At 38.1% G+C, this 132,968-nt stretch overlaps 4 protein-coding genes across 10 annotated transcripts; 3 read left to right on the forward strand and 1 right to left on the reverse strand.

Moving 5' to 3' along the window:
* Positions 1–34,710: 34,710 nt before the first annotated feature.
* Positions 34,711–66,434, reverse strand: RCHY1 (ring finger and CHY zinc finger domain containing 1). 6 transcript variants are annotated; one of them, XM_036927474.2, is made up of 9 exons: positions 66,299–66,434; positions 62,002–62,121; positions 61,636–61,751; positions 38,845–38,923; positions 37,196–37,240; positions 37,035–37,093; positions 36,914–36,940; positions 35,864–35,984; positions 34,711–35,373 (listed from the first exon to the last, which is right to left on the reverse strand). In XM_036927474.2, exons 1-9 carry the CDS (start codon positions 66,386–66,388, stop codon positions 35,245–35,247), a joined length of 786 nt encoding a protein of 261 aa, XP_036783369.2. In that variant the 5' UTR covers positions 66,389–66,434; the 3' UTR covers positions 34,711–35,244. The 6 variants fall into 6 exon arrangements, with proteins under 6 accessions (XP_036783369.2, XP_036783373.2, XP_036783371.2 ...); XM_036927478.2 differs by lacking the exon at positions 62,002–62,121; XM_036927476.2 differs by lacking the exon at positions 36,914–36,940.
* Positions 66,435–66,506: 72 nt separating this feature from the next.
* Positions 66,507–80,563, forward strand: THAP6 (THAP domain containing 6). Of its 2 annotated transcripts, none has more exons than XM_036927480.2 (5): positions 66,507–66,614; positions 67,531–67,633; positions 68,783–68,990; positions 73,087–73,212; positions 79,230–80,563. In XM_036927480.2, the coding sequence occupies exons 2-5, from the start codon at positions 67,554–67,556 to the stop codon at positions 79,482–79,484; spliced, it is 669 nt and encodes a 222-aa protein (XP_036783375.2). In that variant the 5' UTR covers positions 66,507–66,614; positions 67,531–67,553; the 3' UTR covers positions 79,485–80,563. The 2 variants fall into 2 exon arrangements, with proteins under 2 accessions (XP_036783375.2, XP_057358298.1); XM_057502315.1 differs by having other exon boundaries at positions 78,527–79,333.
* Positions 80,369–82,228, forward strand: LOC118933324 (chromobox protein homolog 3-like). Its single transcript, XM_057502316.1, has one exon. The coding sequence runs from the start codon at positions 80,522–80,524 to the stop codon at positions 81,071–81,073; it is 552 nt and encodes a 183-aa protein (XP_057358299.1). The 5' UTR covers positions 80,369–80,521; the 3' UTR covers positions 81,074–82,228.
* A 22,734-nt stretch (positions 82,229–104,962) lies between these two features.
* Positions 104,963–106,231, forward strand: ODAPH (odontogenesis associated phosphoprotein; the record flags this gene model as incomplete). The annotated part of the gene is given in 3 exon segments (XM_036927563.2): positions 104,963–105,178; positions 105,180–105,275; positions 105,278–106,231. Coding segments are annotated over 3 exon segments (552 nt in total), but the record flags the coding sequence as incomplete, so codon positions are not given.
* Positions 106,232–132,968: the final 26,737 nt, after the last annotated feature.

Raw genomic sequence — 132,968 nt, forward strand, 5'->3', positions numbered from 1 at the left:
CAATTTCGTTGCTGGTAATTGGTCTGTTTAGATTTTCTGTTCTTTCTGGGTCAATCTTGGAAGGTTGTATTTTTCTAGGAAGTTGTCCATTTCTCCTAGGTTTCCCAGCTTGTTAGCATATAGGTTTTCATAGTATTCTCTAATAATTCTTTGTATTTCTGTGGGGTCCGTCGTGATTTTTCCTTTCTAGTTTCTGATACTGTTGATTTGTGTTGACTCACTTTTCCTCTTAAGAAGTCTGGCTAGAGGCTTATCTATTTTGTTTATTTTCTGGAAGAACCAGCTCTTGGTTTCATTGATTTTTGCTATTGTTTTATTCTTCTCAATTTTATTTATTTCTTCTCTGATCTTTATTATGTCCCTCCTTCTGCTGACCTTAGGCCTCATCTGTTCTTCTTTTTCCAATTTCGATAATTGTGACATTAGACCATTCATTTGGGATTGCTCTTCCTTTTTTAAATATGCTTGGATTGCTATATACTTTCCTCTTAAGACTGCTTTTGCTGTGTCCCACAGAATTTGGGGCTTAGTGTTGTTGTTGTCATTTGTTTCCATATATTGCTGGATCTCCATTTTGATTTGGTCATTGATCCATTGATTATTTAGGAGCGTGTTGTTAAGCCTCCATGTGTTTGTGAGCCTCTTTGCTTTCTTTGTACAGTTTATTTCTAGTTTTATGCCTTTGTGGTCTGAAACGTTGGTTGGTAGGATTTCAATCTTTTGGAATTTTCTGAGGCTCTTTTTGTGGCCTAGTATGCGGTCTATTCTGGAGAATGTTCCATGTGCACTTGAGAAGAATGTATATCCTGTTGTTTTTGGATGTAGAGTTCTATAGATGTCTATTAGGTCCATCTGCTCTACTGTGTTGTTCAGTGCTTCCATGTCCTTACTTATTTTCTGCTCAGTGGATCTATCCTTTGGGGTGAGTGGTGTGTTGAAGTCTCCTAGAATGAATGCATTGCAGTCTATATCCCCCTTTAGTTCTGTTAGTATTTGTTTCACATATGCTGGGGCTCCTGTGTTGGGTGCATATATATTTAGAATGGTTATATCCTCTTGTTTGTCTGAGCCCTTTATCATTATGTAGTGTCCTTCTTTATCTCTTGTTACTTTCTTTGTTTGGAAGTCTATTTTGTCTGATATTAGTACTGCAACCCCTGCTTTCTTCTCACTGTTGTTTGCTCGAAATATGTTTTTCCATCCCTTGACTTTTAGTCTGTACATGTCTTTGGGTTTGAGGTGAGTTTCTTGTAAGCAGCATATAGATGGGTCTTGCTTTTTTATCCATTCTGTTACTCTGTGTCTTTTGTTTGGTGCATTCAACCCATTAACATTTAGGGTGACTATTGAAAGATATGTACTTATTGCCATTGCAGGCTTTAAATTCGTGGTTACCAAAGGTTCAAGGTTAGCCTCTTTAGTATCTTACTGCCTAACTTAGCTCGCTTATTGAGCTGTTATATACACTGTCTGGAGATTCTTTTCTTCTCTCCCTTCTTGTTCCTCCTCCTCGATTCTTCATATGTTGGGTGTTTTGTGCTGTGCTCTTTCTAGGAGTGCTCCCATCTACAGCAGTCCCTGTAAGATGTTCTGTAGAGGTGGTTTGTGGAAAGCAAATTCCCTCAGCTTTTGTTTGTCTGGGAATTGTTTAATCCCACTGTCATATTTGAATGATAGTCGTGCTGGATACAGTATCCTTGGTTCAAGGCCCTTCTGTTTCATTGTATTAAATATATCATGCCATTCTCTTCTGGCCTGTAGGGTTTCTGTTGAGAAATCTGATGTTAGCCTGATGGGTTTCCCTTTATAGGTGACCTTTTTCTCTCTAGCTGCCTTTAACACTCTTTCCTTGTCCTTGATCTTTGCCATTTTAATTATTATGTGTCTTGGTGTTGTCCTTCTTGGATCCTTTCTGTTGGGGGTTCTGTGTATTTCCGTGGTCTGTTCGATTATTTCCTCCCCCAGTGTGGGGAAGTTTTCAGCAATTATTTCTTCTAAGATACTTTCCATCTCTTTTCCTCTCTCTTCTTCTTCTGGGACCCCTATAATATGGATATTGTTCCTTTTGGATTGGTCACACAGTTCTCTTAATATTGTTTCATTCCTGGAGATCCTTTTGTCTCTCTCTATGTCAGCTTCTATGCGTTCCTGTTCTCTGATTTCAATTCCATCAATGGCCTCTTGCATTCTATCCATTCTGCTTATAAACCCTTCCAGAGTTTGTTTCATTTTTGCGATCTCCTTTCTGGCATCTGTGATCTCCCTCCAGACTTCATCCCATTTCTCTTGCGTATTTCTCTGCATCTCTGTCAGCATGTTTATTATTCTTATTTTGAATTCTTTTTCAGGAAGACTGGCTGGGTCTGTCTCCTTCTCTGGTGTTGTCTCTGTGATCTTTGTCTGCCTGTAGCCTTGCCTTTTCATGGTGATAGGAATAGTTTGCAGAGCTGGGACGAGTGACGGCTGGAAGGACTTCCTTTCTTGGTTTGTGGCCCTCCTCTCCTGGGAGAACAGCGACCTCTAGTGGCTTGTGCTGCGCAGCTGCGCGCAGACAGGGTTTGTGCTTCCTGCCCGGCTGCTATGGAGTTAATCTCCGCTGTTGCTGTGGGCGTGGCCTGGCTCGGGCAGCTACTCCAAAGTGGTGGAGTCACGTTGGAGCAGGAGCGGCTGGGAGGCTATTTATCTCCATAAGGGGCCTCCCTGCTCCCTGCAGCCCAGGGGTTAGGGTGCCCAGAGATCCCCGGATTCCCTACCTCTGGATTAAGTGTCCAGCCCTGCCCCTTTAAGACTTCCAAAAAGCACTCGCCAAAACAAAACAACGACCACCAAAAAAAAAGAAAAAAATTTTTAAATTTAAAAAAAAAAAAAATTTTTTTAATTAAAAAAAAAGGTGGTCGCTCGTTTTTGTTTATTCTCCAGTGCCAGCCTCAGGCCTCTGCTCACCGGTCTTGCTGCCCTGTTTCCCTAGTATTGGGGTCCCTATCCCTTTAAGACTACCAAAAAGCGCTTGCCAAAAAAAAAAAAAAAATGGGCGGTCGCTTTTCTGGTGTCCTCCTGCGCCAGGCCACCGGTGCCCACTCACTGTTCTTGCTGCCCCATTTCCCTAGTATTGGGGTCTCTATCCCTTTAAGACTTCCAAAAAGCGCTCGCCAAAACAAAACAGCAAAAAAGCAAAAAAAATAAAAAAAAATGGTCGCGCGCTTTTCTTATGCCCTCTGTCGCCCAGCCTCCAGTGCCCGCTCACTGTTCTTGCTGCCCTGTTTTCCTAGTATCAAGGGCCCTGCACTCTGGCCCGGGTGGCTGGGGCTGGGTGTTCGGCAGCCCTGTGCTCCGTCTCCCTCCCGCTCTGCCTGCTCTTCTCCCACAGGGCCGGGGCTTGTATCTTACCCCCTTCGCGAGGCGCTGGGTTCTCTCAGGTGCGGATGTGGTCTGGATATTGTCCTGTGTCCTCTGGTCTTTATTCTAGGAAGGGTTGTCTTTGTTATATTTTCATAGATATATGTTGTTTTGGGAGGAGATTTCCGCTGCTCTACTCACGCCGCCATCTTCCGCCCCTACTTGGAAATTTTTATGTCACCATTTTCAGAAACCGATAGCCTAAGTAGGAAAAAAAAAAGAGCAAAGAGAAAAGATGGAATATTTAATTCCCAAACTCAAACTAAAAAACACATCACTAAAAGTAGATGCAAAACTTATATAACCCATTCCAAACTGAATTTTGGGTCTTTCATAGCTGCCTCTTTTTCTTTTCATAAATTTAACATTTAGCCTTGAAAAACCGGAAACTCTTCTAACTGTGGTAAAAAGTCTTTGCAAGATAAGGAACAAATATTTCCACTTCCCCCTTGATTCTGCCAGTAAAGCACAGAATATTCTGCATCATAAAACTGACGTGAGAACTTTAATTCTAACAAAGATTTGTAAGACATCCAGACTTCAGAAACCATTGTTATGTTCTGGGGAAATCGTTCTTCATCTCTAAGAGGCTCATAAAGCAGGTTGGTTGTTTTACAACATGTTGCCTTTGTGATAATATTTTAAGTGGCATCTTAAACATACTTGTTGACTTTCATTGTTAAGCCAGAAAGATCACTGGCATTTAACACACTTAGGGAATATAAGCAAAATGACTTTCAGATGTCCATTTTACACAGAGTTTGATTGAAAGTCTCATCTTATTTAAATAAATGAATAATGCTTGGGTTAAATAGAAAATCATGGGTGGAATTTAATTATAAGCTACTTAGCACTGAATGGCAGTGGAAGTACTATATATTAAAATCTGTGAGATGCACCTCTAAATAGTAATTAGAGGGAAATATATTTCCTTGAATATATTGAAGGAAAATTAAAAACAAATTCACTATTTCTCTTCTTCTTCCTCTTTCTTGCCTTTCCATTCTTTTTTCTTCCTTTCAGTTCTAAACATGTTGGATGAGCCCATTCTGAAGAGATGCAGGCATCCACACCATAGGAATGAGGAGAGGGTGAGCCATGGCAGCCGAGAGCACAGAGATGGCATCTGAGGAAAGTAAAAAGCGCACCCACATGGGGCACTGGCCCAACTTAGCCAAGCAGGGTAAGAGGTCACCTCTACCCTGACGGTACAGGGAGTCAGAGCCCCAGTAGGGTGAGCAAGGCATCCCCACTGAAGGACAGCCAAGCGTGGGAAGTTGGCAGAAGGGGTACAGTAAGGAGGGCATCACACAGGGAAGACATGGTAAAAGGATGAGAAATTGATTACATAATGGGGATTAATCAAATAAGTAAATAAATGATGTTCCCAAAGTGTTTGTGCAATTTTAAGCTATAATAACCATAAATTCTACAAATTTATTACAAATTAATTTTAATATTTGAGTATTTCACTTTCTTCTATAATTATATTAGATTTGTATATTTTGATGAATGTTTGATCTAAAATTTTGTTTCAGTCTCTCTGACTGAAGATGGAAAATATTGACTAAAACAGGATAATATTTAAAATGTATTATTCAAAGTTCACAAAATTCAGTAAGTGTACAATAAATTTAAATAATTAAATTTTCAAATGAAGATGGAAAGGAAAAAAGCTAGATTATGCTTTTGATTGAAAATGAAGATATTGGTGCAAAATCAAGGCCTTCAATTTATAAATACAGAAATTAATAGAACTGTGTGTGAGAGAGAGAGATACAGTTATGCCCTAACACTGTCCATTAAGTAGGCTGGAAGCAGTGTTACCCCAAATCAGTGGGTACACAGAGCAACCAAATGGTACCATTCTCTAGTACAAGGAACCAGAACTTCCTGCAGAAATGTCTGAGTCAGAGCTGGCACAAGGTAAATGCAAAGATGACCCTAGATCATACAGTTGTTCCAAACGCAAGGAAATACTCAAAGAATGTTAGGGACATGTTAGGAGAACACATAAGCTATCTTGAGAGGGCTTCTACTAACCAACTGGGAACACTTAGAACATCAAAATAAATAATGATAGAGACAAATTAGGTCTCACTGAATGAAATATACATTGAGTCCATATTGACATTAATAAATTGAAAATGTGATGAGAAATGGGCTATTTGCATAGCTTCAGAGTATCTCCGTAAAATATTTATCAAATACAATGAGAGAAATAATTACTGCACAGTGGGGAAGTAGGGCACACACCACATTAATCAAGCAATCAAAGTTTACATCATTAGCAATGGGACAAATATCACGCATGCCCCACCTGGTAGGACACAAGGAGAAAGCACCACCAACGCAGTGGTGTTCCTGCCAAAGATGCACAACCTGAATCTAACCATGAAGAAACATCAGACAAATCCAAATTGAAGGACAGTCTTCCAAAAACAAACTGGCTTCTAATCTTCAAAAGTAATAAGGAAATTCAAGGAAAAACTAAGGAACTGTTCTAAAGAGACATGACCATTAAATGCACCCCATGATTTTGCACTGGATCCTTTGTTGTTTTAAAGGACATTATTGGGATAATTTGTGAAACTTGAATGAAGCCTGAGGTAACTTGGGAACTTGAATAGTAGTAATAAATATATCAATGCTAGTTTCATGAATTGGATGGTTGTATTGTGGCCATGTAGGAGAATTTGCTTGATTTTGGAAATAAACAAATAAATAAGACTATTTCTCTGGATCTGTCAGCAATAGGTGTTACTGATGTTACACTCTTTTCCAGTATGGTAGATACTAAAGGATATCTCACTGTTACTTTAATTTGCATTCCCTGACCACTTTTGAGTTCAACCATCTCCCATATGATTGCCATTTGGGAAAAATTTGCACGAGTACATACATATCCAATACAATTTCTGGATTTCCAGTCCAACTTGAGATGTTTGCCATACCAAGAATGTAGATCATTTTCCCACAATTCTCTTGCAGAATTTTCATTGTGGTTTCTTTTCTTTATTTACATTATTGAACTGTCTTAAAATTCTGTTTGTATATACTGTAATATAAAGGTCAAACCTTATTTCCTCTAGATTTCTTCTAGGCTTAGTATTTCATAAATAATTCTAACTTCTCCCAACATAATAAAATACCAGTTTCTTGCATTTAAAAATCTCTTACATGCTAAGATCTATATCTGTTTTCTCTACTTTGACCCATTTGTATATTTGTCTATTCCTATGCCACTGTCATATTGTTTTGAATTGAATAGCTTTGTAGTATGTTCTAGTATTTGATATGGAAGTCCCTCCTTTGTTGTTTTCAAACTTTTCTTGACTATTACTAAGCGCCTGTTCTTACTTATAAACTTTATGGTAATTTTACCCAGTCCCAAAGAGATTTTTCTAAATGCCCTGTTGGTATTCTAATCTAAATTTCATCAAATTTATATTAATTCAGGAGATACTTTCTACTTTATTGCCTTCTCATTTAAAAACATTGCCTTACCATTTATTCAAATCTTATTTTATGTCATACAATAAGATTTTATAATTTTTTTCTTATAGTTCCTTTGCTTTTCTTTAAAACTTACTCCTAAGTACTTTATAGTTTTTGTCACTTATGTAAATTCTATTTTTTTCTATTTTCCTTACTTAGTGCTTATTATTAAAATAGAAGAAATGACCAATTCTTGTACTATAACCTTGTAGCAGTCATCTAACCGAATTTTATTATTAATTCTTACATATTTTGATTTACGGGTATCTTGGGTTTTTTAAATATAAAATCATATCATCAGCAAAAGGTGAAAATTTCTATTTTTTTCCAATATTTATATCAATTATTGTATTTTATTATTATGCTACATCACTAATACCTCCCAATCAGTGTTAAATAACAGTGGTGATAGTGGACATCCCCAAGTAGTCCCCAGTTTTAATAAAAATAGTTCTTATGACTTGACTCTAGGATATTTACTGTCAGGTTTTGGTACATAGTCTTTATTTTAGTTAATTCTGTATTAGAACTGGATATAACCAGTCACATTGGTAATTCATATATAAACAAAGACATAGGACTACAGAGAAGTTACATCAGGATTACACAGGACCAACACAGGTTAGGCTGCGTTCATCTCCTTGACCTTCAGTTTGGACTGTGCACAGTTCTCTACTGTCAGACAAACATAGAGAAGGAGGTCTCATGACATCTCATGTTACAGAAATGAGGGGAATGCCATAAGCATTTTGTAACTTTGGCGATGAAGTAAAACAAGGAGAATTTGTCTGCCTAACTAGTTCACTGGGTTTTTATGTAATTAGCTGGCCAGCTGTTTGCAGTCAGCTGGTTAGCAAGTTCAGAACATTTATATTTTATTATAAAGCTAAGAAAGCTTAACTTTTTAAGTAATGGGACAAATAATGCTTGTCAGCTAAATGTACTACCCCAAAGAATTCCTTTCTGCTCCTATTTTACTTTAATTTGAATGAATGTTAACTTTCATCAGGTACTCGTCCATATCCATTGAAATGATCATATGAGTTGCTGATAAGATATATTGCTAGATTTCTTCCTATTGATTATCCTTAAATTTCTGAAATAAAAATACTTGGTCAAAATGTGTTCTATTGAGTCATTGCCAGATTACTTTTGCTAATACTTGATTTATAATTTTACATCTATATTCATAAATGACACTTGTCTATATTTTTCCCTACCTTTCTCAGGTTTCAATATTAAAGCTATGATGAGTTCATAAAATCATTTGGAAAGATATCTTTTTATATGGCCTGGAATCATTTGAAAAACAATGGAATTATTCATTCTTTGAAGATTAGATCATTGCTCTGAACCCATCTGTTCCTGGGTTTTCACAATCGATCTTAAATCACCTTTCCATTCTCATCAATAGTAGTTTTCCATTTAATGAAATTGCCTGATCATGAGTTAAATAGTGAAATAAAATGAGAGGCTGCCTCAGAAACTCAGCAGCTTCTCTCTGAGCTGTAAGCTCTGTTCTTCTCTATCAACAGTCTGAGTTCCTACATGGCCTTAGGTCGTTGCTCTGGACTGATCAGGGAATGGGTCAGACATAAATGCATTTCTATCCTGCCACCTCCTGGCATGTGACCCTCTGTATGACCCCAGTTGAGGCCACTCTAATCTCCTCTCTGGACTACAATAGCCTTTTAACTGGTCCCTCTGTGTCTTGACCAACTACAGTTGATCCTCCAGGCAACTATGAGAATATTCTTTAAAAGCATAAATAGGTCAACTATCTTTCTTTAAACTTTCCCAAGTTTTCCACTGAACCAGTAAAAATATCTGCACTTCTTACCACAACATTCAAAGCCCGACATGAACTGACCACCCCCTTTAAACTCTCCGAGTTTCTTACCCCACTTGTACCCCAGCCTCCATGCTCCAACCACCCTACCCCCTTGCTCTGTCCCTGAAGGTCTCTTGCATCTGCCATGCCTCATGCTTAGAATGTATTTCCTCCTTCCTATTTTTCCATTGTCCCCACAAACATCACCACCTCAGAGAGGCCTGACCTGGCCACCCTAAGCAGAACAATGTTCCCCAACCACAGGCACTCTCCTTGACGACACTCTCTTCTTCCTAATGCTAACCACCATCTACTTTGGTGCTTATCTGTCTTCCCCACTAGAATATAAGCCCTTTCAATGTAGGGAACCTATCTGACTGCTGTATCCTTAGTGCCTAGAACAGGCCTGCCCATAGTAAATATTCAATATTTACCTGTGACTAATTATCTGCTTCTTTCTAGGTAAAAGCTGAATTTCTTATTATGCCAGTCAAGAGCTAACATCATCTGACCCACTGGTGTCCTCAGGCTCATGTCCTGCTTCTCCTCCCCCTACCCAGATGCAACTGGGAGTCCATGTAAGGTGGGTTGGTCTGATAAGCCTGAAGGAGTATCTCTAAGTAATGGTTTATATAAAATCTTTATCACAATCCAAATACAAGGAAAGAAGGAAGAAAGGGAGGGAGGGAGAAAAGGGGAAGGGAAGCACACTTGCCATGTGGTGGGCATGTGCCAGGGTGGGTGAAGGATACAGGAGCAACAAAATAAAGAGTTTGCCTCTCATGCAGAAAGAGTCAAATAACAAGAAGAATTAGAATAAAGGTCAGGGGAAATTTCTATTGCACATGGAAAACTACAATGCAAGATAGAAGATGTTATGCGTTACACACAAGAAAAGCATTCTGAGACTGATCATTTGCTATGCAAGTTTTACATACGCATTTTATTCCTCTAACTAGATAACTGCTCTTCTTGTCATAATATCAACTGGTGATTCAAAGACAAGAATCACCTTTTATCCTTTCTTCCTTTATGTTTGTGGAGTCTCCAAAGCCTTGAGTACAGCATTCTGCATTTAGCGGAAATTCAGTAAATGCTTACTGAACAATTAAAGGAATAAATGAATGTCCAGGGTTCATGGTGGGGAGAGTGGGTGAGAGGTAGTAGTGGATGGCCAGGAAAAACTGATGCCTCCGTCTGCAGCGTTGAGAACATCTCCATGGAGGTAGTCCAAGGACCCATCCAAAGGCAGAGTCAGAACCAAGAATCATGCTTTAGCCACAGAGGAAAACGCAGTGGAAAATCTTTCCTGATGAGAAAAAATATGACCACACAAATGTACCCATCAATGTATAGAAAAAGAAATCTGTACCTGGCCTGCTAGCTGAAACTACTGCATGCTTTTGGGACGGAGTGATAATTTTCAAGCACCAAAGCTGAAAACACTTTACATAATGATGGACTGAGAAGCACAGTCATCTCCTTTCTCCTTCCTCTCCACGGCAAGCAGGAAAATGGCTGCCAGGGTCAGTTGGGAGTGTGAGGAGGCACTGAACCTGCCTGCTTCACCATGTTCCATGGGAATGCATTCCCAGACATCTGACAAATGATGCTGAGGGCCTGGGAAAGACAGGAACTTTTCTGCGCTGGCATCTGAGCAGCCCTTCCCTTTGTGCATGTCAACAGCATTCGTCTCCCTGTAGATGAGAAGTATGGATGTTCAAAAACCAAAAGCATACTCTCAATTTAAAAGTGAGGGGAGGCAAGGGAAGATAAAGTTATTTCTTTAAAAATAAGGAGGAAATCATCCTGTGATCAACCATGTGTGTTCAACCAAAAGGGTTTCATGGACTGAAATGGTCCTGTCCCCAAACTCCTAACATCTTTCATCTCACGGAGGTCACCCACCCTCAGGGAGGCAAGAGGAGGCACAGGTGCTAACACCATCCCTACAGCATGGAGTACCAGAGATATCATGATGTGAGGAGGAAAAAGCCAAGCTCCAGGACAGCAATAATGGTGCCAAAGCCGAATTCCTTGTCATAAAATCAAGTCAGTGGGTTGTAACCAGCATTTTTTAAAAGAGATGATGAAAAGAATAGAAGACATCTGAATACAGCTAGCACAGTAAGGGTATTGCTTCATGAAGATTTTCTTTCAGTCATATATACACGTGTGTACTGAATTGTCATATAAACTGTATTTCTTATAGGGTGGTTGCAAGCCACAAAACTTTAAATGTTATGGTCAGGAGGACAAAGGTGGTTAAACCACCCAAAAGGGACTGTGAACTCCCATCCCAAACAACTTTGGGCTTTCATCTGAAAGCTTAGAAACTTACTTTCCCTGTTCTTCACACGAACAACAGACATTCACTATGGGTGCTATCCTTAGTGAGACGCCTGGGCCAAAACACGTATTTTAAGACCATATAAAGCCATTTTAAAGTTTCACATTCTATCGCTGGTGCTCCCCTCTCTGTCCCAGAGGAAACCAAAGCATGCCGGCAACTCCCTAGACCCCCACTCTGGATTGTCTGTTGGTATCTGTAGGCTACACATGGATCTCGATTCATAAGTGTTCATGCAGGAAGCAAAACTTGAGAATGTACGGCAAGAGGTACAAACTTCAAATTGTAAAATAAAATGGTCACAGGAACGGAAGTACAGCATAGAGAATACAACCAATAATACTGTAATATCTTGGTATGGTTACGGGGTAACTACACTTAACCATGGTCAGCATGTAGTGATGTATATAATTATTGAATCACTATGCTGTTTATCTGAAACTAATATTATATATCAACTATTTCAATAAAGAAAGAAAGAAAAATTTTAAATGCATACACATGGTCTGAAAAGTGTGCTGCTTTCCCATGGCAGTAATGCTGGGATAATAAATACTATGGGTGAAGAAAAAAGTGCAAACATTTCTCCATTTGTAGCTGAAGGTTTATTCTCTGCTCACTGATACAACAAAAGGTTCAGTGCTGAAAGGGGACAGCCTTGTCCCTTGTGAGGATTATGCCTTTTGCCCCCTTCTTGCTTCATCAAAATGAATGGGGTGTAAATTACTTCAAGATCTTGTGACTTCAAATTCCTCAGACTTGGTATTCCCCCTTTTGCTAACAGGTACTCTCATTCTGTCAGGGTGTCTCTCTCTCCTTCCTTTCCTCTAGCCATTTTTTTTAAAACACAACGTGAACATACATAATGCTTACTAAGCATGGGACAGCATTCCAAGCACTTTGTGAATCCTAACTTCATTTAATCCTTGTAACATCTCAATGAGGTAGGTGCTTGGTGCCTCCATTTTACAGATGAGGAAACTGAAGTATAAAGAAGTTGCATAGCTTTCCCAGGGTCACACAGAAAAGCCAGAATTCAAAACATGGTAGACTGCCTCCAGAGGCCAGGCTATCAACCAGACCATTCCAGCTGTGAGGGTTATGACCTGCTAATAACTATCTCAGAACCAAATATCTCTAAATGTTAATGTTAATTATGGAAAACATCAAATATATAGGAAAGTGGAAAATAGTATAATGAACCCCCTTGAGCCCATATCTCAGCTTCAACAATTATCAGATCATGTCTAATCTTTTTGAAGTAAACTCCAAGCATCATATCATTCTACCTGGAAACATTTCTTGAGTGCAGTGCCAGCAGATCTTTAATAAGAGCTTTATTGAGATATAACTCACATAACATAAAATTTACCCGATTTAAGTGTACAATAGTTTTCAGCACAGTACCATGTGTTACACTCATAGGAAACAAAAATAACTTTTAAGAAAAACTAACCATAATCTGCATAGTACTCTTCATAACAAGGAAGTAGGCGTTTTTACTGATTTTTATGCAAGTTTAAAGCAGTAATTTATGAAATGACAACATCAAGCCACAATTATCATTAGCATTACCAAATTGATGTAGGGAGCTTCCTCCTAATAGTAATATTCCTGGTAAAAAAAAAAAAGTGAATAATAGAATAACCCACAACCCTTAATAAAGGAATGAATCTAAGACAATGATCACCAGTGGCTGCCAGTCATTATGTGTCTCCCAATGGAAGAATACTACACAAACTACAAGTAATCTTGACAAAATTTCTAGGTCTGATCAAGCTTCTAGAGCAAGCCGTTTGTTTATAGGAAATACAGGGAGTAGAAAAACATGGTAAATGATACCACAGGGATGCAAAGCAGCAAAATCCAGAATGAGGAAGACTCTTTAGACAAACAACATGGTATCTTCAACAAATAAATTACAAAGGAAAAAAGGAAGAAGGAGGTGGAGGGAGGGATCCTGTAGATTAAAAGTAACATAAGAAACAGATTGACTAATTGCAATGAAAAGATCTGCACTGTCCAATTTGATCGTCGCCACTAGCAATATGTGGCTAACTTGAAGCACGTAGAGTACACATCAGATTTCAAAGACTTAATGTGAGAAAAATCATGTAAAATATCTTATTAAAATATTTTGTGATGATAAATGTTGAAATGATAATGGTATTATTTTTGATACATTGGATAAAATAAAACATCACAATTAATTTCACCTTTTCTAAGTATTCAAAATTACACATACATTACATATTTCTATGATGTACTGGTATTATTGATATTATTCAGACTCTGATTTAAACACAAATTGTTACATATATGTGTATGTATGTGTATATATATAATTGTCCATTTGTTCCTTTTTTTAGGTATGATAATGATATTGTGGTAATAAATGTTTTTTAAAATAGTCCTTATCTTTTAGACCTATATCTAAAATATGTAAGGATAATGTATGATAACTGGGATTTCCTATAAAACAATGTAAAGGAGGAAAATTAATAGGGATTTAGATAAATAAGGTTGGCCATGAGTTGATCATGTTGAAACCTGGACAATAAATATGGGGCTCATTGTACTAGTTTCTTCACTTTTGCAAATGTTTGACATTATCCATGATAAAAAGTTGGGATGGGGGCAGGCAGGGGAAAGGATACAACTGTGGTCTTACCTTTAAAAAAGCAAGATGGTAAATAGTCTGCCACAGAACCATGACCAGTCATGTTTCATTATAGGCTCCGTTAATGGCTAACTCATCCTTTACCTCCAATCCTTCTTCAGTGCTCAAACTCTTTTCTGCTGTTTAGCTTTGACTTTGGAAATGCATCTGTCACCTAACTCTCCTATCCCAGACCCTCTGACTGATGAACCTTAATTGTATTTCTTGCTGGGTAACAAATCACCCCAAAACTTGGTAGATTAAAACAGCAATCATTTTTTTAGTATCTCTCATGGTTCTGGAGTTTGACTAGGTTGAGGTGGGAAGTTCTCACTCAGAGCCTGTCACATGGTTACAGTCAGTGGTGATTGAGACTAGAGCCATCTGAAGGCTTCCTCACCCCTAAGTCTGGTGATCAGTGCTGCTGTTGGTTGGGATGTCAGCTTGGGCTGTCATCCCCAGTACCTACACATGGGCTTTCCACGTGACCTGGGCCTCAGGTTCCAAGAACTAGCATCCCAGTAGTATCCCAGGGAGCAAGTCTATCACCTTTCTGACCTAGTTTAGGAATCAACACTTCAACCACAGTCACCAGCCACCCACATTCATGGGGGGAAAAATCAGTGCCCACCTCTTGATGGAAGGAGTGTCATTGTTGCATTGGAAGATGAGCACACACAACGAAGATCTTTTGCAGCCATCCTACAAAATTCAATACGTTAGATCCCCTTGGTATGCACATTTGGCTGCTCAGCTTGTGTAGTCCCCATGGCACCAACATTAATCATTCCAGGACCAGTGCTGCCTTCACCCAGACTCCGGCCTCTACCCTTTGACTGTCACCACCCCTCCTCCCTCCTCTGTTGTCCATTCAAAATGTATGAGGACATAACATTAGCAGAGAGCACTGGTCATACCTCTTGAAAATACACCTTTACAAACCTAACCCAAGGAATATAAACAAGCAGGCAAGAAACATGGTGGTAACAGGCATGACTAAATAGAATTTAAAATTATTCAGTGATTGCACATTCTTGATGTTGGTTTGTGTCTTTATATAATGGACAATAAAACTCCTCAATGTCAGTATCCAAAAATACCTCTTTTTTTCACCTTTATTTTTTTAATTAAGGTATTATTGATACACTCTTATGAAGGTTTCACATGGTAACAAAAAACAATGTGGTTACTACATTCACCCATATTATCGAGTCCCCCCAACCCCAATGCAATCACTGTCCATTAGTGTAGTAAGATGCCATAGAATCACTATTTGCCTTCTCTATGCTACACTGTCTTCCCCGTGACCCCTTGCACCATGTGTGCCAATCAGAATCCCCTGAATCCCCTTCTCCCTCCCTCCCACCCAGCATCCCCCACCCCTCCCCTTTGGTAACCGCTAGTCCCTTCTTGGAGTCTTGAGTCTGTTGCTGTTTAACTCCTTCAGTTTTGCTTCAATGCTATATTCCACAAATGAGGAAAATCATTTGATACCTGTCTTTCTCTGCCTGAGCATAATATACTCCAGCTCCATCCATGTTGTTGCAAATGATAGGATTTGTTTCTTTCTTATGGCTGAATAGTATTTCATTGTGTATATGTACCACCTCTTCTTTATCCATTCATCTATACTGATGGACATTTAGGTTGCTTCCATATCTTGGCTATTGTAAATAGTGCTGCAATAAACAGGGGTGCATATGTCTTTTTTAATCTGAGAAACTATATTCTTTGGGTAAATTCCTAGGAGTGTAATTCCCGGGTCAAATGGTATTTCTATTTTTAGTTTTTTAAGGAACCTCCATACTTCTTTCCACAATGGTTGAACTAGCTTACATTCCCACCAGCAGTGTAGGAAGGTTCCCTTTCTCCACACCCTCACCAGCATCTGTTGTTCTTAGTCATTTTGGTGCTGGCCATCCTACCTGGTGTGAGGTGATACCTCATTGTGGTTTTTATTTGCATTTCCCTGGTAAGTAGTGATATAGAGGATCTTTTCATGTGCCTGTTGGCCATCTGAATTTCTTCTTTGGAGAATTGTCTGTTCATATCCTCTGCCAAATTTGAATTGGGCTATTTGCTTTTTGGGTGTTGAGGCATGTGAGTTCTTTATATCTTTTGCATGTTAAACCCTTGTCAGATATGTCATTTACAAATATATTCTCCCATACTGTAGGATGCCTTTTTATTCTGTTGATGGTGTCCTTTGCCGTACAAAAGCTTTTTAGTACATCTAGTACCATGTGGTCATTTTTCCTTTTGTTTCACTTGTTCAAGGAGATGAATTCAGAAAAAAACTTGTTCATGTTTATATTCAGGAGATTTTTGCCTATGTTGTCTTCTAAGAGTTTTATGGTTTCATGACTTACATTCAGGTCTTTGATCCATTTTGAGTCTCTTTTGTGTATGAGGATAGACACTAATTCAGTTTCATTCTCTCGCATGTAGCTGTAAAGTTTTGCCAACACCAGTTGTTGAATAGGCTGTCATTTCCCCATTGTATGGCTCCTTTATCATATATTAATTGACCATATATGCTTGGGTTTATATCTGGGCTCTCTAGTCTGTTCCATTTGTCTAAGGGTCTCTTCTTGTGCCAGTACCAAATTGTCTTGATTACAGTGGCTTTGTAGTAGAGCTTGAAATCAGGGAGCGTAATCCCCCCAGCTTTATTCTTCCTTCTCAGGATGGCTTTGGCTATTCAGGGTCTTTTGTGCTTCCATACAAATTTTAGAACAATTTTCTCTAGTTCAATGAAGAATGCTGTAGGTATTTTGATAGGAATTGCATTGAATCTGTAGATTGCTTTAGGCATGATGGCCATTTTGACAATATTAATTCTTGTGTGCTTCCATTTATTGGTATCTTCATTAATTTCTCTCATGAGTGTCTTGTAGTTTTCAGAGGATAGGTCTGTCACTTCCTTGGTTAGGTTTATTCCTAGGTATTTTATTCTTTTTGAATCAATTGTGAATGGAATTATTTTCCTGATTTCTCCTTCTGCTAGTTCATCATTAGTGTATAGGAATGCAACAGATTTCTGTGTATTAATTTTGGATCCTGCAACTTTGCTGAATTCAGATATTAGCTCTAGTAGTTTTGAAGTGGATTCTTTAGGATTTTTTATGTACAATATCATCTCAGTTGCAAACAGTGACAGTTTAACTTCTTCTTTTCCAATATGGATGTCTTTTATTTTTGGTATCATTAATCTACAATTACAAGAGCAACATTATGGTTACTAGACTCCCCCCATCATTAAGTTGCCACCACATACCATTACAGTCACTGTCCATCAGCATAGTAAGATACTATAGAATCACTACTTGTCTTCTCTGTGTTGTACAGCCCTCCCCGTGACCAGCACTACAGTTGTCTACTAATTGTAATACCCCTTTTCCCCCCTGGTCCCTCCCTTCCCACCCATCCTCCCCAGTCCCTTTCCCTTTGGTAACTGTTAGTCCATTCTTGGGTTCTGTGTGTCTGCTGCTGTTTTCTTCCTTTCGTTTTTTTCTTTGTTCTTATACTCCACATGAGTGAAATCGTTTGATATTTGTCTTTCTCCACCTGGCTTATTTCACTGAGCATAATACCCTCTAGCTCCATCCATGTTGTTGCAATAGTAGGATTTGTTTTCTTCTTATGGCTGAATAATATTCCATTGTGTATATGTACCACATCTTCTTTATCCATTCATCTACTGATGGACACTTAGGTTGGACACTTAGGTTCAACCATTGTGGAAAGCAGTACACAGGCTATTGTAAATAGTGCTGTGATAAACATAGGGGTGCATATGTCTTTTTCAAACTGGGATCCTGCATTCTTAGGGTAAATTCCTAGGAGTGGAATTTCTGGGTCAAATAGTATTTCTATTTTGAGTTTTTTGAGGAATCTCCATACTGCTTTCCACAATGGTTGAACTTATTTACATGCCCACCAGCAGTGTAGGAGGGTACCCCTTTCTCCACATCCTCGCCAACATTTGTTGTTGTTTGTCTTTTGGATGGTGGGCATTCTAACTGGTGTGAGGTGATATCTCATTGTGGTTTTAATTTTCATTTCTCTGATGATTAGCGATGTGGAGCATCTTTTCATGTGTCTGTTGGCCATCTGAAATTCTTCTTTGAGATGTGTCTGTTCAGATCCTCTGCCCATTTTTTAATTGGATTATTTCCTTTTTGTTTGTTGAGGTGCATGAGCTGTTTGTATATTTTCTATGTCAATCCTTTATCGGATATGTCATTATGAATATATTCTCCCATACTGTAGGATGTCTTTTTGTTCTATTGTTGATGTCCTTGGAGGCCTTTTATTTCTTTGTGTTGTCTGATTGCCACGGCTAGGACCTCCAGAACTATGTTGAATAAAAGTGGGGAGAGAGTTCATCCTTGTCTTGTTCCCGATCTTAAAGGAAAAGTGTTCAGCTTCTCGCTGTTAAGTGTGATGTTGGCTATGTGTTTTTCGTATATGGCCTTTATTATGTTGAGGTACTTACCCTCTATACCCATTTGGTAGAGTTTTTATCATGACTGAATGTTGAATTTTCTCAAATGCTTTCTCAGTATCTATGGAGATAATCATGTGGTTTTTGTCCTTTTTCTTGATGTGGTGGATGCTGTTGATGGATTTTCTAATATTATACCATCCTTGCATCCCTGGAATGGATCCTACCTGATAATGATGGATGATCTTCTTTATGTATTTCTGAATTTGGTTTGCTAATATTTTGTTAAGTATTTTTGCATTTATGTTCGTCAGGGATATTGGCCTGTAATTTTCTTTTTTTGTGCTATCTTTGCCTGGTTTTCGTATTAGGGTGGTGCTGGCCTCATAAAATGAATTTGAAAGTACTCTCGCCTCTTCTAGTTTTTGGAAGACTTTACAGAAAAGTTTATTAGGTATTGACTAAATGTTTGATAAAATTCAGTGGTGATACCATCTGGTTTCAGAATTTTGTTTTTCGATAGTTTTTTTTTTAATTTATTTATTTTTATCTTTTTGAAGAATATTATGTTTACTAGGCTCTCCCCTACCCCAAGTCCCCCCCACAAACCCCATTACAGTCACTGTCAATCAGCATAGTAAGATGTTGTAGAATCACTATTTGTCTTCTCTGTGTTACAAAGCCCTCCCCTTTCCCCCACCCCCCACATTATACATGCTAATCATAATACCTCCTTTCTTCTTCCCCACCCTTATCCCTCCCTACCCTCCCATTCTCCCCAGTCTCTTTCCCTTTGGTAACTGTTAGTCCATTCTTGGGTTCTGTGATTCTGCTGCTGTTTTGTTCCTTCAGTTTTTCTTTTGTTCTTATACTCCACAGATGAGTGAAATCATTTGGTATTTGTTTTTCTCCACTTGGCTTATTTCATTGAGCATAATACCCTCTAGCTCCATCCATGTTGTGCAAATGGTAGGATTTGTTTTCTTCTTATGGCTGAATAATATTCCATTGTGTATATGTACTACATCTTCTTTATCCATTCATCTACTGATGGACATTTAGGTTGCTTCCATTTCTTTGCTATTATAAATAGTGCTGCGATAAACATAGGGGTGCATCTGTCTTTTTCAAACTGGAGTACTGCATCCCTAGGGTAAATTCCTAGAAGTGGAATTCCTGCGTCAAATGGTAACTCCATTTTGAGCATTTTGAGGAACCTCCATACTGCTTTCCACAATGGTTGAACTAATTTAAATTGCCACCAACAGTGTAGGAGGGTTCCCCTTTCTCCGCAACCTCGCCAACATTTGTTGTTGTTTGTCTTTTGGATGATGGCAATCCTTACTGGTGTGAGGTGATATCTCATTGTGGTTTTAATTTGCATTTCTCTGATAACTAGCGATGTGGAGCATCTTTTCATGTGTCTGTTGGCCATCTGAATTTCTTCTTTGGAGAACTGTCTGTTCAGCTCCTCTGCCCATTTTTTAATTGGATTATTTGCTTTTTGTTTGTTGAGGAGCGTGAGCTCTTTATATATTTTGGATGTCAAGCCTTTATCGGATCTGTCATTTACGAAAATATTCTCCCATACTGTAGGGTACCTTTTTGTTCTCTTGATGGTGTCCTTTGCTGTACAGAAGCTTTTCAGCTTGATATAATCCCACTTGTTCATTTTTGCCTTTGTTTTCCTTGCCCGGGGAGATATATTCATGAAGAAGTCACTAATGTTCACATCCAAGAGATTTTTGCCTATGTTTTTTTCTAAGAGTTTTATGGTTTCATGACTTACATTCAGGTCTTTGATCCATTTTGAATTTACTTTTGTGTATGGGGTTAGACAGTGATCCAGTTTCATTCTCTTATATGTAGCTGTCCAGTTCTGCCAGCACCATCTTTGGAAGAAATTGTCATTTCCCAATTGTATGTCCATGGCTCCTTTATCAAATATTAATTGACCATATATGTTTGGGTTAATGTCTGGAGTCTCTAATCTGTTCCACTGGTCTGTGGCTCTGTTCTTGTGCCAGTACCAAATTGTCTTGATTACTGTGGCTTTGTAGTAGAGCTTGAAGTTGGGGAGTGAGATCCCACCCCCACTTTGTTCTTCTTTCTCAGGATTGCTTTGGCTATTCGGGGTCTTTGGTGTTTCCATATGAATTTTTGAACTATTTGTTCCAGTTCATTGAAGAATGTTGTTGGTAATTTGATAGGGATTGCATCAAATCTGTATATTGCTTTGGGAAGGATGGCCATTTTGACGATATTAATTCTTCCTAACCAAGAGTGTGGGATGAGTTCCATTTGTTACTGTCCTCTTTAACTTCTCTTAAGAGTGTCTTATAGTTGTCAGGGTATAGGTCTTTCACTTCCTTGGTTAGGTTGATTCCTAGGTATTTTATTCTTTTTGATGCAATTGTGAATGGAATTGTTTTCCTGATTTCTCTTTCTATTGGCTCATTGTTAGTGTATAGGAAAGCCACAGATTTCTGCGTGTTGATTTTGTATCCTGCAACTTTGCTGTATTCCAATATCAGTTCTAGTAGTTTTGGAGTGGAGTCTTTAGGGTTTTTTATGTACAATATCTTATGTCATCTGCAAATAGTGACAGTTTAACTTCTTCTTTACCAATCTGGATTCCTTGTATTTCTTTGTTTTGTCTAAATGCTGTAGCTAGGACCTCCAGTGCTATGTTAAATAACAGTAGGGAGAGTGGGCATCCCTGTCTTGTTCCCGATCTCAGAGGAAAAGCTTTCAGCTTCTCACTGTTCAGTATGATGTTGGCTGTGGGTTTATCGTATATGGCCTTTATTATGTTGAGGTACTTGCCCTCTATACTCATTTTGCTGAGAGTTTTTATCATGAATGGATGTTGAATTTTGTCAAACGGTTTTTCAGCATCTATGGAGATGATCATGTGGTTTTTGTCTTTCTTTTTGTTGATGTGGTGGATGATGTTGATGGATTTTCAAATGTTGTACCATCCTTGCATCCCTGGGAGGAATCCCACTTGGTCGTGGTGTATGATCCTTGTGATGTATTTTTGAATTCAGTTTGCTAATATTTTATTGAGTATTTTTGCATCTACATTCATCAGGGATATTGGTCTGTAATTTTCTTTTTTGGTGGGGTCTTTGCCTGGTTTTGGTATTAGGGTGATGTTGGCTTCATAGAATGTGTTTGGGAGTATTCCCTCCTCTTCTATTTTTGGAAAACTTTAAGGAGAATGGGTATTATATCTTCTCTGTATGTCTGATAAAATTCCGAGGTAAATCCATCTGGCCCAGGGGTTTTTTTCTTGTGTAGTTTTTTGATTACCCCTTCAATTTCTTTGCTGATAATTGGTTTGTTTAGATTTTGTGTTTCTTCCTTGGTCAGTCTTGGAAGGATGTATTTTTCTAAGAAGTTGTCCATTTCTTCTAGGTTTTCCAGCTTCTTAGCATGTAGGTTTTCATAGTAGTCTCTAATAATTCTTTGTATTTCTGTGGGTCTGTCGTGATGCTTCCTTTCTCACTTCTGAATCTGTTGATGTGTGTTGATTCTCTTTTTCTCTTAATAAGTCTGGATAGAGGCTTATCTATTTTGTTTATTTTCTCAAAGAACCAGCTCTTGGTTTCATTGATTTTTTTCTATTATTTTATTCTTCTCAATTTTGTTTATTTCTTCTCTGATCTTTATTATGTCCCTCCTTCTGCTGTCCTTAGGCCTCATTTGTTCTTCTTTTTACAATTTTGATAACTGTGATGTTAGACTATTCATTTGGGTTTGTTCTTCCTTCTTTAAATATGCATGGATTGCTATATACTTTCCTCTTAAGACAGCTTTCGCTGTGTCTCACAGAAGTTGGGGCTTTGTGTTGTTGTTGTCTTTTATTTCCATATATTGCTGGATCTCCATTTTAATTTGGTCATTGATCCATTGACTATTTAGAAGCGTGTTGTTAAGCCTCCATGTGTTTGTGAACCTTTTTGCTTTCTTGGTACAATTTATTTCTAGTTTTATACCTTTTTGATCTGAAAAGTTGGTTGGTAGGATTTCAGTCTTTTTTAATTTTCTGAGGCTCTTTTTGTGGCCTAGTATGTGGTCTACTCTGGAGAATGTTCCATGTGCACTTGAGAAGAATGTGTATCCTGTTGCTTTTGGGTGTAGAGTTCTATAGATGTCTATTAGGTCCATGTGTTCTAGTGTGTTGTTCAGTGCCTCTGTGTCCTTACTTATTTTCTGTCTGGTGGATCTGTCCTTTGGAGTGAATGGTGTGTTGAAATCTCCTAAAATGAATGCATTGCAGTCTATTTCCTCCTTTAGTTCTGTTAGTATTTGTTTCACATATGCTGGTGCTCCTGTGTTGGGTGCATATATATTTATAATGGTTATATCCACTTGCTGGACTGAGCCCTTTATCATTATGTAATGTCCTTCTTTATCTCTTGTTACTTTCTTTGTTTTGAAGTCTGTTTTGTCTGATACTAGTACTGCAACTCCTGCTTTTTTCTCCCTATTTTTTGCATGAAATATCTTTTTCCATCCCTTGACTTTTAGTCTGTGCATGTCTTTGGGTTTGAGGTGAGTCTCTTGTAAGCAGCATATAGATGGGTCTTGTTTTTTTATCCATTCAGTAACTCTATGTCTTTTGATTGGTGCATTCAGTCCATTTACATTTAGGGTGATTATCGATAGGTATGTACTTATTGCCATTTCAGGCTTTAGATTCGTGGTTACCAAAGCTTCCAGGTTACTTTCCTTGCTATCTAAGAGACCAACTTAACTCACTTAGTATGCTGTTACAAACACAATCTAAAGGTTCTTTTCTATTTCTCCTCCTTTTTCTTCCTCCTTAATTCTTTATGTATTAGGTATCAGATTCTATACTTTTCCTCTATCCCTTGATTGGCTTTGGGGATAGTCAATTTAATTTTGCATTTCCCTCGCAATCAGCTGCTCCACCCTCCCTACCATGATTTTACTACCTCTGCTGACAGCTATCCAACCCTCGGAACACTTCCATCTATAGCAGTCCCTCCAAAATAGACTGCAGAGATGGTTTGTGGGAGGTAAACTCTCTCAGCTTTTGCTTATCTGGAAATTGTTTAATCCATCCTTCAAATTTAAATGATAATCTCACTGGATAATGTAATCTTGGTTCCAGGCCCTTCTGCTTCATGGCATTAAATACATCATGCCACTCCCTTCTGGCCTGTAAGGTTTCTGCTGAGAAGTCTGTTGTTAGTCTGATGGGCTTTTCTTTGTATGTGATCTTATTTCTGCCTCTGGCTGCTTTTAACAGTCTGTCCTTATCCTTGATCTTTCCCATTTTAATTACTATGTGTCTTGCTGTAGTCTTCCTTGGGTCCCTTGTGTTGGGAGATCTGTGGATCTCCATGGCCTGAGAGAGTATCTCCTTCCCCAGATTGGGGAAGCTCTCAGCAACTACCTCCTCAAAGACACTTTCTATCCCTTTCTCTCTCTTCTTCTTCTGGTATCCCTATAATGCGAATATTGTTCCGCTTGGATTGGTCACACAGTTCTCTCAATATTCTTTCATTTTTAGAGATCCTTTTTTCTCTCTGTGCCTCAGCTTCTTTGTGTTCCTCTTCTCTAGTTTCTATTTCTTTTATTGTCTCCTCCACCATATCCAACCTGCTTTTAATACCCTCTATCGTGCTCTTTAACGATTGGATCTCTGACCTAAATTCATTCCTGAGTTCTTGGATGTCTTTCTGTACCTCCATTAGGATGTTGATGATTTTTATTTTGAACTCCCTTTCAGGAAGAGTCACGAGGTCCATATCATTTAAATCTTTCTCGGGAGTTGTATTAACAATTTTACTCTGGACAAGGTTCCTTTGGCGTTTCATGTTTGTATATGGCGCCCTCTAGTGTCCAGAAGCTCTATTCTGGAGCTGCTGAGCCCCTGAAGCAATGTCGGGGGTCACAGGGGAGCAGTACTGGGGGTAGGAAAGAGCTGTTCCCCTCCTCCTGGCTCCTGTGCCTGTCTCCACTGCCTAAGCCAGTGGGCCAGGCACACAGGTATAAGTTTTTGTCCCAGAGCAGCCAGATATGAATCCCTGCTTTCCGCAAGCAGCCAGAATCCCAGTCTCCCCAGGAACTCTGCCTGTATTAACTTTCCAACCCGTAGTCATGCGAGTCTCATGAAAGCACCATGGAATGTAGGTTTGTGCTCCCAGCGCAGATCTCCAGAGCTAGTTATTCAGCAGTCCCAAGCCTTCCACTCCCTCCCTGCTCCATTTGTCTTCCTCCCGCCGGTGAGCTGGGGTGGGGGAAGGGCTTGGGTCCCGCGGAGCCACAGCTCTGGTACGTTACCCCGTTCGCTGAGGTCTGCTCTTTTCTCCAGGTGTGTGCAGTCTGACACATCCTCTTTCCTGATGCTCTCTCAGGATTAGTTGCGCCAATTAAATTTTCTAATTGTATCCAGTTTTAGGAGGAAGCCTCTGTCTCTCCTCTCACAGCGCCATCTTTAATCCAGAAAATCTTTGGTAGTTTTTTTATTACCAATTCAATATCATTGCTAGTAATCGGTCTGTTCAGATTTTCAGTTTCTTTCTGGGTCATCTTGGAAGGTTGTATTTTTCTAGAAAGTTGTCCATTTCTTCTAGGTTATCCAGTTTGTTAGCATATGATTTTTCATAGTATTCTCTAACAATTCTTTTTACTTTTGTGGTGTCCATAGTGATTTTTCCTTTCTCATTTTTGATTCTGTTAATGTATGTAAACTCTCTTTTTTTCTTCATAAGTCTGGCTAGGGGTTTATCTGTTTTCTTTATTTTCTCGAACATCAGCTCTTGCTTTCATTGATTCTTTGTTTCATTCTTCTCGATTTTATTTATTTCTGCTCTAATCTTTATTATGTCCCTCCTTCTACTGACTTTGGGCCTCATCTGTTCTTTTTTTAGTTTTGTTAATTGTGAGTTTAGACTGTTCATATGGGATTGTTCTTAATTTATTTCGAGTTTCATACCACCTTTGTGGTCTGAGAAGCTAGTTGGTACAATTTTCAATCTTTTTGAATTTACCGAGGCTCTTTTTGTGGCCTAGTATATGATCTATTCTTGAAAATGTTCCATGTGCACTTGAGAAGAATGTGTATCCTGCTGGTTTTGCGTGTAGAGTTCTGTAGATGTCTGTTAGGTCCATCTGTTCTAATCTGTTGTTCAATGCCTGTCTCCTTTCTTATTTTCTGTCTGGATGATCTGTCCTTTGGAGTGAGTGGAGTGTTGAAGTCTCCTAGAATGAATGCATTGCATTGTATTTCCCCTTTTAATTCAGTTAGTATTTGTTTCACCTATGTAGGTGCTCCTGTGTTGGGTGCATAGATATTTATAATAGTTATATTTTCTTGTTGGATTGACCCGTTTATCATTATGTAATGTCCTCTTTGTCTCTTGGGACTTTCTTTGTTTTAAAATCTATTTTGTCTGAGACAAGTACTGCAACTCCTGCTTTTTTCTCCCTATTAGTTTCATGAAATATCTTTTTCGATCCCTTCACTTTTAGTCTGTGTATGTCTTTGGGTTTGAAGTGAGTCTCTTGTAGGCAGCATATAGTTGGGTCTTGTTTTTTTATCCACTCAGTGACTCCGTGTCTTTTGATTGGTGCATTCAGACCATTTACATTTAGGGTGATTATTGATAGGTATGTATTTATTGCTGTTGCAGGCTTTAGATTCGTGGTTATCAAAGGTTTAAGGGTAACTTCCTTACTATCTAAAAGTCTAACTTAACTCACTTAATTTGCTATGACAAACACATTCTAAAGGTTCTTTATTTTTTTCCCTCCTTTTCTTCCTCCTCCATTCTTTATATATTAGGCATTATATTCTATACTCTTAGTCTATCCCTTTTTATTACCTGTGGTGACAGCTACTTAACCTTAGGAACACTTCCATCTATAGCAGTCCTTCCAAAATACACTGTAGAGATGGTTTGTGGGAGCTAAATTCTCTCAGCTTTTGCTTATCTGGAAATTGTTTAATTCCCTCCTTCAAATTTAAATGATAATCTCACTGGATAAAGTAATCTTGGTTCCAGGCCCTTCTGCTTCATGACATTAAATACATCATGCCACTCCCTTCTGGCCTGTAAGGTTTCTGCTGAGAAGTCTGATGTTAGCCTGATGGGCTTTTCTTTGAATGTGATCTTATTTCTGCCTCTGGCTGCTTTTAACAGTCTGTCCTTATCCTTGATCTTTCCCATTTTAATTACTATGTGTCTTGGTGTTGTCTTCCTTGGGTCCCTTGTGTTGGAAGATCTGTGGATCTCCATGGCCTGAGAGACTATCTCCTTCCCCAGATTGGGGAAGTTTTCAGCAATTACTTCCTCAAAGACACTTTCTATCCATTTTTATCTCTCTTCTTCTTCTGGTACCCTTATAATGCAAATACTGTTCCGTTTGGTTTGGTCACACAGTTCTCAGTATTCTTTCATTCCTAGAAATGCTTTTTCTCTCTGTGCCTCAGCTGCTTTTTATTCCCCTTCTCTAATTTCTATTTCATTTATCCTCTTCTTCACTGTATCTAATCTGCTTTTAATACCCTCCATTGTGTTCCTCAATGATTGGATCTCTCACTGGAATTCATTCCTGAGTTCTTGAATATTTTTCTGTACTTCCATGAGCATGTTTATGATTTTTATTTTGAAATATCTTTCAGGAAGCTTTATTAGTTCATTCTCACTCAATCCTTTTTCTGGTGTTGTTTAGATTTTGCTTTGAACCAGGTTCCTTTGAAGTTTCATATTTATGTGTGATGCCCTCTAGTGCCCAGAAGCTCTACTGTCTGGAGCTGCTCAGCCCCTGGAGTGATGTCTGGAGTCACAGGGGAGTGGTGTGGTGCCTGGGGGTAGGAAAGAACTGTTAACTGCTGCCCAGCTGCTATGCCTATCTCCACTGCCAGAACCAGTGGGCTGGACACCCAGGCGTAAGCCTCTGTGCTTTGCGTTTGTAGCTGCTGTTGGCAGGGCTTCCCTCTGCCTGGCCTGATGCCATGGCAGGGACTGCCTGTATACAAGTCAGGTGCAGGCTGGCTGGGTGGAAGGTGCAGCAGGCTGGGTATCGTGGTTGGGGTCCTTGGAGCTATGTAGCCAGCCAGGGAGATGGAGTGCCTGAAGACCATTAAAGTTCCCAACCTGCTGGGCAGAGTACACCTGGACAATTTTGTTTACCTGTCCTTTCTCCTGAGCACTAAGCTCTGTGCAGTCCTTGCACCTTAGCAGCCCTCTTGCTTTTAGGAAGTCTCTCAGATTGCCTGCCCAGTTCAGCCGGATATGGATCACTTGTTTTCCACAAGCAGCTAGAATCTCAAGTCTCTCCAGGTATTCTGCCTTAGCTTTTCAACCCCACTAATCACCAGTGCACCATGCAATGTAGGTTCGTGCTTCCAGAGCAGATCTCCCATGTTCAACAGTCCCACACCTCCACTCCCTCCCTGCTCTGTTTCTCTTCCTCCCACCAGTGAACTAGGGTGGGGGAAGGGCTTGGGTCCCACCGGATCATGGCTTTGGTAACCCTGTTCATCAGGTCTGTTCTTTCCTCCAGGTGTATGCCATCTGGTGCAGCCTTCTTTCCTGTTGCTCTTTCAGGATTAGTTGCATTAATTATATTTTCATATTGTATGTGGTTTTAGGAGGAGGTCTCTGTCTCACCTCTCACATTGCCATCTTTAATCCTTTCCTATTCTCCACATGCTCTTATTTTTAAGTACCAGGTCAGAAAAAAAATCATTTTGCACAGAAGATTCCTGTCACCAGAAACACTGTGGCACCCTCTGCTGTTAGGAAACAAAGATTAAAGTCACCCTTCATTTTCCCTGCATCCTTGTACCATAGGCTGCCAGTGATCTCATCCAGATGTAAAAACATATATCAGAGAGGGGGAAAAAATTATATGGCTTAATTCAGGCAATATAGTAAAAGTAAAGAATGGAAATCCAATCAGTGTGTGCAGCTGAATGGCATGAAGTATGAAAGGAAAGGGGAGCTAGATAATTTCAAGAGTTAGCAGGTATCAGAGGCATCACAATACAGCTTTGTCCAAACCCTGTACAAAAGTTAATCTTAAGAAACAATGCATGATTACAATTAGCACACATAATGTGGGGTGGGGGCACGGGGAAGGCAGTATAGCACAGATAAGACAAGTGGTGACTCTATAGCATCTTGCTACACTGATGGACAGTGACTGTAATAGAGTATGTGGTGGGGACTTGATAATGGGGGGAATCTAGTAACCACAATGTTGCTCATGTAATTGTATATTAATGATACCAAAATAAAAATAATAACAGGAAAAAAAAGGAAGAATGCATGAAACACAGAAAGGTTAAAGAAGTTGCCCAAGGTCACACAGCAAGTAAATGGCAGAGTCAAGATACAAATCCCAGCAATGTCTCCAGAACCTGTGTCCTTAACCTCTCTGCTCTCTACTGCCTAATAAATCACTATGACTGTTAATGGAAAGGGGTCTTTTCTTTAAACATATCCAGAATTATTATTAGGTATTATTGCTCTTACCCAAAGGAAAACTGATTGCCAGGAAAATCAGTTGCCCTATACTAAGCAGAGAAATTAGCAAGTTAATAACTGACCCAAGGTTACACACCAGTGTTAAACTGACAGAATTTGAACTTCTGTCTCTGCTTCCAAAGTCCAGGCTACTTTATTATATCAAGCTGCCCGTGCAACAAACAACTGATGACATGGAATATGCAAACTAACACACAAATACACCTAGATTGTGATGCACAGTTGTGACATGAGGAAGTATAGCTTGGAGAAGATACCACTTCTGTTCTCCTCCCATGTTTCCATTCTTTTCCCACTTTTGTGTCTCCCTTCCCCCAACCCAGATCATCTCTCCTGCTCCGTACATCTTGGGTAGGTGTTTATTTATTTATTCCAACCTCCAACATATATACAAATGCAGATCCTCAGAGATGACAATACAGAAAATAAGGAGAAACCCTTCTTTTTCAGGCCCTCATAGAAAGCTTGGGCAAGCAAATTGAAGTTTGCTGGACTTCTGTTTGATCAAGCAAAACCACAGTGGGTTGGTCTATATGGTCCTTTCAGCTCTGAAGTCTATGATTCCATTATTTTAAATAAACCTATTAATCTTCACAATGAAATACCCCTAAAGAAATGTATCAATTTACAAAGAAAAAGGTCAAAGTAGATAAATTCTAACTAATACTGCTCTTTGCCTAGGACATCAACATTTGATTAAAAAAAGAAAAAGTACACAGACTTACCAGCCAGTGCTGCTTCACTCTCAAGATGGCAGAGTGGTTGGTGGGGCTTGCCTGGTGCCACCATTCTTGAAGGTCAGGCCAATTTTAGAGTCTGTATCAGGAAGAGGTTAGTTATCTCATCCTCTGCAAATTACACTCAACTCACTGTCTGAACAGATTCAGATTACCTTCCATCCAAAGGATGCCAGGACACCAGAGCTCTCTCAGGATCTTTGGGACAGGGATTTCTCTGTATTCTTGCCTCAGCTAATCATGCTCTCCTCCTTTGGAAATATTAGGAAGAAAGCCTCCAGTGGCTTCCCCACTCATATCAGAGGAAGGAGTTACCTAACAGTGGTGAGATTTGGGGAAAAGCCATTGTACATGTATGCTCTAAGCCCTTCTTGGAGAGGCTCTAGCCTTGCCCCAGGAAAAGTGCAGTGTTTAGGAGTCACTGCTCCCCACCCCAGGGCAGAAGCTCCACTGTGGAGGGAGGCCTGCAATCAGTTACTGTATGAGCAAATTCAAGTTAGAACAAGGAAGAGCATCCTTAATTTGGCCTTGGTTCCAAGCCACAAATCTCCTTCCCAACTTTAGTAGCAATATCTGACTGCATTTACTTCTCAACTGATTCAGAACTTGATTCAGAGGGGGAGGAGCCAATCACCAAGCCCCATCTACACCCTCTGATGGCAATAATCGCAATTATAGGAGCCTCTAGACAGACTAAAGGACTGTTTACCATATTAGCCCATTCTGAATTCTGACTCTAGAAATAGAAGAGGAAAGAAAAACACGAGTGAAAATGGGACAGAACAGTTGGAAGTAGGCAGGTGATTAAAGGAAGTTTTGACTCCCAATTTGAATATATGTTGTTTGCCTCAAGGGGAAAAAAGATGCAACCAGCCTGATTGATGCTTTGATCCTGATCACAGGTTTACAAAAGTAGATGCTTGGCTTGTCTATGCAACAAAATCTGGGCAAGGACAATCCTTAATGAACTAGGGAATGGCAAGTGTTACACCAGGGACCCTTTGTATCATGTATCACACACTGGACCTGTTGACAGACACACAAAAGGAATTTGAGCTTAACTGCTTATTCTAAAATAAAGAACCTGTAAGTCACAAGCTTACACATCTCCCAAAGACCATACTTTTGTAGTTGCAATATGGGAGATCCAAGCCAAAAAGTTGGCTGTTTCTAAGGGTTCCTTACTCATTGAGCCACTTAACACTAATGTAGAAATCAGCAAAAGCATTCCTATCACACTATGGGTCACCCACCCACCTCTCCTAGGCCAGAACAAATTGAGGTCATTTACTGTCTTCACTCATTTTTTTTTTTTACAACCTGTCTGTACATATTTACCTGGCACAAAGCCAGTGCAAAGTAAGCATTTGTGAAGTAGCATAAATGAATAGATGAGCCTAGCAACCAGATTCCAGCATGACTTGATACTGTCTTCTAATTTGAGAAAGGTGTGATACCACATTTCAAGCAGTATGTTCTAGTCCTGAACACTTCAGGGGTTTGTCAAGGAACTTCTGCACATACATGTACACACACACACACATACCTCTACCAGACTCGTGCATATGATGAAAACTTTGGAAACAAGATTTTTTTTGTCTCACTTGAAATTCAACAAATTCTTATGAGCAAAGTATTATGAGATGAAAAGCTCCATCACTGTCTTCAGCAACAGGCACTCACTCTGACCCCTGGGTTAAGGTGCTTCAACAACAGCTCACCTGGCCTATCTCCGCCTTAGCCCGTTACCACATGGGTTTTGTCTTCCACTAATGAAGAGCTGTCCATTATACCCCACCCCCATGACAGCTTTATCCACAGGAAGCCTTATATACATTGTTTCTTCTAACTTTGAAGTGAGGGGAAAGGCAAAAATTGCACATAATAAAGAAAACGCTGTCTCTTAACACTGGTAGTGTTAAATTTAATTTAATAATTTAAAGGAAGAGATACCAGAAGAATTATGACTATTAATTAGCATTAATGGAGAAAGTAAACTTTGAGCTGGACTACAAAGAAGAGGTAGGCCTTTGCTAACAGTATTTTTCCAAGAATGATTGTTCCATGAGGGAACCATGTGTGCAAAGGTAAGGAGCAAATGTTCAGGGTAGGCGTGTTTAAGAATTACATGTAACGAATGAAAAACAAAACTGAAAATATAAAGTTGCAACAATACTGTGAAGACTACAAAGTGAGGAAGCTGGGCTTAATCAAATACACAAGTAGGAAAGCTGTATATTATTCTGACCAAACCTACAAGTGTAAACTTAGGAAAACTAATCTGGCAGGATGGAGAGGGGAGGGGAGATGGAAAGTGAAATCATATGTAAGGCAACCACGTGGGTATGAGACTATTATGGGTGTGAAAAAGGGGGTAAAAAAACAAACAAAGCAGACCTGCCCAAAGGTAGCACATAATCCAAAAAAAAAGATTTACAGGACAAACACAAGGGAAAATACCATATAGAAATGATACTAAGAAAAAGTCCACTTAGTAAGAAATAAACTACTTCCAATGAATATAATGCAAACAGCAAATATTTAAAGGGAACTTAAGCAGAGATGATTTTTTAAGGAAATAGCATAGAGTTTTGAACATATACCATTCCAAATTAATTTATTCACCATTGAATACCTATTAAGCACCAGGAACTTATAAAACAGGACTTGGGTTCCTTACTACTCACATTCATTTTTGATTCATGACCAAAATTGTTTTAAATTAAAAGAAAATTACATAATATGAAAATACATTTTGGGTAAGAAACCTTTATTTTAAAATCTTTAATGTCATAAATATACTTCTTTAAATATGAGCTAAAGTTAATATTATACAGAGCCCCATGTACTTTTTATGAAGACTCTAGAAACTACAAAAGAGAAAAAAGTAACTTGAAAGACATTTCCTTAATGATAAAAGGAGCCAATGAGCTTCTGTGCACCAGGAATTCAAAAACATATTGAGTTACTGTTTTTTAAAATAAGTACTCTATAGATACAGATTTTCTGTGGCAGGGCAACCTGACTGATTTTAGGGACAGACTATTCTACCATGTGTAAGATATGACTAAGAATTTAACATCCTATAAGCTTTTTTAAGTCTCTAAGTCTCTATGAACAGAAAGAGAAAAGAACTGAGTTGTCTGTTAAAATGTTAACAGTATTATTCATCTCTGGGAGAGGAGATTTGTGGAAGTTTTTGATCTTCTTACCTATTTCCAACAATAAACATATTTTTGAAATCAGAAAAAGCCAAAAAAAGATTATCCATTTTAAGTATTACATACTGAATGCTAAGGAACGTACTGTGAATGAGAACTGTGAAGATTTTAAGCACTGAAGAAACCCTGGGTATTATAGCCTAGACTTCAAGGGCATTTAAAAACTGCTTCAAACACATGACTAGGTATCATTAACAAGCAATTACATACTAATTCCACATTATTTTGGACAAATTCGGATCCCGAATTGAAAACAGAAGTAATCAGATTTTGAACTAAAATAAGATATCTAAAAATGCAAAGTCTATCAAATCATGAGCTCCTCCATGAGATAATTTAGCTACTAAGGGTAGTTTAAAAAATGAAAGTTTGAATCAAAGGCAGTGTTTGGGGCCACAGAGCTGGATCTGATTCCCAGACCCAACATTGACTAGCAATCACTTACTCAAGCATGTCATTTAACTTCTGAACCTTAGCTTTCTCATTTATAAAATGAAGACCTACCCTACAGAATTACCATAATGATTAATGCTAACACTTACGTCTGGCACACAGTACATGCTCCACAGTTTTTTTACTTTTATATACTCACTCCAACTCAAAGGATCCAATGACTCCATGATTAAAAACATGATTTAAATTAGTTAAGCAGGATGATACCAAAAATAAACAAGTATTATAAATAGAAAACTACTCTTTCCTTATCTGTATACTGATAGTTAACACCTGGTAAGATATCCTATTCCTTCCCCTAATCCAGAACAGCACTGCTCCCCTCTCAGGCCTTGGAAATGGACAACGGGGAGAGAATGCAAGAGCAGAACACAGAAGACAGGAAGGCAGAATGGAACAAAGATCTAAGCCCAAAACTGGAAATCAATCCTGCTGCCTTTATCCAAGTAGAGAGGCTTCAACAAAAGAATAAAATAACCAGGAATGCTAGGGTTTCTACTTACAAGACTATCTTCCTTATTCACAGAAGATCCAACTAGCTCAAAGTTGGAAATATAATTGGTGTTTAACACCCATCAATTGATATGTACACATTACACATCCTAACCTAAAGCTTTTTTATAAACAGTCCAAGTTGGATACTGGGATACTACTGTTAAGAGCTACAGGATCACCAAGCATTTTTGGAAACTTTTTCCCTGAATTAAGAGAATATTTAACATTTAATTCCATTACATGAATCAAAAAAGGGTTATAAAATCAGAGATCTTTCAAGGAATATGCCATGCCCCTTCTATTCACCCATACCTACTTCAAGCATTTAGAGAAGAAAGAATCCAATCATTTACAACAAACATAAGCACAGCAAACAAAGAAAAACAAAGATAGCTAATCAGGTATGAGGGACACTAAGATATATACCAGAATGAGGGCAGGGGCTTTTCTCTGTATTATTCATTGTCTCTATAACATCTGGAACCATATCCAGCATACAATAGCTGCTCACTAAATACTTCCTGACTCAATGAACTGTTTTTTGAACAAATAATTTTGGGCAATCAAAACAAAATTATTTTCAGTATCAGTGTTTTTTTAAGGCTTGGAAAAGTTCTGTTATTTTACATTTTTACCAACTACTCTTCTGGAAGAATATGTCAAAACAAAGAAAAGAGGATTTACATTGTAAGATTATGTTACCTTACAAAATAGCAGCAGACTCACAGACTCCAAGAAGGGACTAGCAGTTACCAAAGGGGAGGGGTGCAGGAGGGCGGGTGGGAAGGAAGGGAGAAGGGGACTGTGGGGTATCATGATTGGTGCACATGGTGTGTGTGGGCTCACAGGGAAGACAGTGAAGCACAGAGAAGACAAGTAGGGACTCTGTGGCATCTTACTACACTGATAGACTGTGACTGTAATGGGGCATGGGGGGGAACTCAATTATAAGGGTGAAGGTAGTAACCACATTTTCATGTGAAACCTTCATAAGAGTGTAAAACAATGATACCTTAAAAAAAAAAAAAAAAAGATTATGTCACCTTAACTGAGCCAAAAATAACTTACCTTGGAAAAAACCTTCCAAGACACACTGTTTTGATATAATTTTATTAGCAGTTATTACATCAAAATTCACATTTACAGGATCCAAAGGACTGTCTTAAAAAATTCTAAAGGAAATGTAATTAATTTTAACAGTAAGAACATATTTGCATTATATAGCCCTTAAAAAGTCAGGAATATTGATAATTAAGTGCAGTTCTATCAAGAACTATAAATGAACCCTGCATGCACAGTGTCACTTACAGCAAAGTTCCATGGAAGTATAACAAACTTCGGTGGATGTGAATTTCAGCAGCAAACATCACCGACTTCCTAACAACCGACACTATAGGAATTTCCAATCAAAATACAAGCACGGTGCTTTCATCCAATATAGAGCTACAATAATTCTATAAAGAGACCCTGAATCCTGAAGTACTTGTAGTATGATTTTATGCTGTGACACCTGTACAAAACACACCAACTCTAATGTGTAGATTCTGACACATGACAACAGGATACTAAAGATAGCCTTTTTCTATATCAGAAAATGCTGAGTTTTCCAGTGCAGTATAGGCTTGTCATTGCTGATCTAGTGAAATTCTACGTCCTCCAGCTTGAGCAGTATTGTAGGATTCACAAATATTACACTTCATGCCTAATATATGGAATTGGACTGTAGATCTCCCATTGCAATCATTGCAGAGAATCTGAAATATGAAGAGATGAATTCAAATTAAGTATATTAAACCTTACAGATATAAAGTGGCATTGTCTGGTCAAAACAATTAAAAAAAAATCACACTAAAGATGTGAAACACATATATGTAGATCTAAAAACTTTCTGCCTAAACAAAATTTTAAATTATTAAAAAGAAAACATACTTAAAATAAATATCAAATCAGTAATCCACTTCTTCTCACTTACATTACTGATTGACTCTGGCAAGTAATACGTAAATAATTCAGGATACAGCTGTTGCCTGCCATCTAGTGTTGGAAAGAACTGCACAAAGGTATTCTTAAGACTTTTTGTCTCATCTTTTGAGTTCAAAGTAACTAAAATTTATATTTTGTCCTTCCAATTTAAAATCACATTGGCATCTATGCCAAAGCAGTATTTTTTAGACAGATTTGAACAAAAAGGCAAAATTAACAAGACCATCAACAAGGAACCTGAAAAGTACTGACTCTACTCACATCCACAGTCATGTTCTGATATTCTGATGGCATAGGAGTCTGTGCTACCTCATTATCCAGCTGCCTCCAGTACCTACTCATATCTAAAGCAGAGTGCATACATAATGGACATCGGTAGCCTCTAGAAGAGATAGAAAGATTATTTTCCAAACAGTAAACGGGGAGTATATCAACTCAGGTATGTAAGAAGATGCATGCTAACCAAGTACATAAACCATCTAAGACAGGGCATTACTCTGTATTTCAAGATAACCTGTTACAAACCTGGGAGCTTTTATACTGTTAAAGGTTTCAATTAAATCTTGTATCATATGACATTTTTAAACTATTTCTTTTTCCTTGGTTCTCTAAAATGGAGAGGTTCCATATTCTTTGCAAATCATATTTTAAAAAACCAATTAAGCTGCTTTTTCGCTAAACAATCTCAATTTCTTAGTACATTCAAGCAGAGATTATATTCCTTAAAACTTACTCAGATCATACAATTTTTTTCTAAAAATTCTGAAAAATTCCCTTCTATCTGGCTCTTACATTGAAGTTTCTGCTTCTGATTTTGCAGAACCAAAACACATGTATTATCTCCTCTTTCCTAACTATTCTCATCTGATTTTAATATCCTTCCCCCATAATAAAGTCTTAGCTTTAGGTAATCTCATTACCAGCTTTCTTTGCAGGTCATTATATTGGGCCAATATAAAAACTTAACAGAATTTTGAGCAACACGCCTCAGCAATTTTACAATGCTATGATTGTCTGTGGTGGAGAACTGTGTTCCCTAGTAAATACAGTCAGAAATTAAGTGGTACCTGTCTCAAGTTGTGGGATGACATAAGGCATAATACAAATGGGGAAAAAGGTGTAGCCCTACATCCTTCAAGATGCTCTGCCCGGTTTAACACTATTCATCTACCCTACACATCTCATGATAATTATCTGCCATGCCTAATTTTGGATTAAGTAATAGCAGCAATCACCCACTTCATCACCCCCACCCAAAAAAGAAAAGACATCTTAGAAAAATAATTCTTCAAAATCCTGTCAAATACTCACTCTTTCAACATTTCCTCATAACACGTTCTGAAAGAATATATAAAGATACTTTAGTCAAGCAAAAACTATCTCCATTAGTTTCAAATGTTTTGAGGAAAAAAAGTAAAAAAAGTTACTTTACCTATGTAAAAGATGTCCACATGGCAAGACATGAGCAACAACACGGGATGTGTGTATGTCCTAGAAAGGAAATGTTAGTCCTTGCATGAGGACAATATAAACATCCAAGTATTTTAAATTCAAGAGGGGATAGTTCAAAAGCAAATAATATCTTAAGCTTACCTCCAAACATATTGGACAATTCTGCCGGGAAACATTTTCAATACACTGTTTAAAAGAGAAAATCAAATAACCAAACGTTTAACACATGAAAATGACAGATATAACAATAGCACTAATAATAAAAACTAATGATAAAGGAAACAAAAATACCAACTTGCTAAAGATAGTAACATACATACATATTTCTTATACATTAGACAAGAACTGAACAGTTAACTCATAACTTTTGAGCTTTGCACATTACCAGAAACAACAAGAATGCTCAAATCTTATTTACATTATCTTAATTTTATAGATAAGGAAACTCATTGAGTCAAGATTTACCAAAAATGCAGAGATAATAATGACTGGAACTTTTCTTTTTTATGTGTTTTACTGCAAAGCTAAGCTATTTAATAATATTGATAATATAAACAGTTCATATTATTGAGGTTTAACTACGTGCCATATACTAAGTACAGTATCTGTATTAGCTCAATTAATTCTCACAACTCAAAGTACAATTATTATCCCACTGAGGTATCTGAAACCTAAAGAAACTAAATAACTTCCAAAGTTACACACTAATAAAAAGTGGAACTGTATTTGAGAGTTCCAACAGGTTGCCCCAGGGCCTCCCCGCAGTTCTTAACTTGACAAGACGGTGTCTCATGAGATATGGAACGGTAAAGGAAAGCACCATACCATGGATGATATTCTAATTTTTTAAGCAAGCGCCTGAGCAGATGGTGTAAATTAGGGCCATTTACTAATACCAGTAAAACATAATTGAGAAACAAAACAAAAATACCAGAAGAGAAAAAGTGCATATAGTTTTAAAGATAACACAGCATATCTTGCGACAACTCCATATAGTTTTAAAAATAACACAGCATGTCTTGCTATAATGTCAACTTAAATCTATAAAACCAAATTCAATCTTTTACCTCCAAGAAATTCAAAACCTATTAACCAGGTACCCTTAAGCCAAGGCTAAAAACCCTGGAAGTCATCTTTACTCAGCCCCATTCTTTTTCCCTTACACCTTGTCACCATATCCCACATGTTCATTATTCATCTCAATTTATCCTATCATTTTACTATTTTAGGCCAGTTATTATCTAATATCTAAAATACCTCTTTAGTCACTCCATTTTCTAAATTCTTATATTAGCATCAGTACTCTAAGTAGTTCATTAGATTTTTTTCGACACAATGAAAACTAATGTTAAAGGGCCTGGGATCATGATATAATTTCTACATCCAGATTAAAAGTATTTGTCTAACTATGAAAGGAAATAAAAATATTTTCTGAATTTTCCTGGAATGCTGTGCCAATTGACTGCTCAGTACTTCTCCTATACTTCTGCCAACATTTTAAAAGTTATTCTTAAATGCAATACCAATAAGAATCCATAAACCTACTTAGAAGTTATCAACATTATGCAAATACAGATATAAATATTCTTATACACTACAAAGAAAAGAAAATGTAGATTAGATATTCTGAGGCATGTATTTTAGAACATTATTTCTTAATACTGGTTAAAAATAAAAAGCAACACAGCTGTACTTGGTACTACCTGAAAATTAGCATGGCTTCCAAACATATTTTAATCTGGTTCTCAAAAACACAGTAATACTTTGAGTTATACAAACTAATTATATACCTTGTGCTTTCCTTGGAGATTCATAGCCAGGCATAAGTTACATTTCAAACAGTGGAAAAAGTCTTCCTTTGGACCAATCCTAAAGAAAATGAAAGCCAAAAGATTGGACTCATTTTTATTAAAATATAATAAATATATGTTTAGTTTCACTGTAAAGAGTGAAGTTTTAAAGATAGTTTTAAAGATAACACAGCATATCTTGCTACAACTCCATATAGTTTTAAACCACACTGAAATATGAAGTAAACCCCCACCTCCCCAACATCACTCCCTATACACTCTAAATGCAAGCATTTTAGGTCTTTTTTTCTATGAAATTGTGTGGTTTGGGTTTTTTTTACATAAATGGATTCCTTCTACATATCCTGTTGTGCAATCTTTTTTTCACTTAACAGTAATACATCCTGATGATTATTCTATGGCTGGCTATACAGAACCACTTCATTTCTCCTCATGGTTACATAGTATTGTACAGTATGGATATATCATAATTTTTAAGAATATTCCTTTACTGATCTTACTATCTTTAGTTAATACAATGATAAAGTAAATATTCTTATAAAGATATCACTTAACCCCACGTTGATATTTTATAAGATCCCTAAAAGTGAAACCATGCAGTCACAGGGTTTTGCATCATCAGCTTTGATACTACCAAACTGACCTCCAAATAGTGTACGAATTTATACTCCAACAGTGACAGCACCCATGTTCCCCACACCCAAGCCACCAATGGTTAGCTATGTGACAGACAAATATAATTTTAATTTGCATTTCTCAGATTATGAGACAGGCAGTATGTTTTCACGTTCACAAACCATTTGGATGTCTTCTGTTGTTCATGTGCTCTGTTCATTTTTCTACTAGGATGTTTCTCTTTAATCAATTTAAAGGTGCTGTTTATACATCCTAAATATTAACCTTTTTCATTTGTATACATTACAATTACTTTTCTGGTATGTATTCAATCTTTGTTTTTATTTTTAGTCATATAATCATTTTAATTTCACTGATATTAAAGCCACTGATATTTTCCTTTATGGCTAATGCTTCTGTATCTTGCTTAGGAAAGACTTTAATAACCTAACAGATCATAAACATTATGAATACTTCTAAAACTTATGGCTTTTCATTTTTACATTTTTCTTTCACCCATTTGAAATGTTATTATATATGGTAAAGGTGAGATTGCTAAATGTCCGCAGATTTCTATTATCACCTTCTTTCACAATACAGCATTTAGCTAGGCACAGAGCTGCCCTGAATAAAGTCTATTTCCCAATTTCTCTGGAGGTTGTGAAGAGATAAATGAAAATTCTTTGCTGCGCCCTTAAGACGAAAAGGTATACCTTCCCTTCACTTATTTGCACCCAATACACAAACCAGAACATGAGCTCTTTAAACTACGCTGACAAGAAATTATCTTATGGATGAGAAGGCAAAAATATAAGAGAAACCTGGACTCTTGTTTAACTACATGACTGACTTTTCCAGGAGAAATGTAAATTTCTACCTTTTTTTGAGCCAGTTATTTTGGATTTCTGTTACATGGTGCTAAAAACCATATGTAAATGAATGAATACAGTTTTAGTAATCAACTTTTTGTTTCCCAAATGGTATTTTATCTTAATGCCCTTTCCCAACCTGAAATGCCACTTGTTATCAATTCGTATGTACAAACATAGGAATGTATACATAGACAGTGTTTCCCCACTGATCTATGTGTCTGTTCCTGCACAAAAAGCACACTATTTGAGTAACTCTAGTTTTGTCATGTTTTAATATGTGGGAAAGCAATCTTCTCTTTGTTGTTCTTCCTTTTCAGGATCTGCTTAGCTATTACGAATTTTCTGTCCAGATGAATTTTAGAATCAGCCTGTCAAATTCCACAGGTAAAAACCATATAGGAAGGCTTCCACTATAGCCCACAATTATGTAACAGAGACTGAATCTACCATCTCGCCAAAAACAACAAAAAGAAAACAGACAAAATATACAAAACAGCTGTTTCCCTGAACATCAAACAATAAGGGGCAGTGATGTGTGAGAGTCGGGAGACTGTCTCAGTGAGCCCTATGATGCCCTACTACAGTTTTCAGATTGGAGGAACTGAGGCAGAGCCAGGAAGATTTCTTCATTGGGAAGATGACCTGAGAGTCCAGGGAAACCAAGGCAGCTAGAGTTCACAGGGGAGTATGAGAAGACAGCTGTAGAGGAGCCCCTTGAGTATTTAGCAGAATACACATCAGCACATGCATGTGAAGAAACTACACAAGGCCAGGAAAAGAACCATCCAAAAGAACTGGAAAGAACATCACTTAGCACTCACACACGGCCAGGATCAGTGCTCATTCCAATCAACCAGACTGGGAAACCTTATAATTCAAGAGGTAACAGGTAGAGTACTCAGGAATGTAGACCTCAGTAGTGAAGAACAGTCCTAGAATAAGCACTTCTCTGGGTCACCTAACAAATTATAAAAGCAAGTCCCAGAAGTACCAAACTGTTTCCAAATAACTACATCCCAAAACTCAAGAAGATTTATAGTAATACAAAAATATTCGATACCCAAAAAGGTAAAAATCAGTGTCTGGTATACAATCAACAATGACAAGGCAGGCAAAGAAGCAGGAAAACACAATCAAAATGGAAAAATTAGCAATCAAAATCAACCCAAAGCTGACAGAGATGTCTGAATTAGCAAAGTAGGACACTAAGTAGTTAGTAATTATATTCCATATATTCAAAGAGTCAGTATAGACATGGAAGATACAAAAAAAGATCTAAATCATACTTCTAGAGAGAAAAACTACAATGGCAGATTAAACATTGATAAGAAAATATTAGTCAACCTGAAGGCATAGCAACAGAAACTAACCAAAATTAAATGAAAAAGGAATTGTAAGCAACCTAATACACACGTAATTGGAGATCTCTAAGGTGTGGGAGGTAAGGGGGCTAAGGGAGGACTAAAAGGTGGGGAGACAAAAGTATCTAAAGTAATAGTGGCCAAAAATGTCCTGCAATTGATGAAAACCATAAACCCACAGACTCAAGCAGCTCAATAAACCCTAAGCACAAGCAACATGAAAAAAACTATACCATGAAACATCATAATCAAACTGCTCAAAGCCAAAGATAAAGAGAAAATCTTAAAAACAGCCAGAGAAAAAAGGCAAGTACAGAGAAATAAGGACGACACCAGATTTCCCACTGGAAACAATGCACATGCAAATACAGTAGAACAACATTTTAAAGTACTGAAAGAGAAAACTGTCAGCCTAGAATTCTATATCTAACAAAAACATCGTTCAAAATAAAAGCAGAATAAATATGCTTCAGACATAAAAGCTGAAAGGATTACTGGAAGACCCTTTTTAAACTAAAACAGTCAATTTGGGATGTGACAGGCTCTGCAACAAAGTCTCTCAACCTTAACAAACACACAGTAAGAAATACATCCTGACCCAGTTCCCCCTTCCTCCTCACACATACATACACACACACACATTCAAAATGCTAAAAGTTTCACAAGAAAATCATAAAGCATATCCCAGAATTGCTTACCATTTATCCCTATCATGTACTTGTCTCTTATTCTATCTTATTTTGGAACTCACTAGATTTATTTCAATTTAAAATGCTACTCTGTATATATATCCTTTTTACTCCCATCCTCAACCCAAGTCCCTATCTCCGCCTCCACTGCTCCTTACTCCATTCTTTTACTGTCTTCTCTTAGGCTTGCTTATTTATTTTTATTAATTTATACCTCAGCTCGCTGTACTCTATTTGGGCTTGGACTATCCCTACTAAAAGTTTATTCAAACTTTCCTACAAAAAGACAATCCCTATAATCTGACAAACTCTGTAATAGTGACTGATTAAGCCCATTCTTCCACAAACAATATAATTTAAGAACAAAAATCTTGCCTTGTAATTCAATAGTATTCTACAGAGCAAAAATCTTTCCAATGTTTAGTTGATAACTTGCAGAAATGTGAAAACATACATCCTCCCCTTGATTTAAATCATCATTAGTGGATGTTTTACAACTCCAATTCACTTATAAATTTATTTAACTCCTTAAAACTTTAAAAGTATACCTGTTCATTATTTAAAATGTGTAAGACCCAGAAGAATATGAACCAGCAAATAAATATACCAACCAAAACTTAAAATCACTCATGATATCACTACCCATGGGTAAATACTGCTAATATTCTGGTATATTATATTCTGACAGATTTTTTTTAACCAGTTTCCCAATCCCTAAATATTATTCAAAAATATCACTTTAAATATGGATTTGCAAATTTAACAATCACCCAAACATATAGCTTGTTTCTAATCTTTCATTAGATTACCATAATACTGTACACAATTCTTGGTACATATCTCTAGTTCCTTGGGATAATCTCCTAAAAATGGAATTTAAAAGGGCTAGAACTTTCTATAAGATCAGAAATCAGAACACAGGAACATCTGCTGTATGCTACCATCATAAACACTAAGTATTCTGTTACTTATTTCATAACAGTGAAAAGTGACATTTCCCCACTTAAAAGAAAAGTTCATTTTAGTACATCTCAGAAAGGTTATGCACCTATTGCCATCTTTAGGCACCTCACTCTTGGGAGAAATTGTATCTTTACAGCACACCACTCTTTGAGAAATATTCCTATAGTCAAAACATAATCTCTATCATCAAGCTACTTTAAAATACAAAATCAGGAGTAATATAATATTAAACTCTGTAAGAAGAACTGATTTCTTTATAGCAATTATTGTCTAAAAATCAACCAACAATTTCTCAAGCTCACTCCTCCAGATCAGAGTTAAGGACAGTCTAGAAGTGCTGTCAACACCAAGAGTAGGAGGAATCTGGATAGGAGAGTTACTCCAGAAAGACAGATTATCCCCGCTTTGCAGATCTGTTCAATGGGCTAAAAGCAGTGACCAAGTCTAAGACAGAAATGTCTAGTATCCAAAAGAGGACTCACTGTAAAAGGCTATTAAGAAGGTACAGCTACAAAGTAAAAAGATATCTTCACAAAAATAAAAGAATTCATACATTCAAATGATACTTTTTTAAATGCTATCATGGGAGGGTAAAGAGCTTCCCTGCCACTGCACAAACATGCTTTGTCTTTTGATATTTTTACTATTTAATAAAAGTCATTATCTGAGGGTCATATGTCATTTCTGACTAAACATAGTGTTTACCATCTTATTTAATAGATTTTGCTCAAAATATCTTTGAGCAATTTTTCAAAAAATAAAAACAAAGTTTTGAAAATCTTCAAGGGGGCTGAATTTTCAGTGTGCCACAGGCACTCACTGAAAGAATTGTACAATAGATGTCTCAAAGATTTTTCAGCAATAACAACACATATAATGCCTCCTAAAATACCTACGTGAAGTGATCATAATCATTTGTCTACAACCTGGCTCAAATTATTTTGATACCCAACAATACAGAATACAAAACAACTTTATTAGAAAATTTCATTATTTAATGCACTTTAACTAGACATTTTTCCAGTTACATTCCACTGAACATGATACTCCCAAAAAAAGATTCTATAACCAAGTATTAGAAACCCTACGATCTCAGACATTTACACTGCACAGTTAGCAAGTTTAAAAAGCTAACCTCCTGAGAAGGAAAGCAGATTAAATGCAGCCTTTACTCTAAAGCTATATGGCTAAAAAAGCCTTTTTCATACAATATCCATTTTGTACCAAGATCCAGTTTCTTTTTTTGGTCAATTCTGTTCTAAATATTAATATTTTATGAGTGTTATTATTTCTCAGAGATCTTCCAAACAACAGTGAAAGGTGACTTTTTAAAAACTATAAACTTGTTCTATTTTGCAATTACCATAGGAGTACATTGAGCCCTGTTATAAATCTGATACACTATGGCATTTTAGTGATTTCATTTTTTCCTGTATCTTGAAACATTCTGATATTTCAGCCTCATAGAAGTTCTTTCATATTAATCATCAATTATTTCTAACTATCCCAACAAAAAAACTAAAACTGATGCTTTTTAGTTTTCTTTGAGAACAACTAAGAAACCAGAATTTTTCATTTTTCATCCATAATGGCAAAGAGAAACATTTTAAAGTAGAAGATTAATGCAAAGAGACAGCAGCACTCTTCACCTCGGCACTGCTGACACTTGGGCCAGACAATTCTTTCTGGTGGAGGCCTCTCTGGGGCACTGCAAAGTTTAGCAGCATTCCTGGTGTATATCCAGTAGATGTCTGTAGCCGACTCTCTCAACCCTTTGTTTGTAACAGTGAAATGTCTCTAGACATTGCTAAATCCCTCTGAAGATTAAATCATCCCTATTTGAGAACCACTGTTCTACACTCTACTGATGGTGAAATTGATCACATAGGCAATAAATCAGACTACGGTTTTCAGATGATGATATCCTACATGATGGTCTCACTCAAAAAAAAGAATGAACAATATATCTCAAAGGACAAAAGAAAATATGATATCCTCCCCTAGTCAGTCATTCAAGAGGAAAGACTTTAATTCACAGTATTTTGTGACAGAACGGAGACCATCTCTTTTTTTTTTTTTTTTTGGCTGGGAAGTGTTTTTTTATTTTGGTATCATTAATATACAATTACATGAGCAACATTATGGTTACTAGACTCCCCCCATCACCAAGTCCCCCCCCCACATACTCCATTAGAGTCACTGTCCATCAGCATAGTAAGATGCTATAGAATCACTACTTGTCTTCTCTATGTTGTACAGCCTTCCCCGTACCCCCCCTACATTATATCTGCTAATCGTAATGCCCCTTTTTCCCCTTTGTCCCTCCCTTCCCACACATCCTCCCCAGTCCCTTTCCCTTTGGTAACTGCTAGTCCATTGTTGGGTTCTGTGAGTCTGTTGCTGTTTTGTTCCTTCAGTTTTTTTCTTTGTTCCTATATTCCACATATGAGTGAAATCATTTGATACCTGTCTTTTTCCGCCTGGCTTATTTCACTAAGCATAACACCCTCTAGCTCCATCCATGTTGTTGCAAATGGTAGGATTTGTTTTCTTCTTATGGCTGAATAATATTCCATTGTGTATATGTACTGTATCTTCTTTATCCATTCATCTACTGATGGACACTTAGGTTGTTCCCATTTCTTGGCTATTGTAAATAGTGCTGTGATAAACATAGGGGTGCATATGTACTTTTTCAAACTGGGCTGCTGCATTCTTAGGGTAAATTCCTAGAAATGGAATTCCTGGGTCAAATGGTATTTCTATTTTTAGTTTTTTGAGGAACCTCCATACTGCTTTCCACAATGGTTGAACTAGTTTACATTCCCACCAGCAGTGTAGGAGGGTTCCCCTTTCCCCACATCCTCGCCAACATTTGTTGTTGTTTGTCTTTTGGATGGTGGCCATCCTTACTGGTGTGAGGTGATATCCCATTGTGTAGACCATCCCATTTTACTAAAAGAATGTGTAATAGCATTCTTCCATATTTTATGATGTTTGTACACTAAGATGTACTTGATGTGGCTCACAAGTGCACAAATGTTGAAGGCAAGTATGTGAATAAAGTATTTGGAATGAAGCAAGTAAGATAAAAATTGAAAAATTTCATAGGACTGATCATTCTAATAGGTGTTTATAAATTTAAAAATAAAAAACATTTGGCCATATTGGAGCTGAGAAGATAGCACCTATAAAAATATTATGAGTTCTCAAATGATTCAAAAGCATTGAGTCTGATAAGCCAAAATCTATTAGGGATGTATCTGAGATCTGCTATCAGTATTGTATTTTGATAATACAAGTGCAAGATGAACCAGAAGAAATTATAAAGCTAGAACCTATTACAATTGTATCTAGAACCTGGAATCAGTTATTTACAAGATAAGACATGTGCTGGATTCGTGCATGCCAGTAAATAAACCAGTAAATAGTTACATTCAAAGGATATCACTGAATTTAGTACATGTATCTCTAAAACTAAGAAAATATGTAATCAAAATTTAGATATGTGATGTTTAAATTCCTATTAAAATTTCTGATGAAGCTGTTTTACAATACCTTTTTTTCTTCCACATTATTTATAAAAGGACTTAAAAATATTTAAAAATAACATGAATCTACTGGACTTAGGTGTTAAATATTGATAAATTTTCCTCGGAAACTGAGAGAAATCATAATACCAAAAACATTTTGCTAAAGATACACTGCCTACACATTACTGAGCATCAACTGTACATAAGGCACTCCCAAGTATAGGAATTTAAACTTTTGAAAATACATTGATCTTATTAAGCTTAGTATTTGCCAGGTATAGGAACTTAAAATTTGAAAAATATCTTGATTGCATGAAGCTCAATAAGTTTACTAGATAGGATGAGTGGGTATTTTGCAGTCTCAACAACCTGAAAGTCAATAAATCAATTATAAAATGTGGGTGATTTCATGATTGTGATAGTAATAATTAAAAACTGTGTACAGATCGGACATACAAAATAACATAATTCAACAGTGAAAATGAACAAAAGCTCAGGAACCAAATAAGATGAATCTTAGGAAAAAGGCTATTAAAAAAAAAAGCTAGTATGACTTTAAAAATAATCAAAACTAAATGTATATTGTAACATCTATGCCACAATTTTAAAGTAGCTTGTATAAGACCTAAGCTCCCACCAAGAACTGTAAAGGCTGGATTTAAAGAAAAAAAAAAATTTGTTTGAAAACAGGAAAGAACTAAGGGCTTGAGAGTCAATATCTCAGAGAGAAGGGAGATAAAGCGAGACAAAGCCAACATTCTCTGCTGCCTCCTCTTCACGGTATTCGCAGGCCCCGCACCATGCTCTGAGAAGCAACAAGCTAAGCATCAACCAAGAGTCTCAGAAACTAAGTAAAGCCTCTGGCAATTTCCTTGTGCTAAGGAGGCAAAACTGGAGTCCAGGTCCCACTACAAAAGAACAGCCCTGATAAACACCCCTGGCTTTAAGTTGTGATCCTTGAGAAACAATGTCCTAGGAGCCTGAGCAAAGAAAAAAAAAAACACAACAGGACTTAGAACTGAAAGCCTCATCATTTCAACCCTTAATCGGGGTAAGGTTATCAGTCTCTACATTAACTGCCAAACGAAAGAAAAGTAAATTCTCTTTGGAAAAAATAGCATCAAGAGCTTATGCAGTTCTTTTATATATTATATCCAACAACCAACTAAAAAAAATATCAAGCATGCTGAAAGGCACAACCAAAGAACCAAACTCCAAGAAGGAAAGCAGAAACCAGAACTGACCCACAAGTAATCAAGATACTAGAGTTAGCAAAACAGCCCTTAAATTATCTATGATCAGTATGTTCAAGAACAAAACTGTGAAGGACTTCACATGAGCACGGGAAGCTGTGAGGGCTGGAAAATTGAAAAATTAAATGAAAAACTCAGTAGGTTTAATAGCCAATTCAAGACAACACAAAAGAGACCTGCAAGAAAAACTACTAGAACCATTCAATTCAAATGCAAAAAAAAATTAAGAGAAATAGGGAACATAGTGAAAATGTAGAGGCCCTGGAGATGCAGGAGATACTGGCCTAGAATATTCCAAAACTGAGAGAAGAAGAGCCAAGCAATGGAAGCAACCTAAGCGTCCATCAGTAGATGTATGGATAAAGAAAATGTGGTACATATACACAATGGAGTATTATTCAGCCATAAGAAGAACACAAATACTACCAATTGCAACAACATGGATGGAGATAGAGGGTATTATGCTCAGTGAAATAAGCCAGGCAGAGAAAGACAAGTACCAAATGATTTCACTCATCTGTGGAGTATAAGAAAAAAGAAAAAAACTGAAGGAACAAAACAGCAACAGACTCACAGAACCCAAGAATGGACTAGCAGTTACCTAAGGGAAAGGGACTGGGGAGGATGTGTGGGAAGGGAGGGACAAAGGGGAAAAAGGGGCAGTACGATTAGCAGACATAATGTAGGGAGGGGCACAGGGAAGGCTGTACAACACAGAGACAAGTAGTGATTCTATAGCATCTTACTATGCTGATGGACAGTGACTGTAATGAGGTATGTGGGGGGGGACTTGGTGATAGGGGAAGCTAGTGATCACAATGTTGCTCATGTAATTGTATATTAATGATACCAAAAGAAAAAAAAAAACCTGACAGAAGACATCAAGCCACAGGTTCAAGAAATTCGACAAACTGCAAGCCAAATAAATATCTCACATGCCTGGGAATATCATGGAAAAACTGCTAAAAACTGATGGTTTAAAAACATCAAAAAGGGGACAAAAGACAGATCACCTTCAAAGAGAGAAAAATAATCTTTATCAGTTACTTTTAAACAGAAACCATGGCACCAGAATATGTTTAAAGTGCTTAAAGAAAGTTAATGTCAACTTAGAATTCTGTACCAGCAAAGATAAAATTTAAAAATTAAAGTAAAATAAAGACATTTTCCAAGAGACAAAAACTGAATCTGTCACCAGCAGAGCCTCACTAAAAGTAATAATAAAAAGAGAATACTTCTAGCAGAAGGAAAATAATTCCAAAGATAAAGGAGATATAGAAAGAACAGCAGTTGAAATGGTAAATGAGTAGGAAATCTAAGAGAATACTAACTGTTCAAAACAATGTCTTATAGAGTTTAAAATATGCAGATTAAAATACACGACAATATCATTTGGTACTTATCACCTTAGCGTTAAAGGTTCTTGCTCTCTTCAGGAACTGATAAACATATTACATTAGTAAGTGAAGGATGTATGTTATAATTTCTAAAATAGTAACTAAAAGAATGGGAGAATGTATAATAAGCTCATAGAGAATAAAAAGAGAAGCCTGCCAATTCATCCGAAAGAGGGGAAGAGAAAAAGTCAAACAGAAAAACATTAAGGCAATAAAAAATACTAAAATCATAGACTGAAATAAATATATAATAATTATGATAATAAATGAACTTACTCTAACTAAAAGTGTTTATCAAACTCAATAAAAAATAAAATTGTTGGGGAGCCAAGATGGCAGCGTGAGTAGAGCAGCGGAAATCTCCCAAAAACATATATATTTTTGAAAATACAACAAATACCACTATTCCTAAAAGAGAGACCAGAAGACACAGGACAACACCCAGACTACATCTACACCTGCGAGAACCCAGCGCCTCGCAAAGGGGGTAAGATACAAGCCATGGCCTGGCGGGACCCGAGTGCCCCTCAACCCAGCTCCCAGTGGGAGGAGAAGAGTCGGAGCGGGGAGGGAGAGGGAGCCCAGGGCTGCTAAAGAGCCAGCCCTAGACATCCGCACTGGAGCACAGACACACAGTGCGTGGAGTGCTGGATACTAGAGAAACGGGACAGTAAAACCTGCGAGTGGGTCCCCGCAGCCAGCACCCTTGGGACAAAACAAAAACGAGTGCTTTTTGAAAGTCTTAAAGGGACAGGGACCCCACAGCTGGACGGAGGCATCCTGGCACAATCAGCAGAGCCGCTGGGAATCCCTGGGAACTCTGGGCGCCCTAACCCCCTGGGAAGCAGCGCAGATCAGAGGACCCTCACGGCAATAAACAGTCTCCTGCCGTTCCCCGTCCGGCACCACCCCGCCATTGCGCAGCAGAAGTCTGAGGCAAGCCATGCCTACAGCAACCACCGACAGGCAAGAATCAGAGACCCCGTCTGTGAGCAACTGCTCAGCACAAGCCGCTAGAGGGCGCCATTCTCCCAGGAGAGGAAGGCCACAAACTATCAAGAAGGGTCGTTCTCCCAGCGCCATGAAAAGGCAGAAAAATCTGACACAGACCAGACTAACCCAGACAGTCTCCCCTGAAAAGGAATCTGGGGAGATAGACCTAACCAGTCTTCCTGAAAAAGAATTTAAAATTAAGGTCTGCAGAGACAAATACAAGAGCTAACTGAAACAGTAGGGAGGGAGACTGCAGAAATAAAACAATCTCTGGAAGGACTTAAAAGCAGAACAGATGGGATACAAGAAGCCATTGATGGATTAGAAACCAGAGAATAGGAACGCACAGAAGCTGATGCAGAGAGAGATAAAAGGATCTCCAGGAATGAAACAATATTAAGAGAACTGTGTGACCAATCCAAAAGGAACAATATCCGCATTATAGGGGTACCAGAAGAAGAGAGAGAAAAAGGGATACAAAGTGTATTTGAAGAAATAATTGCTGAGAACTTCCCCAAACTGGGGGAGGAAATAGTTGCTCAGACAACAGAAATACACAGAACTCCCAAGAGAAGAGACCCAAAGAGGACAACACCAAGACACATAATAATTAAAATGGCAAAGATCAAGGACAAGGACAGAGTTTTAAAGGCAGCTAGAGAGAAGAAAAAGGTCACCTACAAAGGAAAAACCATCAGGCTGGCTATCATCAGACTTCTCAACAGATGAAATCCTACAGGCCATAAGAGAATGGCATGATATATTTAATGCAATGAAACAGAAGGGCCTTGAACCAAGAACACTATATCCAGCACAATTATCATTTAAATATGAAGGAGGGATTAAACAATTCCCAGACAAGCAAAAGTTGAGGGAATCTGCCTCCCACAAAACACCTCTACAGGGTATCTTAGAGGGGCTTCTCCGGATGGGAGCACTCCTAAAAAAGAGCACAGAACAAAACACCCAACATACGAAGAATGGAGGAGGAAGAATAAGAAGGGAGAGAAATAAAGAATTATTAGATAGTGTTTGTAATAGCTCGATAAGTGAGTTAAGTTAGACAGTAAGATAGTAAAGAAGCTAATCTTGAACCTGTGGTAACCATGAACCTAAAGCCTGAAATGGCAGTAAGTACATATCTTTCAATAATCAACCTAAATGTAAATGGACCGAATGCACCAATCAAGACTCAGAGTAAAAGAATGTATAAAAAAGCAAGACCCATCTATATGCTGCCTACAAGAGACTCACCTCAAACCCAAAGACATGCACAGACTAAAAGTCAAGGGATGGAAAAACATATTTCAGGCAAACAACAGAGAGAAAAAAGCAGATGTTGCAGTACTAGTATCAGACAAAACAGACTTCAAAACAAAGAAAGTAACAAGAGATAAAGGACATTACATAATGATAAAGGGCTCAGTTCAACAAGAGGATATAACCATTATAAATATATATGCACCCAATTCAGGAGCACCAGCATATGTGAAACAAATACTAACAAAATTAAAGGAGGAAATAGACTGCAATGCATTCATTATGGGAGACTTCAACACACCACTCACTCCAAAGGACAGATCCACCAGACAGAAAATAAGTAAGGACACAGAGGTACTAAACAACACACTAGAACAGATAGACCTAATAGACATCTATAGAACTCTACATGCAAAACCAACAGGATATACATTCTTTTCAAGTGCACATGGAACATTCTCCAGAATAGACAACATACCTGGCCACAAAAAGAGCCTCAGTAAATTCAAAAAGATTGAAATTCTACCAACCAACTTTTCAGAACACAAAGGTATAAAACTAGAAATAAATTATACAAAGAAAGCAAAAAGGCTCACAAACACATGGAGACTTAACAACATGCTCCTAAATAATCAATGGATCAACGACCAAATTAAAATGGAGATCCAGCAATATATGGAAACAAACGACAACAACAACACAAAGCCCCAACTTCTGTGGGACGCAACGAAAGCAGTCTTAAGAGGAAAGTATATAGCAATCCAGGCATTTTTAAAGAAGGAAGAACAATCCCAAATGAATAGTCTAACATCACAATTACTGAAATTGGAAAAAGAAGAACAAATGAGGCCTAAGGTCAGCAGAAGGAGGGACATAATAAAGATCAGAGAAGAAATAAATAAAATTGTGAAGAATAAAACAATAGAGAAAAATCAATGAAACCAATAGCTGGTTCTTTGAGAGAATAAACAAAATAGATAAGCCTCTAGCCAGACTTATTAAGAGAAAAACAGAATCAGAAACACACATCAACAGAATCAGAAACAAGAAAGGAAAAGTCAGGACCAACCCCACAGATACACAAAGAATTATTAGAGAATACTATGAAAATCTATATGCTAACAAGATAGAAAACCTAGAAGAAATGGACAACTTCCTAGATAAATACAACCTTCCAAGCCTGACCAAGGAAGAAACACAAAATCTAAACAGACCAATTACCAGCAATGAAATTGAAGGCGTAATCAAAAAACTACCCAAGAACAAAACCCCCGGGCCAGATGGATTTACCTCGGAATTTTATCAGACATACAGAGAAGACATAATACCCATTCTCCTTAAAGTTTTCCAAAAGATGGAAGAGGAGGGAATACTCCCAAACTCATTCTATGAAGCCAACATCACCCTAATACCAAAACCAGGCAAAGACCCCACCAAAAAAGAAAATTACAGACCAATATCCCTGATGAACGTAGATGCAAAAATACACAACAAAATATTAGCAAACCAAATTAAAAAATACATCACAAGGATCATACAACATGACCAAGTGGGATTCATCCCAGGGATGCAAGGATGGTACAACATTCGAAAATCCATCAACATCATCCACCACATCAACAAAAAGAAGGACAAAAACCACATGATCATCTCCATAGATGCTGAAAAAGCACTCGACAAAATTCAACATCCATTCATGATAAAAACTCTCAACAAAATGGGTATAGAGTGCAAGTACCTCAACATAATAAAGGCCATATATCATAAACCCACAGCCAACATCATACTAAACAGTGAGAAGCTGAAAGCTTTTCCTCTGAGATCGGGAACAAGACAGGGATGCCCACTCTCCCCACTGTTATTCAACATAGTACTGAAGGTCCTAGCCATGGCAATTGGACAAAACAAAGAAATACAAGGAATCCAGATTGGTAAAGAAGAAGTAAACTGTCACTATTTGCAGATGACATGATATTGTACATGAAAAACCCTAAAGACTCCACTTCAAAGCTACTAGAACTAATATCAGAATTCAGCAAAGCTGCAGGATACAAAATTAAAACACAAAAATCTGTGGTTTTCCTATACACTAACAATGAACTAATAGAGAAATCAGGAAAACAATTCCATTCATAATAGCATCAAAAAGAATAAAATACCTAGCAATAAACCTAACCAAGGAAGTGAAAGACCTATACCCTGAAAACTACAAGACACTCTTAAGAGAAATGAAAGAGGACACTAACAAATGGAAACTCATCCCATGCTCTTGGCTAGGAAGAATTAATATTCTCAAAGTGGCATCCTGCCTAAAGGAATCTACAGATTCAGTGCAATTCCTATCAAAACCCTAAAAGCATTCTTCAATAAACTAGAGCAAATAGTCCTAAAATTCATATGGAATGACCAAAGACCCCAAATAGCCAAAGCAATCCTAAGTAGGAAGAATAAAGCAGGTGGGATCTCGCTCCCCAACTTCAAGCTCTACTACAAAGCCACAATAATCAAGACAGTTTGGTACTGGCACAAGAACAGAGCCACAGACCAATGGAACAGAATATAGACTCCAAACATTAACCCAAACATATATGGTCAATTAATATATGATAAAGGAGCCATGGACATACAATGGGGAAATGACAGTCTCTTCAACAGATGGTGCTGGCAAAACTGGACAGCTACATGTAAGAGAATGAAACTGGATCACTGTCAAACCCCATACACAAAAGTAAATTCGAAATGGTTCAAAGACCTGAATGTAAGTCATGAAACCATAAAACTCTTAGAAAGAAACATAGGCAAAAATCTCTTGGACATAAACATGAGTGACTTCTTCATGAACCTATCTCCCCGTGCAAGGCAAACAAAAGGAAAAATGAACAAGTGGGACTATATCAAACTGAAAAGCTTCTGTACTGCAAAGGACACTATCAATAGAACAAAAAGGTATCCTACAGTATGGGAGAATATATTCATAAATGACAGATCTGATAAAGGATTGATATCCAAAATATATAAAGAGCTCACACATCTCAACAAACAAAAAGCAAATAATCCAATTAAAAAATGGGCAGAGCTGAACAGACAGTTCTCCAATGAAGAAATTCAGATGGCCAACAGACACATGAAAAGATGCTCCACATCACTTGTCATCAGAGAAATGCAAATTAAAACCACAATGAGATATCACCTCACACCAGTAAGAATCGCCATCATCGAAAAGACAAACAACAACAAATGTTGGCGAGGTTGTGGAGAATGGGGAACCCTCCTACACTGCTGGTGGGATTGTAAATTAGTTCAGCCATTGTGGAAAGCAGTATGGAGGTTCCTCAAAATGCTCAATATAGAAATACCATTTGACCCAGGAATTCCACTTCTAGGAATTTACCCTAAGAATACAGCACTCCAGTTTGAAAAAGACAGATGCACCCCTATGTTTATCTCAGCACTATTTACAATAGCCAAGAAATGGAAGTAACCTAAATGTCCATGAATAGATGAATGGATAAAGAAGAGGGGGTACATATACACAATGGAATATTATTCAGCCACAAGAAAAAACAGATCCTACCATTTGCAACAACATGGATTGGGCTAGAGGGTATTATGCTCAGTGAAATAAGCCAGGCAGAGAAAGACAAGTGCCAAATGATTTCACTCATATGTGGAGTATAAGAACAAAGAAAAACTGAGGGAAAAAAACAGCAGCAGAGTCACAGAACCCAAGAATGGACTAACAGTTACCAAAGGGAAAGGGAACTGGGAATGATGGGCGGGAAGGAAGGGATAAGGGCGGGGAAAAAGAAAGGGGGCATTACGATTAGCTTGTATAGTGGGGGGGGGGGCACGTGGAGGGCTGTGCAACACAAAGACAGGTGGTGGTTCTACAGTATCTTGCTATGCTGATGGACAGTGACTGAAGTGGGGTGTGTAGGGGGGACTTGGTGACGGGGGGAGCCTGGTAAACATAGTGCTCTTCATATAATTGCAGATTAATGATACCAAAATTAAATAAATAAAGATTATTTATATTGCTTACAAGACACATGCTTTAAATTTTAGTATCAAAATGTTTGGAAATAAAAAATGAGAAAAGGATATACATCCAATTCCTAAGGATAAATAGATGTCACCCAAGGGATAGACTCAGAGAACAGAATATGATTCGTAACATACAAAAAATGGAGGAGGAAGAAAAAGGAGGGAACAAAAACAAAAAAAAGAACCTTTAGGTAGTGTTTGTAATAGCATATTAAGTGAGTTAAATTAGACTGTTAAGATACTAAGGGAATTACCCTTAACCTTTGGTACCCACGAATCTAAAGCCTGAAATGGCAATAAGTACATACTTATCGATAATCACCCTAAGTATAAATGGTCTGAATGCACCAATCAAGACATAGAGTCACTGAAATGGATTAAAAAACAAGGCCTGTCTATATGCTGCCTACAAGAGACTCACTTTAAACCCAAAGACATACACAGACTGAAAGTAAAAGGATGGAAAAAGATATTTCATGCAACTAATAGTGAGAAAAGAGCAGAAGTTCCAGTACTGGTATCAGAAAAAATAGACTTCAAAACAAAGAAAGTCAGAAGACACAAAGGACATTACATAATGGTAAAAGGGTCAGTCCAACAAGAGGATATAACTATTATAAATACCTATGCACCCAACACAGGATCACCTACATATGTGAAACAAATACTAACAGAATTAAAGGGGGAAATAGAATGCAATGCATTCATTTTAGGAGACTTCAACACACCACTCACTCAAAAGGACAGATCAATCAGACAGAAAATAAGTGAAGAGACAGAGGCACTGAACAACACACTAGAACAGATGGACCTAATGGACGTCTACAGAACACTCCATCCAAAAGCAACAGGATATACATTCTTCTCAAGTGCACATGGAACATTTTCAAGAATAGATCATATCCAAGGTGACAAAAAGAACTTCAGTAAATTAAAAAACATTCAAATAATACCAACCAGCTTCTCAGACCACAAAGGTATGAAACTAGAAATAAATTACACAAAGAAAACGAAAAAGCCTACAAACAAATGAAGGCTTAATAACATGCTCCCAAATAATCAATGGATCAATGACTAAATAAAAACAGAGATCAAGCAATATATAGAGACAAATGACAACAATAATTCAACGACACAAAATCCATGGGATGCAGCAAAGGCTGGGCTAAGAGGAAAATATATTGCAATACAGGGCAACCTCAGGAAAGAGGAAAAATCCTAAATGAACAGTCTAAACTCACAATTAATGAAACAAGAAAAGGAATAACAAATGAGGCCCAAAGTCAGTAGAAGGAGGGATATCATAAAGATTAAAACAGAAATAAATAAACTTGAGAAGAATAAAACAACAGAAAGAATCAATGAAAGCAGGAGCTGGTTCTTTGAGAAAATAAACAAAATAGATAACCCCCTAGCCAGACTTATCAAGAAAAAAAGAGAGTCTACACACATAAACAGAATCAGAAATGAGAAAGGAAAAATGACTAGGGACACCACAGAAATATAAAGAATTATGAGAGAATACTATGAAAAATTATATGGTAAAAAACTGGATAACCCAGAAGAAATGGACAACTTTCTAGAAAAATACAACCTTCCAAGACTGACCCAGGAAAAAACAGAAAATCTGAATAGACCAATTACCAGCAAGGAAATTGAACTGGTAATCAAAAAAACTACCTAAGAACAAAACCACTGGACCAGATGGTTTCACTGCTGAATTTTATCAAGCATTCAGTGAAGACCTAATAATACTCATCCTCATAAAAGTTTTACAAAAAGTAGAAGAGGAGGTAATACTTCCAAACTCGTTCTTCGAGGAAAACATCACTCTGATACCAAAACCAGGCAAAGACACCACAAAGAAAGAAAATTACACACCAATATCCCTGATGAACATAGATGCAAAAATACTCAACACTAAATTTTATCATACATATAGAGAAGACATAATACCCATTCTCCCTAAAGTTTTCCAAAAAATAGAAGAGGAGGGACTTATTTCCAAACTCATTCTATGAAGCCAGCATCACTCCAATACCAAAACAAGGCAAAGACGTCACCAAAAAAGAAAATTAGGGACCAATATCCCTGCTGAACATAGATGCAAAAATACTCAACAAAATATTAGCAAACCAAATTAAAAAATACATCAAGATCATACACCATGATCAAATGGGATTCATCCCAGGGATGCAAGGATAGAACAACATTCGAAAATCCATCATCATCATCCACCACATCAACAAAAACCAGGACAAAAACCACATGATCATCTCCATAGATGCTTAAAAATCATTTGACAAAATTCAACATCCATTCATGATAAAAACTCTCAACAAAATGGGTATAGAGGGCAAGTTCCTCAACATAATAAAGGCCATATACGACAAACCCACAGCAAACATCATACTTAAAAGCAAGAAGCTGAAAGCCTTTCCTCTAAAACCGGGAACAACACAGGGACGCCCACTCTCCCCACTGTTATTCAAAATAGTACTGGAGGTCCTAGCCACGGCAATCAGACAAAACAAAGAAATACAAGGCATCCAGATAGGTAAAAAAGTCAAACTGTCACTATTTGCAGATGACAAGGTATTGTACATAAAAAACCCTAAAAACTCCACTCCAAAACTACTAGAATATCTAAATTCACTTAAGTTGCAGGATATGAAATTAATACACAGAAATCTGTGGCTTTCCTATACACTAATGATGAGCTAGCAGAAAGGGAAATCAGAAAAAAAATTCCATTCACAATTGCATCAAATAGAATAAAATACCTAGCAATAAACCTACCCAAAGAAGTGAAAGACCTATACCCTGAAAACTACAAGACACTCTTAAGAGAAATGAAAGAGGACACTAACAAATGGAAACTCATCCCATGCTCTTGGCTAGGAAGAATTAATATTCTCAAAGTGGCCATCCTGCCTAAAGGAATCTACAGATTCAGTGCAATTCCTATCAAAACACCAACAGCATTCTTCAATGAACTAGAGCAAATAGTCCTAAAATTCATATGGAATGACCAAAAACCCCAAATAGCCAAAGCAATCCTAAGTAGGAAGAATAAAGCAGGTGGGATCTCGCTCCCCAACTTCAAGCTCTACTACAAAGCCACAGTAATCAAGACAATTTGGTATTGGCACAAGAACAGACCCACAGACCAGTGGAACAGGACAGAGAGTCCAGATATTAACCCAAGCATATACGGTCAATTAATATATGATAAAGGAGCCAAAGAATACAATGGGGAAATGACAGCCTCTTCAGCAGTTGGTGTTGGAAAACTGGACAGCTACATGTAAGAGAATGAAACTGGATCACTGTCTAACCCCATAAGCAAAAGTAAATTCGAAATGGTTCAAAGACCTGAATGTAAGTCATGAAACCATAAAACTCTTAGACAGAAACATAGGCAAAAATCTCTTGGACATAAACATGAGTGACTTCTTCATGAACCTATCTCCCCATGCAAGGTAAACAAAAGGAAAAATGAACAAGTGGGACTATATCAAACTGAAAAGCTTCTGTACAGCAAAGGACACCACCAATAGAACAAAAAGGCACCTAAAGTATAGGAGAATATATTCATAAATGACAGATCCGATAAAGGGTTGACATCCAAAATATATAAAGAGCTCACACACCTCAACAAACAAAAAGCAAATAATCCAATAAAAAAATGGTCAGATGAGCTGAACAGACACTTCTCCAAAGAAGAAATTCAGGTGGCCAACAGGTACATGACAAGATGCTCCACATCGCTAATCATCAGAGAAATGCAAATTAAAACCACAATGAGATATCACCTCATACCAGTAAGGATCGCCACCATCCAAAAGACAAGCAACAACAAATGTTGGCGAGGTTGTGGCGAAAGGGGAACCCTCATACACTGCTAGTGGGTATGTAAATTAGTTCAACCATTGTGGAAAGCCGTATGTAGCTTCCTCAAAGAGCTCACAATAGAAATACCATTTGACCCAGAAATTCCACTTCTAGGAATTAGCCCTAAGAATGCAGTAGCCCAGTTTGAAAAAGATAGATGCACCCCTATGTTTATCACAGCACTATTTACAATAGCCAAGAAATAGAAGCAACCTAAGTGTCCATCAGTAGATGAATGGATAAAGAAGATGTGGTACATATACACAATGGAGTATTAGTCAGCCATAAGAAAACAAATCCTACCATTTGCAACAACATGGATGGAGCTAGAGGGTATTATGCTAGTGAAATAAGCCAGGCAGAGAAAGACAAGTACCAAATGATTTCACTTATCTGTAGAGTATAAAAACAAAGAAAAAACTGAAGGAACAAAACAGCAGCAGACTCACAGAACCCAAGAATGGACTAACAGTTACCAAAGGGAAAGGGACTGGGGAGGATGAGTGGGAAGGGAGGGATAATGGGGAAAAAGGGGCACTATGATTAGCAGGGGGGGCGGAACACAGGAAAGGCAGTATATACAGAGAAGACAAGTAGTGATTCTATAGCATCTTACTACACTGATGGACAGTGACTGTAATGGGGTATGTGGTGGGGACTTGATAATAGGCGGAGTCTAGTAACCATAATGTTGTTTAAGTAATTGTACATTAACGATATTAAAAAAAAAAAAAAAGAACTTCACCCAGTGTTTGGGGCACAGGAGATGCTGGAGGCAAAGGAAAGCAGATCCTGGAGCAGAGGCAGAGGCTGAAGCCAGAGACAGAGATGGACTTGCTACTTGCAGATTGCCCTGGAAGCAGAGGGGAGTCTAGTGCTTGACCTGCCACTATGAGAATAAAGTTTGGTATAAGCTCCTTTTAACCCCGCACTGGCCCCCTCCAAAAAAAAAAGGATATAGATCCAAAAACTAAAGCTGATACCATTCTTAAACAGGAACCATTATAAAAAGAGACATTATATAATTATAAATCGGTCAATCATAAAGTAAAACAGCACAATTCTCCAAAAGCACCTAATGATATTACTTTAAAATACATAAAACAAAAGAATATACATTATATGATTTCAATTTATAAAAAGTTCAAAAACTCAGAAATGTGGTTACCTTTGAGGGAGTGTATTAATTTGGGGCATAAGAGAGGCTACTAAGGTGCCATGTATATTCTATTTTATCACCTGGGTGATGGTTAAGAGAGGTTAGAGTCTGCTTATGATTTCTGCATCTTTTGGTATGTATGTTACTACTTTGTAACACATCCATGTTACTTATATGCTTCTGTGTATCTCTAATGCTTCAGAATTTTAGAAAGAAAAAAAAAATCCTGTATACCATGTCAATAGTAACTTGTCAGTGGGTGGCTGGATTGGGCAGTTGTTTTATTTTTATTCTTTCTACTTTTCTGTGTTTTCCGTTTTTTTTGTGGTTTTTTGTTTTTTGTTTTCAGAAAACCAGTACGTTTTGATAATTTTTAAAAAAGAAAAATCCATCCTAATTTTCTACCTCAGCTAACAACAAAATACTTCACATAAAATCATATTTTATATCCCAAAGTTAAATTTTAAATATCCACACAATAGTAGATGGCTAATTAAATGATTACTGCAAAAAAGGCATTAGGAAACGTTTTAGAACAAGGGAAATGTTTTTTAACTTGATTGTGTTGGTAGTAACATAGATATATGTATTTGGTCAAAACTTACTGAATTAGACACTTAAAATGAATGCATTTTATAAATGCATTTTATTAGAGGTAAATTACATTCCAATAAACTTGATTTTTAAAACTATTATCACTCAGCTCAGTTGGAAAAAGAACATTTTACATACAGTACCTACAAATTCCACAGTTTTCACAATGATACTGCTTCTTGTCTTTGTCAAACAGATGGCATATACTGCAATAATATTCTCCAAACAATGTGCTACATTCTTCACAAATCTGTTGGGCCTAAAAAAGGCATGCATAATTAAAAATTGGAATAAATTTACCAAAACATTTGATATTACTATTTGAATATCCAGAATTTATGTTGAAGTATAAGCAGGTTTTTACAAGTTTTTAAACATTTAAATCAAAGATACTGTTTACTTTATAAAAGTTAAGAAGTCTTAATTTACAACATTAAGTTTTTTAGACCACCTTAGTGAAGCAAGCCTTTTTTAAAAGAAAAAAACAGAAACATGTGATAAAATCTTACGTGCTGAATTTTTTCACAGTTTATGCACTGCACTTCTTTTACTTTAAAGCGATCTAGCTGATGATCTTCATTGTTATCATGACACAAACGGCAAGTATAAAGCTTGTCACAGCAAGGTGCCTAACCCCCAGGAGAGAAAGAGAGTTATAAAAGAAGACAAGACTGTAATACAAAAAGGAATTTAATACTATAAAGATTTTACTGTAGTTTGTTTATGCTTATTAATCATCAACTATACACCTGATACTTTAGAGAATGTGATAAATATAAGAGAACCCTTGTTTTCAAGAGTGGCAAAGAATGCAAGTTGTCTACCAAAATCTACTCTCTCCTTCTGGGCATGATTGCCCAGCTGTACTACAGTTCCCAGACTTCCTGTCGGCTGAGGCCAAAGTGAGTAAGTTCTTACCAACAGAATATGAGCAGAATCAGTACCACTTCTAGGCCTGAGTACTAAAAAAACGGCAAGTACTCTGTTACTTTCCCCCCTCCTAAATGCTCTTTCCCCTTTCCATTAGATGAAGCCTGGACATGGTAGCAACCCAACTGTTAACTATATGCCCTAAAACATGCCAAAAGCATTCAAAGGGAAAAACTTGTCACTAGAGTGATCAAGTAGAACAGAGCCCCATCACCAAACTGGAACACTCACCTTGGGATTGTTAGGAGGGAAGAAAGAAACTATTCTTTCACCCACATTACAGTTAGGTCTTTTTGTTAAAGCAACTTAGCCTTCTTACCCTAACTAGTACATCAAGAAGTTCCCAGGCAAGCAATTTAACCCAATACTTTTCAGTTACAATGTGACCTTGCAGATCCACTCAGTTTTAAAGACTTACAACACCAATATTTACCATTATATAGTTCATTCCTTAAAAATTTTAACACTGAACTCTCTCCCTTTCTCTCCAACACTACTGCTTGTCCTAATCTTAGTGATCTGCACATCCACAATGATAATCTTTCCAAGAGTCTGAACTCAGTTCCTTTCCTTTCTCACTTCCAAAGGCCTTGTCCTCCAACCCTTCTCAGCCACATATTCTCACAGTCATACCACAGAACAGTGGCTCTCAAACGTTTTGGTCTCAGAACCCCTTTACATTCTTAAAAATTGCTGAGGACCCCAAAGAGCTTTTGCTTATGTGAATTTTATCTATTCATACTTTCTGTTATAAATTAAAACTGATACACTTTTAAATATTACTGCTTTTTAGAATAACAGTAACAACCAGCCCATTGCATTTAATCAGTTTTGGTCGAAGTATATGAACAAAGTTTGGCATCACATAAATATGTAGTCGGAAAAGGTAGGAGTATTTTATATTTTAATAGCCTTTTCAGAGAATTATGGAAAATCTTCTCTGATACTATGCCAAAATTCAACAACTCTTCTAAAAGGTTAGTTGCAATATGGACTGTGAAATCATCGATGAATTTTTCTCCATGTTACTTTTCTCCCTCAAAATCCATTGATCTATCCTGCACTTTGAATGGATATTTTACCCATGCATTGATCATTTGGAAAGTATCAGTTCACTGAATTATGTAGATCTTCCAAATGTTCATATATTTGACACACAATTTCAAAAAAAATCACACTCATTAATACCACTATCCATCCCATCAGAAAAGTCTTTAGATACTGGGACACTATGAAGTTCACAGAGGTTAATACAAGTTTTCCAAAATTCAAATTTTTACATGAAGGCTCAAATTCTATTACCGTCCGTTGTTTTCCTTTTAATGACAGTTTCACTCCCCTTCTTTTTGAGAAAATGTCCACAGAATACCCAAATCTGAATAACCACAGTTCAAGTAAAAAATACTGTTCCATGAAAAATGCAACTCGTTCAGTTCACAATCCAATTGCACAAGAGCTTTTCCTCACAACCACCATCTAAACTCAGTTTGAGGAAGTGCTTGAAGGAAACATCGTATTTCATCAAATATGCAAAAAGACGAGCATTCAGGGGTTGAGATTCTTATAAAATTCCTAGTTTTACAGCTTTAATTTTTATCAATGACATTCTTAAGTGAATCTGGGTTTTTACTTCTGATAAACTATAAATGTAGTTAGTATAGGTCAGTGCCAGTGCTTTGATCCATGCTAAGGTACCAGCAGTTTAAATCATTGCTTTTGTACACACTTGCCAAGACAAATAATGTCTCAGTATTAAAAAGTACTTTTGACCTTGAGGATCCCAACATGGCCTCAGAAATCCCTAGGGGTCCATTTACCACACTCTAAGAACCACTGCTCTAGAACAAGAACTGAATCCTATTTGCATCTTAATTTCATGCATGAAAATCTCTTTAACTACTATCTCCCCTCTTTCCAACTCACTTCAATTCTTCCTTTGCACATACCCTAGAGCTCCTTCCTTCTCTCTTCTATATATTCACCTACCCAAAATTCCAAATCTGATTAAATCCAACTCTCTCCTACTTAACCTATATAGGAACAGCTAGATATATAGCTAAAGAAAAATCACCACCATACCAACTGACCTCACTTCAAAGTCAAAACCACTAATAAAAAGTGGGCTCTTAATACCATGTCTCCCTAGTCAATTACTTCATTTTTCTAGTCTAGGACCTAGGATCTAGATAATTATTTCACATCTTCTCTTTAAGCCTCAAACACCTCTTTCTCCCTCCTACACTATGCTGACAACCTTGCTTATTTCACTATGAAAACAGAAAGTATCAAAAGAGAACACCTTCTACAAACTCTATCAACCTACTTGCAAGTGTACCTCACACTCTCATGTTTCCTGCTGTTACATAGCCTACAGTTCGTGTTTTTATCTAAAGCCAACTCCACTTCTGCAGTGGATTCCATCTTCTCTTAGGCTACTGGAGAACAGTGCTCCTACCTACAGTTTCCCACCCCCTCCTGCATTATAAATGTTCTCATTTTATTGGGTCATTTACAAGAATATACAAACATGCAAAAATACCTCTCGTCTTAAAAGGTAAAAAAAAAAATCCCATGATCCCACATCTCCCAGCAACCACAACCTCATTTTTTTCTTGCTCTTTTACAGCAAAACCCCAAGAAATGTCTCTAAAGGCTCCTTCTAGTTCCAGTACTCCCATTCTCTCCTGAATCCACTCCAAAAAGGCATTGTCCCAATCTCTCCCCTAAAACTTCTCATTAAGATCACTAGTGGCCTCCTTGCCAAATTTAAAGGTCAATTTTCAGTCCTTACCTTACTAACAGCACCATTTGATACTCAGAGCCAAGTACCTTAGCATTATGAAACACAGATGTATTTGTGTGGTTTGGGGTGGAGTGGGGGAACAAAATATTAAGTTCAGTTATAGACCTCAAGCTTGAAAGAGTAACAGAACAGCTCACTGGAAACATAATCATAAGGATAGCATTCAATTTCTTTACACAACACTAGGTAAATAATCAACCTTGAAAAGCTTCATCCAGTGCAGGGAGATAAGGTCACCTAACCATGGCCCACAGGGAAGGCCTCAGATTGCCCTTACAGGTGTCACACTTCTTTATGAAACAAGAACTTCTAACACCCCTATTTTATAATATGGGGCACTTGCTCAAAAGCACTGGGCTATTAAGCAGCAGAGCTAAGATTTGGGGGTACGGCTGCATGACTCTGAACCTCAGGCTTTTTAAGTAAAATCTTTAAATTGCTTCTTGCCAAAAAAAGAAAATCAGTAAACTTTAATTGGATAGATGTCTATTTTTTTTAATTCTAGACTTACTAGGAATTTTTCTAAAAGGAAACAGCAAAAGTAACAATATGCATACTAGGCACCTTGCTAGACATAATTTCCTACTTGGTGGCAATTACACGATTGTCTTCCTATTTCACATACACATTTTCTCCTCGTAGGTTTAGGCATACTCGTAGTCTAAAATGATGCTGGCAAGATGTAAAACTTATTTATCATATGGGTTGAAATCGTATTCTGATTCTCCACTTGCTTATCCCTTCCGTCTTCATTATTCTATCACAAACCTGAACGCGATCCTGGGGAAAGCCAGCACTGGACAGGGTCTGCCTCAGTCTACTTCCAGGAGCAGAAGACTAAATAAATGTGTGCAAGCCCAGGATCTTCCCAAGCAAGGCTCTACTTGCAAAGCACAAAACAGGACGAAAGGTGGGGACCTTGCCAAAAACGTTCTCTACAACAGGAACCCACTCCGAAGTGAAAAAGGTATCCTGATAAACACTCCCAAACCCATGCCTAACCTCCTTGCCCACCCCGCCCAGAGCCGGGCCCGGCGGAAGTCTGTAGGGGAAAAGTCCATTGAAGTCGTCACCTTTAGTAGACATCCTCTGTCATAGTGCTCGCAGCCTCGGCGCCCTCGCTCCTGGCCGCGGGCGCCATGTTCCAGGGCCGAGGTCGCCATCTCCTCCACCTCCCCTCACACTTCGCGGACCCTTCCCCCAAGGATGAAAACCACGCCCAGAGAAGCTGCGTAGCTCCACCACACCCCTTCCCGGCTGCAGCTTCTCCCAGAGCCAATATGGCGGTTGATCACGTGATCCGGATTTCCGGTTCCCAGGGTGACGGGGCGGAAGTGGACGGAGACGCAATCTCTGCCGTCGATGTTAATGCTGCCGTCGCTGCTAACGGTAATAACTCTTAGGTTGCCTCTTCTTTTTCCCCCATCGCTACCTGCCCAGCCCCTGGGCGTGGTTCTGGGCGAGGAGAACGGCAGCGGTGCGGAGACGTCCGTGGCCTCTGAGGAAGGGACGCTGCCCGGCCGCGTCCGCACCTGACAAGGCGGCCCCTCCCTTTCTCCCTGCGCGGCCCTGAGCCTCGAGAAGGGGGCGGAGCTCCGCCGGGCCCTTGCGCTCCGCTCGCAGAGGCAGGGGCGCGCGCGCTCGTTGCTGCTGCTGCGGAGTGCGCTGGCACCGGCGAGCACCTCGACCTGCTTCTACCCTACGTCTCTCCGCCTTTACTTGCTTTTCATTCCTTCAGAATAATGAATTCACATTTACTATGTGCCAGTCACCGGTTCAGCCATGAGGACAAAAAGAAAAAGCACACGCCCCACCATGCCCTCATGGAACTCACAGACTGGTGAGGGAGAAAGACATTAATCAGAATCACTGAAATAAATGTACGATTACAACTTTGAGGAATGCCAAGAAGGAGAAGTTTGTATTCTGTGAGAGCTAGTACTAGAGAGGATCTGATTTAATCTGGGTGTCAAGGAAGGTTTCCCTGGGGAAGCAACAGGAGCTGAAAGAAGTAGGAGTTAGTGTGCAAAGGCCTTGTGGCACAGAGACGAGGTGCTTCTACGAAGCAGTGGAAGGAAAATGTACAAGCCTATATAATTGGAATCAGACGCCTCAGAATGCATAGCTAAATATGATTTGCCTTATTAAAGAGCCAAGTCCCTGGAAATTTTTTGAGTAAAGCTGCAGGTGTTGGAAGGAAATACATGCCTTTGGCTTTCTAACATGATCTCACATACTGGGAAATATAAGTATGTTCCCCTTAGCTTTGAAGTTACTAACTCTTACCGTTTTAATTTTCTTGCAGTTCTGTTATGAGTTCCTAAAATCATGGTGAAATGTTGCTCGGCCATTGGATGTGCTTCTCGCTGTTTACCAAATTCCAAGTTAAAAGGACTGACATTTCACGTGTAAGAATCCGCTGTAGTTAAGCCAAGAGCTTTTGCTGTTATAAAAAGCAAAAGACGGTTCTACTCAAGTCTTCGATTTCGAACTTTAATTCCCAAGTCTTAAATAACTTTTTCAGATAAATTTAAAGTGACAGTGATAACTTTACATTTCATAATTTACTTTAGAAGTTTAAGATACCTACCAAGTTATCAGAGGCTGGTTAACAAAAACACCACCACATTTATTTTTGCTAATATTATTACTTTGCATTTTAACATACAAAGAAATTAAGTATTTTTACATGTCGTTTACAGGCTGAATGAAGAAAGGATCTTTGCCCAAATATGTTCTGTCCTTATATTCAGAAATAAGTCAAGTTTAAATTGTAGAGGAAAAAATACAAATTATAAGTTTAGACCAAGGATTCTTATCGGATAAAGATGACCCTAATTTTGTATTTTAGCCATTCCTCTGACAGTATAAGACATAGGAATAATAATATTTAATAATTACTCATTTGCTAAAGGTCTATTTTGCTGCTTTTGTGCTAGGCACTATACTTTGTGCTAGAGAAAGATCGGCTAGCTACTTGGCTAGGGAATGAGGAAATATGATATGTGTACCCTACCTTATTCCAGAAAGGATTTAAACCTGCTTAGAAAATTGGAAAAGATATGGTTATTGGCCTCCAGATATCTCAAAATAGTTCTGATCTCCAGAACTCTGTAGCTATTCTCTGCATTCATTTGCTGACCATTTGTAGACCTGTTGTGTATTAAATGCTGTACTAAGCAATTTTCTGATGCTGACAGAAGGATGAAAGTACAAGGGGCTCTCTTCATGTGGGATAAATTCTGGGTATCACTTCAAATAGGAAAATGCCAAAGTGATATTTTCATCTGTAGATGAAAACTCAATTGTAAATCTTATGATAAGGTGTTAAGTATCCATTGAAACTTCTATTCTTTATGAGAAAAATTGAAATGACCATATGTCTGCACCATGATTAGTAGAAAGAATATGACTATTAAAACTGAGTGATACAAAATCTTGATTCATGGTGGTTTCTTGGATATTCCATTTCCCAAGAGTATTAAACTAGTTAAAGAATCCATTTAGTCACAGCCTTAATTCAAGGAAATATCAATACCTCCTGTATTTTTTTCTAGATTCCCCACAGATGAAAACATCAAAAGAAAATGGGTATTAGCAATGAAGAGACTTGATGTGAATACTGCAAGCATTTGGGAGCCTAAAAAAGGAGATGTGTTGTGTTCAAGGCACTTTATGAAGACAGATTTTGACAGAAGTGCTCCAAATGTTAAATTAAAACCTGGAGTCATACCTTCTATCTTTGATTCCCCATCTCATTTACAGGTTTGTTTATGAGATATGGCTTATCATCATTACTCATTTTTTATGGTACTATTGAAGAACCTTCATCACTCTTGGTAACATTGTTACTGTTTGCTTATTCATTTGAAGTCCATTCTTTGAGTTTTTGCATTTGCAAGCTACTGCTTCAGCTTTTATAATATGTTGTAGGAGTATTTTACCAGTTGCCACTCAGAAATATTTGTTCATTACTAAGGTTTGGTGAAGTGGAGTGACTTTAGGAGTTGACGTAACTCAAGATTCTTGTCTGAAAAATGGAGGAACATAGAGGGTTAAACTGAAGTTTTGGGTTGCCAGCCCCCCTCAAAATGGAGCAAAAGTCAAGAGCAGATCCACTAACTGAACCAAAGTATACTTAAATATTAAATTTAAATTTAAAGCCTAGGTAGGACTAGAGGAAAAGCAAAGGAGGTAAACACAGGAGAATGGAATGAGAGAAGAGATCAGAAAAAGAAAATAAAAGGTTAATGTAAGTAAACTCTAGCTGAATTCTCTGTAAAATCTCAAGTGTTATTAATTATGGGTTGGCTGCCTCACCCTCTGTATCTCTCTTGACTTCATATACCGGAAAGTGTATTTGTTACCTGAAACTAGAGGGACTGCCAATGCAAAAAATTCAGGGAGAGCCTGTGGGTTGCCGCAACAATTGTAATGAACCTGCACTGAAAGGTACCCTTCCTAATCACGAAAACAAGAGAAGTACAGACGGTCCCCAGATCAACAGTTTTTTGACTTTACGAAGGTGCAGCAACAGTATCATTCAGTAAAAACCGTACCTTGAATTTTGAATTTTGATCTTCTCCCTGGCTAGTGATATGCACTATAATACTCTTATGATGCTGGGCAACAGTAGGGGAGCCACAGGAACCATGAGGAGAAACAACTGATACAGCCTTCTCTACCCATACAGCCATTCTCAGTATAGTATTCAATAAATTATATGAGATATTCAATACTTTATAAAATAGGCTTTCTGTTAAATAATTTTGCCCAACTGTAGCTAATGTAAGTGTTCTGAGCATGTTCAAGGTAGGTTAAGCTAAGCTGTGATGTTCAGTATGTTAGATGTATCAGTTGCATTTTTTACTTAGGATATTTTCAGTTTATGATGGGTTTGTCAAGACATAACCCTACTGTAAGTCAAGGAAGATCTGTAGTCCAGAAGTGTACCTGCTCCCTTACAGTCCTGGTCACTTTCTACACTTGGTCAAATTCCAGGGCCTGAGTGATCAAGCAGGGACTACCTTACTTTTTCCCATATTAAATGTATAGTATCTTGTGCAATTTGCTCTAAAGGGTTTTTTCCATAAATGTATGTAATCTAGCTGTAATGTTAAGAGGACCAAAAGAAATGTGGACATAATAAATAAATCATAAGTTACTAACTTTCAGAAACTTTCTTTTATAACAGAAATTTTTCATTATAGGAAATTAGATAACATAAGCAAAAAGAAAATAAAAATCACATAATCCAGAGATAATACTTTTAACACTTTAATATGTATCTTTCCAGTCCTTTGTATGTGTATGTTGTATACAAATTCATCTATATTTATATTAACAAAAATATAATTAGTACACTGGTATATCCTTCTTTTTTAATTTGCTCTTTTTTATTTTTTATTTTTTTATGCAGTCTTTTTTTTTTTCATTAAAGTGTCATTGAAATACACTCTTACAAGGGTTTCACAAGAGAAACAATGTGTTTACTACATTCACCTTTATTATCAAGTCCCCCCTCATACCCCATTGCAGTCACTGTCCATCAGTGTAGTAAGATGCCACAGAGTCCCTACTTTTCTTCTCTGTGCTAAACTGTCTTCTCTGTGACCCCACACACACCATGTGCACTAATCATACCCCTCAATCCCCTTCTCCCTCCCTCTCCACCTGCCCTCCCACACCCCTCCCCTTTGATAACTGCTAGTGCCTTCTTGGAGTCTGTGAGTCTGCTGCTATTTTGTTCCTTCAGTTTTGCTTTGTTGTTATACTCCACAAATGTAATTTGCTCTTTTTTAAAAAACATTTATATAGGGCTTACTATGTGCCAGGCACTATTCTAAGCACTTTGCATACATATTAACTCATTTAGTCCTCACAACAACCATATGAAATAAATACTGTTACTATTCTTATTTTACTACTTGAAGAAATTTTGTCCTAGAGACGTTGAAGCTTTCACACTAGAATCTACATAAGAATTATCCAGGGAGCTTGCTTAAAATGGAGAATCTTGTGCCCCACTCCAAGAAAATTTGATTCAGTAAGCTTCAGTTGAAATCCGGAAACCTGTACTTTTGAACAAGCACTCCACATAGTAGTGTTACAGAACTATGGATCACGTTTTTAAGAGCAACCTCACGTCAATTTTTATAAGTAAACTTTTTACTGAAGTATAACAAATATATGTGGAAAAGTGTACACATCATAAGTGTACAGAACAGTGAATTCTCAGAGTGAATTCAGTTGAGAACTGTTGTCCAGGAGGACACAAGTTTGAACCTCACAGGTCCACTTATATGCCAACTTTTTTCAGTAAATATATTGGAAAATTTTTTAGAGATTGTTGACAATCTGAAAAAACATTCTTATCTCTAGCTTAGTTATTTTAAGAACATAGTGTATAATACATACAATACACAAAATATGTGTTAATCAGCTGTTCATATCTGTAAGGCTTCTGGTCAACAGTAGACTATTAATCGTTAAGTTTTTGAGGAGTCAGAAGTTATATACAGATTTTCAACTATGCAGAATCAGTGCCCCAACCCCCTCTTTATTCAAAGGATCAATTGTACACTCATGTAACCCCTCTCAGATTAAGATACAGAACGTTACTAGTGCCCAAAAGCCTCCCTCGTTCTTTCCCAGTCACTACACCGCAAGAGGATTACTATCCTGACCTATCTCACCATCAGTTATGTAGAGTCATACAGTATGCACTCTAGATACTTAGGCTCATCATTTTGTGTGATTCGTCCACATTGTAGTGTGTAATAGTAGTCCATTTATTTTCTTTGCATTGTAGAATTCCAGCTTTGCTTTTGATACAGATCTCCCAAAGGCCCACCAGAAAGCTTGTACCAGTCTACTCCCCTACTAGCTCTGCATAAAAGTGTCCACCCTAATGCTCAGTTGTGTTTTAACCTTTGTTAACACTGACAGGTAAAAACGGCTTCTTACTGTTTTAATTTATCTTTGAATATTAGTGAGTTTCTACATTTTTCATGTGTTTCCTTAGACATTTGTATTCCTTCTTTCATAAGTTACTTATTCAGGTCTTTTTGTATTTTCATCTTTTTCTAAGCTATTTTATAAAAACAAAATATTGAAGATATGAATCAATTTAAACATTTAATTGCCATTTTTGTCGCAATTTTTGTTGTTTGTCTTTAGTTCTAATTATGGGGTTGGTTTAACATTCAAAATGTTATAATGAAATTCAGACTTTTTTTTTTAAGTAGTCAATTCTATATTTTCTTTTGAATTGTCTGACTTTACCCTTCCCCAGTTTACGGTTATATAAATATTCCCTTTTTTTCCCTTAGTTCCCCATGGTTTTCATTTTTACATAAATTTTCAGTGCATAGAATTTCATTCATTATGACTTATTATGTAAAAAGAATAGTACTTTTTCTTAATTAGTTGTTTTTACATGATTTATAGCCTTTCTCCACTTAATTAGAATGCCATTTTTTATCCTAAGGCCTTTTATCTGTTTCATCTATTTCTAGATTTTTATATCTGGTCTTAAGAAAGTAGCCCATTATTTTAACTATTGTTACTGTGTGATGTATTTTTAATAGTTGGTAGGGCATATCCTCCCCCTCATTATCACTCTTCCTTTTTTTTAGGAAAATATGTGTTTCCAGATGAACTTCAGAGTTATGTTTGGGGAGTTCCTTTAAACTAATCTTAGTAGAATTTAAAATGTACTGATTTTTAAAAGCCAGTAAATTTCCATGAAAAGAAATACTGTATAAATACAGTTATGTTAAGAAAGCTATGCACACAGACAAAAAGGAATAAAAATTTAAGAAAGAAAAGAAAAATAATTCTTATTAACTATTCTTAATAGGAGAAAACAGAAGAGCTTCACTGTAGGAAAAACTTCACCCTCGAGACCCTGCCAGTCACAAACCACAATCACCAGTATGTTCGTGCTTCCTCATGTATTGAAGAATTCCAATCCCAATTCATTTTTGTAAGTAAAGTTACTAATTTACTGAGCTAATGTTGATTTTTAAGATGTCTTCTCCATTAGAATTAAACTGGGCGCTTAGGTATCTAAGGCTTTTTTTAATATATAATGTCCAAAAATAATAATGCTTCCCAGGGCCATTATAATTTATATGTATATACAATAATAATATAGTGGTAGTTAATCCTTTCATTACATATTTAGTTCAAAGAATACTTTCACAGGATATTTCTACCCAGAAAATGCAATGCTTAATTCCTCCCTTTAGGTAATATATTTCTATATGCAAATATCCAATAAAGTAGTTATATCTATAGCTTTTCTTCAAAAATAGTCATACACATACAGAATATGCAAGTTTGCACTTATTTATTCATCTCATTGCTTATCATGTTAGAGCCAGGCCTAGAATCCAGGTCTGTTTTACTATCTTGACTACTATAGCTTTATAACAATTATTAAAACCAGGCAATGTTAGTCTTCCTGCTTTATTTTTTTCCCAAGTTGTTTGGGATATTCTAGATCTTTTCCATTTTTATATGAATTTAGAGTCACTTTGTAATAATTTCTATAAAAATGTGTGCTGAAATTTTGATTTGGATTGTGTTGAATCTACAGATCCTTTGGAAAGAATTGACATCTTATAAAACTTTGTTCAGTCTTTCAACCCATGAATTCATTATATCTCTCTGTTTATTTAGGTTTCTTAACTTCTCTCAGCAATATTTTTTTAGTTTTCAGTGTATGGGTCTTTCGTTTCATTTGTCAAATTTATCCCTATGCATTTTAATGTTTGGACATCTATTATAACTGGTATTGTTTTGTTTACTACTAGTGTATGGAAATTCAGTTGATTTTTGTATACCAACTTGTATCTGCCAAACTGGCTAAACTCTCATATTAGTTATAAAAGCTTTTTTGTAGAGGCTGTTAGATTTCATGTCTGTCATTAAAGACAATTTTGATTCTTCCTTTCAAATATGGATTCCTTTTATTTCTTTTTCTTGCTTAATTGCACTGTCTTGAACCTCCAGGGCTATACTGAAGATAACTACTGAATGCTGATCTACATGCTTTACTCCTGATTTTTTGGAGGAAGGAATTTAGTCTTTCACCATTAAATATGATGTTTACTGTAGGTTTTTTGTAAATGCTTTTTATCAGGTTGGGAAAGTGCCTTTCTATTCCCAGTTTGCTGAGAGTCTTTAATCAGAAGTGAATGTTAGTTTTGTCAAATGCTTTTTCTGTATCTACTGAAATGATAAGGTTTTTCTTCTTTAGTTTGTTAACATGATTAGTTACATCAATTGATTTTTGAATGTTAAACTAGCCTTGGAAAAAACCCTACTTTTCATGATGTATTTATCCCTTTTATATTTTGTTGGATTCAATTTGTTAAAATTTTACTTAGAATTTTTCCTTGTATGTTCAAGAGGGATTACGGCCTATAGTTTTCTTTCCTTATAATGTCTTTGTCTGGTTTCAGGATCAGAGTAATGCTGACCTCAGTGAATGAGTTGGAAAACATTGTCTCCTTTTATGATTTTCTGGAAGAGTTTACATAAAATCGGTATCATTTCTTCTACAAATATTTGGCAGAATTCCCCAGTAAAGCTGTCTGGGCCTGCAGTTTTCTTTGTAGGGAAGTTTTTTTGGTAGTTGTATCTTCCAAAGGATTATTTATCCATTTCATCTCAGTTGGCAGGGCTATTAATTTAAAATTATTCATAACATTTCCTTATTATCCCTTTAATATCTGTAGACTCTGTAGTGACATCAGCTCTCCCATTTCTGATATTGGTAAATTGTTGCTGTTCTCATTTATTGCTGATCAGTCTGCCTGGAGATTTATGAGTTTTATTAATCTTCTCAGAGAAATAGCTTTCATTGATTTTCTCACTTCTTTGGTCATTTTTGTTTTCTACCTCATTAATTTCCACTTATCTTTATTATTTTCGTTCTTCTTATTCAGTACTTTTTAAAATGAAAGTTGAGGTCATTGATTTAAGGCTTCTTCTCTTTTAATGTGGACATTTAGTGTTATTACTCTCTCCCAAATATTGCTCTAGCAGCACTCCACAAAGGAAATGTGGTTTGTTTTCATTTTCATTTAGTTCAGAACACTTCCAGATTCTATTTTGATTTGTTATTTGATCCATGGGTTATTTAGAAGTGCGCCATGTAGTTTCCATATATTGGGGAATTTTCCAGATGTCTTTCTATAAATTTCTACTTTACTTCTGTTGTAGCTGGAGAATATACATTGTATGGCTTGAAATTGCTTGAAATGTCTTTAAATTTATTGAAAGTTGTAGCCTGGAATATGGTCTATCTTTCTGTGTGCATTTGCAAAGAATGTGCATTCTACTGATGTTAGCTGGAATGTTACAGAAATATCAGTTAGGTAAAATTGATAGTGTTGTTCATCCTTACTAAATTGTCTACTTGTTCTCTCATTAAGAGAGAGGTGTTTAATCTTCTGGTATAATTGTGGATTTGTCTGATTCTCCTTGGAGTCATCAAGTTTTGCTTGTTACATTCTGCAGCACCATTACTAGATACTAAATATTTAGAATTGTTACATCTTGATAAATTAACCCCTTTATTATGAAGAAATGACCTTTATCCTCTAATAGAAATATACCCATTCTAGTTCTCTTTTTTTATTAGTATTATATCCATGTACAGACTGTCCCCTACCTTTGATGGTTTGGCTTAAGATTTCTCAACTTTAGATGGTGTGAAAGTGATACACATTCAGTATAAGCCATACTTTGAGTTTTGGATTTTGATCTTTTTTTAGGCTAGTGATATAGGCAATACAATCCTCTTTCATGATGCTGTGAGGCAGTGGCAATCCACAGCCAGCCTGCTGTCATGAGTGTAAACAACCGATACACATACAACCATTCTGTTTTTCACTGTCAGTTCAGTACTCAGTAAATCACATGAGATATTCAGTACTTTGTTATAAATCAAGATTTTTTTTTAATGATTTTGCCCATCTGAAGGCTATGTAAATTTAAGGTAGACTAGCATGTTTAAGGTAGAGTAGGATAAACTATGATGTTCGGTAGGTCAAATGTATTAAATGCATTTTTCACTTATGGTATTTTCAACTTGTGATGGATTTAATCAGGTAGTAACCCCATCATAGATTGAGGAAACTCTGTATCTCCCTCTTACTTCGAACCTATTTGAGTCTTTTTATCTTTGAAGTGCATTCTTTGTAGTCAGCATATACTTTTGGGTCATGATTTGTTTTTAATCTAATATGAGAATTTCTGGGTTATTGGGTTATTTAGACCATTTATACTGAATATGATTATTGATATGGTTTTGTTTAAATCTGTCATCTTGTTTCCTACTTGTTCCATTTTTCCTTTGTTCCTATTTTCTTCTTTTTCTGCTTTCTTTTGGATTAACTGAATGTTTTTATGATTACATTTTATATCCCATTTTTGACTTATTAACTATAACTATTTTATTTTAGTAGTTGCTTTTGGGTCTATAGCATCTGTCTTCAACTTATCACAGGCAATATTCAAGTGATATTCCCCTTAACATGTAGTATGAAAATCTTAAAATGATAAGCTGACATTTCTCTTTTTCCAACCTTTGTGCTACTGCTCATACATTTCACTTTTACATATGCTATAAACTACATACTACACTGTAATTATTTCTGTTTAAATAGTAAATTATCTTTTAAAGAGATTTAGATAATAAGGAACAAATTGTATACATTACCCATGTCATCACATTTGCCAGGACTTCTCATTTCTTTGTGTAAGTCTATATTTCCACATGGTATCATTGTGCCTGAAGGACTTTAACATTTTTTACAGTGTACTTATAGCTATGCTGTTGATAAATTTTTTCAGCTTTCATATTTCTGAAAAAAGTCTTTTTTTAGTCTTCATTTTTGAAATAAATTTTCATTACTGATCTAATTCTAGGTTGATAGTTTTGGGGTTTAATTCTTTAAAGGTATTTTTCTACTGTATTTTCGCATGTATTTTTTCTAATGAAAAATTACTGTCATACCTATCTTTATCCTCCAAATCTTTATTTGCTTTTAAGAATTTTTATTTTCCAGTGGGTTTGAATTTGATTATGATGTCCATAATTTTCATTTGTTCATGTTTCTTGTGCTTGGGATTTGTTGAATTTCATCTGTGTGTTTATAGTTTTCCTCAAACTTGGAAAAATTTTGGTCATGATTTCTTCAAACATTTCTTTCTATCTCAACTTTCCTTTCCTCTGGAGATTCTAATTACAGGTATTTTAGGCTGCCTCAATAATGCCACCACTCACTGCTACTCTGTTAACTTTTTGTTTTTTATGTTTTGACTTTTTTAATATTCCCTTTTCTCTCTGTAATCCATTCTGGATAGTTCATAATTGTTTTATTTTCACTTTTACTAATCTTTTCTTCTGAAATGTCTAATCTGCCATTAATTCCATCCATTGTATTTTTCACCTTACACATTGTAATTTTTATCTCTAGATATTCCATTTGATTCTTTATCTTTTACATCTCTTATTTTTTGAACAAAAAGAATACAGTTTTAATAACTTTCTAAATTCCATTGCCAATTCTAACATTTATATTAGTCTGGGTTTGTTTCCATTGATTGGCTTATCTCTTATTATGGTATATATTTTCTCACTTATATGCATACTTGGTTAAGTTTTGTGTGCCTCACATTGTGGATTTTACTTTGATGGATATTTTTGTATCCTGTATTCTTGAGCTTTGTTCTGGGGTACCACTGAGTCATTTGGAAACAGTTTGATCCTTTCAGGTTTTTCTTTGTTAAGCATGACTGGAATGGTGCTTAGTCTGTTCAGAGGCAAGACGGTTTTGTATATTCTCAATGCCCCATGAATCTTGGAATTTTCTAGCCTGGCTGATGGGAATAGTGGCCATGCCCTGTGAGCATAGGGCACTCCTAGGCTTTTCTGGTCATTCTTGATTCAGCCTTAAGCAGTTCCTTACGTGCATGCACTGATCTTACTCTGTAATACTAGAAGAGGAGTGTCTAAAGATCTCCACAGTTCTCTGTGTACAGCAGTCTCCTCTCTAATACTTTGTCCTGTGTACTGAGCTACCTTGGTCTCCCTGGACACTTTGCACTAACCCCTCAACTCAGTACACCAAGCTCTGCCTGGGTTTGCCCTCCTTGCACTGAGGCCTAGAAACTCCCCTAGGGCTCACCCATTTCCGATCTCTCCATAATTGCTGCCTTCCTTGCCTTTTATCCATCTCCAAAACATATTTTTATGTCTTTGTCCATGTGTTGGTTTTTTTCAGATAAGAATCAATCCAGTCTCTGTTTCTTCATCATGTCTGGAAGCAAAAGTTCTCTCACCAATTTTAGTACTAAGTTACAGCTTTTCAAAATTATTTTATAATACCCTTCTAAGATATGTCAGTGTTATTTTTCCTATTTTTGAATGAAAAAAGGTATACCCAGAAAACTTAAGCATAACCGTAATAAATATTGAGAGAGCTTAAGTTACCTCTCTAAAAACCCAAGATCTGAGTCCTCTCAAAATCCATAACACCCAGCCTGAGGACCTGACTCCAGTTCCCCTTTCTTAACATCTGTTTTAAAGTGAACTATTCATCAGTATAAAGTAACTCAGCTAAAGGTTTAACAACTTAAGTGTGTTTGATAGTTAAAACTTATATTTAGCAACCCCACACAGAGGGAATGAAACCTGGATAGTCATTACAAGTATCCCAGTGTTCATAGCAGTTACCTACCCCTCATAAGAAGTGTGAAAGGGTTCTGCGTTCCTTATGTGTGCCTAGCCTTAGACAAAGGAAGGAGGCCATAGGCACTCAAAATAGGGCTTCCACCCCATCCTCTTCCCATCTTCTTTAAACCTCCAGGTATCACCAACTGAAAGACCTTCTCTAAGCATCATAAATGGAGAAACAGCTGCGGCCTAATTATAAACTTTTATCTAACTATTTGTCTGGTGTAATAACTTGGTGTTTATATTTTTAGGAACATAGCTACAGTGTAATGGACAGTCCAAAGAAACTTAAGCATAAATTAGATCATGTGATCAGCGAGCTAGAGGATACCAAGAAAAGTCTGCAGAATGTTTTAGACCGAGAAAAAAGTTTCCAAAAATCACTGAGGAAGACAATCAGGGAACTAAAGGATGAATGTCTCATCAGCCAAGCAACAGCAAATAGACTGGAAGCTTTCTGTTGGGAGTATTGTCAGGAGAGCATAGAACGGGACTGTATTTCATGAGACAATTTCATGTTTTACCTAAAATTAACATTGGTATGGCTTTTTAGCAAATAATTCTTATTTACCATATCATTAAATAGTATCCATTATTTCAAGTGCTGCTTTGGATCCTCTGCAGCACCACTTCTGCATTATAGTTCTTTGAAGAGTTCTTTGAAGATGTGCAGATGTGCAGGAATTTGTGCTAGTTATCATGTTTTTGTGTGGCTCATGACAACTGTGTTTTTTATAGACCAAAACTAGTGCCAGGTCACTACTGTAAGATGTCAAATGATTTAAAAAATTCTGCAGGACTAAGGAAATGGTATCAAATTAGCCACATTTAGTGGTGGTATAAGGAACTAGACACTTAATCTTAGCAGCATCAGATTTTTGGCTTCACAAATTTTTTAACATTTTTGGCTTTACTTATTATGTATGCTTTGGTAAGTATGTTGACTTATACTTTATACCTGGATTTTACTATAAAGCAGTATTTGTTTATAACTCATGTTTATCTTAGATCCAATCCAGGGTACTTTTGATAACAATAATACCAAAAGATCTTTTTATGAGGCATCCCATGGTACTGAGCCTGCGAATAGTATATGGTGCAGATCTTTTGGCTTTTAAAATGGTTCAGAGCCGAGTTAAAATGCTCCCTGATGAGGCCTCAGCTTTTCAGTGCATCACTCCTCCTCAGTACATCATTCCTCCGCACTAGGAGCACTTTGATGGAAGCCAGCATAGCTTTAAACAAGCAAAAAAAGTCATAAATCTGGTTTTTAAATGACTAGTTGCTTACAGTTCTTCTGAACATTTTGTTTAATGGCTGCTAGTTCATCAATAAAGATGTATCTTCAAAATCTGAATGCCAGTACCAGCTGAATATTTTTAATGCCACTTTATATTTTACAAAGTAATCTTGCTAATATTTTAAAAAATATAAAGTATAGAAGAAACCATTAAAAAAATGATTGTGGAGGAGACGCCGCAGAGCAGGGACCCGGAGCAGCTCGGAGGCGGTGAATAATAGCTCTTCAAGTCTGCAATAAAAAATGGCCTCCAATAAAACTACATTGCAAAAAATGGGGAAAAAACAGAATGAGAAGAGTAAAAAAGTTGAAGAGGCAGAGCCTGAAGAATTTGTGGTGGAAAAAGTACTAGACCAACGTGTAGTGAATGGGAAGGTGGAGTATTTCCTGAAGTGGAAGGGATTTACAGATGCTGACAATACTTGGGAACCTGAAGAAAATTTAGATTGTCCAGAGTTAATTGAAGCATTTCTTAATTCTCAAAAAGCTGGTAAAGAAAAAGATGGTACAAAAAGAAAATCTTTATCTGACAGTGAATCTGATGATAGCAAATCAAAGAAGAAAAGAGATGCTGCTGATAAACCAAGAGGCTTTGCCAGAGGTCTTGATCCTGAACGAATAATTGGTGCCACAGACAGCAGTGGAGAATTAATGTTTCTTATGAAATGGAAAGATTCAGATGAGGCAGACTTGGTGCTCGCAAAGGAGGCAAATATAAAGTGTCCTCAAATTGTAATTGCTTTTTATGAAGAGAGACTAACTTGGCATTCGTGTCCAGAAGATGAAGCCCAGTAATTGTGTTTGCATTGCTTTTTATATATATTTATACATATATATAAAACCCAGGTCTTGTTTTTTTGACTTACTAGTGTGGAGAAATAACTACATTCTCTTGAAAATCAAGTTTGATATGTTCGTTTTAAAGTGGTATTGGGGGAGTTGTTGAGTTTTGTGGGGCAGGGGAGATATGTTGGGTTTTTTTTGTATAGCACTGTTTACTTTGAACAAATAAAAGATTTCTGTAGTGGCTTCCTTTATCAGAAAAGAACATTTTGATATCATGGTATATTATTTTCTCTGCATTAGATAACAGTTTTTCTAAATGCTGTAGGTAATGAGAACTTGTGTTTCATTCATGCCTAAGGACCTTTTTGAGTTTTTTTTTATTGGGTTTTTTTTGTGTGTATACACAAAATACACTTGTAAATGGTTTTAATTTTCTTTTTAAAAAACATTCACCAAAACAAAAAACATTTCACAACCATGGATAAGCCCATGTTTATGGGATGCTATGATTTTGAGTAACCTAAAAATAAATCACTTCAGGTTAAGTTGAAAGATTTCCTGAAGCCATAGCCTTTCAGATTAAATAATGTTATAATTAAGTGGACAATTTAAAAGCAACCATATGAGAATCCATATTTACAGACATGCAAATCCCAAATTTATTTAGAGAGTCCTATATAGGAAAATGTTAATCGCTACCAACAACCTCCCCATCCAAATGAAAAAAACTAGACAAGTCCTTGTGTGTTTTAATTAGACAAGCAAGACAGTTAAGTGGACATTTAAAGGTTCTTTATAGTGAACCCCATTCCCTTACAAGAAGTTGAAATCCCTAGGCTATATCGATCATGACTCATGGAATGTCTGAGACTCCATTCGTGGAAATCTAATCAGTTAAGAGATGTTGGCAATTTAGGACCTGCCAGAATAAATGAGTAAACAAGCTTTTGTAATCTAAACTCTTGACCTGCATGTTTTTCTTTACCCCAATTCATTTCTTATATGTAGGTCAGTCTCAGTATTCGGGTTACTGGTTCAGCAGAAGCCAGGGAAAACAGTGACTTTGTCGTGATCAGAATGTTACCCAACTGTATATTGTTTACTTTATTGTAAATAACTGGTAAACAGTGGTCAATAAATAATTTTATATGCCTTTAAAAAAAATGATTGTGGCTCTTCCCGTTGAGATAGAAATTGGAGAAAGAGTTAGAATATTTTCCTTAATTAGGAATGTAGATTAGTGTCCAAGGGCTTTTATTTGGAGAAATAGGCAAGTAAAATAGCAGCTTTCGAACAGCTTCTTATTGAATATATAAAAGGTAACTCATTGCTATTTTCTGATTGATCCAAGTGTCAGAAATTTAGCTTTTCTCCTAATTTCTTATTAAAAAACAAGTGAAAAAAAATACATAAAATAAAATAAAATTAAAAAACAACTGAAATTAAGTGTCATAAATACTGTGGGTTAGAATAAAAATTACTAGCCCAAAGCCAAATTCTACTTTGAAGTACATGTACATATATATGTGAACCTCATTCAGATGCCTATGTTATAGTAGTTAGAATTTGAGTATCAGTTTCAGTGTGTTAACTGAAAATGCATTTTGTGCTAAAATGGTCATTGAAATTTTGTGTTATATTAATATCAGCAAAGATATGATCACTTAAATTTTCTTTGCATTTAAGAATTTTCTATGTTAATGCATGCTATATTTTTATGTAGGATTCCAGACCTTCCCTCTAAATGGGATTTTACCCACACTTGAGAGAGAAGCATTATGCTAAGAAAAAAATCACTGAGGTCATATCTTTCTACCACCTTACAAAAACTGTCATTAGCTACCAATTATTTATTTTAGTTATTTAATTTTGAATTCATAATGGACATTCTAATGGGAAGTTTGGATATGATACTAGGTTTTATGAAGCTACTGTGATAGAGATGGAGACTTTTTCCCTCACCCTATTTTTGAGTATAAAAATTAAAGTCAGCAGACAATGGAGAAAAGTAAGAGGATAAATCCAAACACAGTATATCCAAATATTAGCTCCCTACTGGCTGCTTCGAAAAAGCAAGTCCCGGAGACCATTCCTAGAGTCAAGTCCCAGTTTCTACCACTATTACAGCTGCCACAGTCATGCTTATGGCTTGTGTTCACAGTGAGCTCAGTCCTTCTGTTCTTTTTCATTATTAGTAGTACAACTGAGAAATTGGTAACTGGGGGCAAAAATATTGGTATCGTCAAGGACCTGGAACTACCCATTTCCTCTTAATTCTTATGGAGAAGTGATTATCAGTAGAAATCTGATATAAGAAATAGGATCCTCCCCACCTGCCACCCCAAACAAATGCCTGAATACAGTAAATACCTCAGTCCTCAGTTCCAGAGATTCCAGTCTAGCCTGGGGAAAAACTGTTCTGTGCAAAGCAAAACCAATCTTCCCCCATCCAAAGTTCTTCAAGCAGCCAAGGCCAACCCAAGAGTCTCATTTTGCTTTTAAAACTTGTAGTGGTCTCTGGATCCTGGAACAAACCAATCCACCAGTGCAATCTCAGCACCAAATCAGGTACGAAGGACTTTTCTTGATATGGCACTTTTCTCCATATCAAGTTTAAATCTCTGGAAGTAGAATTTAGTTGCTAAATCTAACCAACCACAATTACACCATAGTCTTTAATTTGAGAAAATTTGAAATGTATTAAAGTATATTTTTAGTGTTAATAAAAAGGTAAAATTATTACAGAAATAACTGAGAATGGAAGAATCCATTATATGTTCGAGAAATACATATTTTCTCCAGTAATGTGCTCTGTGTGGTTTGTATACAGTTGTTCAATAAAATGAGAAAAAAAAATGAAGAGTATGTATACAGTGGTTTTAAGTTCTTTCATATTTTTTCCCTCAACCAATAATGCTAGTATCATGGACCTACTAGGTTAAATGACTCAAGTGGCAGGCTTGCTTTCACCACCATATAGACCTTCCCTTCCTGCACTGAGCCTCACTCAAAACTGGCAGCCTTTCATATCACCCAGATCTACAGCCGAGAGCAGTATTCTTAGATGTGAAATATGCTGCCTTTAGAAGCCAGAGAGGCCTGTAGGCACTATGTTTCCTTCTTCAGAGTGGGAGATACAAGTTGTAATAATTTGTCTTTTACTTCAGAAGGAATCTCCTACCATGCTCCTGATCACTGGACACTCCTCCTCCAGAGTTTTACTGACAAGTTGGCCCCTGAATTTCACAGGTTTTATCTTCACCCTCTAGAACACTTTATTAAGGCCTCAGTTTTACCAGTCACATTGTGTTCATCCCATTGGATTGATAGATTCCATCAATATAGTAAGCTTAGTTCTTTTCTGTAGAATGTCTACCTGGTCAAGGTTTCTTTCAATTATAACAAATACAAGGGAGTTAACATAGCTTATTGTTCATTCCATGTGAATCTGAACTGTTTCTGATCCTGTTTGCTTACAGGGATAGAAAAGCATACACCCACTAGATCAGTAGATTGATACTGTATCCCCATAGCCACATTAACCTGCTGTGGCAAAGATATCACATGTGGCACAGCAGCTGAAGACAGGGCTACTCTGGTTGAATTTGCCCTCGTCCACTGTCATCCTGCAGGAGCTGTCTAAATTTTGCAGGGGCCAGAGTGGTGGATTAAGTAGAGAGAATGATGGGACCACTGCCCCTGCATCCTGTATGTAGGTCTGGCACCTTAGCCAACTCCACAGAAAAATCTGAAGCCGGAGTGGTGTGAAAAAAAGGAGTTAACACAGTAGACCTCAGATTGCTATTCTTACCAAGGACTGCTTGCAAGACACCTTTTGGCTGACATCTGGGAACTTGGATTTCAGGAGGGTTCCCACATTCCCTAAGTGATAATAGAGGCCCAGTGTGCCTAAACCATACAATCAGTGTGGCTTACGCTGAACCTCTGCTTTCCTTCAGTGAGTCTGGACTTGGGAATGTGTCTGGCAAAGGGAACCTACATGACCAGCCTCCAGTAAAAGAGTGGATACTGAATCTTTAATGAACTTCCCTGGCAGACAAGACAACATTTCTTACATGTTACAATTTGATGCTTACAGAGGGCCTGACTCTGCCCAAAGGAGAACCACTCTGTCCTTAGGAATATCAGAGGTATAATTGGCTCCAAGGTATAATTTATCCATTGGATTAATCAGGAGGATGTGATACACACCTGCAGGCCAGCCTGGATGGGGCCTGAGCCATCAGTGCTACCCATTGAATACCTTCTCTATAGGTTCATGGCCTTGCTTTTTGTGTCTCTTCCTCATACGTCATTTCACCTTAGTTCTAACTGTCACATCTCCCTTATGGAGATATGCTCAGAACAACAACTGCCCACCATTCCCACAACTCTCACCTTCCTCCCAGCTATGCTTCTAATCATCAAATTGTGCATGATGCAAAGCAGGAGCTGCAGAGATGGAAAAGGAAGAAAAAAATGTTGGATCAGGACCAGGAAACCCAGGAGCAGAAGACCGATACTGGTTGCAATCTAAGAACCATGCAGGGTTCAACAGTGAGCAGCAGTAGTAACAACAGTCTGAAAAAATGCTGAGAACTTAGCACATTCAGTAATTTCACACATATTTTTCAAGTGGCAGGAACAATAGGCCAGGGAATGTTCGAGGCATCAGAGAAACAACAGACTCAGTTCTTGTCTTCAAGGAGGTTGCAGACTACTTAGAAGTTCCAAAAGCCATAATCCAGGGATGCTGAAGAATGTATCTCAGGAGGATGGACTGTCTGATGCCTTTTTCCTCACTCTACTGTTTTATTGAATGACACACATGCTCAGTAGATTTCATTCCACAACATATTAAAAGCATAGGTGTATGAGTCTCCTGCAGTCTCATTCATCTAATATTTATCGTAGGCACATAATGAAGTGTATAGACTAACATTGTATCCAACAACCATCATATATGTTGCTTTCAGAGCCTCGTACAGTATTGTGAGGGATAGAACAATGATAATGGGAAGACATTCATAACCTATAGGAACACACAAGTTTATAATGCACATACGGAGGAGTAGGCAGTGTGGCAGGACTGTCACTCTGAGACTATGAAGTTTGTAAAAACAGTTCTAAAATGGAATATTAATATGTCACTATGGACAAAGGATGTTGATTCTCTTAGCACTTCCTTAGATGTGATAGTAGGAGACCAAACCACTTGGGAAAGAACCAAACATCAGGGTTTGGCTCCTGTCACTTTATTACATGTGGGACCTGAAAAGTTGCTGAGTCTCTGAGCATTTACAATGTAGACAGTAATACCTTTCTCACCCAGTTACGGTGAGTTACATACAATGCTATGTGAAACCAAAACTATACAATGACCATCCATATATTGTTTTACTTTCTTTAAATCCCATGCTAGAATGATGGAAAAAGGAGATAACAGGAATAAGAGCAAAAGAAAAGCAGGAGGGAAACTGCATTTGACAGGGACTGCTTGATAATAGTACAGGAAACAGTGACCAGGTAGGCTATTTGGGCCTTAAAGAACCTCCCCTCTCTGTGGCAACTGAAAAGCAGGCAAGGAACGCTGTCCCACAGAAAGAGTTTTCTTTAATCACCATACTGCTCTCCATCCTCCCACCTCACCCTGAAAAGCCATTTAATCCATCTTAGGTATGTCTCATTCATTCATTCATTTATTCATTAAATTTCATAAAGCACCTTAGTGGTACTCAAAACGTAGCTCACAAGTCAGCATGCAAGGTCAGGAGTGGAGCTGCAACAGAATGTAAATCAGTTATATCATGCTGCCCACTGCTTAGTTCAGTCAATATTTTTTCATAGCAAGACTCTCTCTGAATGAAATAAATTGTGTTGATTTTACATTCTGGAGCAAGTACTTTCTCCCATTCTGGACCAGGAAAAGGGGTTCACAGGCTAGCTACATTGAGTGGCACTGTCCCAGAGGATGAAGCCACTTACTAGATAAACAGTCTTTGAACCACTCTAGCTCCATGGTGCATGGTCACGTGACAGTGGAGGAGTTCCGACAGATTTGTGTCAGATAATAAGCTCCCCACATCCTGTGGTAGAGCTTGTGCAGTGGAAGATAACATCACATCTGACTCAGCAGATATGGGCCTCATGCTTTTTAAAATGGAAGTGTTTTACTAAACAATGTGAAGTGTACAGGCTGCACAGAGGCTAACCACAAGTCCTGAGGATGAGCACTTTGTGGAGATTAATTCAGCTACAGACTTGCTAGCAAAGTCTACTTAACATACAATTTAAATAAAAATAAAGGGTACTGGTGCTTATGAAAGAGGTAGTTTTACAATGGTACAAAATGTTGCCAGGCTACACAGCTGAAGGAAGTTACCTCTGAAATCCTAGGTATTTTTTAAAAATGTTTTGGTTACCATTCTCACTCTGGTGCTTGTAATGGGTCTTAAGGGTAGGGAACATCTTACTGAGATGCACATTTCATGTTTCTGGGGCCATCACCATTATCTGGCCATATTTATTTTTTAGATGATGGGTAATGGTTTTAACCAGCAATAAAATGTTATCCAAAGGATCAAACTCACCAAGGCCCAATAGGGACTGGTAAATTTCAGAATGAAATCGAAGTGTAAAAACGGTTTCAGCAAGTTATTTTTAAATGTACCTTATGACAAAAAGACCGCATGTGCCCAGAGAGGGCTTTGGGAGCATTGTAAGAGAAGAAAATGTAAAGTAACCCCAATTCCATTGAGTGGTGAATGGATAAGTAAAACGGTGCACCCATATAATGCAACAATAAGCAACAATTCAAAAGAGATCAATCTCTATATTGGCATGGAAAATAAAGACATGTTTTAAGTGCAAAAAATAATTTAGAAGGAAACTCAAGTAATTTAAGTAACCCACCTGAATAAAATTTTTTTTAACTCCACCAACAAAACTGTGTGTGTATGTGTGTGTGTGTGTGTAAATATACACAAAAAGGACTCAAAAGATATATGCCAAATTGTTAAAAGTGGTTACTTGAGAGAGAGGAAAGAGGAAGAAAAAAAGGGAAGGAAAGAAAATTATAACAACAGCATTCTAGAAATTTAAATCAAAATCATCTCATCTGTGAAAAACTCAGAGTTGCTTGTTATCATTAACCTCATCATCTCCTTAAGACAATGGCTAAAGTTGGATCTGAGTCTTGAATTACTACCATTTTTTGTGACACCTGGATATTTCAAAGAACTGTCTCAAACCCCTGCCAACTTAACTATTGAGATTTATAAAAACCACTGCCTGGGCAGGTATGATTACAAGATTTTACTTAGCTTGCCTATGGTCACGTAGCAGAAGCCTAAAAGTAAGTGCCTTTATCTCCTCTTGAAAACGTTCCAATCCAGCTTTTCAGGTAATTTAGCACCTCAGACAACTAAAAAACATAACTTCAAAGTACTGATACCCGACACATGTTGCACACTCTCATAGAGCTTTTCACAGTTTTCGTTAATCCTCATATTTCTGCCTTTTCTTTGTTTCAGATATCCAGGTTCTAAAGGAAATATCTGAGGCAGAAAATTATTATTACTCAATAATAGTAATAGCTAATATTTACAAGGTGCAAATCTCTATTCAAAGTGCTTAAATGTTATTAACTCATTTAACTTCACAAGAACCCTACGAGGTAGGTACTATTATTCAGATTTTATAGATGAGGAAATGCAACAGAAAAGTAACTTGCCCAGTTTCTCACCACTGGTATTATGATATACATTCTCATCATTATCAAAGAGACAAGTTGTCAACCCTGAGCTACAATGCCAGGCCCAGAGATTTGGATTTACTAAATGCTGAATTGCTGTTGAACATTCCCGGGACCTGAAGGCTAGTCTTCACTCATTTCATCCAGAAACCCCAGTTGGGTGCCTTAGAGGCTGAAGGATAAAATGTGACTCACTGTGTCTGAAGGTGAGGAAAGCCCATAGTTAAGTTACTCATTTCCACAATCTGGGTCTGTGTGGTGCTACTGCCTGGCACACACAGGGCAGCAGAGCACACAGGGTAAAGTCACCTTACCACATACATAGACAAGACATTAAATATTAGTGGGTTTCACCTGCATAAGAAGCTGTCTAGTCACCAGGTCTCAGTTCTCAGGAAGAATGCGTGGGATGATGAAATGATTGGTCCTAATCTCTGTTAATGCTTTACCCAACCACTGGAACTGACATTTTTCTATTCTGTGTCTACATCTATAGTTTGTAATCAAATACAGGAGTATAAAAATTAATAGATCTCCTTTCTGTTTAGCAAGCAACACTAGGCTTAAAATAGAATCTTCCCTATATGATTTTCTACTATAAGACTGTGTTTGTAATATTTCAGAATCAGGTTTAGCAAACCACATGCAGTATACTGTGTATGGCTTCAAGTACACTTGGAACCAGGGGTTCAAATAATGTCAGAATCTGATATCTCTCCACTCCCCTTTATCAAGCAAGTTCTCCCTTCACGTAGGTATGTCTGTTTACAACTTCAAATCCAAAAGGCAGAATGTATGCCTCTCTTCCAGTTACTCTGACAAAAACCCCAGACCCAGACTAGTTTTAACTGGGACTGGTTGACTTGGCTTGAGTCAAATGTCCATCCCTAAACAAGTCATTATTGCCATAGGAATGCTATGCTGTGACTGGCAGGCACCGGTTACAGACAGTCCTGAAGCCGAAAGAGTAGAGAAATGATGATTCCTCAGAGAGTGCTCAGGATTAGGTAAACAGAAGACCTGGGATGGATGCTAGGCTGAGCAAGAAAAACAATGGCAATAGACATCAGAGCAGAGGGTGGGCTCTGAAAGTTGTAGTGGTGAGGACATAGCTTCAAAGTGAAGATTTTTGTGTTAATAAATCTCTTTGTATGCATTTGCCCACCAGGATGAAAGAAAATGATGTAGGAGTATTTTGGTCCTTGGTATGATTATTGTAAATAAAGCTGCCTTTGAATGTACAATTTGGTTAAAATGAGAATATATATAATCAACCTATCGTTATTATTTGGCTGGAAATTAGATTCTATTCCTGATCTTGTGAGAGATGATTCTCCAATTGACTGTAGACCAAATTCAGTATAAATAATAATGATATAATATGAATAAGAAATAAATAGTATAAACAATAAATGACACCTTTGGAAGGTGAATCTTCGAAGCAGTGTCTACTTACTCTCTCCCTGGCAACTGTTATTCCTCTCACTAGCTCTGTGAAGTCCCTCGTGCTTTTGACATTTCTGAGAGCATAAAACTTATACGGGGTGATTTTTTTAACTTTTTATGATGGGAAGTTCCAACAAAAAATAGAGAATATAATAAACTTGAATGCACTCATCACCCAGTTTCAACACTTATTAAATATAGACAGTCTTCTATGTCTGTGCCCCTACTCTCTCCCCATCCACTGATTACTTTGAAGCAAATCCTAGACAGTGTATAATTTAAATATTTCAGCATCTGTCTCTAAAAGGTAAGAACTTTTATTTTTTGGACAAAACCATTTATCATTATTGCATTATTACAATAATCCCTTAATAACATCACATATCCAATGAGTGCTCACATTTCCCCAGTTTTCTTTCTTTTTTTTGCAGCTTGTTTGTTTGAAACAAGACCCAAATGAAGTCCAAACATTGTAATTGGCTGATACATCTCTTAAATCCCTTTTAAACTGTAGGCTCCCTATATCTTTTTATTTGTCTTGAAAAAAATTTTAACAAACCAGGTCTTTTGTCCTATACTACATGGATTAATTTTAAGGATACTGTTCCAGAGCTTTTACAGCAATAAGTTGATGAACAGGGTATCAGAGCACACCTAGCAGAGTGATTAAGAGCAAGAATTCTGGAGCCGAGCAGCCTGAGTTCATACTATGACTTTGCCACTTAATAGTCACATGATTTAACCACTCTGTGTCTTAGTGTTCTCTTCTGTAAAAGACAGGCAACAATAGTACCTATTTCATTGGGTTCTTTTGAGGACTAAATGGCTTAGTGTATGTACAATAATTAAAACAGTGATGCTTAGAATACAGTAAATGATACATTGGGAATTTAGGGTCACTGGGGCTGACTGGTCCAAGGTCTCTCAGCTAATTGGTAGCAGGGGAGGGACTCGAGCACTGATTTATCCCACTGTTATCAGTACTGTTTCAGACCATTGATACATGAAGGCTCTCATGTAGTGGGCATCACTCTGACCCAGACCAGGATGTTACTGCCATTATGTTGTTAAATCACTGGGATGACTGTAGGAACCTCCTTTGGGCCCGTTCTCCTGATCTGCAAAGTTGGAGGAGTTGGAGATGTGCCTATGGTGCCCAAAATACCTTTTAGGGTAGTCGCCCGGGCCACCACAAAGCAGCACTTTTCAGTCAGTGCCCACTACAGAACCTTTAGATTCCCCAAAGAAGCATCTGCCCCTGGTCTTTCTGACAGAGAACTGTGGCCACCTCCAGGCCTTTGGAAGATAAGCCTCCCAGCGCCAGCCACTACTCCCTCAATCTGATGCAGCAGGGAGGCCTGGTACCCCCTTCTCCAAGTTACCTGACCCAGGTAACACTGACACACTGCAGGCCTAATGGCAGCCTTTCCAGATTACGCACCACGGCCATGTGAGGGGAACGCCTCTCCGTACAGTTTTTGTAGCAGAAGACTAGCCTCACTGGATATAACTGTAGCTCACTTTTGCTTCTCCAAGTCCTTCCAGTAACATAGGGCCTTTTGCCCCACAGGATTGAAGAGATGAGCAAGACAAGGTGCTGCTGATCATTCCTCAGGCAGACACCCTGGTGGGTGCTCCTGCAGAGCCGTCCTGAGAGCCACAGTGGACAGCTAGAACAGGCCAGCCTTTTGAACATTCCTGCTCTGAACTGCTGGTGGTTGGTTTTCCTCCTCTTGGGCTGCTTGCTTCCATTTCAGTTAATACAGAAGGATAGTTTCAAGTATCTCAATTTGAGCCTCTAAAATAAACTACTTACCAAAAATCACTTTCATTGTATCCACACCTGTATCTTCAGAGTTCGAGCTCTCTGAAATCCTAAATACATTTTTAAACCACCAGGAAGGAGGGCAAGGGAGACTGATGGGAGGAGCAAAACTGGGAGGTCTCTATGAGATTATCCACAAAATACAGATATTTGGCTTCCAGTTAAAAGACAGGCTGTCCTGAGACAGGGAACGGCTGCTCTCCTCAGGGGCATCTTTCTGAAGTATAGTGTTAAATGAAGTTCAGTGTACACAAACTAGCCTGAAATTCCTAAAGTCATCCCACTCATCTCTGGTCAAGCATCACTGGGCTGTACCCTTCATTATCCACAAACACCCAGGTTCTTACTTGATTCATAACAGTCCCTTCATATGTGCTTGTCCCTAACCCTGCAGAGGTGGAGTTTCATGCATGTTTACACATGAAAGTGAAAGAGAAAAAGAGTATGTGTGTGTATTTGTCAGGATCTCAAGAAACAGAACCAGTAGGATGTGTACCAAGAAGGGAGAGATTTATTGTAAGGAATTGGTTCACATGATTGTGGAGGTTGGCAAGTCTGAGATCTGCAGGGCAGACTGGAGACCTAGGGAAGAAACGATGTTGCAGTTCAAGTCCAAAGGTCATCTGCTGCAGAATTCCCTCTTGTTCTTTTGAGGTGTCAATCTTTTGTCCTATCAGGCCTGCAACTGATTGGATAAGGCCTACATACAGTATGCAGGGCAGTCTGCTCTATTCAAAATCCATCAGAATGTTAATCTTTTCCAAAAACATCCTCACAGCATAATATTTGCCCAAATATCTCAGCACCATGTCCCATCCAGGTTGATACATAAAAGTAAGCATCATACAGATGACCAACAGGCACATGAACTAATTCAACAGGCCCCACATCACTAATTAATAGGGAAATGCAAATTAAAACCACAATTAGATATCACCTCACACCAGTAATGATGGCCAACATCCAAAAGACAAGAAACAACAAATGCTGATGAGGATGCAGAGAAAGGGGAACCTTCCTATGCTGCTGGTGGGAATGTAAATTAGTTCAACCATTGTGGAAAGCAGTATGAAGGTTCCTCAAGAAACTCAAAATAGAAATATCATTTGACCCAGTCATTCCACTCCTAGGAATTTACCCTAAGAATGCAGGAGCCCAGTTGGAAAGACATATGCAACCCTATGTTTATTGCAGCACAATTTACAATAGCCAAGAAATGGAAGCAACCTAAGTGTCCATCAATAGATGAATGGATAAAGAAGATGGAATGGAATATTATTCAGCCATAAGAAGAAAGTAAATCCTACCATTTGCAGCAACACAGATGGAACTAGACGGTATTATGCTCAGCGAAATAAGCCAGGCGGAGAAAGACAATTACCAAATGATTTTCCTCATTTGTGGAGTATAAGAACAAAGCAAAAACTGAAGGAACAAAACAGCAGCCGACTCACAGACTCCAAGAATGGACTAACAGTTACCAAAGGGAAAAGGGGTGGGAAGGGTGGGTGGTGAGGGAAGGAGGGAGAAGGGGATTAAGGGGTATTATGATGATTAGCACACATAATGCAGGGGCGGGGCACAGGGAAGGCAGTATAGCACAGAGAAGACAAGTAGTGACTCCATAACATCTTACTATGCTGATGGACAGTGACTGCAATGGGATGGTTGGGGGGACTTGATAATATGGTGAATGATGTAACCACAGTGTTGCTCATGTGAAACCTTCATAACATTGTATATCAATAATACCTTAATAAAATAAAATACAAAGTCACCGTCACAGCGTGGTGAAGAAAGAAAGTGGGAGAAGAAAGAAAGGAGATGAAATTGCCCTGAGCTCAGATCCAAAAAGCAGGACATGGCAGAGAGCTGGAGACCCTGGGTAAAGCCACCTTCCTGCCCTCATGTCCTCTCAACAGGGTCTTGCCAGATGATGAGGTGTATGAACACATGCACAGGCAGAGGTCCTTCTTCCACATACTCCCTGGACATTTGTCCATGTATTCCAAAGCTTTTTATTGGGTGCCCACTGTGTGCCAGGCACTGAGGCTACAACTGTAATCAAGACTCAGTTCTTCTGTGTACTTGAAAATGGTTAAAACGGTCATTTTTATATTGTCTAGCTTATCACAAGTAAGGAGTTTTTTTTGTCATTAATCTACAATTACATGAAGAACATTATGTTTACTAGGGTCCCCCCTTCACCAACTCCCCCCCAACAAACCCCATTACAGTACTGTCCATCAGCATAGTAAGATTCCTTAGAATCACTACTTGTCTTCTCTGTGTTGCACAGCCCTCCCCATACCCCCCCCAACATTATACATGCTAATCGTAATACCCGCTTTCTTTTTCCCCACCCTTATCCCTCCCTTCCCTCCCATTCTCTCCAGTCCCTTTCCCTTTGGTAACTGTTAGTCCATTCTTAGGTTCTGTGATTTTGCTGCTGTTTTGTTCCTTCAGTCTTTCTTTATTCCTATACTCCACATATGAGTGAAATCATTTGGTGTTTGTCTTTCTCCACTTGGCTTATTTATACCCTCTAGCTCCATCCATGTTGTTGCAAATGGTAGGATTTGTTTTCTTCTTATGGCTGAATAATATTCCATTGTGTATATGTACCACATCTTCTTTATCCATTCATCTACTGATGGACACTTAGGTTGCTTCCATTCCTTGGCTATTGTAAATAGTGGCTTCTGGATGTAGAGTTCAATAGATGTCTATTAGGTCCATCTGTTCTAGTGTGTTGTTCAGTGCCTCTGTGTCCTTACTTATTTTCTGTCCCATGGGTAGTTGATTTTATTTTTTGCCTTTAGTTAGTATTTGGTTGGTCTGCTTTCTTTGCTGTGATTTTATTTTCTCTGGTGACATCTATTTAGTCTTAGGAGTGCTCCCATCTAGAGCAGTCCTTCTAAAATACCCTGTAGAGGTGGTTTGTGGGAGGCAAATTCCCTCAACTTTTGCTTGTCTGGGAATTGTTTAATCCCTCCTTCATATTTAAATGATAATCATGCTGGATACAGTATTCTTGGTTCAAGGCCCTTCTGTTTCATTGCATTAAATATATCATGCCATTCTCTTCTGGCCTGTAATGTTTCTGTTGAGAAGTCTGATGATAGCCTGATGGGTTTTTCTTTGTAGGTGACCTTTTTCCTCTCTCTAGCTGCCTTTAAAACTCTGTCCTTGACCTTGATCTTTGTCATTTTAATTATTATGTGTCTTGGTGTTGTCCTCCTTGTGTCCCTTGTGTTGGGGATTCTGTGCACTTCTGTGATCTGATCGACTATTTCCTCCCCCAGTTTGGGGAAGTTTTCAGCAATTATTTCTTCAAATACACTTTCTATCCCTTTTTCTCTCTCTTCTTCTGGTATTCCTATAATGCAGATATTGTTCCTTTTGGATTGGTCACACAGTTCTCGATATTGTTTCATTCCTGAAGAACCTTTTATCTCTCTCTGTGTCAGCTTCTATGCGTTCCTGTTCTCTGGTTTCTATTCCATCAATGGCCTCTTGCATCTTATCCACTCTGCTTATAAATTCTTCCAGAGATTGTTTCAATTCTGTAATGTACTTCCGAATATCATCTCTTAGCTCTTGCATATTTCTCTGCAGCTCCATCAGCATGGTATGAGCTTTATTTTTAACTCTTTTTCAGGGAGATTGGTTAGGTCTATCTCCTTCTCAGGGTTTGCCTCTGTGATCTTGGTCTGTATCAAATTCTTCTGCCTTTTCATGGCAATAGAGGTATTTGTGGAGAGCTGGCGCATGTGTTGGGTAAGAGAAAGTCCCTTCTTGCTGGTTTGTGGCCTTCCTCTCCTGGGAGAACAGCGACCCCTAGCGGCTTGTGCTGGGTAGCTGCGTGCAGATGGGGTTTCTAATCCTTGCCCGGCTGCTGTGGAGCTCCGCGGTTGCTGTGGGTGCGGCCAGCCTCAGGCTGCTTCTCCAATATGGCAGAGCTGCATCAGAGGGGGAATGGGCAGGAGACTGTTTATCTCTGTGAGGGTCCCCGAGCTGCGCTGCCATCCAGGGGGTTAGGGCGCCGGGAGTTCCCTGGGATTCCCAGCTGCTGGGCTAAGTGTCCTGGGACACTTCCGTCCAGCTGTGGGGTCCCTGTCCCTTTAAGACTTTCAAAAAGCACTTGCTTTTCTTTGTCCCAGGGGCACCAGCTGCAGGGACCCGCTCCCAGGTCTTACTGTCCTGTTTCCCTAGTTTCCAGCACCCCACTCACGCACTGTGTGTCTGTGCTCTGGTGTGGATGGCTAGGGCTGGGTGTTTAGCAGTCCTGGGCTCCCTGTCCCTCCCCATTCCAACTCCTCTCCTCCCGCCGGGAGCTGGGGTGAGGGGTGCTTGGGTCCTGCCGGGCCAGGGCTTGTATCTTACCCCCTTCGCAAGGCGCTGGGTTCTCGCAGGTGTAGATGTATTCTGGCTGTTGTCCTGTGTCTTCTGGTCTCTCTTTAAGAAATAGTTGTATTTGTTGTATTTTCAAAAATATATATGGTTTTGGGAGGAGATTTCCACTGCTGTACTCATGCCACCATCTTGGTTCTCCAATTAAGGAGTTTTTTTAAAGACTCCTTTTTTTTTTATTAAGGCATCATTGATATACAATCTTATGATGCTTTCACATGAACAACATTGTGGTTTCAACATTCACCTGTGTTATCAAGTCTTCACCACCCCCATTGCAACCACTGTCTGTCAGCATAGTAATATGCTTCAGAAAGACTCATTCCTTGCCAGCAAGAGTTTCAAAGTCAGGAGATGAGGATAGATACAAAGCACAGTTTCAATGGAGAGGACCACCTACAGTAAGACAGAGCAAACCAGGGAACCCAGAGATCCCCTAAGCCACAGAAACTGTGCCCTGACCATCTGCTCATCTCGTCCTCTCTCTCCCTTGTGAGCAAAACTGCTCTGGGCATAAGAACCTCCCAGCATACCACCAACCAAGCTGCAAGCCAGATCCACTTTATTGCCCAAGCATGAAAATCTCACTTTTTTAGTGCTACAACTTCACAGTACCACTCCACAGACTAGTGACTCATCTTAAGTTAGAAGTTTTTTAGTATTTCATTCACAGAAGTACCAACGTATTTTTATTCTGAATTTTTATTTATGGAAAAAGCAATATTATAACAGTTTAATTCAGTTATACTCTCACTACCTGACTGCACCCAACTACAACAGTCAAATGCTCAGACCAAAAGCTGTGCTGGTATCTATGACTCCCCTGTGTTGTCTCTCACACCCTACCTCCAATCCACCAGGAAATTGTGTCAACTCTACCTTCATAATAGGCCCAGAATCTGCCTACTTTTCACAGCTCTACTGCTCCCACAATTTGTCATATCATCTCACCCCACACACTAATGGTATAGCCTATTCTAACTGGACTGCCTGCATCCACCCTTGCCCCCAACCATCAGTTCTCCACACAGTAACCAGAGTTGTCCTTTCAAAGTATAAGTAAGATGTCACGCCTCTCTGCAGAATCCTCCAGTGATTTCTCATTTCACTCAGAGTAGAGATCCTGCCTTTGTTACTCCTCGACCTCATCCCCTACTACTGTCCCTCTGACTCGCTGTGGCCCAGCTACATCGGCCTCCTTGCTGTTACATGCCATGTCCATTCCTGTCTCAGGGCCTTTGCACCAGCTGTGCCCTCTGCCTTATACACTCTTCCCCCAGAGAGCCATATGGGATAACTTCCCCACCTCCCTCAAGTCTTTGTTCAAATGTCATCATCTGCTTAAAACTGCAATGTACTCCAACATTTCTTATCCTGATTACCTGTATTTTTCTGTAGCACATATTACAGAATATGCTAACATTCTAGCATATTCTAACATGTTACACAGTGTACTCTTTTGCAATGTAATTCATTCTCTGTCTCCAACCCACTAGAATGTTAATTCCATTAGGGCAGGTATTTTTGTCTGTTTTACTCACAGTATCCCATGCCCCTGGAATAGTGTCTGGCACACAGTGGGCACCTAATAAATAGTTGTTGCATGAATCATGAGAACAACAAAGTGCACATCCATAAAGCAACACTTCCCCAGGTCCACACATTCTGCTTCTCTGGACTACAAACCAGGGGAAGAGAACATGAAGGACTTTCCCCCAAAATTTCACAAAGTCATCTTAGACAAGTGTCCCTTCTGTGATGACATGTGTCACTACTATATGTTGCAAACTTTTTATCAGGGCAACCTAGACAGACTAGATAGACACTGGATAGAATGAAACCAGAGTCACCTGACCCAGGCTTGGCCAACCAGAATTCTTCCCTGGGTCATTTCTAAGTGGTGCTCGCAGAGAAGTACCTCTTTCCACTCAGACTGTTAAGCCAGAAGTATACAAAACAGAAGTCCATTAAAATAAGCATACAAATTCATTAATGAATTAGTGAGTAAATCCAAGAATGAAATTTTTTTTATTTTGGTATCATTAATCTACAATTACATGAAAGACATTATGTTTACTAGGCTCCCCCCTTCATCAAGTCCCCCCCCACATGCCCCTTCATAGTCACTGTCCATCAGCATAGTAAGATGCTATAAAATCACTACTTGTCTTAGTAAAGTAAATATACTAAATTAGAAAAAAGGATATAAATTTTAAGAGTCAGAAAAATCCCAGTTTTGAGTCTCAGCCTTACCACCTAATATCTTTGAGTCTTTGAAAAGGAAATGTAACTTCTCTTATGTTCTACATCACTTCCTCATAAAGTTATTATAAGGAAACGCCTAACACAAACTAGCTACATAGGCCCTTCCCTCTAACACATAGGATCCACTACAGTGACCCAAAACCATCATAGCTTTCTTGACACTGGGAATATGGAAATTAGAATCTCATTGACTGGACTTCAGCTAAATGATAAAGTTATGATTTGTGGATCTTTATATGACTGCAAGGATATTTTTTATCAGAATTACTGCATTTGAAATAAGCTTTCAGAAATATTTCCCCTTCTTTATGATAAATATTTTTGCAAATGAATCTAATAGTCTGATAACCTTATAATAAATAGCTCATTGGGTTTATGTGTTGTTGAACACTTGGATTCACTCTACCTATAACATACAAATAAACAAGATATGGCAAGACTTATGAACCCAACAATACACCAATAATAAATAAGTTAGAATTCTCTGTCAACTAAGAATTTGATGGGATTTTTTAAAATTTCATTTCTTTTGATGTTTCCTTCCTTATTTTATACATCTCAGGACAATAGATACAAACAGGAAAAAAATTGCATGATTTTGTTTTTGGTTATTTATTTTCATCAACATTTAAATGGAAAACTCATCTGAAAGCCAATACAGAAAAGAAAAAGGGTCAGAAGAAATAACTAAAAGTTTGGTTAAATAATTCACAATAAATTTATAAAACAGAACACTGAACCATCATTAAAGAGATTATGGGATGGAATTTTATTGGCATGGCAATGTGTTTCCAATGGAGGAGACAAAGTCATATATGTAACACACACCCACTGATGTAGAATTAGCGATTATGTTTCTCTGTTTCTCTGCTACTGGAAGCCTCCAGCACTTCCTCTCTTAATACTCAAAACCCTTTGCTGTTATTCTTTAGTTAGTATTTAATGTCCCTGCCAGACTCTTCAGTCCCAGTGCTTAGGCCCATGTCTGGCACAGGGTGACATGACCAGTAGAGAGCTGTTGGATGTGTGGGTAATGCCTTGAGCTGCAGAACTGAGTTTGTTCTAGATGATCCCACTTCCTTTCCAAAGTGCTGGCAAATCATCCATTTAATCACACATTCTAGAATTTTGCCTGGATTTTCATCAGGCTTGTGGAATTGACCACTTTCCGGTTTGTGAGTGTTTGCATTCTCATTCTTTCCACAATGTCCAGGAAAATGCTCTGCTCAAAGTGGAGGCCTTTTGAGTGATTGAATGATTTAGCCAGTATCACCTTAAGAGAACAAATGAAGACCTGGAGTCATTAGAATTTGAGACTACAGTCATTCCCTTTCATAGGCCAGCCACTGTGGTTGGAGCTCTGTGTCAAAGGCCCTTTTTATTCACCAGAACAATCCTCTGAGGGAGATACTATGTGCCCCGTTTTAAGGATGAGGCAACTGAGGCTTCAAGTCTCAGGGACTCACTCACAGCCCCTAAGCGAGGAAGGGAAGAAACCAAGAACGCAGCCAATTTTTTCCAACCCCAAGGCCCATGCTCCTCATCTCTGGGACCATCCCCTCCTCTTCCTCTGGCAGCTGACAGTCCCTCTCAGGAAACAAAACATGGCAGATGTATCGTGTCCATCTCACAGGCAATTTGATGAATCAGAAGGAGCCCTCGGAGGACAGCTCACGAAGTCCATCGCCCCAAATGTTCGTGTATGCTTAGACAGTGACCGTGATAGCAGCTGGAGAAGATAGCTTTCTGACTCTGCTGCCCTTGGCTCCGGGACCAAGGAAGAGAAGAGAACAGCAGCCATACTCCCCAAGCGGAGGCCTGTGCACAGCCTCTTCAAACCACCTGGTCATGAAGCCTTGAGATAATGTCCTCCCCACCCCATGTGACTTCTGTAAGTAAGTAGCTACACAGAAGGAAGCACTGCTCGCATTTCCTGAACAGATTCTTTCTCTTGCAGAGGGAGACCCACCGCGCAAGCAAGGAGAAGGCGCTAACAGGGGAGAGGACCAGAGGGAATGACAGTGACAGTGAGGGTGCGGCTGCCCTCAGCCTGACTCCGAGGACAGATGAGTGATGTTTGCTGTCATTACAAGAAGTTCCTGCTTGATAAATACTGTCTGGTATGTCCTTGCTGATTTCTTACCCTTATAGGCAGGCCCTGACCGCTGTGGTTCACTAGGCAAATGCTAGTTACCTGAATCAGGCTGCTGGTGACTCAGAAGCCCCCCGCCCCTTTCAAACAAAGTTGGGTTTAAGGCAGTGGTCTGCTGGTGGGAACTGTGGCAGGAGGGTTTTGTTTTTATTCTACTGTGGGTCCACTAATTAATAAGTTAGGTGAAAAGACAAATTTTGGCTCCATAATTATACATATCCCCAAAATGGAAATATTTATGTCAGCTGCTATCACCATGTGTGGTTAAAGAGAAAGAGACTGAGCTCCAACATCTGAAGACCTCGGCCCTGGTCTCAGCCCTGGCTATGCAACCTTAGACACCCTTAATCTCTGACACCAGCCTCTTCATATGTGAAGTGACAATATTGATATTATCCATTATTCTGGGGATTGTAAGGACCAAATGAGGTACCAGGCAAGAAAAGCTCTTGAAGCTTAAAACACTGGATGCACACTAGTTATTATTGTTATAAAACTAACAGCTTCCACCCTGCATTACAACACTGTGCACCTCTTTATTTCCCCAGCAGCACACTAATTTGCACATGATGGCTCTCTAGTCTCTGTTAATTGCTTTAATTAATCACATTGAGTCATCTGTGTCTTGGTGCTGCTGGGCTGAGCAGATTTCTTTCTTTACGATATTGGATTCAATTTCCTCATTTTCTTAAGCACTTTCCTTTTCCCCACTACAAAATTTCCAGGTGGGCCACATCTTAGATTAGGTTTGCAGACCCTAAGGAAAGGAAAGAAAAGGATAGAGAAGAAAGGTGGGAGAAAGGGAAAAGAGAGGGGGAGATCCTGGGGGACGTGGATCTGTTCTTTTCATAGTTTACCTTAGTTCCAGAACTAGGTGTTGTTCAAGAAGGAGAGGCCCAGAAGTCAAACTGGGTCCACCACCCCTTCCACATGCCTCTGGCGGCTTTGCAGGGGTTCAGCCAGCCTATTTTCATCCCTAAGTCTCCTGTTCACATCACAGAGGGGGACAGGGACAGAGACTTCAGAGCTGGTACTGAAACCACCAGAGATCAACTTGTCCAATCTCTGCATGAACCCTGACAATCAGAGGGCAAGGAGATACAGATTACAGATATCCCTTGCCCCAGTTCCCAAGACAAGGCCCCGGAGTCACCTGCTAAAAATGACATCTAAAAGAGGCATCATAAAACAGAACCACCTGACATCTTCAAGGTTTCTTCAGAAACTTTGTAAGTATGTAGCTAAACAGTTATAATGACATTACAGATTTATTCACCTCTAAAAAAACAAACATGAGATTTGATTTCTCAGTTTAGCTCTCTTCCCCACTGTCCCTTAAATTGGCATCCAAGACCTTCAAATGCAGCTTCACTTTGTCCAACCAGCCCTAGTCTGTCCATCACTGGCTCACACATTCCCCAGCTCTGCCACACAGGGGCACGTGTGGATCTCCAGATGCACCTTGTTCTCCCCCCTCCAAGGCAGCGGCTGCAGCTGCTTCCTCTTCCTGCTTCCACCTGCTTACTGCGACTTTCACATGATGACATTTAAATGGCACGATGGTACTGCCTTCACAAAGACTTTAAGACACACAATTTTTAAATTACAATCTCTCTCTTTCATCTTTGAATTCTTACAGCAATTTGTGTATCACCCACAGCACCTACTGGATTCTGCTCTGTATTATAAATCTGTGGATTTGTAGCATCTCACTTCCGGAGTGCAAGCCCTGAGTCTTTATCATCTCTGTATTTGCCAGAGCACCAACTGCAGTAACCTGTGCACTGTTGAAATGACTCAGCGTACAGCACAGAATTGAGAGACCTGTGGGACATTGGATGGGCTCAGAATTCCTCATCTGTAAAATTAGAGCTTTGGCAAAGTAGCCAGTCATTCTGTGGGTCTACAAAATGAAATGAGTTTCAGTTATCATGAATAAATGAATCACAGGACTTACATTTCTTTCTGGTTCAACCCTGAAAGCACATGAGAATTTTTCTAATACTACACATGCCATGTAAAGGAAAAACTGCATACTTATACATCAAGTACAAAACTTAATTCTCTTAAAAATCAGTAGAGTTCACTACAAACCAGGTATTGTCTGCTCCAAAACCACGGGCTACAGGTAACTATTTAAGAAAAAAAAAAAACCTACTGGTTGTTGGTATACTCTGAATTTCATGTCTAAAATTGATATCCAAACTCAAGCAATATTTTGGCCTGATTTTTTTATTTTAGTCTAATTTTAAATACAAGTTATTATTATGAATTTTCTGGACCTGGAATAAAATGCTCAGTGAGCTTCACAAAATCTAGAGCAGAACGTTCAACATCTGTCTGACCATTCACCCAATTTATTGACTATGTGCTGGGCACCACTCTAAGCCAGGGACATATCAGCGACCAACAGTGTCAATAGTCCCTGTCTTCATGAGGGTCCTGTTCTAATAACATCTGTATCCTTTAGTCCTATCAATGGTGCACAGATTTTGTGTATAAAATGTAACCAGATGGACCCAAGAAAATGGGGCTCATGCTAACAGAATCTTTCCAAAATGTTAAAGATTAATAATAACACTAGCTAACCCCTACTAAGTGCATACCACGTGTCAGGCATGTTCTGAGCACTTTCCCTATCTTATTTCAATTAATACAACAAGCCAGTGAGATAGGTAGTAGTATTTTCTCCCTTTTACATATAATGAAAAGGAGACCGAGAGGTTAAGGAACCTGTCAATGGTCACAGAGTTACTAAATGGCAGATCTCAAGGAACCTGGCTCTAGTTCCTATGCTTTTAAACATTATGCTATTCTGCCTTCAAAATATCTTCAATCTGCATTTAAATATTTGACCTATTTTGGTCTGATTAAGGTTGCAGAAGCACTCCCATCTTTGACATTCAGTCCCTTAGGTGGCATGTCAGTATGTTACATAATGAGAAATACTTGCTTATTGATGATCACATTATCCCTAAGAAGTAGGAACATGGTAACTTTTGCAATTATAGAAACGGAGATTTTCTCCAATCAGTTCAGCTCCACTGTAGGCACTGTGCTGGGACAAAGAGACATGGTCTTCAGGACGGTCATGTCACTATTTCAGTAAAGGAGGAATAAGTAATCACATGACTGACAAGTACTATGAAAGTAGACTCAAGATGCTATGGAAGCATTCAGCAAGGGACTTTAAGCCTGCCTTGGGATAGAGAAGGTTTCTGAGAAAATGAGACTGAAATCAGCATAGGAGCAAGCCAGGCAAAGAGGGCAGGAAATGGTGCTCTAGGTATTTGGAAATCAACTTTTTTAAAGCCCAGGACCATTGATGACTTTTGCCAATATAGTTTTTGTGGAGTAGAAGGAGCAGAGACACAGTCCAGTGGATTAAAAAATGGGAGTTAAAAGTGGAGTCAGAAGTGTGTAGGCTTCTCTTTGAAGTGAGAGAAGCAGGAACCAAAGAAGTTCATGGAAGTTTTCCCTGTGGAATATGAAGCTCAGTAATTTACTTAGAAAGGTAGAGAGAATTTTGAAGAGAATTCTTCAAATGAATCAAGAAAAATGAGAGTTGTGGAGGGACTTTGAAGAGAGTATCAAAGGTTTAGAAGACATAGGAACAGAACCAAACAAGGATAAACTAAAGAACTGAGAAGCAGCGTTAGCTCAGCTAAAGCTGGCAACCATGAATGGCATCAGCCCACTCACTCACGTGTGTGGCCTTAAACTTGTAGGGAACCTGTGACAGTTTCCCAAAACAATCCCTGTGGCTCCCACATTTCAGAACACTTCTGCTAGCCAACCAGTGACCTGAAATTCTCCAATTGAAAGACATTTGCATTGTTTCCAAATTTAGCCTAATATGAATAAGGCTACTATGAACATTTTGTAGATATGTACTCATTTCTCTTGGGTAAATTCCCAGAATGGAATTGGTGGGCCACAAGGTGTGTTCATGTTTCATTTTATCAAACCTTGGCAGTTATTTCAAACATGCTTTGAGACCTCTCAATTTCTTCTTTCCAGTCGCCCTCCCCTGCTCCCACCTGAAGTATCCCCCTTCTGCTTCTACTATCAGGTCTGTTTCCTGACTTGCATTTTTCTTCTCCCCACAGGAGAAAACAAGTAGTCACCTCTCCTGGAAGCTCACAAAACAATGTAGACCCCACAGACTGCCAGATTATTACACGCGCCCCTCCACCTATCACAAAAAGACCAGTGACAGGGATCTAGCCCACAAGGACACCCAAGTGTGACTTCCTTTTCTTTTCCACAAAGGCCCAGAGTCCACACTGCATTTCCACAGAGACCTTTCCTCCTTTCAAGGTGCAAACACAGTTTTCAGATCCATCCATTTTTTTTTTGCCACACAGTCACCTTACTCCTCATTTTAAATGTTTCTTCAGAAGAAAACTCCAGAGAGGAAGCTCCTCTGAGGGAAGCAGAGAGAAAAGAGAAGCCCCTGGCATGCTGAAGCAAAAGAAGCCAATGCCTCAGAAAAGACTATATAAAGATATGTTTTCTTTTTCCAAACTAAAACTGTTGGATTTGAAGATTCAGTCTCTGAAACACTACCAACTAGAAATTGATCTTGTCAGCAGTTAAAATAATTGGTTTATAGAGTATTCATGTTTGCAAAATAAGTTTCTTATCCCCACATTTTTATGATTACAGGATATTTATGTAAATAAAATTCCAAAATGGGTGTTTCCAGTAGTTCCTATCCATACTGAGATGCTAGAAGAATCAGCTCCCTCTTCTAAATTAAATAAAGATTAATCTAACTTAAGTAAACTTAATAATCTAATTTAAATTAAACAAATGGAGATCATTATAAGCCAAATGAAGACACTAATGGTACCCTTTTATACTCAATGGAAGACTTGCTGAGCAAGGAGCATTTACGAAGTGAACTTTAAATAAATTATAGAAAGCTGAAAGTTTTATTTTATTCTCCGTTTGGCAGTGGTTAGGTTAAGATATTTATTCATTTGTTTTTTATAGAAGAATAATTGACACAACATATTCGTTTTCAGGTGTACAACATATGTTTCAATATTTGTATATGTTGCAAATGATCAGCACAATAAATATAGTTAACATCCATCACCACACATAGTTACAAAAACTTTTTTTGTGTGATGAAAACTTTCAAGATTCACTTAGTTTTATAAAAACAAAAAATAAAATATAAAGATTAAAGCAGGGGACTCTGATTAAAGATGGCAGCATAAGAGGTGAGACAGAGACCTCCTCCTAAAACCACATATAATAAAAAAATATAATTAATATAACTAATTGTGAAAGAGCAATAGGAAAGAAGGCAGCACCAGACTGCATACACCTGGAGAAAAGAGCAGACCTCACATAACAGGGTAACATACCAAAGCCATGACCCAGCGGGATCCAAGCCCTTCCCCCACTCCAGCTCACCGGCAGGAGGAAGAGAAACAGAGCAGGGAGGGAGTGGAGGCCTGGGACTGCTAAACAAATAGTCCTGGAGATCTGCTCTGGGAGGACAAACCTACATTGCATGGTGCTCTGGGGATTTGTTGGATTGGAAAGTTAAGACAGGCAGAATATCTGAAGAGACTGATTCTAGCTGCTTGTGGTAAACAAGGATCCATATCTGGCTGGTCTGGGCTGGCAGTTTGAGAGAATTCCTAAAAGCAAGAGGGCTGCTAAAGGGGCAAGGATTTCACAGAGCTTACTGCTCAGGTGAAAGGACAGGTATACAAAATTGTCCAGGTGTGCTCTGTCCAGCACGTTGGGAACTATCACGATCTTCAGGCACTCCATCCCCCTGGCTGGCTACTCAGCTCCAAGGTGGCTACTCATCCCCAACCGTGATATGCAGCCTGCTGCACCTTCCTCCAGGCCACCCAGCACCTGGCTCACAAACCGGCAAACCCTGTCCTGGCATCAGGCCTACCAGAGGGAAGCCCCGCCCACAGCAGCTATAATCACAAAGCATAGAGGCTTAAGCCTATGTGCTTGGCCCACTGGTTCTGGCAGTGGAGACAGGCATAGCAGCCCAGAAGCAGGAAATTGCTTTTTCCTCACCCCAGGCACCAGCACCGCTCCCTTGCGACCCCCAACTTCACGCCAGAGGCTGAGCAGCTCCAGACTTTAGAGCTTCTGGACACTAGAGGGTGCCACATACAAATATGAAACATCAAAGGAACCTGGTTCAAAGCAAAATCTCAACAACACCAGAAAAAAGGTTGAGTGAGAATGAATAAAACTTACTGAAAGAGATTACAAAATAAAAATCATAAACATGCTGCTGGAGGTACAGAAAAATATTCAAGAACTCAGGAATGAATTTAGGACAGAGATCTAATCACTGAGGAACACAATGGAGAGTTTTAAAAGCAGACTACATATGGTGGAGGAGATGATAAATGAAATTCAAGTTAGAGAAGAGGAATACAAAGCAGCTGAGGCACAGAGAGAAAAGGATCTCTAGGAATGAAATAATATTGAGATAACTGTGTGGCCAATCCAAACAGAACAATATTTGTATTACAGGGGTACCAGAAAAAGGAGAGAGAGAAAAGGGGATAGAAAGTGTCTTTGAGGAAGTAAATGCTGAAAACTTCTGCAATCTGGAAAAGTTTTTCAGGCCATGGAGGTAAACAGACCTCCCAACACAAGGAACACAAGGAGGATAACACCAAGACATGTAATAATTAAAATGGCAAAAATGAAGTATAAGGAAAGACTATTAAAAGCAGCCAGAGAGAGAAATAAGATCACATACAAAGGAAAACCCATCAGGCCATCAACAGATTTCTCAGCAGAAACTTTATAGGCCAGAGGCAAGTGGCATTATGTATTTAATGCCATGAAGCAGAAGGGCCTTGAACCAAGAATACTCTATCCAGCAAGAATATCATTTAAATTTGAAGGAAGGATTAAACAATTTCCAGATAAGCAAAAGCTGAGAGAATTTACCTCCCACAAACCATCTCTACAGTGTATTTTGGAGGGACTGCTATAGATAGAAGTGTTTCTAAGGTTAAATAGCTGTCACCAGAGGTAATAAAAAGGGACAGACAAAGAGTACAGAATATGACACCTAATATATAAAGAATGGAGGAGGAAGAAAAGAAGGGGAAAATAAAGAACCTTTAGATTGTGTTTGTAATAGCAAACTAAGTGAGTTAAGTTAGACTATTAGATAGTAATGAAGTTAACCTTGAACCTTTGGTAACCACAAATCTAAAGCCTGCAATGGCAATAAGTACATACCTATCGATAATCACCCTAAATGTACATGGACTGAAAGCACCAATCAAAAGACACAGAGTCACTGAATGGATAAAAAAACAAGATCCAACTATATGCTGCCTACAAGAGACTCACTTCAAACCCAAAGACATACACAGACAAAAAGTGAAGGGATTGAAAACATATTATATGGAACTAATAGGGAGAAAAAAGCAGGAGTTTCAGTACTTTCCTCAGACAAAATAGACTTTAAAACAAAGAAAGTCAAGAAGAGACAAAGAAGGACATTACATAATAATAAAGGGGTCAGTCCAACAAGAGGCTACAACCATTATAGATATATATGCACCCAATACAGGATCACCTACATATGTGAAACAAATACTAACACAATTAAAGGAGGAAATATAATGCAATGAATTCATTCTATGAGACTTCAACACACCACTCACTCCAAAGGACAGATCAACCAGACAGAAAATAAGTAAGGAGACGGAGGCACTGAACAACACATTTGAACATAAGGGCAAGGCATCGAGCAAGCAGGAAAGGACTTTCTTCTCCCAACTGACATACCTGCTACCTGCCTACAGTCACTACTATCACCATGAAAAGGTAGAATAATTTAGTCCAGTCCAAAATAGTCCAGACAACCCCAGAGAGAGGACCTGCAGAGATAGACCTAACCAGTCTCCGTGAAAAAGAATTCAAAATAAAAATCATAAACATGCTGATTGATCTGCAGAGAAATATGCAAGAGCTAAAGGAGCAAGTACAGTGGGAGACTACAGAAATAAAACAATCTCTGGAAGGACTTAAAAGCAGAACAGATGGGATGCAAGAGGCCATAAATGGAATAGAAACCAGAGAACAGGAATGCATAGAAGCTGATGCAGAGAGAGATAAAAGGATCTCCAGAAATGAAACAATATTAACAGACCTGTGTGACCAATCCAAAAGGAACAATATCCACATTATAGGGGCACAAGAAGAAGAAGAAGAAGAAGAGAGAAAAAGGGATAGAAAGTGTATTTGAAGAAATAATTGCTGAAAACTTCCCCAAACTGGGGGAGGAAATAGTTGCTCAGACCACAGAAGCACACAAAACTCCCAACAGAAGGGTCCCAAAGAGGACAACACCAAGACACATAATAATTAAAATGGCAAAGATCAAGGACAAGGACAGAGTATTAAAGGGAGCCAGAGAGAGAGAAAAGGTCATCTACAAAGGAAAACCCATCAGGCTATCATCAGACTTCTCAAAAGAAATCCTACAGGCCATAAGAGAATGGCATGATATATTTAATGCAATGAAACAGAAGGGCCTTGAACCAAGGATACTATATACAGCACGATTATCATTTAAATATGAAGGAGGGATTAAACAATTCCCAGACAAGCAAAAGTTGAGGGAATTTGCCTCCCACAAACCACGTCTACAGGGTATTTTAGAGGGACTGCTCTAGATGGGAGCACTCCTACAAAGAGCAAAGAACAAAGCACCCAACATGTGAAGAATGGAGGAGGAGGAATAATAAGGGAGAGAAAAAAGAATTATCAGACAGTGTTTATAATAGCTCAATAAAGCGAGTTAAGTTAGACAGTAAGATAGTAAAGAAGCTAACCTTGAACCTTTGGTAACTACTAATTTAAAGCCTGCAATGGCAATAAATACATATCTTTCAATAATCACCCTAAATGTAAATGGATTGAATGCACCAATCAAAAGACACAGAGTAACAGAATGGATAAAAAAGCAAGACCCATTTATATGCTGCTTACAAGAGACTCACCTCTCAAACCCAAAGACATGCACAGCTTAAAAGTCAAAGGATGGAAAAAGATATTTCATGCAAACAACAGAGAGAAAAAAGCAGGTGTTGCAATACTAGTATCAGACAAAATAGACTTCAAAACAAAGAAAGTAAAAAGAGATAAAGAAGGACATTACATAATGAAAAAGGGCTCAGTCCAACAAGAGGATATAACCATCATAAATATATATGTACCCAACACAGGAGCACCAACATATGTGAAACGAATGTTAACAGAATTAAAGGAGGAAATAGAATGCAATGCATTCATTGTGGAAGACTACAACACACCACTCACTCCAAAGGACAGATCCACCAGACAGAAAATAAGTAAGGACACAGAGGCTCTGAACAACACACTAGCACAGATGGACCTAACAGACATCTATAGACCTCTACATCCAAAAGCAACAGGATACACATTCTTCTCAAGTGCACATGGAACATTCTCCAGAATAGACCACATACTAGGCCACAAAAAGAGCCTCAGTAAACTCAAAAAGTTTGAAATCCTACCAACCAACTTTTCAGACCACAAAGGTATAAAACTAGAAATAAATTATACAAAGAAAACAAAAAGGCTCACAAACACATGGAGGCTTAACAACATGCTCCTAAATAATCAATGGATCAACGACCAAATTAAAATGGAGATCCAGCAATATATGGAAACAAATGACAACAACGCAAAGCCCCAACTACTGTGGGATGTGGGGAAAGCAGTCTTAAGAGGAAAGTATATAGCAATCCAGGCATATTTAAAGATGGAAGAATAATCCCAAATGAATAGTCTAAAGTCACAATTATGAAAATTGGAAAAAGAAGAACAAATGAGCCCTAAGGACAGCAGAAGGAGGGATATAATAAAGATCAGAGATGAAATAAATAAAATTGAGAAGAATAAAACAACAGAAAAAATCAATGGATCCAAGAGCTGGTTCTTTGAGAAAATAAACAAAATAGATAAGCCTCTAGCCAGACTTATTAAGAGAAAAGAGAATCAACTCACATCAACAGAATCAGAAATGAGAAAGGAAAAATCACCCTAAATGTAAATGAACTGAATGCACCAATCAAAAGGCGGACCCCATAGAAATAAAAAGAATTATTAGAGAATACTATGAAAACCTATATGCTAACAAACTGGAAAACCTAGAAGAAATGGACAACTTCTTAGAAAAAATACAACCTTCTAAGACTGACCAAGGAAGAAACACAAAATCTAAACAAATCAATTACCAGCAAAGAAATGGAAGTGGTAATCAAAATAGTATTCAGGAACAAAACTGTTGGGCCAGATGGATTTAACTCAGAATTTTATCAGACATACAGAGAACACATAATACCCATTCTCCTTAAAGTTTTCCATAAAATAGAAGAGAAGGGATTACTCCAAACTCATTCTATGATGCCAACATTACCCTAGTACCAAAAGCAGGCAAAGACTCCAACAAAAAAGAAAATTACAGACCAATATCCCTGACGAACGTAGATGCAAAAATACTCAACAAAATATTAGCAAATCGAAATTCAAAAAAAACATCAAAAGGATCATACACCATGACCAAGTGGGATTCATTCCAGGGACGCAAGGATGGTACAACATTCGAAAATCCATCAACATCATCCACCACATCAACAAAAAGACAAAAACCACATGATCATCTCCATAGATGCTGAAAAAGCACTCGACAAAATTCAACATCCATTCATGATAAAAACTCTCAACAAAATGGGTATAGAGTACAAGTACCTCAACAGAATAAAGGCCATATATGATAAACCCACAGTCAACATCATACTGAACGGTGAGAAGCTGAAAGCTTTTCCTCTGAGATCGGGAACAAGACAGGGATGCCCACTCTCCCCACTGTTATTCAACATAGTACTGAAGGTCCTAGCCATGCCACTTAGACAAAACAAAGAAATACAAGGAATCCAGATTGGTAAAGAAGAAGTTAAACTGTCACTATTTGCAGATGACATGATATTGTACATAACAAACCCTAAAGACTCCACTCCAAAACTACTAGAACTAATATCGGAATTCATCAAATTGCAGGATACAAAATTAATGCACAGAAATCTGTGGCTTTTCTATACACTAACAATGAATTAATAGAAAGAGAAATCAGGAAAACAATTCCATTCACAATTGCATCAAAAAGAATAAAATACCTAGGAATAAACATAACCAAGGAAGTGAAAGACCTATACCCTGAAAACTATAAGACACTCTTAAGAGAAATTAAAGAGGTGACTAACAAATGGAAACTCATCCCATGCTCCTGGCTAGGAAGAATTAATATTGTCAAAATGGCCATCCTGCCCAACACAATATAGAGAGTCAATTCAATCCTTATCAAATTACCAACAGCATTCTTCAATGAACTGGAACAAATAGTTCAAAAACTCATATGGAACCACCAAAGACCCCGAATAGCCAAAGCAATCCTGAGAAGGAAGAATAAAGTGGGGGGGATCTCGCTCCCCAACTTCGAGCTCTACTACAAAGCCACAATAATCAAGACAGTTTGGTACTGGCACAAGAAGAGAGCCACAGACTAGTGGAACAGAATAGAGACCCCAGATATTAACCCAAATATTTATGGTCAATTAATATATGATAAAGGAGCCATGCACATACAATGGGGAAATGACAGTCTCTTCAACAGATGGTGCTGGCAAAACTGGACAGCCACATGTAAGAGAATGAAACTGGATCACTGTCTAACCCCATACACAAAACTAAATTCGAAATGGATTAAACACCTGAATGTAAGTCATAAAACCATAAAACTCTTAGAAAAAAACATATGCAAAAATCTCATGGACAGAAACATGAGTGACTTCTTCATGAACATATCTCCCTGGGCAAGGGAAACAAAAGGAAAAATGAACAAGTGGGACTATATCAAGCTGAAAAGATTCTCTACAGCAAAGGACACCATCAATAGAACAAAAAGGTATCCTACAGTATGGGAGAATATATTCATAAATGACAGATCCAATAAAGGGTTGACATCCAAAATATATAAAGAGCAACAAACAAAAAGCAAATAATCCAATTAAAAATTTGGCAGAGGAGCTGAATAGACAGTTCTCTAAAGAAGAAATTCAGATGACCAACAGACACATGAAAAGATGCTCCACATCGCTAATCATCAGAGAAATGCAAATTAAAACCACAATGAGATATTACCTCACACCAGTAACGATTGCTACCATCCAAAAGACAAACAACAACAAATGTTGGCGAGGTTGTGGAGAAAGGGGAACCCTCCTACACTGCTGGTGGGAATGTAAATTAGTTCAACCATTGTGGAAACCAGTATGGAGGTTCCTCAAAATGCTTAAAATAGAAATACCATTTGACCCAGAAATTCCACTTTTAGGAATTTACCCTAAGAATGCAGCAGCCCAGTTTGTAAAAGACAGATGCACCCCTATGTTTATCACAGCACTATTTACAATAGCCAAGAAATGGAAGCAACCTAAATGTCCATCAGTAGATGAATGGATAAAAAAGATGTGGTACATATACACAATGGAATATTATTCAGCCATAAGAAGAAAACAAATCCTACCATTTGCAACAACATGGATGGAGCTAGAGGGTATTATGGTCAGTGAAATAAGCCATGTGGAGAAAGACAAGTACCAAATGTTTTCACTCATCTGTGGATTATAAGAACAAAGAAAAACTGAATGAACAAAACAGCAGCAGACTCACAGAACCCAAGAATGGACTAACAGTTACCAAAGGGAAAGGGACTTGGGAGGTTGGGTAGGAAGAGAGGGATAAGGGGAAAGAAAGGGGCATTACTATTAGCAGACATAATGTAGAGGGGGAATGGGGAGGACTGTACAACACAGAGAAGACAAGTAGTGATTCTACAGCATCTTACTGCAGTGATGGACAGTCACTGTAATGGGGCATGTGGGGGGTCTTGATGGTGGTATGATTCTAGTAAACATAATGTTCCTCATGTAATTGTAGATTAATGATACAAAGGAAAAAAAGGGGGAAATAGAATGCAATGCATTCATTCTCAGAGACTTCAACACTCCACTCACTCTGAAGGACAGATCAACGCTAGAGAAAATAAGTAAGGAGACAGAGACATTGAACAACACATTCGAACAGGTGGATGTAACAGACATCTACAGAACTCTCCACCCAAAAATAGCAGGATACACATTCTTCTCAAGTGCACATGGAACATTTTCAAGAATAGATCATATACTAGGCCACAAAAAGAACCTCAGTACATCAAAAAGATTGAAATTGTACCAACCAGCTTCTCTGACCACTAAGGTATGAAACTAGAAATAAATTGCACAAGGAAAATGAAAAATCCCACAAAAACATGGAGGCTTACATTAAACTGTATTGGAATCTTCATTAGGAAATTCTGTATTTTGTACCAACTTGCTCTCTTTTGCTTTTTTTTTATCTAGTGGGGCATAACAGGAGAAGGGTCAACCTTGGGCAAACTTAAAGACAGGTGAGGTTTTATATTTGAATGTCTCCTCCTTTCCCAGGTGCTCTCCTTTACCACAGCATGTCACTGCTCACTACTCAATGCATACCCAGGGTCTCTGACTGCCCAAAGCCAACCTAGCTTTGACTTGGCTTTCTCTCCCTGAACATTAGAACTTTTGCCATCCAAAACTTACCTGCCTGAAAGTTAGTCCCTGAAGGCCTTGCTGGGTGATATATAAACTTCAGGAAAACTAAGTGTCTTGTCAATGAGTTTCAGCCCCCAGCAAGTTCACTATGGATTCAGTGTGACCAAAGAAATGACAGTAGAACGTTCTTGGGGTGAAAGGATTATGCCCAACTTTATTTCCACGGTGGTAGGTCAGCCACTAGAATCCCATTCACTCAGAGAGTCTACATGCAGCAAGCCAGTCTCTGCCTCTAGGCCTCTCTGCCTGCACAGCCATGCCACCCTGTCACCCAGAGCACTGTGCAGGGCTCTATATATAGAGTTAATAACAATATATTGCCCACACGTGTGTAGTGAGCTAGCTGACCAGGGCCAGGTGAGAATCCTGGCCACAGGAACCTTCATTTTATCCACACTCCACCCTTCCAGGTTTCTCGCCTCTCAATCTATGTGCCCTCAGTCCTCTGCAATGGTCCCTGTGCAAGGTAGCTGGAACACTGTAACTAAATTCCATAATCTACAACATACAAATAACAAAAATTATAATAACCTTCAAGCCTGAAGAGATCCATTGCCACCAAGTGGTCATCCTGGCTGTATTCAAACCAGTTCTACTCAAATGAGTTAACCAAAAGGACCATGGGGGGGGCCTTACAATACCCACCTTCTCCAGCCTCTCCAGCAGAAAGTCTTGCAGAAACACAGGCAAGTCTTGTTGCTTTATCTCTGCCTTCTGCTTTATCCTCAGCGGCTGGAACCGTTGCTCAGGTCTCAATTGCCATAGCTCCAGACGTCCAATATCTTTCTGTCTGCTCCTGCCTTTTCAAACCAACTACACCTGGGTCCTCGTGAACTTCATAGGGCCCTTTAAATCCTTCTTTGAAGAAGCAGACGACATCTACTTTTGTGCTTAAGCCTGAGGGCAGAAGCAAAGCATTGAGTGCTCCACAACCTGAGGAGGGGGCTGCACCTCTCCTGAAAGAACCCGTGGCTGCTGAGTCCTGTTGGCTTTCCACCAGCTTTCAGCCAGTTAGGGTCTCAAGTGAGGAGGGGCTGATGCCTACGGCACTGGCAGGGCCTCCACCCCCATCTGTTCATCAAACCTCTGCTCCTCCATTTCTGGGGCTGACAGCTCCACTACATCCTTCACCTGCCCCACAGCACCTGGCAGCCTGCGCTCTCAGGCTGCTTCTTCTCAGCCCACTGCTCCTCATTCTGCTTCCTCTCAGGCTGCCACTACATCCTTTACCATTTCCACAGCACTTTGTAGTGATGCCATTTCAGTCAGGAACAAATTTTCTTTCTGTTGGGGTGGACCCCAGTCCTCCACCCCTTCACAGTACCAGATGTCCACAGGGGGACACTCGAATGTCTCCCCATCCATAGGCACAGCCTGCTGAAACAACTCCTTCCATGAGGGCAGCCTCTTCTTTTTCCTTGATCACCAATGAACGCTGCCGACTGTTGCCAACTGTCATGCCAATTGGTTTCAGCCCTGGGCAAGTTCACTATGGATTCAGTGTGACCAAAGAAAATGACAGCAAAATGTTCTTGGGGTGAAAGGGTTATACCCAACTTTATTTTCAGGTGGCAGGTCAGTCACTAAAATCCCATTCACTCAGAGCGAGTCTGCATGCAGCAAGCCAGTCTCTGCATCTGGGCCCCTCTGTCCTCACAGCCATCCTCTGGGCTCCTCTGTCCGCACAGCCATCCCGCACAGCTGTCCTCTGGGCCTCTCTGCACAGTTGTCACACACAGGCGTCCTCTAGGCCTCTGTCCTCAGTGCTGCCCCCACTCCAGCCTCTGCTCTTCAGTCTTGCAGCCCTGCAGCCTCTGCTCTCCTGCAGCCTTGCAGCTCTGCCACTGTGTCGTGCCCAGAGCACTGGGCGGAGCTCTTTTTATAGAGTCAACAATATATGTATAGCCCACAGGTATGCAGTGAGCTAGTCAACCACCAGGTGAGAATCCTGGCCACAGGAACTCTCATTTTATCCACAAAGGGTTATACCCAACTTTATTTCCAAAGTGGCAGGTCAATCACTAAAATCCCATTCACTGAGAGCAAGTCTGCATGCAGTAAGCCAGTCTCTGCCTCTGGGCTTCTCTGCCTGCACAGCTGTCCTCTGGGCCTCTGTTCTCAGCGCTGCCACCACTCCAGCCTCTGCTCTGCTCTCCTGCAGCATTGCAGTCATGCTACTGCGTCGCCCAGAGCACTGGGTGGGCCTATTTATATAGAGTCCCTAACAATGTATTGCCACATGTGTAGTGAGCTAGCCAAGCAGGGACAGGTGAGAATTCTGGCCACAGGAACCTTCATTTTATCCATACTAAGACAAACTAAAGATGGACTAATAGCTCTAATATATTAGTTACTGTATCTATTACAGAAAACAGGGGATGCCTGTAGGGCTTCATAGTGAGGGCCTTCTTCAAAATGAACTACATAAAACTGCATCTTTCCTTACCCTTGAACATGCATAGAGCTGCCTATATGAGGAGCAGCCCATACCTGCAATGAAAAGCATATGCCTCCGTGACTTTAAAAAAAAAGGGCATCTTTTGTGTTAACAAATTTTTCTTTGAAAATACAGTTTATAAAACAGTTTAAAATAGCAGGTTTATTGACTCAGGGGATACTTTTCAGTCATTAATACAACAAAGTGAAACCCTTTACCAAATATTTTCCTCCTGGCACATGGGAAGGATTAGCTTCTTCTGAAGCAATGGCAGTCTGTTGGAATGGTGTGATGACTCTTAAATGCTTCTTTGCTTTGTGGCAGAAATAGCCTATGCAAATCTGAAGTCCTAGTTATGCTAAAAACCTGAATTTAATCATCAGAAAAACCCAAAGTGAGGCACATATACACTACAACTGCCTTACCATCTTTGAAAAAAACATAGATGTCATGGTAGACAAACCTTAAAGGAGATTAACAAGACATGACAACTGAATGAAAATGGGATCTCAGAGGTTGAAGGAGAGAGAGAGACTGCCATAAAGGATATTATTCAGACACTAGGCAAATTTTTAATGTGGACCACGACTTAAATATTTAGTCTTATAACAGTGTTAATATGACTTTGATAATTATGTAAGAGGACATCCTTACATAAAAATCCAAAGTATTTGAGAATAAAGGAGTGTAATTTCTGTAACTAAACCTCAAATTGTTCAGGGGTAAAAAAAAGCGTGTGCTCACTCATCATCAGAGAAATGCAAATTAAAACCACAATGAGATATCACCTCACACCAGTTAGGATGGCCACCATCCAAAAGACAAACAACAACAAATGCTGTTGAGGATGTGGAGAAAAGAGAACCTCCTACACGGCTGGTGGGAATGTAAATTAGCTCAACCATTGTGGAAAGCAGTAAGGACGTTACTCAAAAAACTAAAAATAGAAATACCATTTGACCCAAGAATTCCACTCCTAGGAATTTACCCTAAGAATGCAGGATCCCAGTTTCAAAAAGACATGTGCACCCCTATGTTTATTGCAGCACTGTTTACAATAGCCAAGATATGGAAGCAACCTAAGTGTCCATCAGTAGATGAATGTATAAAGAAGATGTGGTACATATACACAATGGAATATTACTCAGCCATAAGAAGAAAACAAATCCTACCATTGGCAACAACATGGATGGAGCTAGAGGGTATTATGCTCAGTGAGATAAGCCAGGCGCAGAAAGACAAGTACCAAATGATGTCACTCATCTGTGGAGTATAAGAACAAAGAAAAAACTGAAGGAACAAAACAACAGCAAACTCACAGAACCCAAGAATGAACTAACAGTTACCAAAGGGAAAGGGACTGGGCAGGAGGGGTGATAAGGGAGGCTTAAGAGGGGCATTATGATTCGCACACATAAAATGGGGGGGGCCACAAGTAAGAAAGTATAGCACAGAGAAGCTTACTATGCTAATGGACAGTGACTGTAATGGGGTATGTGGTGGGGACTTGATAATAGGGGGAATGTAGTAACCACAACACTGCTCATTTGAAATCTGAGCATAATATTGAATATAATGATACCATATTAAAAATAAAGTGCACATCTGTGAGAGAGCAATAAATGGAAGGAGGGAAGAAGAGTGAGTAATAAAGCAATAGTGGCAAAATCAATTTTACAAGTGATATATTTGGGTGATGTGGATATGGGAGTTCTTTCTACTATTCTTACAATTCTACTGCAGTTTGAAATTATTTCAAAATGAAAAAGACATTATTAAAAAGAACACAGAGCTATCATGATCAAGTAGGATTTATTTCAGGATGGTACAAAATTCAAAAATCCATCAACATCATCCACCACATCAATAAAAAGAAGGACAAAAACCACATGATCATCTCCATAGATGCTGAAAAAGTGTTCAACAAAATTCAACATCCATTCATGACAAAAACTCTCAACAAAATGGCTATAGAGGGCAAGTACCTCAACATAATAACGTCCACTTACGACAAAACCAAAGCCAACATCATACTTAACAGCGAGAAGCTGAAAGCCTTTCCTTTAAGATTGGGAAGAAGACAAGGATGCCCACTCACCCCACTTTTATTCAACATAGTACTGGAGGTCCTAGCCACAGCAATCAGACAACACAAAGAAATAAAAGGCATCCAGATTGGCAAGGAAGAAGTTAAAATGTCACTGTTTGCAGATGACATAATATTGTACATAACAAACCCTAAATAATTCACTTCCAAACTACTAGAACTAATATCTGAATTCAGCAAAGTTGCAGGATACAAAATTAATATACAGAAATCTGTTGCATTCCTATACACTAATGATGAACTAGCAGAAAGAGAAATCAGGAAAACAATTCCATTCACAATTGCATCAAAAAGAATAAAATACCTAGGAATAAACCTAACCAAGGAAGGGAAAGACCTACACTCTAAAAACTACTAGACACTCATGAGAGAAATTAAAGAAGATACCAATAAATGGAAACATATCCCATGCTCATGGATAGGAAGAATTTATATCATCAAAATAGCCTTCCTGTCTAAAGCAGTCTACAGATTCAATGCAATGCCTATCAAAATACCTACAACATTCTTCAATGAACTAGAGAAAATAATTCTAAAATTCATATGGAACCACAAAAGACCCCGAATAGCCAAAGCAATCCTGAGAAGGAGGAAGAAAGCAGGGGGAATTATGCTCCCTGACTTCAAGCTCTACTACAAAGTCACAGTAATCAAGACAATTTGGTACTGGCACAAGAACAGACCCTTAGACAAATGGAACAGACTAGAGAGCCCAGATATAAACCCAAGCATATATGGTCAATTAATATATGATAAAGGAGCCATGGATATGCAAACGGGAAATGACAGCCTCTTCAACAGCTGGTGTGGGCAAAACTGGACAGCTACATGCAAGAGAATGAAACTGGATTGTCTAACCCATAAACAAAAGTAAACTTGAAATTGATCAAAGACCTGAATGTAAGTCCTGCAACCATAAAACTCTTAGAAGAAAACATAGGCAAAAATCTCTTAAATATAAACATGAGCAACTTCTTCCTGAATACATCTCCTTGGGCAAGAGAAACAAAATTAATAATGAACTAATGGGACTACATCACACTAAAAAGCTTCTGTACAGCAAAAGACACCATGAGTAGAATAAAAAGCAATCCTACAGTATGGAAGAGTATATTTGTGAATGACATATCCAACAAGGGGTTAACATCCAAAATATATAAAGAACTCACATACTTCAACACCAAAAAAGCAAATAACCCTATTAAAAAATGGGCGGAGGATATGAACAGACACTTCTTCAAAGAAGAAATCCAGATGGCCATGAAAAGATGCTCCACATTGCTAATTATCAGGGATATGCAAATTAAAACCACAATGAGATACCACCTCACACCAGTTAGGATGGCAAACATAGAAAAGACTAGAAACAACACATGCTGGCGAGGATGTGAAGGGGAACCCTCCACATCTATACTGCTGGTGGGAATGTAAACTAGTTCAACCATTATGGAAAGCAGTATGGAGGTTCCTCAAAAAACTAAAAATAGAAATACATTTGCCCCAGGAATTCCACTCCTAGGAATTTACCCTAAGAATGCAGGATCCCAGTTTCAAAAAGACATATGCACCCCTATGTTTATTGAAGCACTATTTACAATAGCCAAGAAATGGAAACAACCTAAGTGTCCATCAGTAGATGAATGGATAAAGAAGATGTGGTACATATACACAATGGAGTATTATTCAGCTATAAGAATAATAATTTTTTTCTTGTTTCTAGGTTTTAAAGATCTATGTAACTGCTTTCTATGGAGAGAGTGTATCTTTGGTTTCTGTCATTATATATTGATGTTTATTCAGTCTGGTATGGAAGTCTGGCCTCTCTGCTGATCTTCTAAGAACCACACTAATGCAAAATTTGCAAACACCCTTTTATTTCTAATGATGCAGTATGACTCTGGCATTGCATATCCTCTGTATTGTAAAATTCTGGTGCTAATGTTCTTCTGTGCAGGAATGTGATTGTAATAAGAGTGGGCAAGGACAATTTTGTAAGTATACCTGGAGTTGAGTACTGCACTTATTGAAAAAAGAGGTATATGTAGGAGATGGGAAGCAGGGTTGCCAAATGATTAGAACTAGTTACTCTTTGATGGGACAGTTGCTGTGGAACTCCTCAGTGGAAGAGGCTTTGGGGAAGGAATATACACTGTTATGGACTTCACTTCTGGCCACTGATAGTTTGAAGGTGATATTAGAACCCAGAGATACTGCTGATGTTTTTTCAGACTCTTGGCCCTTCCCAAAAGCTTTCATCAGGGTGCAAAATCATTTACTTAGATATCAGATTAAAGATGGTGATGTGAAAGGAGAGACAGAGGCTTCCTCCTAAAACTGGATACAATTAGAAAATAGAGTTGGTGCAACTAATCCTGAGAGAGCAACAGGTAAGAGGACGGCGTCAGACTGCACACAACTGGAGAAAAGGGGAGACCTCACCGAACGGGGTAACGTACCAGAGCTGTGGCTCCACGGGACCTGAGCCCTTCCCCCTCCCCAGATCACCGACGAGAGGAAGAGAAACGGAGCAGGGAGGGAGTGGAAGGCTTGGGACTGCTGAATACCTAGCTCCAGAGATCTGCACTGGGAGCATTAACCTACATTTCATGGTGCTTTCATGAGACTCGCATGACTACTGGGTTGGAAAGTTAATACAGACAGAGTTCCTGGGGAGACTGGGATTCTGGTCACTTATGGAAAGCAGGGATCCATATCCAGGTGCTCTGGGACAAAAACTTATACCTGTGTGCTCGGCCCACTGGCTCAGGCACTGGAGACAGGAACAGCAGCCGGGAGGCGGGGAACAGCTCTTTCCTCCCCCAGGCACCAGTACAGCTCCCCTGCGACCCCCGACATTGCTTCAGGGGCTGAGCAGCTCACGAATAGAGCTTCTGGACACTAGAGGGCACCATATACAAACATGAAATGCCAAAGGAACCTTGTCCAGAGTAAAATTATTAATACAACTCCCGAGAAAGATTTAAATGATATGGACCTCGTGACTCTTCCTGAAAGGGAGTTCAGAATAAAAATCATCAACATTCTAATGGAGGTACAGAAAGACATCCAAGAACTCAGGAATGAATTCAGGTCAGAGATCCAATCATTGAAGAGCACGATGGAGGGTATCAAAAGCAGGTTGGATACGGTGGAGGAGACAATAAATGAAATAGAAACTAGAGAAGAGGAATACAAAGAAGCTGAGGCACACAGAGAAAAAAGGATCTCTAAGAATGAAAGAATACTGAGAGAACTGTGTGACCAATCCAAGCAGAACAATGTTTGCATTACAGGGATACCAGAAGAAGAAGAGAGAAAGGGATAGAAAGTGTCTTTGAGGAGGTAGCTGCTGAAAACTTCCCCAATCTAGGGAAGAATATAGTCTCTCAGGCCATGGAGATCCACAGATCTCCCAACACAAGGGACCCAAGGAAGACAACACCAAGATACATAGTAATTAAAATGGGAAAGATCAAGTAAATAAAATGGGACAGACTAAAAGCAGCCAGAGACAGAATTAAGATCATATACAAAGGAAAGCCTGTCAGGCTAACATCAGACTCTCAGAAGAAACCTTACAGGCCAGAAGGGAGTGGCATGATGCATTTAATGCCATGAAGCAGAAGGGCCTGGAAACAAGATTACTTTATCCAGCAAGATTATCATTTAAATTTGAAGGAGGGATTAAACAATTTCCAGACAAGCAAAAGCTGAGAGAATTTACCTCCCACAAACCATCTCTACAGTCTATTTAGGAAGGACTGCTATAGATGGAAGTGTTCCTAAGGTTGAATAGCTGTCACCAGAGGTAATAAAACCACAGTAAAGAAAGTAGAACAGCTAATTATGAAGCAAATGCAAAATTAAATTAACTATCCTCAAAGTCAATCAAGGGATAGAAAAAAAGTACAGAATTTGATGCCTAATATATAAAGAATAAAGGAGGAAGAAAAAGGAGGAGAAACAGAAAAGAACCTTTAGATTGTGTTTTTAACAGCATTTACTAAGTGAGTTAAGTTAGACTCATATACTAAAGAAAGTAACCTGGAACCTTGGGTAACCACGAATCTAAACCCTGAAATGGCAGTAAGTACATACCTATCAATAATCATCATAAATGTAAATGGACTGAATGCACCAATCAGAAGACATAGAGTCACAGAATGGATAAAAAAACAAGACCCATCTATATGCTGCTTACAAGAGACTCACCTTAAACCCAAAGACATGCACAAACTAAAAGTCAAGGGATGGAAAAAGATATTTCACACAAACAATAGGGAGAAAAAAACAGGTGTTACAGTACTAGTATGAGACAAAATATACTTCAAAACAAAGAAGTAACAAGAGATAAAGAAGGACATTACATATTGGTGAAGGGCTCAGTCCAACAAGAGGATATAATCTTCATAAATATATATGCACCCAACACAGAAGCACTAGCATATGTGAAACAAATACTAACAGAACTAAAGGAGGAAATAGAATGCAATGCATTCATTTTAGGAGACTTCAACACACCATTCACACCAAAGGACAGATCCACCAGAAAAAAAATAACTAAGGACACAGAGGCACTGAACAACACAATAGAACAGATGGACTTAAAAGACATCTATAGAACTCTACATCCAAAAACAACAGGATACACATTCTTCTCAAGTGCACATGGAACATTCTCCAGAATAGACCACATACTTGGCCACAAAGAGAGCCTCAGTAAATTCAAAAAGATTGAAATTCTACCAACCAACTTTTCAGACCACAAAGGTATAAAACTAGAAATAAATTGTACAAAGAAAGCAAAAAGGCTTGCAAACACATGGAGGCTTAACAACACGCTCCTAAATAGTCAATGGATCAATGACCAAATTAAAATGGAGATCCAGCAATACATGGAAATAAATGACAACAACAACACAAAGCCCCAACTTCTGTGGGACGCAGCGAAAGCAGTCTTAACAGGAAAGTATATAGCAATTCGCCTAATATAGCAATATTTAAAGAAGGAAGAACAAACCCAAATGAATAGTCTAACATCACAATTATCAAAACTGGAAAAAGAAGAACAAATGAGGCCTAAAGTCAGCAGAAGGAGGGACATAATAAAGATCAGAGAAGAAATAAATAAAATTGAGAAGAATAAATCAATAGAAAAAATCAATGAAACCAAGAGTTGGTTCTTTGAGAAAATAAACAAAATAGATAAGCCTCTATCCAGACTTATTAAGAGAAAAAGAGAATCAATACACATCAACAGATTCAGAAGTGAGAAAGGAAACATCACGACAGTCCCCACAGAAATACAAAGAATTATTAGAGACTACTATGAAAACCTATATGCTAAGAAGCTGGAAAACCTAGAAGAAATGGACAACTTCCTAGAAAAATACAACCTTCCAAGACTGACCAAGGAAGAAACACAAAATCTAAACAAACCAATTACCAGCAAAGAAATTGAAGCGGTAATCAAAAAACTACCCAAGAACAAACCCCCGGGCCAGATGGATTTACCTCAGAATTTTATCAGACATACAGAGAAGACATAATACCCATTCTCCTTAAAGATTTCCAAAAAATAGAAAAGGAGGGAATACTCCCAAACTCATTCTATGAAGCCAACATCACCCTAATACCAAAAGCAGGCAAAGACTCCACCAAAAAGGAAAATTACAGACCAATATCACTGATGAACGTAGATGCAAAAATACACAACAAAATATTAGCAAACCGAATTCAAAAATACGTCAAAAGGATCATAAACCATGACCAAGTGGGATTCATCCCAGGGATGCGAGGATGGTACAACATTCGAAAATCCATCAACAGCATCCACCACATCAATAAAAAGAAGGACAAAAACCACATGATCGTCTCCATAGATGCTGAAAAAGCATTTGACAAAATTCAACATTCTTCATGATAAAAATTCTCAACAAAATGAGTATAGAGGGCTGGTACCTCAACATAATAAAGGCCATATATGATAAACCCACAGCCAATATCATACTGAACAGTGAAAAGCTGAAAGCCTTTCCTCTGAGATCGGGAACAAGACAGGGATGCCCACTCTCCCCACTGTTATTCAACATAGTACTGGAGGTCCTAGCCATGCCACTTAGACAAAACAAAGAAATACAAGGAATCCAGATTGGTAAAGAAGAAGTCAAACTGTCAGTCTTTGCAGATGACATGATATTGTACATAACAAACCCTAAAGACTCCACTCCAAAACTACTAGAACTGATATCGGAATACAGCAAAGTTGCAGGATACAAAATTAACACACAGAAATCTGTGGCTTTCCTATACACTAACAATGAACTAATAGAAAGAGAAATCAGGAAAACAATTCCATTCACAATTGCATCAAAAAGAATAAAATACTTAGGAATAAACCTTAGCAAGGAAGTGAAAGACCTATACCCTGAAAACTATAAGACACTCTTAAGATAAATTAAAGAGGACACTAAAAAATGGAAACTCATCCTGTGCTCTTGGCTAGGAAGAATTAATATTGTCAAAATGGCCATCCTGCCCAAAGCAATATACAGACTTGACAAAATCCCTATCAAATTACCAACAACATTCTTCAACGAAGTAGAACAAATTGTTCAAAAACTAATATGGAAACACCAAAGACCCCGAAGAGCCAAAGCAATCCTGAGAAGGAAGAATAAAGTTGGGGAGAATCTCGCTCCCCAACTGCAAGCTCTACTACAAAGCCACAATAATCAAGACAGTTTGGTACTGGCACAAGAAGAGAGCCACAGACTAGTGGAACAGAATAGAGACCCCAGATATTAACCCAAATATTTATGGTCAATTAATATATGATAAAGGAGCCATGGACATACAATGGGGAAATGACAATCTCTTCAACAGATGGTGCTGGCAAAACTGGACAGCTACATGTAAGAGAATGAGACTGGATCACTGTCTAACCCCATACATAAAAGTAAATTCGAAATGGATCAAAGACCTGAATGTAAGTCATGAAACCATAAAACTCTTAGAAAAAAACATACGCAAAAATCTCTTGGACATAAACATGAGCGACTTCTTCATGAACATATCTCCCCAGGCAAGGAAACAAAAGCAAAAATGAAAAGTGGGACTATATCAAGCTGAAAAGCTTCTCTACAGCAAAGGACACCATCAATAGAACAAAAAGGTACCCTACAGTATGGGAGAATATATTCATAAGTGAGATCCGATAAATGGTTGACATCCAAAATATATAAAGAGCTCACGCACGTCAACAAAGAGCAAATAATCCAATTAAAAAATGGGCAGAGGTGCTGAACAGATAGTTCTCCAAAGAAATTCAGATGGCCAACAGACACATGAAAAGATGCTCCACATCGCTTGTCATCAGAGAAATGCAAATTAGAACCACAGTGAGATATCACCACACACCAGTAAGGATGGCCACCATCCAAAAGACAAACAACAACAAATGTTGGCGAGGTTGCAGAGAAAGGGGAACCCTCCTACACTGCTGGTGGGAATGCAAATTAGTTCATCCATTCTGGAAAGCTGTATGGCGGTTACTCAAAAAGCTCAAAATAGAAATACCATTTGACCCAGGAATTCCACTTCTAGGAATTTACCCTAAGAATGCAGCACTCCAGTTTGAAAAAGACAGGTGCACCCCTATGTTTATCGCAGCACTATTTACAATAACCAAGAAATGGAAGCAACCTAAATGTCCATCAGTAGATGAATGGATAAAGAAGATGTGGTACATATACTGTGGAATATTACTCAGCCATAAGAAAAAACAGATCCTACCATTTGCAATAACATGGATGGAGCTAGAGGGTACTATGCTCAGTGAAATAAGCCAGGCAGAGAAAGACAAGTACCAAATGATTTCACTCATATGTGGAATATAAGAACAGAGAATAATTGAAGAAACAAAACAGCAGCAGAATCACAGAACCCAAGAATGAACTAACGGTTACCAAAGGGAAAGGGACTGGGCAGGAGGGGTAGGAATGGAGGGATAAGGGCAGGGGAAAAGAAAGGGGGGCATTATGATTAGCATGTATAATGTGAGGGGGGCATAGGGAGGGATGTGCAACACAGAGAAGTAGTGAGTCTACAGGATCTTACTATGCTGATGGACAGTGACTGTAATGGGGTTTGGGGGGGGACTTGGTGAAGTGGGGAATCTGGTAACCATAATGTTCTTCATGTAATTGTAGATTAATGATAATAAAATGAATAAAAGAAAAAAAAGAAAAAAATCATTTACTTACAGTCCACACATCTTTTCTAATGCACTGGTTCACAACTTTTAGGTGGGATAGCTAAATGAATTTGGCTCCAGGGTTTTTGGTTTCTGGGCTTCCAGTCATGCTCTGCTGCATTTATTTTAGTGATTGGTTGTTAAGGAGGCCAGAATTTGTGCGTGTGTGTGTTGTTGTTGTTGTTGTTTTTGCCTTAACGGGTTAACAGTGTGTTGTTTTTTCCAAAATGCATTGACTAGAACTTAGATCAAAAATTTAATTACTACTTCTCTCTACTACTTTGAGGAGATTAATATTGAAATTCTAACCTTAGACACTTGGACCTCAAAAGAGTAGGACATTCAGGGAAAGGCAAATTACGGGGTTCCAATGTAGAAGTCTGTTAAGTGGTTAAATTAAAATTTGGTCTTGATTTTGAAACTCTGTCTTTAATCTCTGACCAGGTGTTTGACTAGATTTGTATGGCTAACATGCTGAACAAAATTAGTGCCAAAATTAGGCATTAATAGGCTTCACATTAAAATATTATTATTTCAATTTTACCTTGAAAATCATTGCCAACAGACTACAGCATGAAAAGCTGGTAATACTTAAAAACTAAGTGGCTCTCCAGCTTATTTCAATGTTATTTTTATTTGAAGATCAGTGTGAAAATATCATTTCAATGTCTGAAGAATTAGGATCATCTACCTTCTCATTTCTGTATTTGCTTTTAGTGCCTTTTGGCTATTAAGACACTTTGCGAATTTTGGAATTAAGGAAGTAAACATTATTTACCATAAGTCCAAGTTGAGGCTTGAGAATCATATCTGGTTAGAACATTGGCAGAGCTACTTGAAAAAGATCTTGCAAATTGGGGCTATAAATGCTGAACCAAAACAATACTTTTTTTCAGTTTAAGGTTACTTTATCTCTCTTACAAGGAAACTTGTAATGATGAAGCCACATACTAATAGGAACTATGTATATGTCCCAGTGAGGGGAAATGGGCTTATTGTGTGTATGTATGTTTTAAAATTAATAAATATTATATCTTACTGAGTTCATTAGATGGTTTTATTTGCATTTATTTGATTAAGAAAATACAGGTAATGTATACAATACTGTATGGTATTTAACAAATAAGTTTGAAATAATCTGTTAATTCTTTTTTGGAAACTTTGGATATGGGGGTGGTAAGTAAATTTTCTTGTAAAGCCAGTGATACATGCAGCCTGGTCATAAAGTACCATGCTTTTTAAAGATTATTTGGTAAAAGTTGTGACAGACTTAGGCTCAGAACCTGGTTCTCCTGGTTGAGAATCCCTTGCTTCGATGGAATAGCTTACTTCCTATTGAAATAGGGACATAGAAGATGTGTTTTCTTATGTGACTCTCTCATTATTGCATCCTTTATCTTAACTGTGTGTTTTCTTATGTGACTCTCTCATTATTGCATCCTTTATCTTAACTGTGTTACAATATAAGGCTGGATCTGCACTAAATTGTGAGTCAGGCTGAAAAATGTTTTTGACTTGTTTTCTAAGCCCTCTTCTATGTAACTGAACCACTGGCAGGGAATTAGAAATGTCAGTATCACTGCTCCTAAGACTCTAAGGCTAGTCCTAGAGAACTAGACTAAATGGATTTTCTTTATTGTTTCGTGCTAAGTGTTTTTACATTAGAAATGGGCCCTTAAACAATGCTCTATGTGAATGAAAAACTATGTTCTCACATAGCTTTTTAAAGTATTTTTTTCTCTTCATATCTTCATATATGAAATAACTTGAAAATATAATTAAAGTACAGCTTATGTGTTTCTTAATATGTCCTGAGAAGTAGCTTAGTACAAATCTTGACATGACTTGTCATAACTTGTAAGTAACATGATTTAGAGCTTTGGGTTTAAAGATTTTTGTGATTATTTGATGTGGATATCTGAGAAATTTTCTTTAGAAAAACAAAAACCCATCTATAAAATGTCATTTTCCTTTGCTTTCAGTGAAATTTATTTCCCCCTATTGCATAGCCTTATTTAATCCCTTCTTGTCCTACTTTGACATGAAGAATCATCTTCTGTAGACAGGAGGAAGGTTCTAGAAAAATTTTGGAAAATGTGTTGTTGGTTAACATGAATTAAAATAAAAAAGTGGGGAAATAAAACCAAAATACCTCAATTCAGCATAGTTTTCTGTCCTTGGACCAGGGTAAGATCTCCTATTGGTCAAGAGAATAGTTTTTTAGTCAATTTATCTCCATGCCTCTAGATCTGGAAAGTGAGCTCCATTAATATTGCTGCCAGAATTTAAAACTATCCTTCCACCCTATGACAACACTGTTTCAATTGGTTACTTTCCTCTTCAATCTATGTTTAGTGCTCTTCCTTGGATCATCACTCCTTTTGTTTACATGTATACTACCTGTCTGTCTCTCACCCCATGTAACTACCAGTCACTTCTCAGTTTCTGTGAGTCTACTGATATTTTGTTCATTTTGTTTTGTTTTTATATTGTACAAATAAATAAAATCTTATGATATTCGTCTTCCTCTGCCTGGTTTATTTCACTGAGCATAATACCCTCTAGATCCACCCATGTTATTGCAAATGGCAAGATTTTTTTATGACTGAATAATACTCCATTGTGTATATATGCCACCTCTTCTTTATCCATTCTCCTATTGATGGACATTTAGTTGTTTCCATAACTTGGGTATTGTAAGTAATGCAGTGATATACATAGGGATTTCAAATCAGGGATTTTGTTTTCTTTGGTAAATTCCTAAGAGTGAAATTATTGGATCAAATGGTATTTCTATTTTTAGTTTTTTTGAGGAACCTCCATACTGGTTTCCATAGCAGGTGTAATTTACATTCCAAGCAACAGTGTAGGAGGGTTCCCTTTTCTCCACATCCTCACCAACATTTGTTATTTCTTGTCTTTTGGATAGTGGCTGTTCTAACTTGTGTGAGGTGACTTCTCATTGTGGTTTTGATTTGCATTTCCCTGATGATTAGCAATGCACAGCATCTTTTCATGTGCCTGTTGGTCATCTGTATTTCTTCCTTGGAGAAATGTCTGTTCACATCCTCCACCCATTTTTTGAGTTATTTGTTTTTTGGGTATTGAAGCATATGAGTTCTTTATATATTTTGGATGTTAACTCCTTATCGATGAATCATTTTCAAATATATTCTTCCATACTATAGGTTGCCTTTTTGTTCTGATAGTGTCCTTTGCTGTACAGAAGCTTTTTAGTTTGATGTAGTCCCACTTGTTCGCTTTTTATTTTGTTTCCTTTGCCCAAGGAGGTGTGTCCAGGAAAAAAATTGCTCATGCTTATATTAAAGAGATTTTTGCCTATGTTTTCTTCTAAGAGTTTTTATGGTTTCATGATTTACATTCAGGTCTTTGATCCATTTTGAGTTCATTTTTGTGTATGGAGTTAAGCAGTAATCAATCCAGTTTCATTCTCTTGCATGTAACTGTCCAGTTTTCTCAACACCAGTTATTTAGAGGTTGTCTTTTCCTCATTGTATATTCATGGCTCCTTTATCCTATATTAATTGAGGATATATGTATGGGTTTATATCTGGGCTCTCTATTCTGTTCCATTGATTTATGGGTCTGGTCTTGTGCCAGTACCATACTACTTTGATTACTGTAGCTTTGTAGCATAGCTTGAAGTCAGGGAGTATAGTGCCCCCAGCTTGGATCTTTCTCAGGATTGCTTTGGCTATTTTGGGTCTTTTATGGTTCCATATGAACTTTAGAATTATTTGTTCTAGTTCATTGAAAAATGCCATTGGTATTTTGATAAGGATTGCATTGATTCTGTAAATTGCTTTGGGTAGGATTTCTATCCATGAGCATGGGTTAGATTTCCATTTATTTGTGTCTTCTTTAATTCTTCTCATGAATGTCTTAACAGTTTTCAGAGTACAGGTACTTTCACTTCCTTGGTTAGGTTTATTCCTAGGTATTCTATTCTTTTTGATAAGATAAGCTTCATTTGATATTTTGATTAATTCTGCCAAATTGTCCTCTAAAAATGCTCTACTAATATACATTCTCACCAACAGTGTTAAAGAAAATATTTCCCCACACCTGGACCATACTTGATACTACTAATACTTTCCTTTTTGATCAATCTGTTGGGTGAAAATTATCTTTAGTTTACATTTTCTTGATTATTACTAAGGTTGCTCATATTTACATATATTTTTTTTCACATATTTATTGGTGTTTTGGGTTCCTTCTGTGAATAAAGAATATGAAAGTTCTTTAAAAAAGAAAGTAAAATGGATTTTAGCTTGACTATTAGAGATTTTCCTTTATAGATATATTTCTTACCACATGAAAACAAAGGCAAACACCAGATGCAGGTGATATAGTTTGAGTCAAACTATGTCATAATCAAAAGTTATATTGTACTGGGAAGTACAAATGAGCCAGAAGAATGTATTTTTCATTACATTTGCCTTTTTTAGAGCAAGGTAGTCAGGTCCCCCTCCTTTGCTGGGTTTTGGGAGGAAATAAGTTAATGAGAGATAAGCATTTCACCCCTCTAGAGTAGAGACATGAAGGAGAAGTCAGTTCTGCTTAGATGAACAGGAATTATTTAAGGAGAGTTATGAAAGTTCTGAGTTTGGGAGTTGCTGATGATGGCCTTACACCCATTTCACTCAGATGACGCCCTTTCCTCTGACCTGTTGTCCAGGACCATCCCGTGCTGCCAAGCTGTGATCCAGGAGATGGCGGTAAAGCCCTACTCACGTAAGCCATATCCTTCACAGGGGCAAAGTGCTAATAACACTGTTGTAAGTTTTAACCGCATCTTTTCTTTTTGTCCATGCAATAAACAGTTTTCTTTTCCCATTTCTAAGGCCCCAGTGTTAAGGAGTGCTTAATCTATTTGAACCCTAGGGGTTCTGCTATGTTCAGAGGTTCCTCAAGTTTCTTGTAAAGACATTTTTATAAGCTTCTGGTGCTCACCATGGACTCCCTGGGCTCAACTTCAACCCACGTGGTGGTTGTGGAAGTACTTGACATCTGGCATCCTCCATTTCTCTCTTTGAGACCCAAACCTCCAACCAAACTTTCCCTCCTCCTTCCAATTAACAACTAGCCTCTCCCAAGTATCACTGAATGTCAGTCCCAGCTCAACCCGTCTAGATGCCCCGTGACTCTTATAACCAATGCATGAATCATTATAAGGTTGTAGTGTGGGATGTAGGAACTAGGATTTTATTTTTAACTTATCTTCAAGGCATGGATAAACTCAAGATTAATTTTACATGTATGTGTTTTGTATTTTTTTTTTTAGTTTAGAATTCAAACGTGCTGTAAAGAGGAAGAAAAATGATTAGGAATTATGTACATGATGCAACAGGACTAGTTCTTATAGAGCAACATACAATTACTTTTAACCACCTGCTTTTACAGTTTCAATTTCACAACAGCATCCCTGACCATTTCCCTGTACATGCATAATTAATACTTTTTAAATTCCAATGGCAGTAATTGTAACATGCTCAAAT

The sequence above is a fragment of the Manis pentadactyla genome, chromosome 5 (genome assembly GCF_030020395.1).
Source record: "Manis pentadactyla isolate mManPen7 chromosome 5, mManPen7.hap1, whole genome shotgun sequence".
NCBI classification, from domain to species: Eukaryota; Metazoa; Chordata; class Mammalia; order Pholidota; family Manidae; genus Manis; species Manis pentadactyla.

Coding starts and splice junctions, on each gene's coding strand:
- RCHY1 (XM_036927474.2), bottom strand. CDS start 66,388: ATGGCGACCTCGGCCCTGGAACATGGCGCCCGCGGCCAGGAGCGAGGG. Junction 62,122..66,298: donor ACAGAGGATGTCTACTAAAG/GTGACGACTTCA, acceptor CCTGGGGGTTAG/GCACCTTGCTGTGACAAGCT. Junction 61,752..62,001: donor ACTGTGAAAAAATTCAGCAC/GTAAGATTTTAT, acceptor TGCCTTTTTTAG/GCCCAACAGATTTGTGAAGA.
- THAP6 (XM_036927480.2), top strand. CDS start 67,554: ATGGTGAAATGTTGCTCGGCCATTGGATGTGCTTCTCGCTGTTTACCA. Junction 67,634..68,782: donor AAAGGACTGACATTTCACGT/GTAAGAATCCGC, acceptor ATTTTTTTCTAG/ATTCCCCACAGATGAAAACA. Junction 68,991..73,086: donor ATTCCCCATCTCATTTACAG/GTTTGTTTATGA, acceptor TATTCTTAATAG/GAGAAAACAGAAGAGCTTCA.
- LOC118933324 (XM_057502316.1), top strand. CDS start 80,522: ATGGCCTCCAATAAAACTACATTGCAAAAAATGGGGAAAAAACAGAAT.